This window comes from Dasypus novemcinctus, chromosome 19 (assembly GCF_030445035.2).
Source record: "Dasypus novemcinctus isolate mDasNov1 chromosome 19, mDasNov1.1.hap2, whole genome shotgun sequence".
Lineage (NCBI taxonomy): Eukaryota > Metazoa > Chordata > Mammalia > Cingulata > Dasypodidae > Dasypus > Dasypus novemcinctus.
In genome coordinates, this window is record NC_080691.1 from 6,110,026 (window position 1) to 6,215,204 (window position 105,179).

A 105,179-nucleotide genomic window follows, 5' to 3' on the forward strand; every position below is an offset into this window, starting at 1 on the left:
ATGACCTTGTGACTGTAAGCTTCTATCCCAAAAAAGCTTTAAAAAAGCCCAGTGTTCTGGTAATTTGCATCAGACCCCTTTGGCTGACTAATACAAAGGGCATAATTAATGGACTCACTAAGATAGGTACCCAGACCCGTCAAGATGTTGAATTTGCATGGTGAGTCACATGTGGCATAATCAGCATACTAGATTACAGAACAGTATGATGCTCTCAGATGCAACTACTGGATGGGATTCAAGGGACTATAAGCCTTGAGTCTGCCTTGTGTCACAACTCCATTTATGCTGTAAGCTTCCACTTGATCCACAGATCACAATTGTATGATCTGATATATGAGGTCAGAGCTAGTAACTAAGAGCCTCTGAAATATTTGGGTATATTTCTACCCAATTACTTAGGTTATGCATATAGGCACCCTAAAATGATAGGAAGAAGATTCACATTACTATATAGCCTTTCTTCAATTAAGCCCAATGCTTAAATAAAAGAAGACTGGGGAAGCAGATGTGGCTCAAGCGAGTGGGCTCCCGTCTACCATATAGGGGCCCAGGGTTCCATTCCCAGGGCCTCCTGGTAAAGGCATGCTGGTCTGCTCAAGGGTGCTGGCCTGCACAGGAGTGCTAGCCCACATGGAGAGCTGGTGCAGCAAGATGACACAACAAAAGAGGAACAGAGAAGAGACAATAAGAGATGCAGCAGACCAGGGGGCTGAGGTCGCTCAAGAGAGTGAGCACCTCTCTCCCACTCCAGAAGGTCCCAGGATCAGTTCCCAGTGCCGGCTAAAGAGAAGACAAGCAGACACAGAAGAATGCACAGCGAGTGGACACAAAGCAGACAGCAAGTGCAAAACAAGCAGGGGAGGGGAGGAACAAATCAACCTTGAAAAAAACAAAGACTGGTGGGAAGCAGATGTGGATCAAGCAACTGGGTGCCTCCCTCCTACATGGGAGGTCCTGGGTTCAGTTTCCATGCCTCCCTCTCCCCCAAAAAAGATAAGCACACAACAGAGAGAAGAAAGCGAGCGCAAAACAGCGGCCAGGAACAGGAGGGGGAGCAGAGAAATAAGTAAAATCTTAAAAAAAAAAAAAGACTGGTACTCTAAATCTTAACCAAATATGCAAATCAGATTAAGATCCATTACTCTCATAATGCCTGTTTGTCACACCTGGTTTTCTGGTTTTACAATACAAATAAAACATGGGTTGAAATCTATTTCTAAAGAGCTCACAATTAACTCAAGTCCTGATTAGTACCATACCAACCCTGCTTTCCAATTACAGCCACCAAATGAACTCAGCTGCCAAGGGCCTTTACCAGTCTAATGACAACAATATCCTCCCAACCAGAGACGATGGATTTGAATTAGATTCACCCACCAACATTCCCAATGGAGGGAGAGCAGCTGCTGCTCTCAATAGCACATTTCTCTTGGTCTTTGCGAAGAGAGGGTTTTCTGGACAGTCTATGACGGGCCAAATCCAGCATGATGTTGCAAAGTATTATGATTCTTCCCTCTCTCATTACGGCAGTTTCTGGTCTTGTGCTTCCTATGTCATGGCCAATGCTGGATGATTTCACATTAGTTGATGCAGTCAATAGCCTTGTAAATTTTAAATTATTCCATGGCAGTAGTTCCTGAGTCCTCCTAGAATCTTACCATCAAGGGACATAAGAATCTAGGCATATACAAGTAATAACACAATTTCATACTGTGAGCTAAAAGATTTCTACTTGGAATATAACTGGTATCTGAAAGCTTTTCTTCTTGTCTCAGGAAAAAAAAACCTATTTACAGGCATACCTTATTTTATTATGCTTCACTAATACTGCATTTTTACAAATTGTTTATAGCATTCCAGTATCAAGTCTACCAGTGCTATTTTTCCAACAGCATATGCTCACACCATGTCTCAGTGTCATATTTTAATTAAAGTACATACATTGTCTTTTTAGACAATGCAACTGTACATGTTGCATTGTATATTGTATAGTGTAAACCTAACAGCACTGGGAAACCAAAAAATTTGTATGATTCACTTTATTGCAGTGGTCTGGAACTCCATCCACAGCATCTCCAAAATATGCCTGTACATAGCCCACTTTTTTCTAACAGTGTGTTACCTGCACACTACTCCAGGACAGCTTATCAATTAGAGTCCTTAGATTACAAGAAACAAACTCATTCCTCTTAACTTACGCAGAAAAACATTTTATTGAAAAGATCTCAGGAAGCACACAGAAGGCCAGCGAGCCAGGTTCAAAAAGCAGCAGTATCCAGAGTTGCTCTAAGAATCGACTTAGTAGGAACTCATCAACGAACTCAGAATTATTGGACAAGAATAAATGAGTTTCCACATTTCCCCTCTGGTTCATATGAGATTGAACTGGAGAGTCAAAATACTGGAGGAGAGGTTCCTTGTCAAAATACAATGGGCGTAATGCTCACCTTTGGCTAATGTAAAGGACACCCTGGAAGACATTACCACAAGGATGCACACAGTATTTCTCCAAAGAAAGTTAGGGTATTCCAAACAATGAATGGAGAAGAGATACTGAAATGCAAAGACATAGAGACATTCATCACGATGGGCTTGCTTAAGAGGCAGCCCTGTAACGAACGCCCACCCTGCTCAGGAAGGCTGCTGAATGACAAGTAAAGAGTTATCTGGAGTGAAACTATATCCTTCCATCATGAGCTATGTTATTTTAGATATAAACTATACTAATAAAAAGATGATGCTGGTATTTTGTATTTACTGTGGAGAATACTGGAAGATGTTATTCCATTAACTATCAAATACGCATGTAAAGTTACATTCAAAAATAAAATATCAAAAAATGTTAAAAAGGTACTTAATGTTACTCAGGAAAGTCACATTAAATACCCCATAATTTTCAGATTATGTTCCTCGATGTTTCCTTGATTATTCCTACATTTGCATTTAAAACCAAAAATTTCATACTCTACCATAAAAGTCAATCACTTATGATGGAGATTTTCTCCACTCAAAAACACACCTTCAAATCTGGAACATGAGTTTCCATGTAAATAATACATTCTATGGGAAAATGCCTTTCTGAGTAATTCAATTTATTAAAGGTGTTTTCAGTATGAGTTCTCTGAATTAAATCTTCAATATGATGCTAGTACATTTGGAACATTTACTACTCCTCATTCCTGCAATTACTTCTTGTCTACAAAGATTTGTATGATTACTGCACACTCATCCTAAAAGTGACTTGTATATGATTTATCTGACATAGGTGTAGTTTTAGGACCACCTGCCTCCTGCTTGTATATCCTGATCTCCTGAGGATCCATTTTTGTGAGAACACTTCTTACATTCACTTCATCACTTTGATTTCTCACTTGTGAGTTTTCCGATGTATGCGAAGCCCTGAATTCCAACAAAAAGATTTCCCACATTCAGAGCATTTCCATGGTTTTTCTCCTGTATGAACTCTCTGGTGTTCACTGAGGGATGACTTCTGAGTGAAGGCTTTCCCACATTCACTGCATTTAAAAGGTTTCTCTCCTGAATGAGTTTTCTGGTGTATCTGGAGTGAGGCCTTCCTTGGATAGGCTTTTTCACATTCATTGCATTCATAGGGCTTTTCTGTTGAATGAGTTCTTTGATGTATAATGAGCTGTGATTTTCCACAAAAGGCTCTCTCACAGAAACTACATTCATAAGGTCTCTCTCCTGTGTGTGTCCGCCTATGTATAACGAGGTATGACTTGCTGCTGAAAGCCTTCCCACATTCATTGCATCCATAGGGTTTCTCGCCTGCATGAGCTCTTAGATGTGCAGTGAGCTGTTCCTTCCTACCAAAGGCTTTCCCACATTCACTGCATTCGTATGGATTATTTCCTGTGTGAATTCCCTGATGCACAACGAGTTGTGTCTTCATATTGAAGGCTTTCCCACAGTCACTGCATTGATAAGGTTTCTCTCCTGTATGCATTCTGATGTGTACAAGAAGATATGACTTACTCCTAAAGGCTTTCCCACATTCATTGCATTTATGGGGTTTCACTCCTGTATGAGTTCTCTGGTGTACAACCAACGGTGACTTCAAACTAAAGGCTTTCCCACATTCACTACATTCATAGGGTTTCACTCCTGTATGACTTCTCTGGTGTAAAATAAGCTGTGACTTCCAACTGTAGGCTTTCCCACATTCACTGCAACCGTAGGGTTTCCCTCCTGTGTGAACTTCCTGATGGACAATGAGCTGTGACCTGAAAGAGAAGACTTTCCCACATTCATTACATGCATAGGGTTTTTCTCCAGTATGAACTCTCTGATGAGCATTAAGGTTTGACTTGGCACTGAAGGCTCTTTCACATTTGGTGCATTCATAAGGTCTCTCTCCTGTATGAATTCTGAGATGTACAATGAGCTGTGACTTACAACGAAAAGCTTTCCCACATTCACTACATACACAGTTTTTTTCTACTACATGAACTCTTTGATGCTCAAGAAAGTATGATTCCTCATATCCATGAAACTTATCAGGATTCTTTCTTACATAATTTCTGGTAGAGTTTGAGTTTTGTGTCAAATATTTTCTATGTTTGTTATACTTGTAGAGTCTTTGTCTTGAGGAGACACGGCTTGTGCTCAGATGAAGTTTTCCAAAAGTATTATAAGCATAGCCTCTTTCAATACTTTCAAGCTCATCTTGATTTTTCTGGTACCATTCTTCCCAGCCTTCTAGAAAAAAGAAAAATAAACTATACTTTTTGAATCATAACATGAGCCTGATCTAGATTTAAAGTGCTTTGGAACTGCCATGCAGTCAGTCTTTTCTTTTGGTATGTTGTTGATTCAAAAGAAATACTAGCCAAGTGTACATGGGCCATATTATCAAGGAGGCCTGAGAACCAAAGATTACCAAACCAACCCAAATAAATTCCTCTTATAGAAATGGATAGTGAATTAGAAATGATTAAAAATGGTTTTATATGCATATGCAAAAATAGCCAGAAATAGCAGCTATGTACAGTAGGGGAAACAGAGAGATTGAGAGACGAAGAATTTTGTCTATTTATTATTATTGAAATAATGAAAATGCTCTAATGATTGAAGTGATAAATGCAGAACCATGTGATTATACCAAATACCATTGATTGTACACTTTGGATGAACTGTATGCTTTATTAATATGTATCAATAAAACTGATTTGCTAAAAATATGGGATTATACTAAATAAATCATTTTTATCAATATAGCATGAAGACAAATACTTATTCGATTCCTAAGATAAGCGCAGGCTACATGGTGTGCGTTCAGAAAAAAAACTATCAAATAAATGGAGAAATCCTTTGCAATTGCCTATATAATTCTTTTGCCAGTTTTTTCCTTTGCCATTTTATATATTTATTAATGAATTCCATATATAGTAAGGATTTTAGCCCTTTGTTATGTCATGAATGCTGTCTACCCCAAATTATACTTAATTTTCATTTATCACCAGAATACACAAGAATATTCAAACATATAGTTTGATTTACTTGAATAAAAAATGCCATTAGATTTAATACAAATGCTTTATAGTCACTTTTAAGGAAATAAATTAAGAAAATGCAACATACAGGAGTCAAGTGCTGAGTGTTCCTCTGTAGAGGATCTGTTGGGTCTACTTAAAGATATAGGACTCATTTGTGGCTAGAGGTATATAATATGCCTAAGAGCAGTAAATGTTTTGGGTAATAGTCACAGTTAACTTATTTCAGTTCCTTGGCATCTATGCAATGACTTAATACCTCTGAGTATCTGTAACTTTGAGATAACTGGGCTTCCTTCACAGAGTTAGTGCCCAGCAGAGCTCAGGGAATGGTCTTTATATAACACTCCATTCCAAAATTGATGCTTACCCTGAAATATGAGAACAAGTTTGAGGGCCCCATGTAGGCCTAAGTTCCTCTGCCAGAAATTTAAAGAAAATATAATGTATTCTGTAACATATATATGTTGTTCTGTATATATGTCTAAAATAAATGGCTTTTAGTATTGAAAATAAAGGTTTAAAAAATTTAGCATACACCCAGGAACCAACTGCCAATTATTTTATTCCTAAATTTTATTACTGCAAAGTTTTATTTAAATGTGAGTTCAAAGGATACAGAATTCATAGGATATGACATTTCGATAGGGTAAAAAAATGAGACATTAAAGATGAGAATTAATGAGTCATAAGAAAATTATGGGCATAAGTATTCCAAACAGAAGGAAAAGCAAGTACAAAGTTCCTGAGGTGGGAACCTGCATGCATGTTGAAGAACGAGAGAAAAGGCTAAAGTAGCTAAAGTTCACTGAGGGAAGAATGAAGACAGGAGCAAAATTAATGTAAAAAGTTCTCATTTTATCCAAATAATTTAAGTTAGAGGATAATCTAATCTGGCTTGTGTCTTTGTTTTTTGATTTTTTTTTTATGTACTACAACCTTTATTTTCTTCTCATTCTGCTGGATGTCAAATTGAAAGAGCTGACTTAATTCTGCTTCTGTTTTAAACAAATGTTTGTCATTTTTCCACGAAACACATTTAGTTAGTAACATGACTATAGATGGGATTTATATTTTACAAATGCTTTCATGTATATAAACTATGAAAAGCATTAAAGTTGCTGCTGCTGGTAATAACCGTAGGACAGAGTTCCAGCTATAACTTCAGGAAGATATCAGAGGGAACAACTATATTTCTCCCCAAATCTCTTCACTGTATATTTTATAAGCTCTATGAAGCTCCAGAGGCATAACAATAGTTATTATGCTGTCAGGGCTTTCCAGAGAATTGGCTCACATGACCATGGACACTGGCAGATTCAAACTCAGCAGGGCAGGCCGCAGGCTGGAAGCTCCAGTAGTTATTACTTAGTCCTCAGGACCATTCCCCAGGGGAAGGTGCCTGGCTGGGAGTTCCAGCGAGAGTCAAGGCTGGTGTTCAGCAAGACATTCTTCTGGCTGCTGAAATCCTCATTCTTGTTTTTAAGACCTCCAAATGATTAGATGAGATTACCACATTTCAGAGAGCAATTTTTATTGACGAGAAAGAGATGCAATCAACAGTTTGTGGACACAAATCCCATGTATAAAATACCCTTCCAATATTAAGTAGGCTATTATTTGACCAAACCAACTGGACCCTATAAAGTAGCCAAGTTGGCACATGAAATTAACTGTCATATTTACCCCTTATCAATTTGGCACCCATACACATGGCTTGTGTTTTTAAAACATCAGTTTGGTTGTGATCTTTTAGAACTAGGGGCCGTGAAATTGGCTAAACAAGGAAATTACACCAACATTAGTTCCTTCCCCAATCTTTTTTTAAAGGAGAGGAGATACATAATACACAGGTGATGACCACAGTTTTACACACTAATTTTGGAAAGAGGAGCTTCTATTATTTCTCTGTGTTTTCACCACTAGGTATGCCTGGACAAGATAACTTACCTTTTAACTCTTTGTCAATTCCTATCACAGGGACCTTATCTGGTCCTGACTGACAGTACTGCACAAATCCCAGGGGATTGTGAACTTGAAAATGGAGTCAGTTCCAGGATAAGAACATGGATCGTCTCCCATTGGGGAAAGGATAATTATGTTTCATGATAATGTGAGCGTTTCTGAAAATGTATAGTTGGAAAGAAGAGCAAGTTGTGTTGAACACCAAAAAAGGTGGACTATCATACACCCTGTTCACTGTTTGCCCAAAGGCCACTTTCCTTCCTTTTTCGTTAATTCCTTTTTTATTAGTAGCCCTGGTTTTTTGAGGATGTCCACCCTTTCTCTTATGCACATAGTTCGGTCAGCAGAGGCAGGGTTCCACACTCAGAACCCCAGAGGACAACATATTAAGTCTGCACTAGTGGTCCCATTCCCCATACTATGAATTGTTGAACCAGTGGCATGTGAATTTTTCTGCAAGTGTGCTAGGAGGCTTCTGGGAAAGAATCTGGTCACCAATCAAAGAGAGTCCAGAAAAAATCAGGATTTATTCCACTGGTTCCTATCATGTCTGCTTTGTAATACCTGGAACTGAGGTAACTATTTGACCATGTTAAAAGGTATCAAGTAGAGTATTAACATCAGAAGATGAAACTATTAATATGAGGGAAGAGAGAAGGAACCTTAATTCTTGGTATCAGGAGGTATCTGAATTAAGCCACTGTGGAGCTACCCTACAGCAGACAATAGTTTGTGATTATAAATTCCTTATTGTTTTCAATCTGGTTGAATCATGGATTTAAGACAAGGTGTTTAATAATAAACTTCATTTCCTCAGTCTAGTGATAAGGTGCTTAGGGACACCAACAGCTCTGGAGAAGATTAGAATTCTCAAATATGGCTAAGAATTACAGCTATTCAAGTATGAGACAATACTCATCTAGCCTGGGTGCAACTTGATAGGAGCTATTTTAAAAATACACTTTCCAAAGGATAAAATACTAACAGAAACAGGAACAGTAGCAAGAGCAACAAAGGAGAATGGGAGACAGGGATGGTCAAGGTGAGTACACAGAAGCCAAGATACAAGGACAGAAGTGCAACAACAACAATGATATTTTAGAAGGAAATTAATTTCCATTTCTGATACTAAGACTGAAGTGTGGGAAAGCCATGGAGAACTGTTCTGCATACTTACAAAACACAGGGCTACAGTGCTGAAGAAAAGGATGAGGATGTCAATTCGGATGTCACACAGTAGAAGTAAAAGGCTTAATTCTTCAGAACGGAAGAGGCTTGCAATAGAGTTACAACAGAGGACAGAGAGCTGGTTTTGGAAAACAAAGTCCTCTGCAGATCCCAGAGGGAAGAGCAGCAGAAGCCTACTAAGTTTTAAAGGGACCTCAAGCCTGGTCTGTTAATAGCACTTAATATATAAAATATATATAATATAAAAGCACTTAATAACACACGTGAAACCAGAGTAGATTTCAGATTTCTTTTAAGAAAAGTGCCCAAGAAAGTAAACAGTTATGATTTCAAAATTCCAAAGTGATCAGTTTGAGGAGAGAGAAGGAAGAAATAAAATCTCATAAAAGGTTCAGGGAGAGAGAAGTACTACTACTGCGGGTAAAGTCTAGGGGAGTCAACAGCAGAAGTCAAAAGAAAACAAAATTAAGGAAGTACAAGTGGCCTGAGTCACACCAAATGAGGAAAGAGAAAATCTCTGAAGGCCTGGATGCCTAAAAAAAAGAAATCCCTGACCATGGGAAGGCGGGGAAGAAAATAAAGGTGCTAGGAAGAGGGAGATGAACATCAAACACAAAATTTGAGCACGTTTAGAGAAGAGGCATATGCTTTCCTCTCAAAGTCAAGGGAAGAAAGCCTAAATATGAAGTGTGGCAGTCATTTCCTTATCTGAGGAACTCATGTTATTTGTCCTAAGTAAATTCAATGTTCAGGGATGTTTAAGAAGAATTTCAATAAGCAACAATGTGTTTAGGGCTAACACTTCACAAACCAACTGGAGTTGAATTCTATAGCCTCCCATCTTCTTGTGTTCTCACCTGAACAGTTCTGGCTCGAAATGCTGGCATTTATTATCCATGGCTCTTCTCCTTGCTCCAACTTGAAGATTAAATCAGGTTTGGTACCATGATATCCTGTCAATGCAAAATCACAAAAGATTTGGACCAAATTCTTAGCAATCAAGGATTCTGAAGAAAGGGGAAGGTACAGCATCAGAAGATGCAAAATGAAAACTGCTCATTTACACTTGGGGAAAGATTTCAATTAGGAGGCAAGAACCAAAAAGAGATGAAGAACACTGGACCTCTGAAGTTCAAGCCCTTATCATTAAAGCACTTCAGAGGCCCAAAAGTAGATCAAAAAAAGGGAAAGGGATAGCAATTTATGATTCACAATCTGAGTTACACAGAGAAGCTGCACTTACCCACTGATATTAAGTTGTTATAGTTTTCCAATATCACGTCCCTATACAGGCACTTCTGAACGGAATCCAGTAGCTGCCATTCTTCCCAGGTGAATTCCATGGATACATCCTTGAATGATAATAACCCCTGTAATAATACATCCCCATTCAATGTAACGTGATTGCATTAGGCAACATGGAAAAGATCAGAGGAACTTGAAAATGAGAAAAAGCTCCTCCACAGATTGGCACCTAAGCTCAGTTCAGCAATTACTTTTTCAGAGGAGAAAAAAAAAATCTGAGCGTCTATGTGACATATTCTTTTGGATCCCAATGATATCAAAGACAAAGAAAATCCATTTCTATCCTCAAGTAGCTTTCATTCTTATAGAGGAAAATAAGTACTGATACACGCAAATGGGATAAAATACTATGAATCTTTGATAAAAACATTTTGCACAGAAATGGAGACGAGAACAATTCTAAATAAGGGTCTCAAATTAGGCCCTACTGAGAGTCACATGAGCAGTTCTGGGAGAGTCATGGTTTATTCTCTGATGGGTAGAAAGGGTGAATCAGGAGACTGTAGAATTAGGTCAACTATTGAGTAACAAAGAAAAAATTAGTGGGTTAAACAAGATCATTCTCCTACTTGCAGGAAACTGAAGGTAAGTGGTCCTGGATAAACATGGTATTCCACGGCTTCAGGGACTCTGTTACCTTTGTGTTTTTGTGCCACCTTGCTTGCTGGCCTTCCACTCCCAGGGCTACCACGGGTCTGATATGGCTCAAATACTACATCGGATCCCAAGCAGCAGCAAAGAAGGGAATTGGGAGAGAGGAATGGCAGGGAGATTTGGAAATGTAGTTTTTATTTTATATGTTCATGTGCTCACCTAAAAAACTGGTAAATCTACTAGTATGGACAAAAGAAAAAAATAATATTGAAAGACAAGTTGCAGACCCTGTACAAGGAGCAAATATTAAAATGAACATGAAGTAAAACCTGGTAAATTCAAAGAACAGCAAGTATTTCAGAAATAAAGAAGAGGGTTATGATGATAGACAGGTAATGGCCAGGCTGGTAAAGAAATTTACAATGTTTTACTGCAGTAGAGAAGTGCCAATGTCAGTTTATATAAACAGAAACACATTAAGAAAAAAAATGAACACTGAAGAATTAGTAGGAAGCTAGATACAACAATAATCAGTGAAATCAGTAAACCATATTAATAAATCTAAAAGACTATTGAACAAAAACATTTTCAGCTTTTAGCTATTATAAATAATGCTGCCATAAACACCGATGTACAAGTATCGGTCCAAGACGGTTTTTACTTTCTTGGGGTATAGGAATTGCCGGTCTTATGGTAATTCTATATTTAAAGTTTTGAAGAACCACTATATTGCTTTCCACAGCTGCTGCACCATTTCATTCCCACCAACAAGGCACCAGACTTTTAAATTCTCTGCATCCTCTCCAATATTTGTTATTTTCCATTTTTTAAATAACAGTCATCCTTGTGGCTATGCTGGTATCTCACTGTGGTTTTGATCTGCATTTCCCTACTGGCTAATGATGTTGAACATCTTTTCATATGCTTATTGGCCATTTGTCTATCTTCTTTGGAAAAATGTCTGTTCAAGTCCTTTGCCCACTCTTTTAATTGGATTGTCTTTTGTTGAGTTGTAAAAGTTCTTTTATATACTCTGTATATTAAGCTCTTACCTATTAGATGATTTGCAACTATTTTCTCCCATTCTGTAGATTGTCTTTTCTTTTTCTTGGTAATTTTCTTTGATGTAATAAAGTTTTTAATTTTAATGAAGTTGAATTTATCTATTGTTTCTTTTGCTGCTGTGCTTTTGGTATCACATCTAAGAATCCATTACCAAACACCAGGTCATGAAGATTTGTTATCTTCTAAGAGTTGGGGAGCAATCCAAGTGTTTACTAATAAATGAATAGATAAATAAGACACAGCACATAAACACGATGGAATATGATTCATCCGTAAGACAGAATGAAGTTTTCAAGGAAGGACCTTGAAAACATTATGCTCAAAGAAATAAGCAAAGCACCTAAGGACAAATGTTGTATAATGTCACTTAAAAGGACATCTAGAAATGACAAATTAGCAGAGACAGAAAGTATATTAGAGATTACCAATAAATGGGGTGGGGCGGGGAGAAGAAAGGAAATGTATGGTGGATATAAAGTGTTAACAAAGAAAATTAGGGAAGCGACTTGGCCCAATGGATAGGGCATCCGCCTACCAAATGGGAGGTCCGCAGTTCAAACCCCGGGCCTCCTTTACCCGTGTGGAGCTGGCCCATGTGCAATGCTGATGCGTGCAAGGAGTGCCCTGCCACACAGGGGTGTCCCCCGCATAGGTGAGCCCCACGTGCAAGGACTGCGCCCCATAAGGAGAGCTGCCCAGCACAAAAGAAAAATGCAGCCTACCCAAGAATGGCGCCGCACACATTGTGAGCTGACACAACAAAAAGGCGCAACAAAAAGAAACACAGATTCCCGGTTGATAAGGATAGAAGTGGTCACAGAACACACAGCGAATGGACACAGAGCAGACAACAGGTGGGGGAGAGGGGAGAGAAATAAATAAAAAAAATAAATCTTAAAGAATAAATAAAATCAAAAAACAAAAACATTTTTACTGTTTTTCCTCACACACCAGAACTAAATTAAAAGCAGCTACTATATAGTATAGATATGATGCAAACAGGTGAGACTGATAGGAAATAAAGTGTACAAACTTTAGACTTTGATTTAAAGAAAAAGGTTCAAGTATATATGTAAATAACTTAAAGATAATCACTTAAAAAACATAGCAAAAGGGGAGATAAGGGAGAGGGAGAAATGTAAAATTTCCAAAACAGCAGTGAAAAGAAAAATACAGAAAAGAACACGTTCAATCTAACAGATCACAGGAAATGAGAGGAGAAATAGAGCTAGCAAAAGAAAAAGAGATAGCAGAGAAGAAATAAAACCAGTGACTGGAGTAATGACGGGTGGGGAAGGTGAGAGATGTTATCACATTCCAAGTCCCTCAACTCACTGTCTGCTGCCCAAGCCATGTCAACACTTTGGCTAAGACAAAGGCTTAGAGAGAGCGACTCAGAAGCCATCAATCCATCCACTGTTTGTGGAGTCAAAGCATTTTCCTTGGATAATTCAGACCATCAGAGGTCTAGGAAACAGGATATCACCTCTAATATTTCATAGGGAATTACATTCACTTAATTATTTTGGCATTACCTCCATCCTTAATTTCTGTTTGGCACCTTTTTACTCAGTAGCATAACACCTTATGTGTTTTCTTCAGACATTACTACATTTTATTTATTTTCTTTACTTGTATTGTCTCCCCAAAAGCATGTAATCTCTAAGCCAACAGGGACAGTGTCTCTCTTATCCTCTTACATCCCCTGCATTTCAAATATTATATGTTAAATTAATATTTTATGAATCAATTTAATGTGTCTCATCTTTTAACAACTTTTCCCCTCATAAATGACCAAATTTTTTTCCACAAATGTAACTATTTTATTTATAGCTTTTAGGTTTTGCATTATGTTTTGTAAAAACCTTTTCCACTTCAAGACATTGCTACCCCATTTTTCCCAGAATTTTACAACTTGCATGCATATTTTTCTAGATAAACTTCAGAACTATTTGATCATATTCTAATATAGTATATTGTTGGCATTTTAATTAGAATCATTTTGAATACAACTAATATGAAGAGAATTAGTATCTTTACTATATTCACAAGATTTAATGTATATCTTTTTATAGTTGATGTCTCCACTTTCTCACCTCACATTCTATCTCCACCTGCTCTAATTGGAATTTTGATCCACTGCTCCACCAAAATTGCCATGGGCAAGTCACCTTCCAATATCCTACTCTAGTAGCCTACTTCTCAGCTCTTACCTGTAGATTCTGTAGCATCTGACAATTGGCCATTCCCTTCTCACTAAATCATTCACTAGCTTCTCTTCCCATCATCTCCAAAAGTTCCTCTTATCTCACAAGCCATTCTTCCCACTTGTTCTTCATCTCTTCTGCTAGCTCCTTTTCGACTATTAAACATCTACAAGTTTGAGGGTCCCAGCCTCTTTTTTGGGCCCCTGCTTCTCTAGTATTCCATTACTATACTTTCTGGATATCCACAAGTCTCCTCTGTATTTCTGAACTCTCCTAAGAATTCCAGAATCGTTTAACAACATCTAATTATTTAACTACCTAATTAAAATCTCTACCTTAATTCTAAGTCATTTTAAACTTAGCATGGTCAAACAGACCCTTGATTCCACCTTCCGCCCCATCTCACCCCCACTCTTGCCTATATCAATAAAAATACCCTATCCACCCAATTGCTCAAGCCAAAAACCTAGAAGTCATCCACAATGCATCTCTTTTCTGAACTGCTCCATCCTCAAACACCAATCCCAAGCATTATAATAAAACCATCTGTAAACCATAAGGACACAGTTGTACAGAATACCCCAAATTTGTTCTCATCTCTCCATCTTTACTGGTATTGCTCTAGACTAAACTACCATTACCTCTTCTCTGAATTGTTATAACGATCTATCTGGTCACCTTGTACAGAAGAATATATTTTTGCCAAAATATTCACTGCCAAAACATTCCCTTACCAGGCAGTTAACTATGAAAATTATACTCTACACAACACTGCAATCAGGTTTGACTATGTACTTGTTCTGGCCAATGATATGTCAATGGAAATGACATGTACCACTTTTGTGCATCTGCCACCACACTTTTCTATCACAAAAAATGGTAATGTCCCAGTCAGAAGCAGCTGCTACAGCCTGGATCTCCAAGAGAAGAGGACAGAAAGTAGAGTCTAAGCCAATCTACAAGCAAAATGCAACATGAGCGAAAAATAAACATTAGTTGTTACATGCCACTGAGATTTGGAGGTTGTTACAAAAGCATAATTTAACAAAAGCTATCATACCCTGCATCCACTCTAGCCAATTTATAGGCTCTTCTCTATTTGCAGCCAGAGCAATCTTTACAAACTCTATCAGAACATGTCACTAACATTTTCCAATGGTTCCAAAGAAAATATCACGTATGTGCAAGCATGCATGCAGGTAAAACTAGACAGAAAGAATAACAAAGCAAATATTAACAATTAGGGAATCTGAGTGAAGAGTGTATGGGAGTTTTAAAATAAAATACTGTTTTTAATACTATTCTTGCAACTTCTCTCTATTTTTAAAATACTTTCAAAAATAAAAACTAAAATTAAAAACCTCCAAGAGATTTTCAGCATAATTACAATAAAACCCCACATCATCCACCTCACTTATAAAGCCCTATACAAAAAAATAAAAGAAAAAAGAAAAAAAAGATCGATACAACATAGCCCTGATAGAGCCACTTATACTCTACCTTCCCATTCTAGCCACAAGGCCTTCTTTTCACTTGACAAAAGCACCATGCTGGTTTTTACAGTAAGGGTTAGTGCTTCTTCAGCCTGAAATACTGTTCCCAATCTTCTCATGATCTTACTATGACTGTCATGCTCTTATCATTCAGATTAAATGCTGCTTCAGGAGGGTTTCCCTGACCATACAATACAAAGTCACTCTCTTTCACATGCTCTCCTTTTAAAGTTTTTCCCATTTCACTCACAACTTTCTCATGATGTTCCTGACATTTGTTTATTGACTATCTCCCCTCACTAGAATGTATCCTCCATGGGGTCATAGACCCTATCAGTCTAGGTCAACACTGCTGCCCTAGAAAAACAACTGGCATAATACAAATGTTTGTTAAATATATGCACTCCCAAACTAGGAAATACGGTTTATATTTGTTGGTGTATCTCTTAGGTCCTAGGAGGCAATAATGAGAGCACAAACTCTGAAGACATACTGCCTGCATTTGAATTAGTTCTGCCATCCCAATCTCGTAGAACTAACTCCTCTCCAGTTGTGGCACGGACAGGTATTTACTATCTGTTCCCCATTTTCCTCACCTATAAGGTGATCATACCTGCAGCATATGGTCATGAGAATTTAATGATCTCATACACGAAATGCTTAAAGTATGCCCAGGTAACAGTAATAGCTATTATTGCTATTCAATAGTTTTAAAGTCTTCTTTAAGTCCTGAACACTTAAAATTCACTCATTTTATCTTGTTTTCTTGATATTGCAAATAGAATTTTTCTCTTATTGCATTTTCAAAATAGCTACTGTTTAAAAAACTCTATTTTTTAAATTTTAAATATTAACCCTATTGTTTTTGACATTAATGTTATCACTCAAGCCAGCTTACTGAATTCCCTACTATCTGTACTCTAACTCTTCCTGTCACATTCAAACATCTTAAAAAAAAAAGTCTATTCTATTCTTAACCATTTCTTTACATCCCACTATCTAAAACCTAGTGCTGCATTCCTCTACCTTTCACAAAGCTATTATCTGTACTGCCAAATCTCTTGCTCCGTTCTAGAAAAACTAAGAGCTATAAACTACAAAATCCAAAAGATACTTTTTTGTCTTATGAAATACTTCTCTAAGGCCATTTCATATCATAGCCATTATCAAAGTTCTCTTTTCTCAAATATAGGGGAAAACAGTCTCCAAACTTCCTCTCACTTTCCTTGCAATTATTAGTTTCTTTGCCCAGCCCCTCTTCCACAACCTGTCGTTTCCTTATAATTTTCCCATAAAATCTCCCAGAAGAGAGTGCAAGCAATTCGGCCACATGCTGAGCTTCCACTAATATAGGTCTCTTTAAACTCCTTCCACCTGAGTTATAAACTTAAATATAGACATTACCAATTTTACATCTACAAAGCTGCACTTTTCCCTAGATAACTCTCCTAACAGTAATCCCAGTATCAATAAAAGTCGCCACTAACCACCGTGTCCACAAAGCACAGTTCAGGATCTGCAGCTGGCAGTAAAGTATAACTGCTGAACCTGCCTGGCAAAAACAAAAACATAAACATAATCAAAAAACAAGGAGTATTTCTGGAGGTCCAGAGACAAGGGGGCAGGGAGCACGAGATCGGGCTCTGGATGTGACCTTGTAGAGATGTGCTCATCCTCGGCACCTTGTTAACTTTTTTTAAGATGCCAGAGTCTACTTACCCACCACGAAGCTGTCCGGAGCCTGGCAGCCATCCCCGCGTTCATGTCTTGCGTCCCGCCGGTGGGTGCAGGATACGAGGCTGCGGGAAGAGAGAACCTTGAGGGAGGCGGTCTCCCTGCGGCTTCCACCTCCCCCCAGGGCGGACCTCACGCCCCACATAAGGGGTGCAAGTGGGCACCAAGGCAGCCTGCCCGGAGAAAGCGACGCGGCCTCCTCAGGTCTTCCGCTCTCCGGGCGGTTCGCGCGAACCGGCAGCTCCCGCGGTAGACAGGAGGAATCTGGAGGAACCAAGGCCGCACCGGCTCCGCCCACGTCCCAGGCAGACTGTGGGGTCTCAGCAGGTCGAGTCCCCGATCTATCCCCGACAACACGGACAAGATCACCTGCGCGCATCCGCGGAGTCCGCAGGCAAAGAGACTCACCCAGAACGCCCCGCTCGGATCCGGTCCGCAGACGCCGAACCGGAAACAGCCCTGCAGACTAAGGCCTTGGCTGCGGCGCACAAGGAAATGCGTCACGCGCCGAGGTGTCGGCGCCGCCCGGAGCCGGAAGGAAACTGCGTCTCCCCGAGTCTTCTGCGCAGAGTCCTCGCCCGTCGCCCCGTCCCCGCGAGAAGGGCGTCTGCGAGGAGTGGAGCCCGGCGAGGACGGTGGGCCCGGGGCGGTGGAGAGCGGCATCGGTCGGCCTTCGCACCGGCCTCCGCCAAGTCGCGTAGCGGCTGTAGCCCGCACAAGACCCACCCAGAGGCTGGGGCCCCACGTGTGCCCAGGTTTTGAAATCAAACAGGTAGAAATCATACCAGAAACGACAGACAGGTATGCTTTGTAATGCTAAAAGCCACAAGACGCAGGATTGTGTAACAATTTTGAATATCAGTAAACCAAATAATACAATAACCAACTTCATGAAACAGAAACTAAGTAAATGAAAGGAAAATAAATAGAAACGCACCAGTACTAGGAAACAATTTCCATTCTCAGTTCAAGAGAGAACAAAACTGCTGCAGGATCATAATGCAATAAAACGGTAAATTAATAACAAAGCGGCCTTTCTGCCTGAGAATTTGAATAACAGGCCCTCTATTAAACCAATATTGAGCGAATAGGAGAAATACAGGCAACACTGTAGACAATACCTGATTTTGTGGGAGACATTTAAAGCACCGTGGTCAGAGGAAATTTCATAATCTTAATTATAGCAATAAAACAGTATAAACTAAGTGAATTAAGTTCTTATATCAAAAAGCTAATAGAGAACAAAGTCAGCCAAAAGAAAGAAAAAGAAATAATAAACTGGGAAGAGGATTTGGCCCAATGGATAGGGCATCCGCCTACCATATGGAAGGTCCAGGGTTCAAACCCAGGGCCTTCTGACCTGTGTGGTGAGCTGGCCCAGTGCAGTGCTGCTGTATACAAGGAGTGCTGTGCCATGCGTGCACCCCATACTGAGAGCCACCCCATGCGAAAAAAGTATAGCCTGCCTAGGAGTGGCACCACACACATGGAGAGCTGACGCAGCAAGATGACACAACCAAAAAAAGAGATGCAGTTTCCCAGTACCACCGGATAATGCAAATGGATGCAGAAGAACACACAGTGAATGGACACAGAGCAGACAACTGGTGGGGGAAGGGGAGAGAAATTAATTTTTTAAAAAAATCTCTTAAAAAAAAAGAATTCAAAGAAGATCCAAATAAATTCAAAGAAGCTCTAATAAACCCATCATGTCTTTCATTACCATACGGTCTGTTACTTTTCTTTGTGGGCTTTCAAATTGTTCTTTCTGCTCTCCCAGTGTCTTCTTAATATCTTTTATTTCTTTAGTCATATTTAAATTCTTTGAAGTGATTTAGGAGAGTTGTGTGATTATCACTGATTAATTATATTAAATCTTGTGTCTCTTTAGGATACAGTTTTTGTCCACGCAGTTTCCAGATATGCAAACAGATGACGCTAAGAAGCGCACCTTTCCATGGAGGTGTTTCATTCTTGGCTTTCCTGTGATCCTGTGTTGAATCTCGAGATGGTAGATTCAAAGCCGGCTCTGCTGTCTGAATTCATTAAAGAAAATCACCCGAACTCCCCTCCCTTTTCCCTTGAAACAGGTGACAGGAAGGTCCCCTCTCAGCAGGCTGCAGTGAGAGGGTTTTACCCATCTTTATATCTTGGGGGTAGGATAGGGGAGCCCTTCCTGGCTGTCGTGGGGGTGGTAACTCAATTTGTTTCGACTTCGTCTCTCTGTTCCTCACCCTTCTGAGAGTTGTGTAGCACTGCCCTGGTCTGCTGACCCCCAGAGCAGATCCCTTGGACAGCCTTTGGGTCTTTCTCCATTGTTTTTGTGAAAGCACTCAACCTGCCTGTCAGTCCATTGCCGTCTTCCTACAATCCTCTCAGTCAATTGATTTTTGACAAGGCTGCTAATTTCATTCTATTGGGAAAGAATAGTGTCTTCAACAAATGATGCTGGGAAAACTGGATACCCATATGCAAAATAATGAAGGAGGACCTCTATCTCACACCATATACAAAAATTAACTCAAAAAGCATCAAAGACCTAAATATAAGAATCAGGACCATAAAATTCTTAAAAGAGAATACAGAGAAGCATCTTCAGGATGTTGTATTAGGGAATAGTTTCTTAAACCTTAGACCCAAACTACATGTAATGAAAGAAAAATTAGATAAATGGGACCTTCTCAAAATGAAAAACTTTTGTGCTTTAAAGTGTTACTGGCTTTTATCTAGGTTCTTGACTGTGCTGCAGAAATGAATTTCTAGAGCATGCCAGGTGAGTTAGGTCAGTAATTTATTCAGGTAGGGAGGGAAGAGAAATGGGAGAAAATAACAGAAAATAGGAGAGTAGGGGTCCCCAGTAGAGAGGAAGGGGGCAAAAAGGGATAAAGAGGGCTGATTTACAGGTTACAATCCCCCATTATAGATTATAAATCCCAGGTTTACTTGCATGGCCATATGGCAGAGGAAAAATGGTGAGAGCAGCACACAGAGTGCAGAGACAGGTCCAGAGGCAAGAGTGCAGGGCTAGAGCTTAGGCCTTGTGGTTTGCTTTATAAAGTATTCATTATTCCACCCCTTTGCTAATGGCAGGGGCAGGGTTCCAGCTGTTTGCTGTTTTGATTGATTACCCCACGATTAATCTCTCAGTGAGGACCCAATGATAAAGTCCCTAGGGAACATCTGGGGCTTTTCTTGCATCCAGAAGAAGTGTTTGTTCTGGATAGCAGAATCCTGGGAGTGGGGGTCTTCCAGCAGCCATCTTGGGGGTTATTGATATCCATGTGGACTCTCTGCCAGGTTCCAGATCCGTCTATTAATTTCTTGTCTTACTAGCCTGCTTCAAAAGGAGTTTGTCAAGAAAGTGAAAAGGTGGCCTACCTAATGGGAGAAAATATTTGAAAACTGCATATCTGATAAGGGTTTAATTTCCAACATATATAAAAAATTCTACAACAATAAAAAGAGAAACAACCCAATTTAAAAATGGGAGAAATTCTTGAATATACATTTTTCCAAAGAGGAAATATAAAAGGCCAAAAGTCACATGAAAAGATGCTTAACATCACTAGTGTTAGGCTGGGAGGGAAGCCGAGGAAGGGAGGCCTCTTCAGATGGGGGGCGGGGCAGAGATTAGTTTAAACAAAGCCTTTAATGAGAGAGAGCTTAGCCGGTGGGCCGGCTTTAGAATAGACACGAGCAGCCAAGGGCGGGAGGGGGCGGTATTGAAAACTCAGGTTCTGAGACTAGACTACAAAGGGGCTAGTTTTAGATAGTTTACACTAGCTGCAGTTTTCAGGTCGGGCCAAGATAACTCACATTGGCTTCGTAGTTCCATCCGTGTTCCACAGACAGGGGTTGCTACTATCAGACCAGAATGTTCAGGGACGGAGCTAGGAGGGAGCAGGGATAGGAGCTTTGGTTCCATATTAATTAGGAATGCGCACCCGCAGGAAGAGGGGGGAAAGATGGGGGTTAAAGAGAACAGGGCAGGACAGGAGCCCTGGGCCTAAAAACTAGCTATCAGGGTAATGCTAGATAGGAAAAGCTCCTGGAGCCCTTGCTGACCCCTCCCCAACCCATTCCCAGCACTGCGTGGAGCCAGTCTACATCCTCACTGTGGGTCCCTGACCCACAAGGGGAAAGCACAGAGAAAGTACTACAGAATACCAGGAAAACAATCCCATAATAAAGGGACAGAAATTTTAAAAATGAGTCAACAGAAATACGGGAATTGAAGACTATAATAACAAATGAAAAATTCCCCAGAGGGTTTCAACAGCAGATTGGAGCTGGCAGAAACTTATTTGCTTACTTAATTGCAACTGCCAACACAACCAATACACAATGGCCAGCCGTAGGACACACAGCGCATTTAAAGGTAAAGGATACCAGAGTCTTTAAAGTCCATCAGCTCAAGGGCTGAAAGAATGTGGGTGGGTCCCTTAAGAAGAGGTTTCCGGAGCTCCGCCTAATACAGTGTCATAGGAAGTTCTAATGCTGACTGGAAGAGCTGGTTACAGTGCAGCTTGTTCACAGCACTGCACAGCACAAGCTTTGAAGCTGGGAGTCAAAGCAATGGGGTATCAGTCTGGCTCAATTCGATGCTCAAGGAAGCAGGTTCTGGGTTTTTACAGGAAGTGATCCTCTGGCTGACATCAAGCCAGTCCATATCAGGACTTTGTACAAATGTCTCGGTAGCATTTGTTACAAATATGTTTTTCTCAATTTGTCAACATGATATTTGTTAGCATGCCTTTTGGAATCAAGATCATTAATATTTCAATACACACCACCACAAAAAATGAATGTTCAGGTCCCAACCCGTGGTCCTGCAGTTGTGTACCCATTTGTAACTAGGAACTTTGAAAATGCTATTAGTGAAGGTATGCCCAAATTGAATGAGGATGGGCCTTAATTCGGTATAGCTGAAGTCCTTATGAGCAAAGGGAACTGGACACAGAAAAAGAAGCCATAGGGCATAGCCAGAAACTGGAAGTCAATGGAATGGAGAAGAGAAAGGAGAAGATACTACCATGTGCATTGGCATGTGACAGAAAAGCCAAGGAATCTGTATTAGTCAGCCGAAAGGGAGCTGATGCAAAATACCAGAAATCTGCTGGGCGTTATAAAGGGTATTTATTTGGAGTAGGAGCTTACAGTTATCAGGCCATAAAGCTTAAGTTACTTCCCTCACCAAAGTCTATTTCCACATGTTGGAGCAAGATGGCTGCTGACGTCTGTAAGGGTTCAGGCTTTCTGGGTTCCTCTGGGCTCAGCTCCTCTGTTTCCTCCACAAGGCCAGCTGTAGACTATGAGGCTCTCTAGGCTTTGCCTCTCTCCACAAAGTCAACTGTAGACTATTGGGTGAATGACTCTGTCTCTTTCCCTGGGGCTCTAGCTTAAGACTTCAGCATCAAACTCCAACATCAGGAAACCCACAACTCTGTCGTTTGCCGTGCCTTTTATCTGTGAAGCCCCACCCACCAAGGGGCAGGAACTCAATGCCCTAATGATGTGGCCCAATTAAAGCCTTAATCATAACTCAATCAGGTCCAGGTACAGATCAGATTACAAACATAATTCAGTATCTATTTTTGGAATTCATAACCATATCAAACTGCTACAGAACCCCAGAGATTAGTCTCTGAAATGAAGCCAATAAATTCCTATTGTTAAGTGACCCATTGCATGGTTATGGTACCAGAAAATGGGATGCTGCCATTTTCTGCATAAAATGTGGAAGCAACTTTGCAATTGAGTAATGGGTAGAGGCTAGAATTGTGACATCTCAAAATGAATGAGAAATGATAATGTACATTTCTCCCCTTATTATTATGGTGAATTACATCAGTAATTTACACAGTCCTGGAATTGTTACCGGATGGCTCTGGTTTCTGGGCTTCTAGGTTCTTGGCTTATAACACATAAAGAATTTAAGGACACACCATAGGATAGACAAGGTAGTAAAGAGTTTATTAGGAAACAAGAAAGCAAGAAAAGTATGCAGACCTTGCTAGGCATGGATTGTGGGGCATACAGCAGGATGAGTTGCATGCATGGGGCCCCAGGTCAGGCCTTTTTAAAATCTTTTCTCCTCCCTCTTCAGAATGTTGGGGGTGGGGTCCCAGCTGTTTGCTGTTGTGATTAGTTGCTCCACCTGTCAGTTCTCAGGGGTCACTGGTGAGGCCTCTTGAGGATATCTGGAGTTTTCCCTCTCATTCCAAATGAGGTTCTCATGGCCAGGATCTCAGTGTCTTTCCCACAGTCTTCTTCTCAGGAGGTTTCCAGGCAGGGTATCACGGCCATGTGGTCTGGCAGCCATGTGGTCTGCCAGGCTAGCTGCCTTCCCCCTTCCACTATACTAACCTGCCCCAGAATGGCTTCTACTTAGTTATGATGTGTATATTAAATACATTATGTGAATCCATTTGCTACAGTTTTCAAGATTATTACATAGGGAAGCTGACTTGGCCCAGTGGATAGGACGTCCATTTACCACATGGGAGGGTCCACGGTTCAAACCCCGGGTCTCCTTGACCTGTGTGGAGCTGGCCCATGTGCAGTGCTGATGCACGCAAGGAGTGCCCTGCCACGCAGGGGTGTCCCCTGCATAGGGGAGCCCCATGCGCAAGGAGTGCACCCTGTAAGGAGAGCCGCCTAGCGCTAAAAGAAAAATACAGCCTGCCCAGGAATGGCGCCGCACACACGGAGAGCTGACACAACAAGATGACGCAACAAAAAAGAAACACAGATTCCCGTACCGCTGACAACAACAGAAGCAGACAAAGAAGAACACGCAGCAAATAGACACAAAGAACAGACAACTGGGGTGGGCGGGGGAAGGGGAGAGAAATAAATGAATAAATCTTAAAAAAAAAAAAGATTATTACATAAATTTCCTAACTGTGATTGCTTTATAGTTTTATATTTTTTGAGTCCTACCTTTGTTTGGTTATAGTAGCTGTACTTTTCTATTTTTGTGTTAAGAAGGGAGTTCCTTCTGTCTAGATTTTCCTGGAACAGTTTTTTGTTAGAATTCTATGTTCTTTGAAATTGTGGAGGATTCACCAATAAAAATGTATGATTGTGGAACTTTTGATGAGCTATAACTGGAAACATTTAAAAATTATCAATACCTATAAGAGATTTTTGTTCATTAATAACCAAATGCTTCTTTTAGATCATTTGTTCATGAAGATTTCACATCTATTAACATGCGATTGAAGAAAATATTTCACAATATTTTAATTTCTTCTTTCTCTGTGGTCATTTCCATTTTATCACTCCCAATTGCGTATTTTTATGTTTTTCTCCCATATTTTTTTTGGTAAGAAATTTTACTGTTTGTATTTTATCTTTCAAAAACTGGTTTCATCCAGTTTAGTTCTGTCAATTTCAATTAGGTAACTTCTGTTTTTATACTAATTTTAATTTTTTCCTTAACTATATTTTATTTCCTTCTAAATTCTACATTTCAATTATCTTCTTTTTTTTTCAGGACTGCTGGTATGACGTCTTAATTACCTATATTACATCTATAATAAAAAATTGGAACGACAGTAGTTTCCGTTTTGGTGACTCGGTTGGGTTTGCTCACAGATGCACAGAGACCTGTGAACCAGGTGCCCCGGATGGCCGCCGAAAAGCGCTCACAAAGCACGCAGCGCGCCCGCGTGGCGTGGAGGACGGCGCTCCCAGGGTGCAGCAAGGCGCGCGCAGAGCCCGCTGGGAAATGTAGTTCCGGAGCGAGCGGGGTCGTGGGATGCATCTCTGCGCGGGCGCTTCCTCACTGGGCCGCGCCCGCCTCGGCGCTGCGGGAACGAAGCGGTAAGGGTGCGTGCGGGCGGGGCCGGGACGCGAGGCTGCGGGGCCGCAGGCAGCTGCTGTGCCCGCCGGAATCGCGGGGACCCCGGCGCGCGCACGAGCCGGCTCCCAGCCGGCCAAGGAAAAGTCGCGAGGGCGGCGCGCGTGCGCGGCCGGGGCGGGCGGGACGGTGCAGCGTTTCGCGGACTGCAGGGCATGTGGGGCTGGCTGACAAGTGCGCAGTGAGTGTGGGTGCCAGGAGGGGCTGCGGGGTGACTGGAGCGCGTTAAGTCGGGGGCCTTCGAGGTCAGTTACCGGAGTGCCTGAAAACCGGCCCTCTGGGGTCGGGAGGGCGTGGGTGTGTGTAGGGCCGGAGGAGGGAATGAATGTGGGACTGGGCTGGATTACGGCAACCTCCTGGGGACACCAGGGGTCAGTTGTGGAGCCTGTGGTGATTAGCATGTGGGGGTCAGTGGGGCTGTGGGCGGGGGCAGCAGGAGGGAGTCTCTGGGGCTACCCCAGTGGACCGAGCGAGGCCTCGAGGAGTGTGTGTGCCTGGGGGCTCCACGCTGGGTCTCCACGAATCCTGGGGACTCTGGTGGCAATGCCGTGGACCTTTGGGTTAGGAAGCGGAGGGCAGTGGGGGTGAGTGGTAGGGTCTTTGTTTTGGGGACTTTAGAGGGCGTTCATTGTGGGGCTGGGTTTCGTTAACGCAGCCTGTTGTGGCTTATCTGGTGGCGCTCAGTGACTGGGGAGGCCCTTGCTAGCGAGTAGTCGGGGTTCGTTTCTGGGCTTGTGTTTGCTTGTGACAAAGACTCTGGATATAAGTTCTTGGTTGACCTGTTTGGGGTGGTGAGTGAGTGGACAACGGGGTGCCAGTGCTTGTAGAGAGCCAAAGGCGCTTTCACACTGATAATTAGGAGGGTTTGTGGGGATGTCAGTGAATGATGGGGGAGTATGGGGCACATCAGGGAATGGGGTGTCATGTGGGGCTGAATACTAGGGGCTCTGAGGGATAAGGGCTTAGGGATTCTTTGGGTTTAGAGATTGGGGACTAACTTAGGGGGCCTATGGTAATAAGAGGCAGCAAGCCTGAGACTGTTAGTGATAGGGGTGGGGGGATTCTGTGAGTACTGATTGGGGCACCTGTTAAGGTGAGAGAACGGGGGCATGTGGGAGAGAGTGATTGGAGGAGCCCTTCGGCACTCAGTGTTTGTGGCGAACATTTCTGTTTAGTGAGCAGTGAACAGAACTCCTTTTGGGGGTTCATGATTAAAGGGCTCTGGGAGTGTGTGATCCATCCAGGGTCTTGTAGAGGTGACCGCGGTTGGCCCATGGGACTGAGTAATTGAGAGCCTGTTGGGACTTAGGAGTTGCCGACACTGGGGATAGGTGTTGGGGTGGGGGGAGGCAGGGGCTGTGGTTCTCTATGGGAGGGCTCTGGAGAAACTTGGAATTTGATTGACTTATGTACTTCTGTGGATTTATTTTGTAATTTGAGGGTGTTGGGGCCTGTGTAGGAGACTTGTAAGAAGCCTGTCTGTCTTACTGATTGGAGTGCTGGAAATTGGGGGTTGGATGCCTAATGGGGGTGAGTTACGTGGGTATGTGAAGATGAATGATTGCAGCATTTGTAGGGTCTGATGTTTGATGGCCTATGGAGATGAGTGACTAGGACACCTTTCGGGCCACCTGGATAATCCAGTAGACTCTCCCATCTCAAGATCCTTAATTCTGTCTGCAAAGTTCCTACTACCACATAAGGCAGTATTATCGGGGATTAAGACCTGGATAATTTTGGTGGCCATTATTCACCAAACTCCAGAAGATGTGGTACTTGGAGAGCAGTGACTCTGGGGTCTTGTAGTCATTGTTCCTCTCAGGGCTTCCTGGACCCTTAAGCCTCTGACCTCTGCCCATGGGCCAGGAGGGTGTGGGATTCCCTTCCAGCCCAGTCTGGAAAAGGTGCTGACCCTTGGAATGGTGCCCTCTGGGCTCTCCCAGAACACTCTTTCTTGAGAGGTCTACTCTCAGGCCATGCCCTCCACTAGAAAAAAGCCCCTTTTCACCCTGAGACTCTTGACTTTTATGTCTACTTCACTTGAATTGGCAAATCCAAGTAATTTTTCTGTGTTCCCATTTCTTCTGGAAATTCTCCCTGTATAAGAGATCCATTATTCTGCCCTCTACCACTACTTTGTGCCAAAATTCATGACTCAGTCTCTCTTTTTGGACTGACTTTGGTTCTTAACTATCTGACTAGATCCTCATTTTCTTTCTAACATTGGCAACTCTTTCCTCTCCCTGGCCTATGTTGTAACTAGATTCTTTTAATGTGAAAGAGGGAGACATTTAAGGGCCCCAGGGAATGGGTGCCAGTAGCTGATTTATAGTGTTGGGTGTTTGCCCTTGGCTTCTTGCTCTGCTGACTGTGGTACTGATTCCTGAGCACACATTCTGTGGGTAGTGATGAGGACAAAGGTGGTTTGGTTTGCACCCAGCCCCCCTCAGCCAAACTCTGGGCATGAGTGGGTGACTGTCTCAAAAGGGATGGTGTTCTCATGCCACCTCTTATTAGCTGCCCTGGGGCAGAAGCTGATGGCTTTTGCTAACATCCAATCATAACTTTCTTCCCTTTTTTTGAGACAGATGAGTGAAAACTTCCATCACAATTTATATGTGTGTATGTGCGTGTATTATTTGGAACATTGAAAGTACCTTTTTTTCTGTTTTGTTTTAAAATAGAAAACACGTGGTAGAGCCTCCATACAAAGAAATCGTGCTCTAAATCTGCAGATTTGACATTCTTTCCTTCCTTAGTATAATTTAGTTTCTGGAAAGATGCTTCTTGACCTTTCCACTGTGTTCAGTCTTCCTAGGTAGAAGTCTCCTCAACCGCTTTTTCACAGTAGAGAGTAGCCAAATGCTGGGTGTGACTTGCTTCAGCTCCAGATGCTTAGGAAGTCCCAAGCCATCATTCCAGGACCCACCCAGAGGCGTGCTGATGACTACACAGGAGAATGTCCTGTAAATGACAAAGTTCTAGACAAATTCCGGTTGGCAATGTTGTTTTGTTTTAGTCTTATCCCCCAGTTTATTGGTACTTTTTGGGGGGATGTTTCCTTTCAGATTTATTCTTGTGAAGGAAATAACATCTCTGTCCAACCCTCTGGCCCTGTGAAGTCTTTGCCTTTGATTCCATTTCTGGTTGAACGTCGATGGCCTGGTCCATGGGCAGAGGAGAAATTTAAGGTGTAAGTATTTGTGTGCATCAAGATGTAGTGCTTTTTGAGTTTATTCTTATTTTAAATTCTTGAACTTTTCCAGTAATTTGCCTAAGATAATATCTACCATGCAGTTCATAGCTGCAACTCAAGTGTCTAGTTATCTCTGTCCATTGGTGAAATCATTAAAACCAAAATCTCCTGCCAACCCAAAAAACCTCTACACAAAAATAGAAGAAAAAGAAAACATTTTTATTACTGAATGAGCAGCAAACCAGAATGTGATGCATGTGATAGGCAGTCTGTTAAAGAGATCACAAAGACAGGAAGAAATCTCATCCTATTATGAAGCCATAAAGACGCAACCCATTTCATGTATCTTCTTAGGATAAATGATAACTAGGCCTCAAGGACTTGATAGACCAATTGTACAAAGTTCGTCCTTAATTCACCTGACAATTGGTATGTGACCATCTGCTAGCTAATTGCCTTTATCCAAAGGAAAAATAAACTTCTCAAATATTAATGATGGGGATAATAGGAATTTTTTTTACAACTTGGAGCCTGGCACCAAAGTTTGGCTACTGAGGCTCCAACCTTCCCAAGGGGACTGGGAGAGGGGCTTCTGTCTCCCTTGGTGATTATGTTTCAAAGGTATGTCCTTTGTGGGAAAAACATTCCTGGAGTGTAAAACTGGCAAGAGTCTTATTTAGCTTTTAAAAGTATTTACATACATCTGAGAGGGGCAGAAAGAGAACTTAAATATGCAAGTATTCTGAATGAAGTCAGTGCTCTATGAAAAAGGGGGAGAAGAGGTGTCTCCCTTTTTTGGACCTGGGAGAATTAATTTTTTTTCTTATTTTTCAATGTGTGCACTTATAGGTCTGTAAGCTCATATTCCCCTAGGGATGTTAGCTACTCTCATACATACCCCACCTGTTGATGGAGAGGAAAGAATTCAAGGACTGAACTAAGCAACAGGATGGTTTATTGAACATTGGTAAAGGAAGGGAAGCAGGAGCAAGTAGGTGGGGCATGTTGAGAAGCACATGGGTAGCCTCGGGGTTGTTAGCTGACATCTTACAAGTCCTTGGGCAAGGGGTGGTTTACTAGTTATGTTGTTTTTTGTGTAACATTAGGCTTCTGTCTCTTGCAAGCAGGTGTCTTTCCCCTGCATCTCCAAACCTACTGTCGGCTGCTGGTCTTTCCACAAGTAGGGGTCTCTAAATATGTGGCTCTCCACCTGCCTCACGTCTCTGGATAAGTGACTCTCCACCTGCCCCAGCTTTCTAAATACGGGATTCTCCACGTGCCCCATCGTCCCTATTCTCCTGCCTCACAATCGTGTATTAGGGAATGGGTAGCCAGGAAACTTCTGGGGAGTTGAAGCAAATGAGCCCTAGGACCCTCAGTGTAGAACCCAAAGAAGCAGTGTAGCCCACCCTGTGTCCTGCCACCCCTCCAGGCACTTCCTCCTGACAGAGTTTAGGGACCCTCAGAAAGAGGCAGTTTCCCTGGGCTGTCACCTTCCAGCCCTGGAGTGCCCAGGAAAGGAAGGCAACAAGGAAATCCCAGCAGGCAAATGGGCAGCCCTAGGCAATTCCACAGTTTCTCACCTTAGCAGGGATTTAGACCTGCCTCAGTTCCCCCTTGGAAACCTGTAACCTGGGCTGATACTGGTGATTTCTGAGAGGAAGTATCTGTTCCAAGGTAAGGTGAAAAAGAAGCAACTTAAAAGCTTTTCTCATCACTGCTGCCTCTGGCCACACTGCCTTTAGGCAGTGTGAATTCCCAGCAAGACAGAACCGAGATTTAGGGCCCAAAACTATTTAAATAATCTAAAATAAAATGTCCACTGAGTCCACAGGCCATGGCTCTCAGGAACAAGACAATTCATGTGAGATGAGAGAAGACGACTCAGGACTGCCAATGCATACTCAGTTCACAGACCTTTGACCAGAGCCTCTACAGAACATCAGGACAGAGAAGTCACAGAACAGAGCAGGTGTCCCAAGAGCAACAGAAAATGATCAAGCCACAGGTGAGTTATTTGTTTATACTCCACCATATTTTTCCATGGAAATAAAGAAGCTTATAGGAAACTGCAACCAACAAGAAAGGTCTAAAAACATTAAAAATAATTATAAAAATGTAAACTTGGAAAATAAAATGTCAAGAGAAGTACAATGTGGATTACAGAATCATATTAAAGTCTAAATTTGCAACATAGATATGTAACTTATCAGGTTCTTCATTTTTACAGAGTTGATCTACCAGCTTTAATCACATATTCTCATGACAGAAAGGGAGACAGGAATAGTTACATGGTTTCCTCTGTCAAAAGGAAAAAGCAGACCCATTACTCAGGAGAAGCAAATATTTCCTGACAATTACACATAAAAAGTTTGGAAAGCAATTTATGTATGTGGTATAGTAGACAAACAGATCGCAATCCTGCAATAGTGTATCTGTTAGGGCTGTTTTTTATAGAGTTCCTCAAAATAAACTAGGGGCGTAATTCTAAAGGAGAACTCACTACACACAGTTCATTTAGGGGTTGAAACAGTGCCTGGAGGACACAGCCTGTCATCATTCTTGTTTTAGGAAAAAAATCTAAATCACCTAGCAGAATGGAGAACTATAAAACCTTCAAATGGTACACATCTTTTTTATTTTTATTTCTTTGTTTTTAATAACTATTATGTGTTCCCATAAATCTTTTCTCATTTGGAATTTTAATACATTTTAGGTAGAAAGCAGTTCAGTTGTTTTTTGTTTTGTATCTGTTGGCAAAAGCTTAGCGTGCAACTATTTCCATGTTTTATTAAGTCAATAAACAGAGTTCATAGTATCTTCAAAGACAATTCTAATCCACTTAGCTAGCCCCTCTCCCCTTCTTGCTCTTTCCCTCCCTCCTTTACAGTCTTTCTTTAATTTTGTTTTTAAATTCGTATATGATAATTTTTTATTTTGATGCAGTTTTATGAGTTTAAAAACATTGTATAAATTCATATCACCATCATAATCAAGACACAGAACAGTTCCATCACCCCAAGAAACTGTCACTATAGTTTTGCCTTTTCTGAAAAGTCTTAGAGATTCATGTTTGTGGTGCCTTTTTATTGCTGAGTAGTATCACTGATTAGTATTCCATCATAAGGATGATCACAATTTCTTTCATCCATTCTAATTTTGAATGCTATCTTGGTTGCTTTCAGTAATTATGAATAAAGTATACATCTGTGTATATAAGGAAACATATATTTTTAATTCACTTGGGTAAATTTCTAAGAGTGAGATTGCTGGGTAGTATGGTTAGTCTATGTTTAACTTTTTAAAAACTGCCAGAATATCTTCCAAAGTGGCTGTACCACTTTGAATCCCCACCAGCAGTGAGTGAGAATTGCTACCGCTCAGAAACCTTATCAGCATTGGGTGTTCTCAGATTTTTTTTTCTTTTTCTTTTAACCAATCTAATAGGATGTATTAACAGTATTATCTCAATGTTTTCATTTGCCTTTTCCTAATGACAAATGATCTTGAGCATATTTACATGTGTTTATTTTCCATCCATGTATCTTCTTGGGTCAAGTGACTGTTCAGATCTTTTGCCCATTTTTTTAAAATTGGGTTGTTTGTTTTCTTATTGTTGAGTTCTACAAGTTCTTTATATATTCTGGATATGAGTACTTTGTCAGAGAATTAATTTGCAAATATTTTCTCCCATTCTCCTTTGTCTTTTCTTTTTCTTAACTGTCTTGCACAGAGCAAAAGTGTTTTATTTTTATAAAGTCCTATTTATCAGTTTTTCTTAAGTTGGTCATGCTTTTGGTGTCATATCTAAAATCTCATTGCTACCCTCAAGCCATTAAGGCTTTATCCTATGTTTCCTTCTAGAAGCTTTATAATTTTATATTTTACAATTAGGCTGCAATCCATTTTGAGTTAATTTTTATTTAAGTTATGATGCATGTGTTGGGGTACATATGGGTGTCCAATGTCTACAACATTTGTTGCAAAGACTATCCTTTGTTCATGGAATTCTTTTTGCACCTTTATCAAAAAATCAGTGGAGGAGGTGGGGCAAGATGGTGGCAGAGTAACGAGCTCCAAGGGCCAGCTCGTCCTATAGTGCAGTTAGTAATCACCCAGAGCTATCTAAAGTACCTTTGAGGACTTCTGGGAAGATGGCGAACTAGAAAGATATGGGACTCTTTTCTCCAGAAAAATAGCTGAGGACAGGCCGAAACAGCCTAGAAAAAGATCTTCTAGGGTTTAGGACACCAGGCGAAGCCTGGACACCACCCAGAGAAGAGAGGGACAAAGGAGGAAAAGCATGACAACAGAACTGTGAGTTGAAACCAGCAGCTGCTGCTATAAGCACTATCCCCCACACTAAAGACATGAGAATTCTTGGGCCTCTGGGCCTGCAACTATAGACAAAGGGGGTTCCAGGGATCTGCCATCACAGGAAAGGGAAGAGAGAGGGACACAGCCTAAGGCTGACTCAGCTTCTGACCCACAAGTTTGGTCTTCTGTGTTCCACGAGCCCTTCCAGGGAAGGTGGGACCACACTGGTTTGCCCTGGGAACCAGGAAAGGACTGGAGAAATCCCACCCTTGCAATTTCCCTCTCTTCTAGCTGGGACTAATTATTGAGGATGCCCCAGGAAAGGGGAGAGAGAGAGACAGCCTAAGGCTGACTAAGCTTTTGACTCACAAATTTGGTCTGCTGTGTCCCAGGAGCCCTTCTAGACTGTGCCATTGTTTGCCTTGGAGCCAGCAAGGGGCTAAAGATATGCAACCCTCTCAATCTCCTCCTCTACTACCAGGGACTGATGTTGAGGACTCAGGGGAGTGAGAATATTTCCAACCTGAGAAAAGGGAGGGGGTTCAGAGAAGGCTGGAGAACTGTCTCAGAGAAAGTTTGAATTACAGGGATGCTAGCCTCCAGACAGGGAGCTCTATCACACAGATCCCATCTGCGTTGCAAGAAATACACTCAGACCAGGCATTGAACTGAGAGCTGCTGAAGAGTGTCATCTGCTGGCAGACTAAAGTACACACGAGAAAATTAAAAATAAGTAGGAGAGGCTTTTACTGGCCTCTCTAGCCTCCCTCCCCAAGGCTCTTAAGAAGTAACTCTACAACCAATTACTGGGTCCACTGCACAGTTCTGAGCAATGAGTAGGACAATCCTAACAATCCAGGTCAAGCTAAGAAGCAAAGAGCAGCGCTAACACACAGCCTCCTGCCACTAAATCCCAACAAAAGAGGAAGAAATTGAGCATTTGAGCAAACTACATCCTAATCAGAAGTCTAGATATCAGCAAAAAAATCACGAGCCATACTAAGAACATAGAAGACATGGCCCAGGAAAAGGAATATATCAAAGGCCCAGAAGAGATGCAGAATTTGAGAGAACTAATCAGCGAGTTGTACAAAAATCTCCAAAATCAAATTAATGAGCTGAGAGACAATATGACCAAAGAGATAAATGACATCAAGAAGACACTGAGCGGGAAACGGACTTTGGCCCAGTGGTTACGGCGTCCGTCTACCATATGGGAGGTCCGCGGTTCAAACCCCGGGCCTCCTTGACCCGTGTGGAGCTGGCCATGCGCACCGCTGATGCACGCAAGGAGTGCCGTGCCACGCAAGGGTATCCCCCGCGTGGGGGAGCCCCACGCGCAAGGAGTGCGCCCGTGAGGAAAGCTGCCCAGCATGAAAAGAAAGAGCAGCCTGCCCAGGAATGGCACCGCCCACACTTCCCGTGCCGCTGACGACAACAGAAGCGGACAAAGAAACAAGACGCAACAAATAGACACCAAGAACAGACAACCAGGGGAGGGGGGGAATTAAATAAATCTTTTAAAAAAAAGAAGACACTGAGCGAGCACAGAGAAGAATCTGAAATCCTGAACAGAAAAGTAACAGAGCTTATGGGAATGAAAGACGCAATAGGTGAGATCAAAAACACATTTGAGGCATACAACAGCAGACTCCAAATGTTAGAAGGGAGAATAAGTGATACCAAAGACAGAAGAGCTAAAATTGAACAGAGAAAGAACAGAGAGAGAAAAGAAAGGAAAAAATTGAGCGGGAGCTCAGAGAGTTGAACTACAACAGAAAATGCAACACCATACATGTCATGGGAGTTCCAGAAGGAGAAGAGAAGAGAAAAGGGGCAGAAGGACGATTTGAGGAAATCATAGCTGAAAATTTCCCAACTGTCATGAAAGAAAGAACTTATGTATCCAAGAAGCACACTGTTCCCCAATCAGAATAAATCCACATTGATCTACTCCAAGACACATACTACTCAGACTGTCAGATGTCAAAGATAAAGAGAAAATTCTCAGGGCAGCAAGATAGAAGCAAACCATCATGTACAAGGGATGTCCAGTAAGACTTAGTGCAGATTTCTCTTCAGAAACCATGAAGGCAAGAATAGTGATGATACAATTAGGACACTGAAAGAAAAACTGCCAGCCAAGAATTCTTTATTCAGTAAAATTGTCCTTCAAATATGAAGGTGAATATAAAATAGCCACAAACAAATAAAGCACCCTTGGTGGACCCAGGAGATCAGAAGAGCATCCTGCAACATCCTTGGAAGAATGGAAGGAGAAAACTGCCCATTTGCAGTGAAGATTTGTGAGTAAAGCACTGTGCAACATGAAGGCTGGTGCCCATTCCTTGCTGGCTGCCTGCACCACCTGAGAAGCTATTCCCTGGCTGGAGTGGGAAGGTACATTTCCCAAAAATGGGAGAGGAAAAACAATCAGCACCAACTTCAGCTACTACTTAGTAAATTTGGCTGGCTAACATCTAATCTTTTTTTTTTTTTAAAGATTTATTTATTTATTTATTTCTCTCCCCTCCCCCCCACCCCGGTTGTCTGTTCTCTGTGTCAATTTGCTGCGTCATCTTTGTCCGCTTCTGTTGTTGTCAGTGGCACGGGAATCTGTGTTTCTTTTTCCTGCGTCATTTTGTTGTGTCAGCTCTCTGTGTGTGCGGCACCATTCCTGGGCAGGCTGCACTTTCTTTCGCACTGGGCGGCTCTCCTTACGGGGCGCATTCCTTGCGCATGGGGCTCCCTTACGCGGGGGACACCCCTGTGTGGCAGGGCTCTCCTTGCGTCCATCAGCACTGCGCATGGGCCAGCTTCACATGGGTCAAGGAAGCCCGGGGTTTGAACCGCGGACCTTCCACGTGGTAGACAGATGCCCTAACCACTGGACCAAGTCCACCGCCTGATATCTAATCTTAATAACAGCTAAAGTTTGAACCTGTCCAAGTGAAAAAGAGACTGGTAGCCACCAATTTTTTTAAAAAAGATTTATTTTTTATTAATTTCTCTCCTCTCCCCCTGGATTGTCTGTTCTCTGTGTCCATTCACTGTGCGTTGTCTGTCTGTGTCCTCTTGCATTCTTATCAGGAGCACCAGGAATCTGTGTCTCTTTTTATCATGTCATGTTGCTGCATCAGCTCCCCGTGTATGCAGTGCCCACTCCTGGGCAGGCTGCGCTTTCTTTGCGCAGGGCGACTCTCCTTGTGGGGTGCACTCCTTGCGCGTGGGACCCCCCTGCACAAGGGACACACCTGTGTGACATGGCACTCCTTGCGTGCATCAGCAATGCGCATGGGTAGCCAGCATTTTAACTCTGCCCCCAGCATCAGGGGAAGCCAAGCTGACTGAAAATCACAGTGACAGTAGGGTCTGGTTTCTTTCCACCCAGATCTGATTGCAGTCATAGTGTAGGCTCAGGCCCTCTTCTGGTGGGGAGGAAGCCTCTCCCAGCAACTAGTAGATTGTAAACCATTCATATTGGATAGTTGGTCATCTGTGGCTCCATCCCTGCCCCCCAATAGGATAGGAGAGGGCAGTGTTTGCCCATCTTCTCTGTATGGACTGGATTGTTGGACATGTGTGGCTCCATCCCCACCCCTGACAGGACAGGAGAGGGGTGATGTTTCTAAGTCTCTCTGAGCAACTGCACCCAGTTTAAGGCCGTTCCAATTAAATTGTTGGACACTCCTGTGGTTTCAGTCCCCACCATTGAAAGGGCACGAGGGACAGGGCTTTTTCAGCCTCTGAGGGCAACTGCAGGCAGTTTCGACCCTCATAGATTAGATTGTTGCTCCATCCCCACCCTTGGGGAGGAGGGGGGCCAGTGCTTCATCATTCTACCTGGGCAAATTCAGTCAGTTTAGATGCACATAGTTTGCTGCTCACATCTGTGGCCGCATCCCTTCCCCTGACAGAGGAGAAAGGAGAAGTTATATCAGTTCCTTGGGCAATGCGGGCATCTTCAGCTTCCACAGCTTAGAGTACCAACTGCATCCTCAACTCCTACTGTGCCACCAACAAGGGAGAAAAGGCAAGAAACAGATAAACAAGAGCTGAAAAAAATTCAGATTAGCTATACACGAGCCACTATAAAGTTCCAAATTAAGTTGATTCAAGTATCAAAGAGGGACTGTAGCACAAAACCAATCAAATAGAAAATCATAGACTGAAGAGAAAAATTGTGTCAGAATGAATACGTCCAGTAAACTTGCTGCGAAAACGCCAACAGGGAAGCGGACTTGGCCCAGTGGTTAGGGCGTCTGTCTACCACATGGGAGGTCTGCAGTTCAAACCCCGGGCCTCCTTGACCCATGTGGAGCTGGCCCACGCGCAGTGCCGATGCATGAAAGGAGTGCCATGCCACGCAGGGGTGTCACCCGCGTAGGGGAACCCCACACGAAAGGAGTGTGCCCCGTAAGGAGAGCCGCCCAGCACGAAAGGAAGTGCAGCCTGCCCAGGAATGGCGCTGAACACATGGACAGCTGACACCACAACATGACGCAACAAAAAGTGACACAGACACTGATAAGGATAGAAGTGGTCATAGAAGAACACACTGAGAGCCGATAACGGGGAGGGGGGAGAGAAATTAATAAATAAATCTTTAAAAAAAAAAAGCCAACAAAAAATTACAATCCATACCATGAAACAGGAATATATGGCACAAAGGAACAAGCTAAGCCTTCAGATGACATAAAGGAGTTGAGACAATTATAGACATTCAAGCAAATCTCCTTAATAAATTCAATGAGATAGCTAAAAAGATTAAGGAAATTAAAAAGACACTGTGAAGGGAAACGGCTGTGGCTCAGTCAATTGGATTCCTGTCTACCATATGGGAGGCGCTGGAATCACATGCCACGGCCCCTTTGTGAAGGCAAGCTGGCCCACACCCACAGAGAGCTGATGGCCCATGCCCTGCAGAGAGCTGGTGCAGCAAGATGACACAACAAAGGGAGACAAGCAGACACAGAAGAACACGCAATGAATGGACACAGAGCAGACAGCAAGCAAGCCACAAGGGGAGGGATAAATAAATAAAAATAAATTTTTAAAAATAAGTAAAGGGGTGAATTGTGGTGTGTTTTTTTTTTTTAAAGACACTGGGGAGAGCTTATATACCTCAGTGGTTGAGCACTAGTAAGTATTGCGTGCATGAGGTCCCAGGTTCAATCCCTGGTACCTCCTAAATAAAAAAAGGAATAAAAGACACTGGGTGGGCACAAAGAAGAATTTGAAGCGTACATAGAAAAATAAATTACAGGGGCAAAAGGTACAATAAGTGAAATTTAAAATACCCTGTTGCGACAGTTTGCTCGGTCGGTAGAGGTGGGGTCTGGCTGCGGACGAGGGGTCGGTCCAGCTCTGGACGAGGGGTCGGTCCCACTTGGGACGAAGGGTCGGTCCGGCAGCAGACGAGGGATCGGTCTCACAAGGGGTTGCGCGGTTCGGCTGACGGGGTCGCCCGGCGAAGCCGGCGACGAAGGGGTCGCCCAGAAAAGCAGGCGACGAAGGGGTCGCCCCGAGAAGCAGGCGACGAACTGGGGACAAGGGAGGCCAGGCCCTTGTCGGGGGCTCTCAGGACTGGAGGGCGCACGGCAGAAGAACTACCGCGGAGACAAGGTAAACACGCAAGTCCACTTTATTGAGGGAGAGGCAACAGTTTTATAGGGGCTGGAGAAGGCTGATTGGTCGAAGCCACGCCCTGTTCTGATTGGTTGCTGGCGAAAGGTCAGTGGGCGGTACTGGACGGGGGACGGGTGGTGGTTAGGGATTGGCTGTCGCTATTGCTGGGGGAAGGGGCAGGGTTTAGGGATTGGTGGCTGCTGTTGCTGGGGTGGAGGGCAGACTTGAGTTTCCCGCCCACGCCTGGCTGTTGCTGCTGTTGGGGGAGGGGAAAAGGGCAGACTGGATTTTTCTGCCCATGCCTGGCTGTTGCTGCTGTCGGGGGAGGGGAAAGGGGCAGACTGGAATTTTCCGCCCTGCGCCTGCGCAGGGAGAAGGAAGAAGAAGGGTACTGCCCCACAGGCATCGTGTGGCGCCACCCGGGAGGAGGGGCGGCCGCGGAAGCATGGCTGCCAAGAAGGGGAGACCCGAGGGCACTCTGCGCCCATGCCGAGCTCCCTTCAGGGGTGGCGGTGAGTCAGACCAGCCACCCTATTATGGGTGCAGCGGCTTGGCCTGCCGCGGCTGCTCCCCCGCCAGGCCAGCAAACCACACTTCAGCCCGAGGGGTGACCGCATTTCCCCCTTTTCAAATAAGGACCAGGATGGCAGCAGCAACAAGTAGCTGAGGCCCAAGAGGCAGTAAGCAATGAGGGAAGCGGGGCTGAAGAGGGAGGTGAGTATGACGGGGATATAAATGTACAATTTAGGGGGTGGTATCTTGCCGTTGCAAGCAAGGGTGGCCAATGTCCAATTCTTGTTGATCTCGGCGGCTATAAGATCCATCTGTTGTTAAAAGTCCAGGATGACAGCGCGTTGCAGGTAGTTGATCTCTCCTTGGCAGCGAAGACATTGTAGGAGAGGATTACTTTTTCCTGCCAGAGGCTTACTGTCCAATTAAAAGGCTGATGGCTGGGGTTGGTGAGTGCAATGGGGAGTGTGAGGAAAAGAAGGGTGACGGTTTTGGACAAGAGGAGGCTTGGTGAAGTCATTATGGGAGGAAGATAAGGAGTAAAGCATAAAAGAGGATAATAAACAGAAAGGCGATGGAGAGTAGAATTCGTTGGCCGAGGTTCCAATCTTCTGGGGCGGTAGCAGCTAGACAGATGGTGGAAAATATTATCAAGAAAGCAAAGGTTATGAGGAAGAAATAAAGTATTAAAGGCTGTGGGGGAAGTGAGAAGATCATTTAGAGGATAGGGTTGAGAATGGTATGTTTAAGACAGAAGCTTTGTGGTTTGTAGGAGACTGCTTTATAAACGAAGGAGAATGAGGGCAGTAAATATAGTAATGATAGATAGGAAGATGACAGTGAGGAGGAGTCTTTGTTTAAGGTTCCAATCGTCCGGCGCAACAGTGGCTAGGCCGATAGCGAGGGGTGTTGCTAAATAGACAATGGCTGCAAAGACAAAATCATCTTCTGTTTCCTTCAGACTAACTTTTCTTTAAATACTTAGTAACATGCAATATTAGAAACCGTTTCCTAAAAGCAAGTTGGCAGGGGAGCTTGGTTGCTGTTAATCTTTCCTGTTATGAAATTACCTTTTATTATTATTATTTTTTTAATTAATTTTTTTTATTTACCTTTTATTATTATTATCATCAATTCGGTTTTATATATATATATTTAAGAATGACCTTTTGGAATTAGCCATTTAATACCTTAATGTAAACTATTGAAGATAAATTTTATCTTTACAGAACACATTCCCTTACGTAAAGTTATCACAATACCTTTTACACTTGCCGCATGCAAATTAAGTTTCAAGAGTTTATGAAAAATTAGCCATCCTACTTTAGGACAAAATACGTCTTTTTGCAAAACTTATTACATTTCAGTTAGCATTTTTACAAACTTTTAACCTTTTTTAATATTCATATAAGTTTTACATTCTTTATATTCTGTGAAGAAAAATAAGTTATTCATTTTAATCTAGGCAAGAACAACTTTTTATGAAGATGTACAGTTAATTTTTTTAATTAAGACTTACAATTTTTTTTAAAATTGTAGATATCTTATTAACATTTAAACTTATGTATTAATATAATAAACTTAAGTATTAATATAAGCGCTTATTTAATTTTTGGCCATTTGAATAGAGCTCTTTTAAAGATTTCTAGTAATTTATATTTACCATCCGGAGGTATCACAATATATGTTGACATTGAACGAACAGACAGACAAACACAGAACAATTACAACACATTAACAGAAATATATTATTTATTTACAGTTGACTCATAATTCTTACTTTCTGGTATAGCTGCTTTTAAATCCTTTTTTATATAGCATATCATAGATTATACCCTTCAAGATTTCTTCTGGACTTCATGTTGCCTGTAATAAGCCAGGAGGGAATCTTTTACCTTCCTGCTCCACAGCAAAAGTGACCCTATCTATAAGGCGAGTATAGGTGTCCGGGTCCCAAAGCTGACACGTGGTAAGCCACGGATTAAAGGGGAGAAGAAGGTCCCAATATACTTGGAGGTGTTTCAAAGAGATCTTACACCGGTGAGTGTCTAGGAGACCGGCGAGGGCCCGAACTTGCGGGGCTTGCTTAGCAGATAGGATGTTACCCATTGCTAATGGCCTTTTGGAGCCGATAAGAAAAGGGGCCCTTACCTTGAGAGCGCGGCGATGGGAGCCGAGGTGCGCGGTGAGACGAGGGGTCGGAGCCGATGGGACTCCGACGGTGGTCGCGGGCCAAGAGAAGGCCCCGACGAGGGGAGGGCGGGACGACGAGCAGTGGAGCAAGGCAAAGGGGAGCAAGCACGGAGGGGAGGAGGCAGAGGTGAAGGCAGGGGTGGAGGTGCTCAGGCACGTGCTCCTGAGAGTTTTATTGGCGCCTCTTAATCATAGCGGGTCGGTATAAGCCCCCGACATGGAAGGAGAAAGCCATCCAGCGATTCTCCCAGACCGCCGTGGATCATATGAGGTCACCAAGGTTCAGGAGCAGCAATGCAGAGCGAAAAGATAGGGGTGAGAAGAGAGGAGAGCGTAGGGCTATGGTAGGGTTACTTCAGACGTGCAAGCACGCGCTCCCGAGAAATCCAAGGCTCCTCTTAATCATAGCGGGTCGGTATATGCCCCCGATATGGAAGGAGAAAGCCATCCAGCGATTCTCCCAGACCGCCGTGGATCGTATGAGGTAGCCAAGGCTCAGGTAGCAGCAATGTTGCACGAGAGAAGTCTCAAGGTGAGAAGAGAGGAGGGCGTAGGGCTGTGCTAGGATTACTTCAGACGTGCAAGCGCACGCTCCCGAGAAATCCAAGGCTCCTCTTAATCATAGCGGGTCAGTATAAGCCCCCGACATGGAAGGAGAAAGCCATCCAGCGATTCTCCCAGACCGCCGTGGATCGTATGAGGTAGCCAAGGCTCAGGTAGCAGCAATGTTGCACGAGAGAAGTCCCAAGGTGAGAAGAGAGGAGAGGGGGGGGCCGCCAGGTTATGGAATGAGGCTATGGTGGGGTTGCCTTGCCCCATGTTGTGCTGTGGTGGGGTTGCCTTGCCCCACGTTGGGCGCCAACTGCGACGGTTTGCTAGGTCGGTAGAGGTGGGGTCTGGCTGCAGACGAGGGGTCGGTCCCACTTGGGACGAGGGGTCGGTCCGGCAGCAGACGAGGGATCGGTCTCACAAGGGGTTGCGCGGTTTGGCTGACGGGGTCGCCCGGCGAAGCCGGCAACGAAGGGGTCGCCCGGAGAAGCAGGCGACGAAGGGGTCGCCCCGAGAAGCAGGCGATGAACTGGGGACAAGGGAGGCCAGGCCCTTGTCGGGGGCTCTCAGGACTGGAGGGCGCACGGCAGAAGAACTACCGCGGAGACAAGGTAAACACGCAAGTCCACTTTATTGAGGGAGAGGCAACAGTTTTATAGGGGCTGGAGAAGGCTGATTGGTCGAAGCCACGCCCTGTTCTGATTGGTTGCCGGCGAAAGGTCAGTGGGCGGTACTGGACGGGGGAGGGGTGGTGGTTAGGGATTGGCTGTCGCTGTTGCTGGGGGAAGGGGCAGGGTTTAGGGATTGGTGGCTGCTGTTGCTGGGGTGGAGGGCAGACTTGAGTTTCCCGCCCACGCCTGACTGTTGCTGCTGTTGGGGGAGGGGAAAAGGGCAGACTGGATTTTTCTGCCCACGCCTGGCTGTTGCTGCTGTCGGGGGAGGGGAAAAGGGCAGACTGGAATTTTCCACCCTGCGCCTGCGCAGGGAGAAGGAAGAAGAAGGGTACTGCCCCACAGGCATCGTGTGGTGCCACCCGGGAGGAGGGGTGGCCGCGGAAGCATGGCTGCCGAGAAGGGGAGACACGAGGGCACTCTGCGCCCATGCCGAGCTCCCTTCAGGGGTGGCGGTGAGTCAGACCAGCCACCCTATTATGGGTGCAGCGGCTTGGCCTGCCGCGGCTGCTCCCCCGCCAGGCCAGCAAACCACACTTCAGCCCGAGGGGTGACCGCACCCTGTGGTATATAACAGCAAATTTGAGAAGCCATAACAAAAAATCATGAGTTTGAAGCCATGGCCTCTGGAAGCATACAAAAGAACAGGTAAAAGAAAAGAATGGAAAAAATTCACCAGGGTCTCATGGGAATAACTGATGGTAAGAGACATGCAAATATAGATGTCATTGGTAACGGTCGTCCCAAAAGGGAAAGGGGATAGAGAAATATTTGAAGAAATCATGGTAGAAAATTTCCCAACCCAATTGAAGCACCTAGATATCCATGTCCAAGAAGCAAAATGTCCTTCCTTCCAAATAAATCTGAATAGGCCTGCTCTGAGAGAGGTCAGAATGTCAAATGCCGGAGATAAAGAGATAATCCTGAGAGGAGCAAGAGAAAAGTGATGCATCACATACAAGTGATGCCCAATAAGATTAAGTGCTGATTTCTGATCAGAAATCATGGAGGCAGGCAAGCAGTGGCATGATATATTTAAGATACTGCAAGGGGAAGTGGATGTGGCTCAAGCAATTGGACTCCCATCTACCATATAGGAGGTCCAGGGTTCAAAGCCCAGGGCCTCCTGGTAAAGGCAGGCAGGCCCGTGTGGCGAGCTGGCCCACGCAGAGTGCTGGCCCATGTTGAGTGCTGCCCCGTGCAGGAGTGCTGGCCCATGGGGAGAGCTGACACAGCAAGATGATGCAACAAAAAGAAACACAGTAGGAGACTCAGACGGGGGAGCTGAGGTGGTGCAAGAGAATAATTGCCTCTCTCCCACTCCAGAAGGTCCCAGGATCAGTTCCTGGAGCCACCTAATAAGAATACAGGCAGATACAGAAGAACACACAGCTAATGGACACAGAGAGTAGACAGTGGAGGGAGGGGGGAGAAATAAAATTTTAAAGAATAAATTTTTTAAAAAGATATTGAAGTAGAAAAACTTACAGCCAAGAATCTTGTATCTGTCAAGATTGGTTTTCAAAAATGAGGGTGAGTTTAGAATATTCACAGATAAACAGAAACTGGCATTTGTAACCAAGAGGTGGGCTTTGCAGGAAATACTGAAGTGTGTACTATAGTTTGAAAAGAAAAGACAGGAGTGAGAGGTTTGGAAGAGAATCTAGAAATAAAGATTATATCAGTAAAAATGAAAAAACAGTGGAGAAAATAAGATATGTCAGATAAAACCCAAAGGTCAAAATGAGTGAAGAGCTACGTTTACAGTAATAGCATTGAACATTAATGGATTAAACTGCCCAGTCAAAACACATAGACCTATGGAATGGATAAGAAAATATGAGCTATCTGTATGCTATATTCAAGAGACTCACCTTAGACCCAAGGATGCAAATAGACTGAAAGTGAAAGCCTGGTAAAAGATATTTCCATGCATGCAGTAACCAAGAAAAAAAAATGGAGTAACTATACTTATATTGGATGAAATAGGTCTTAAAAGCAAAGCTGCTCTTAGAGACAAGGAAAGATATTATATATTAATAAAGGGGCAATACACCCAGAAGAAATGACAATCATAAATGTACATGCACGTAACCAGGATTCCCCAAATTACATGAGACAAAACACTGTCAAAATTTAAGGGCGAAATAGATGTCTCTATAAAAATATTTGGAGACTTCAGAAAACCACTCTCATCATTGGATAGAACATCTGGGCAGAGGTCTGCGAAGAAACTGTGAACTTGATTAATATGGTAAGTGGACTAAACCTAATAGACATGTACAGAAAAGTACACACCCAAGCAGCAGAATATATATTCTCAAGTACTCATGGATCTTTCTCCAGGATAGATCATACGTTGGTTTACAAAGCAGATCTCAGTAAATTTAACAAAATTGTAATTATTCAAAGCATTTTCTCTGATAGTGAAATAAACCTGGAAATCAACAGGTAGAAAGGGGGGAAATTCAAAAATATATGGAGATTAAACAACCCACTCTTAAATAATCAGAGGGTCCAAGAAGAAATTGTGAGAGAAATCTATAAATATATCAAATGAAAACAAGAGCACAAAATATCAGAACCTATGGGATGCAGTGCAGGCAGTGCTGAGAGGGAAATTTATAGCCCTCAGTACTTAAATTTTTAAAAAAGAAAACTAAAATTAATGAGCTAACTACACAGCTGGAGAAACTAGAAAAAGAACAGCAAATTATTCCCAAAGCAAGCAGAAGGAATGAAATAACAAAGATAAGAGAACAAATAAATGAGAGAAAAAAAAGAATGAACAAAACCAAAAGTTGACTCTTCAAGATTAACAAAATTGACCAACCCTTAGTTAGATTGACAAATAAAAGATGCAAAAATTAGAAATGAAAATGGGGACATTACTACTGACCCCACAGAAATTAAAAAGAAACCATAAAAGGAAACTATGAAGATCTGTATGCAACTAACTAGACAATGTAGATGAAATAGAAAAACCTACACCAATCCTAGAAGATATAGCAGACCTCAACAAACCAATCACAAGTAAAAAGATAGAAATATTCATCAAACAACTCCCCAAAATGAAAAGCCAAGTACCAGATAGCTTCACAGGTGAATCCTACCAAGCATTCAAAATGTTTAATGCCTGTCTTATTCAAACTCTTCCAAAAAGTTGAAGGATTGCTACCAAACTCATTTTATGAAGCCAATATTACCCTAATACCAAAGCCAGATAAAGATAGTATAAGAAAAGAAAATTACAGACCCATATCCCTAATGAATACGGATGCAAAAATCCTCAACAAAACACTCACTAATTGAATCCAATAATACATTAGGGATGCATATGTGGCTTAAGTGATTGAGCTCCCGAACTGGCACAATGGGCTGACATGGTGAGCTGATCAACAAGTAGACACAAAAGAAGAAACACAAGGAGAGAGGCAACATAGCAGGGAACGGGGGTGTCTCAAGTGATTGAGTGCCTCTCTCCCACATGGAAGTTCCCAGGTTTGGTTCCCAGTGCTTCCTAAAAGAGGTTAGTGGACACAGAGAACCCATAGTGAATGGACACAGAGCAGATGAGGGGAGGAATAAATAAATCTTTAAAAAAATATATTTAAAGTATTATTCATCATAATCAAGTGGGTTTTATACCTCGCATGCAAGGGTTCAACACAAAATCAATCATAATACACCGTATTAATACATCAAAGAAGAAAAATCACATGATCATCTCAATTGATGCAGAAAAAGGCATTTGACAAAATACAGCATCCTTTCTTGATAAAAATATTCCAAAAGATAGGAATTGAAGACAACTCTCTCAACATGATAAAGGCCGTGTATGAAAACCCCACATCTAACATTGTTCTCAATGGCGAAAGACTGAAAGCTTTCCTATTGAAATCAGAAATAAGACAAGGATGCCCACTGTATGACTGTTGTTCAATAAAGTGCAGGAATGTAGATGCAGTGCATTCCCCCCAGCGTGGGACCTGACACCCGGGGATGAGCCTTCCTGGCACCAAGGGATTACTACCACATACCAGCTGAAAATGCAACTAGAAAATGACTTTGAATTAAAGGTTCAATACGGATCAGCAGAATATCCCTGTCTACATATAATAACATGACTTCAAAATGCTGTTTGACCTAATGTAAGGGGGAAATGGAAAGGAGAAATGAGATTATAAGGCTATGAGTCTCTAAAAAAGAGTCTGGAGGTTGTCAGAAGGAATGCCCTTATGCACAACTGAGCAGAGTCTAAGAGACAGATAAAGTAGATACAACCCCAGGTATTGGTTCTTTTGAGGGATAAAGAGACCCACGGGTTCTATGGTCATGGCAGATGGGGTTCACTGCCATGGCAGATGGCCCTTCTTTGGAGCTGGTGTTTCTGCATGATGGAATTGGACTCAGAGGGGATCTCTTCTCACAAGACTTGCATGCTACTTTATTGGAATTGTAGTTGGTGCTGGGGTTTAAGATATATTTAGGGGATTTGAATCTCTGGACTGATAATATGACACCCAGGCCCAGAGCCTCAACAGACTTCAGCTCCTACACTTTGATTTATTGGACTTATCCCACTCAGCTAACATGGAGTTGAAGAAGGTCAACCACCACACCATGGAGCCTAGAGTGTCTACAACTGAAAGCAGGAGTGCATCCAGTATCCATGTGGAATCTAAGCTCCCACTTGACATAGATGTGCAATGGACACAACCAATCCAGTGTCCACAGAGAAAATGTGGAATGGGTGTGGGAAGGGTAGCCATGGTGGCTGCTGGGTTTGGGGAATGGGAGGAAGAGATGAGATGTGGAGGCGTTTTCGGGACATGGAGTTGTCCTGGGTGGTGCTTCACGGACAATTACGGGACATTGTAGATCCCCCCAGGGCCCACTGGATGGAACGTGGGAGAGTGTGGTCTATGATGTGGACCATTGACTACGGGGTGCAGTGATGTTCAGAGATGTACTTACCAGGTGCAATGGATGTGTCATGATGATGGGAGAGAGTGTTGCTGTGGGGGGAGTGGAGGGTGGGGGCAGTGGGGTTGATTGGGACCTCATATTTTTTTAATGTAATTTTTAAAAGTAAATAATTAAAAAAAAAAAAAATAAAGTGCTGGAAGTTCTAGGTAGAGCAGTTACCCAAGAAAAAGAAAGAAAAGCCATCTAAATTTGAAAGGAAGAAGTAAAACTTTTGCTATTTGCATATGATATTCTCCTACCTAGAAAGTCCCAGAAAACTTCAACAAAGCTACTAGAGTTAATAAACGAGTTCAGCAGCTTGGCAGGATACAAGATTAATATGCAAAAATCAGTAGTATTTCTATATACAAGTAATGAGCAATCTGAGGAGTATGTTAGGAAAATAATTCCATTTATGCTGGCATCTAAAAGAATCAAATATTTAGCAGTGAACTTAACCAAAGGTGTAAAGTGCTTCTATTCAGAAAATTACAATGCATTGCTAAAAAAAATCAAAGATCTAAATAAATGGAAAAACAATCCATGTTCATGGATTAGAAGACTAAGTATCTTTAAGATGTCAGTTTGACCCTAATTGTTACACAGATTCAATGCAGTCCCAATAAAAATTCCAAAAGCCTTTATTAAGGAAATGGAAAATATAATTATCAAATTTATTTGGAATGGTAATGAGCCCTGAATATCCAGAAACATGTTAAAAAGGAAGCATGAAGTTGCAGGACTCTCACTGACTGACTTTAAAGCATGTTACTTAGTTACAGTGGTAAAAACAGCTAGTACTTGCATAAAAATAGACATAGACCAGTGGAACCAAATTGATGCTTCAGAAACAGACTGTCACATCTCCCGAGCAGTCTGTTCAACAAATGGTGCTGGGGAAACTCAGTATCCATATCCAAAAGCAAAAAAGAGGACCCCTGTCTCATACCTTATACAAAAATCACTCAAAATGGATCAAAGACCTCAATATAAAAGCTAGAATCATAAAACTACTAGAAGAAAATGTAAGGGAACATCTAGACCTGGTGGTAGTGGAGTGACTGTAGCTCAGTGACTGAGCACCTGCCTCATGTATGAATGAGGTCCCAGCTTCAATCCCTGCTATCTCCTAATAAATGGGACCTCTACAAATTTAAACACTTATGTGATCCAAAGGACTTTGTCAACAGTGTGAAAAGGCAACCCACTCAATGGGAGAAAGTACTTGGAAACCACATATCCAATAATGGTTTGTTTTCCATGCTGTATAAAGAGATCCTACACCTCAACAATAAAAGAGCAAGCAAGCTCATTAAAAAATGGACTGAAGACTTAGACATTTCTTCAAAGAGGAAATACAAATTATGAAAAAGCACATGAAGAAATGTTCAGTATTACTATTAGGGGACTGCAAATCAAACTTACAATGAGATACCATTTCACACCTTGTACAATGGACTTTTTTTTTTTTTAAAGATTTTTAAAATTTATTTCCCCACCCCCTTGTTGTTTGCATTTACTGTGTCTGTTTTATGCTATACTTTTTAGGAGGCACCAGGAGCCAAATCCCGGATGTTTGATGTGGGAGGGAGATGCCTAATTGCTTGAGCCACCTCTGCTCCCAGCTTTGTTGTGTCTCTAATTATGGTTTCTTCATGTCTTTTGTTGCGTCAGCTTGTCGTCTCAATCACTCAAGCCACATCCATTTCCCCAATGGCTTTTTTTTCAAAAGCATTAAACAATGATGAAGAAGATGTGGAGAAATTCAAACACTCCTTCCCTGCTGGTCAGATTGTAGAATGGTGTCATCTCTATGGAAGACAGCTTGGCAGTTCCTCAGGAAGCCTAATATAGAACTGTCATATGATCCATCAATCCCTCTACTAGAAATGTATCCAAAAGTGAAAACAGTGATGCAAATGGACATTTTCACACCAACGTTCATAGTGGCATTATTCACAATTGCTAAAAAATGGAAACAACCCAAGTGTCCATCAACCATTGAATGGGTAAACAAATTTTGAATACACATAGAGTGGAATACTATGTTGCAGTAAGAAGTAAAAGTGGGTCATACATGATAACATGAATGAACCTCAGAGATGTTATGTTGATTGAAATAAGCCAGACACAAAAGAAGAAATATTGTATGGTCTCACTAATATGAACTAAATACAAAGAATAAACATAAAGAGTTAAAATCTAGAGTATAGATTAGTAGGAGATAGAATGAGGGCTGAAAAGGAGCACTTAATGTATGTAGAATTTTTGTTTTTATTTTGTACATTTAATAATTGAAAATATAAACAGTTAAAAACTAAAAAGAAAACATAGTTGAATAATAACATACATTTCTCATTTAAAGGCACCTTATACATATAAATTTTTTTTGAGTCATACAATTTATATATTTGGCCCATAGTAACACATTCATACAGTATTTGTCCTTTTCTCTCTGGCTTGCTTTGCTCAACCTAATGTCCTCTAGGTTCACCCATATTGTTATGCTTCATGACTTCACTTCTTACAACCGCATAATCCATCGTGTGAATAGACCTCCATTGTTTTTCCATTCTTCTGCTGATGGACACCTGGGTTATTTCCAGCTTGCGGCAATCATGAATATCGCTATGAATGTTAGTATGCAGATGTTGGTTTGTATCACTGCTCTCAGTTCTTCTGGGTATATACCCAGTAGTGGTATTGCAGGGTCACGTGGTAAGTCTATATTTAACTTCTTTAGGAAATGCCAAACAGTCCTCCACAGTGGCTGTACCATTCTGCATTCCCAAAAGAGTGAAGAAGTTTCCTATCTCTCCACATCCTCTCCAGCACTAGTAGTTCTCTGTCTTTTTAATAGTGGGCATTCTGATAGGTGTGAAGTGATAGCTCATTGTGGCTTTGATTTGCATTTCCCTAATTAGTGATGTGCATTTCTTCATGTGCTTTTTGCCATTTGTATTTCTTCTTGGACAAATGTCTATTCAAGTCTTTTGCCCATTTTTAAATTGAGTTGTCTTTTTATTGTTGAGTTGTAACATCTCTTTATATATCCTGGATATTAAACCCTTATCTGACATGTGGTTTCCAAATACTTTCTCCCATTGTGTGGGCTGCCTTTTCACCCTTTGGCAAAGTCCTGGGAGTGCATAAGTGTTTAATTTTGAGTAGGTTCCATTTATCTTGTTTTTCTTTTGTTGGGTGTGCTTTGGGTGTAAGGTCCAAGAAACCACCACCTACTATGTCTTGAAGTTGTTTCCCTACATTTCCTTCTAGTAGTTTTACGGTCCTGGCTTTTGTATTTAGGTCTGTGATCCATTTTGAGTAGATTCTTGTATAGGGAGTGAGATAGGGATCCTCTTTCATTCTTTGGCTATGGATATCCAGTTGTCCCAGCACCATTTGTTGAAAAGACATTTGTCCTATTAACATTAATTTGATAGGTTTGTCAAAAAACAGTTGACTTTATAGGTGAAGGTTTATTTCTGGGTTCTCAGTTCTGTTCCATTGATTGATGTGTCTGTCTTTATGCCAGTATCATGCTGTTTTGATCACTGTAGCTTTATAATATGTTTCAAGGTCAGGCAGTGAAATTCTTCCTACATTACTCTTCTTTTTTAGAAGGCTTTTGGCTATTCAGGTGCACTTTCCCTTCCAAATGAATTTGGTAATTCCCTTTTCTAATTCTGTATAGTAAGCTGTTGGGATTTTGATTGGTATTGCATTGAATCTATAATTCAGTTTGGGTAAGATTGACATCTTCATGGTATTTATTCCTCCAATCCATGAACATGGAATGCCTTTCCAATTGTTGAAGTCTTTTAATATTTCTTTTAGCATTGTTTTGTAGTTTTTTGTATATTGGTCCTGTTCTTCTTTGGTTAAATTAATTCCTAGGTATTTGAGTCTTTTTGTTGCTATTGAAAATGGGATTTTCACCTGATTTCCTCCTCAGATTGTTCAGTACTAGTGTACAAGAACATTACTGATTTTTGCTTGTTGATCTTGTATCCTATCACTTTGATGAACTCATTTATTAGCTCAAGTAGCCTTGTCATGGATACTTCAGGATTTTTTAAATATAGGATCATGTCATCCACAAACAGTGAGAGTTTTACATCCTCTTTTCCTGTTTGGATTCCTTTAATTTTCTTTTCTCATCTAATTACCTTAGCTAGAACTTCTAGTACAATATTGAATAACAGTGGTGACAGTGGGCATCCTTGTCTTGTTCCCAATCTTAGAGGGAAAACTTTCAACCTTTCCCCTTTGAGTATGATGTTGGCTGTGGGTTTTTCATGTATGCCTTTTATCATATTGAGGAATTTTCCCTCTACTCCTATCTTTTGAAATGTTTTTATCAAGGAATGCTGGATTTTGTCACGTGCCTTTTCTGCGTCAATTGAGATGATCATGTGTTTTTTTTTCCCTTCAGTTTGTTAATGTGATATATTATGTTGACTGATTTTCTTATATTGAACCAGTCTTGCATACCAGGAATAAGTCCCACTTGGTCATGATGTATAAGTCTTTTGATATAGTGTTGGATTCAATTTGCAAGTCTTTTGTGGAGAATTTTTACATCTATGTTCATTAGAGAGATTGGTCTGTAATTTTCTTTTCTGGTACTGTCTTTTTCTGGCTTTGGTATTAGGGTGATATTGGCTTCATAAAATGTGTTGGGTAATTTTCCCTGCTCTTCAATTCTCAGTAAGAGTTGTAACAGGATTGGTGTTAATTCTTTTCAAAATGCTTGGTGGAATTAATCTGTGAAGCCATCTGGTCCTGAACTTTTCATTGCTGGAGATTTTGATTAAGTACGTATTCAACCTCCTTAAATGTGATTGGTTTGTTAAGTTCTTATATTTCTTGTACCATCAGTGTAGGTTGGTACATGAAAGATGTTTCTTTCATCTAGATTATTGTAGAGATGTCTATTTCTCCCTTCAGTTTTTCCAGAGTTTGTCTCATGTATTTTGGGGCACCCTAGCTAGATGCAGAGATATTTATGACTTTTATATGTTCCTTATGGATTGTCCCTTTTATTAATATATAATGGCCTTTTGCATCTCTTGTAACTTTTTTGCATTTAAAGTCTTTTTTGTCTGATATTAATATAGCTACCCCTTCTCTTTTCTGGTGGAGTATCTTTTTCCAGCCCTGCACTTTGAACCGGTTTGTATCCCTAGGTCTAAGGTGAGTTTCTTATAAGCAGCATATGGATGGCTCATTTTTTTAATTCATTCTCTCAGCCTGTATCTGTTGATCGGGGAGTTTAATCCATTCACAGTCAATATTACTGTAAATGCACTATTTACTTTCTCCATTTTATTTTTGTTTTTCATATGTCAACTCTTATTTTTTTTTGATGTACTGTGTCTTATTAATCATTCTGTCTTTCAACCTTTAGGCTATATCAAATTTTTTTATTTTATTTATTTCATTGAAATATATCACTCATACATAAACATACATAAACAATAAGTGTGTAATAGTTGTGAACTCACAAAACAAACATATAACATCAAACACATATAACATCTCACCCTACCACTAATAACTTGCATTGTTTTTAAACCTTTTTAAGCAATGATTACAGAGCATTGTCAAAATATTACTAAACAAAGTATTTTCCCCCTAACCGATCCTATATATGAACATACAGTAACAATTAAGTGTATAATAAAAGTTGAGAACTTACAAAACAAACATGCATAACATCACACAGGGGTCCCATACATCAACCCTCCACCAACACCCGGCTCTGTCCTGAGACATCTGCTATAAACCGTGAAAGAACACTATCAAAACCTTACTACTAATCGTAGTCCTTACCTTAACATTGGTGTGTTTTTCCCCCAACCCACCCTATTATTATTTTTTAAATATATTTTTTATGACAGAAGTTGTAAACTTATAAAACAATTGTGCACATGTGCAGAATTCCCAAACAACACCCCTCCATCAACACACCACAATGTGTGTGTCATTTGCTACAGATCAAATAATATCATCTGATTATTGCCATGTCCATAGTGTACATTTGGCTCACATTTTCCATACTGCCTCAGAATCAACACAGTACATCATTTGCATGGATGCAAGAATATTATAATATTACTACTAACCACAGTCCATAGGTCACTCCAGCTGTATTTTTCCCATGCTTCTCCACATTCCCAACACCCTGCGGAGTGATATACATTGTTCTAGCTAACAAAAGACATGCTTGCATCTGTACCATCAACCATAATTCTCACCCACCTCTTGGTTTATTGTGCTATCCATTTGATAGGTTATTCTCAAGCATTCTGTCAATTGGTATTTATATGACTAGACTACCATCTTTAGTCACATCCCCATTTATAAACTAGCTGTTACTGGGTGTTACCACCCACTCTGTACATTTCCACAATTTTACAGTAAAGCTAATTAAAACTTCTACATACATTAAACATCAGTAGTCCACTCAGTCCTCTTCTTATCTCCTTTAAGAATCCACCATCTACCACCAGGTCATGAAGATATTTTCCAATAATTTCTTCTAGAAGTTTTATGGTTCTTGCTTTTATTTTTAGTTTTTTGACCATTTTGAGTTAATTTTTGGGTAAGGTGTGAGATAGGGGTCCTCTTTCTTTCAGCTATAGATGCCCAATTCTTTCAGCACCGTTTGTTGAATGGATTGCTCTGCCCTACCTGTGTGAGTTTGACAGGCTAGTCAAAAATCAGTGGACCATACCTGTGAGAATTTGTTTGTGACCCATAAATTTGGTTCCATTGGTCTATTGTGTCTGTCTTTAGGCCAGTACCATGTTGTTTTTACCACTATAGGTTGGTATTATGATTTAAAGGCTGGAGATGAGGGATCACTTTTCCTTTTTATGATGTTTCTAGCTATTCAGGCCTCCTTACCCTTCCAAATAAATTTAATGATCATGTTTTCAATTTTTTCTTTAATGCAATGCTGGTGGAATTTTTATCAGGATTGCATTAAATCTGTATATCAATTTGAGTAGAATTGACATCTTAATGGTATTTAGTCTTCCAATTCATGAGCATGGAATGTTCTTCCAGTTATTTTGGGCTTTTTAAAAAATTTGTTTTAACATTGAGTTGCAGTTTTTTGAAAACAAGTGCTTTACATCATTGGTTAAGTTTATTCCTGAGTATTTGAGTTTTATCTGTCATATTTAATTTTCACCACTCTTTTGGCACTTTTAGTTATTTTTATTGATATAATCTTCATTTCTAGACTCTCTTCCAGGCCCCTCTCTCCTGTCTTTTCTTTTCAGGCTCTAGCACACCCTTTAGTATTTCCTGAAATTCTGGTCTCTTGCTTAGAAATTTTCTCAGTTTCTGTTTATCTATGAATATTCTAATTTTGCCCTCATTTTTGAGAGCTAGTCCTGCTGGATATAAGATTCTTGGCTGGGAGTTTTCCTCTTATAGTATCTTAAATGTATCAGACTACTGTCTTCTTGCCTTCATGGTTTCTGATGAGAAATCAGCACTTAATCTTATTGGGTATCCTTTATATGTTATGTATTGCTTTTCTTTTGCTGCTCTCAGAATTCTCTCTTTGTCTTGGGCCTTTGACATTCTGATGAATATGTGTCTTGGAGTTGGTCTCTTTGGATTTTTTCAGATGGGAGTACATTGTGCTTCTTGGACAGGGATATCTATGTCCTTTGATAGGGTTGAGAAATTTTCTACCATTATTCCTTAAAATATTCCTTCTGCACCTTTTCTCTTCTTCTTCTGGGACACCCATGACATATATGTTTATATGCCTTTTGCTATCATTTAGTTCCCTGAGACCTTGCTCAATTTTTCCCATTCTTTCCTTCATCTCTTGTTTTATATGTTCACATTGAGAGGCCATTTCTTCAAGCTCACCAATCCTTTCTTCTTCCTCCTCAAACATGCTATTATATGAGTCCAATGTTTTTCAAATTTCATTGATTGCACCTTTCAGTCCTATAAGATAGGCTATTTTGCTATGTATGCTTTCAAATTCTTTGTACTCATCCAGTGTCTTCGCAATATCCTTAATCTTTTTAGCCATCTCATTGAATTTATTAAGGAGATTTGTTTGAACATCTATAATTAGTTGTCTCAACACCTTTATGTCATCTGGGGGCTTATCTTATTCCTTTAACTGGGCCATAGCTTCCTGTTTCTTTGTTTTGATTGTAATTTTTTTGGTGTCTTCACATCTGGCTTACTAGAGTATTTTTTCTGGGTACAGTTTTTGTCTTTAGTTTCAGGCTTCCTATCATTTCTCCCTTGCTGGTTGTGCAGTAGGAGCCAAGCATGTAGTTGGTGCTCTAAGCTGTGCAGGCTCCAACTCTCCACATTGCGCCAGGGACCAGTGAAGGTTCTTCCAACTTTCTCCTTTGCCATTGGTAGGGACAGAGTTGCAGCTGTTTGGAATAATCCATGTGCAGGCTTAGACTGCAGTTGCCCAGAGAGACTGATGAAGCTTCATGTCCCTTTCTCCCTTACCTGGAGCAGGGATGGAGCTGCAGGTGTGGGCAGCAATCTATGCAGTGCAGGTCCAAGGTGACATTTTTGCCCTGGTAGACTTCTGATTTTCAGTCTGTGCCACCAGAGTGTCCTGCAGTTACCTGGATAGGCTGGTGCAGGGCTCCTCAGCCTCCTCCCTGCCAGAGGTGGAGCTGAAGCCTAGGTGGGCTGTAAGCTGATCTGTGTGAAAGAAACTGGTTCCTGCCAGCACTGAGAGTTTCAGTCAACCCGGCTTCCCCCCAGGCTGGGATTGGAGTCAGAATGGCAGCTTCTGACCTCTTTCTGATTTGGGCTGATTCACACCCCAGCTGTTCCCAGGGTTATGTCTTAACCAACTAAGTCTGCCACACAGTAGCTCAAATCAGCAGCCACCGTCACCTCCTTGCCTGTTTCTGGGAAATGGAGCTTCCAATTCCCATCACAGAACAGCTCCTGGGGCGGCTCGTGCCGCTAAAGCAGGATAATCACCGACCTCCACGGCTTGGCCAGTAATTTCCCTGAGAGGCTGGTGCAGGTCCCCATACCTTCCTCCCTGCTGGAGGTGGCACTGGGGCCCAGGCTAGAACTGCAATATGATTTGGATGGGAAGAAGCTCATCCCCACCAGCACTGGGATTTTCAGTCCATCCTGCTTCCCCTCTTGCTAGGAGCGTAGTTAAGATGGCAGTTCCTAGCCTTTTTATGACTTGGACAGGCTCAAATTTCAGCTGTTCTCAGAATTATACTGTAGACCCCTGAATTTACTCATCAGTAGTGGAAATTGATGCCCAGCTGTCTCTTCCTCCCCCGTTTTGGGCAAGTGGAGCTTTCAATTCCAGCCATGGAACATCTCCCGAGGTGGCTTATGCCTCCAGTAGAGGATAGGAACCAACCTCCAGGGCATGGAGCCTCTACTTATGAGTCTTCTCTGCAGATGGGCAGTCTCCTCCTTCCACACCTTCAAGGAGGTTGCAGGATGCTTTTCTGGTCTCCTGGAGTCCCCAAACAAGTGCTTCAGCAGCTCCAGCAAGCTCTGGGTGTTTGCTAACTGCCCTGTAGCAGGACCTGACTCTAGGAGCTCCTTACTCTGCTGCCATCTTGCTGATTCTCCCACAATCATAATTATTTTTTAAGATTTTTTAATTTTTTATTTATTTCTCTCCCCTTCTGCGCCGACCCCCATTGTCTGCTCTCTGTATCCATTTGCTGTGTGTCCTTCTGTGACTGTGTCTGTCCTCATCAGCGGCACCAGGAATCTGTGTTTCTTTTTGTTGTGTCATCTTGTGTCTGCTCTCCGTGTGTTTGCGGCACCGCTCCTGGGCAGACTGCACTTTCTTTCGTGCTGGGTGGCTCTCCTTACGGGGCGCACTCCTTGTGCGTGGGGCTCCCCTACCCGGGGGACACCCCTGCGTGGCAGGGCACTCCTTGTGCGCATCAGCACTGCGCATGGGCCAGCTCCACACGGGTCAAGGAGGCCCGGGGTTTGAACCTTGGACCTCCCATGTGGTAACCAGTGGGCCAAGTCCGCTTCCAGATGATAGTATTTTAATAGCATTCTTGTTTCTCCTCCAAAGTATAATGCAAGATTAGTATATTGTATTTGTTATGTCTTGCTCTGCAAGAAATTATCCCAAACCTAAGCAACTGAAAACAAATATTATCTCACTGTGCCTTTGGGTTAGGAACCTCCCACCTTGTTCACACAGGTGTCTGTGATTCAGGGTCTCTCATGAGACTGTAACAAAGTGTCCAGAGGGCCAGCAGTCATTTCAAGGTGCAATAGGGCAGTGATTCAGTTCTGTGCTCCATCGCATTGCCATCGGCAAGCTCAGATGGACCTCTTCATGCTCACTCAGGTGGATGTCCTCAGTTCCTACCCATGTGTGTCTTTCCACGTTTGCCTCACGTCATGGTACCTGGTTGTCCCAGAGAGAGCAAGCGGGAGCATCCAAGACAGAAGCCATAGTCTTTTTTATTTGAACTTGACGTACCTCCCTTGCTTCTTCTCTATTACAGTCACTGGAAACAAGTCAGTAAGTCCAGCATTCACTAAGGGGAGGATGACACAGAAGAGAGGATACCAGGAGTCAGAGAGCTCTGGGGCCATCTTAGAGGATGACCACAAATTAAGAAAAAGCCTGTATTTTACAAGACCTAATGATAATCAGTTTGGATTTAACAGAGATTGTGGTTTTCCAGATATCATTTGAGGATGTGACTGTGGATTTCACCTTGGAGGAGTGGCGGCTATTGAATCCTACTCAAAAGAACTTATACAGAGATGTGATGTCGGAGAACTATAGCAATCTAGTTTTCTTGGGTAAGAACCTCTTCTTATGTAACTTACGTGTGCCTCTGAGGGGCCTCTGAGGTGTTCAGTGATTTTGGATTTAAGTTTTAGATATCAAAGATTCTTTGATTTCTAAACTGCATTGGAAGGTTTTTATTTCCTTGCTTTATTTCACAGCCTTCATAATAAAAAACATTCTTCATATTTAATAGTCCCTTAGCCCCAGCAGTTGAGTCCAGGCCTCTGTGTTAACAGTAACAAAGGTGTCAAATTATCAAATCTGATGCAGTTTTTATACTAGAGCAAGGACAAGAGCCATGGATAATATATGAAGACATCCTAAGTCGAAACTTGTCAGATGAGAACAAATCAGGCATATGGAACATGGTGAATGTTAAATTTCTGCTTTTTAACTATGGGTTGGCACTTTTGAAATATGTAGAAAACTGTTTTTTTTTTTTCACATTTCTAAGTCTTTAGAGTTGACTCGGGATGGTGACGTGAGTGCATCATGGTTTTTCAACTACTATGATGTACATTTGGTCTCCACATCCATATTTGTCTTCACTGCCAGAAGTTTACAATCACGTGCATCCCGTTAGCCACGCTGTGACTGATGGCCGAGTCTGTAGGCCCTCCCTTCCCCGTCAGGTTCCTCTTCGCAGCCTCTTCTTGTCCTTCTCTTCCCTGCTGCCTACCAGCCTGTAGTGTTAGGCTTCTTTCCTCCTCTTCAAGAAGTCATAATTTTTTCCTCATTATAGGTGACCCTATTTCTTCCTAGTTTACTTTATTATATTATTTTTTCTTTCTCCCTTCTCATTTCTCAGATTGCTATTTTACACCCATAGAGAACACAGAAGTGAATTCATGGATATAGAATAGCAGTCTGATATCTTAAGCAGAAGAATATTCTGCTTCCTTCCTACCTCTATACAGACTGAGAACCTGGAAGCTTCCAGTGTGCCTTTCTGGTGTGCTTGGTGTGTGGTATCTGTAAATCTTCTCATTCCTCCCATTGAACAGTCTGACAGGTATGAGTTACCATTACCTGCTGTGTGATATTTAAATTCCTTTTTATGTTGAAGAACCTCCTAGTATATGGCATACTAAAAACTGAGAGGAGCCTACCAAATTAAAGGAACAACATATGCAAAGTTCCAAAGGTAGAGGAGGTCACTGCAGTCCAAGAAACAGAAAGGAATCCACTGTGGCTGAAGAGATGAAATTGATGTGAGGTGAAGTTGAAGAGGTTGGAAGAAACTAGATCGTGCGAGGGCATGCAGGTCATTATAAGAAGTTTGGATTTACTCAAAAAGTTTGAAGCAGTAGAATGACAAAGCTACATTTTCTAAAGATTACTGGCTGCTGTGTGGAGACAAGTACTGAACTGAGTTCAAGGCAGACTGCAGGTGTGTCAGGTTTCAGAGATAGCAGCGCTTGAGTGTGGCAGAAGCAGAGAAGTGGACAGATATACATGGCTCCCCATATGACACTAATAAAAGGTGACTCACCTCTTTTCCCAAAAAGTGTTTTAAAATTCTTAAAGATTTTTTGGAACAGTTGAACATCTAATCCTTTGTAGATGAACTGCTTGTCTTTTTATATAATTTTACTCATTAACTTGAATAAATATATTTCTTAATTTTATTTTTATTTTTAAATTGTTTTTCTTTGCTCTCACATTTCATTTAAGCAGAGTTCTTTACATGCTACAAATGGATCTTATACTTTATTTACAAATGACTGCTTTTAATATTCAAATCTCTTCTTTCCATACTCTTTCTCATCTCAATGAATAGAATTATCATCTTTACTTGCTTAAGTCCAGAAGGAGGAGTCCTCCTTTCATTCTTCTTTCCTAGAGCAGCTCTAATTGATTCTTCCTCTGAAATTCCAGTTAGTCTGAGAATGAGGTGAGACTTTTTTCTCCCAAAAAAGTATCCATCTTAAAGCAAGTAGTTGTTTTAAATTTGAGACCTTGCCAAATCTTTCACATTGAAGAATACTTCCTGAGATCACCTCACAATAGTAGGCAAAAGATGTCATCATTAAGTAAACTAACTTTTAAAAGATCAATGTAAAAGTATATTCAATGAATGATCATGTTGAGGAAATCACAAACAACTGTGCTTATAGGGTGAAAAAAATCTGTCCTAATGTTATGCAAATAGATACATGTGGTTTGGGATAATTTCCTTTGATCAAATTTTCTGTAGGCTCAACATATAGATTATAGCTCTAACTATAGGTTCAGTTTAAAGGGGATGAATATCAAATACTTAAAGTGGTAAAGCTGAGTTCTGGAGAACTCTTGAAAGATTCCAAAACTCACGCTAGTAAAAATAAAGATACTGATATCAATGATTCAGGTGAAAGATCTTGAATGTTTTAAAATATAAAAATAGTACTGAAAATAATGCTTCTCATCTTTCAAGTCTGAAATTACCACACATTTACTATGCACCATCTCCAGCATTTCTCTGTAGCATTCAATTGTGTATTCTAATTTTGCTCTTCAGTTTGTTACTCTTATTCTTCCTTCAGTCCTCTGGCAGTGGGTACTTACCCATATTCTTCTCTGATCTGCAAATTTCTGGACACATAGTAATAATCAGTAGATTTTTGTAAAATAAGTAAATGAATCATCCCATTACTTGAGAAATTGCTTCAGATTCTTCAGTGTTGTGTTCACTACATCTTGAGTGTATTTCACTGCTCCTTCTTTTACAGGTTCATATTTTTGAACATTTATCATTTTAAAATGTTTTTGTTACTCTGAATTTTTTGTCTAATACATGAATACTGTATTTGAGAGTTTTTTGTTTTGCTTTGGGTTTGTTTCTGTTTTTGTTTGACTACGATATTACATTCCACTTCAGAAGTTTAATCAATAAGCATAATCACTAAGGGATTTACACAGTATGGTTCATCTTTTCCTTTTTAGAAGAAGTCTGGCTAGATAATCACAAAATGTGGCAACAGAACAATCACGACAAGCTTAAACATATGGAGAGAGGCCATGAATATGATGTTTTGGGGAAAATAATTAATTCAGCCATAAACTTTGTTCATATAGGAATGAGACCAAGTAAATGTGACATAAGTGAAAAAAGTTTGAAACATCCATTTGATTTCCTTATTCCAAAAAGTCTCTGTGGAAGAAAGAATCTTGATGAGTTTGATAAATTATTATTCCATATCAGACCTGATAGAATTCATGGTGGAATAAAATACTGTGGTTGCAATAAATGTACAAAAGCTAGCAATAAAGAGTCATGGCTCGTTACAAGTCATATAACACATACAGGAGTATATTTATGCATTGACTGTGGCAAAGTTTTTAACAAGAAGTCTCAGCTTATTGTACATCAGAGAACTCATACAGGAGAGAAACCTTACCAGTGCAGTGAATGTGGAAAAGCTTTCTCACAGAAGTCATTGCTGACTATACATCAAAGGACTCACTCGGGAGAAAAGCCATATGGATGTGGTGACTGTCAAAAAGCTTTCAGTAGGAAGTCACTGCTTATTTTACATCAGAGAACTCATACAGGAGAGAAACCCTATGGATGCAGTGAATGTGGAAAAGCCTTCAGCAGGAAGTCACAGCTTAAAAGACACCAGATAATCCATACAATAGAGAAACCCTATGGATGTAGTGACTGTGGAAAAGCTTTTTCTCAGAAATTAAAGCTCATTACTCATCAGAGAACTCATACAGGAGAGAAGCCCTATAAATGTTGTGAATGTGGCAAAGCCTTCCTTTGGAAGTCACAGCTTATTACTCATCAGAGGACTCATACAGGGAAGAAGCCCTATGCGTGTAGTGAGTGTAAGAAAGCCTTCAGCAGAAACTCACTCCTCATAAGACACCAGAGGATTCACACAGGTGAGAGACCCTATGAATGCAGAGAGTGCGGTGAAGCCTTTATCAGAAAGCCACAGCTTGTTAAGCATCAGGTAACTCATACAGGGGAAAAGAACTATCAGTGCAGTGATTGTGAAGAAGCCTTCTTTAAGAAGTCAGAGCTAATCAGACATAAAAAAACCCACTTAGGAGAGAAACCCTATGGATGTGTTGAATGTGGAAAAACCTTCTTTGGGAAGTCACAGCTCCTAACACATCAGAGAACTCATACTGGAGAGAAACCTTATGAATGTAGTGACTGTGGAAAAGCCTTCACCCAGAAGTCAAGCCTGATATCCCATCAGAGGACACATACAGGTGAGAAACCCTATGAATGCAGTGAATGCAGGAAAACCTTCAGTGAGAAGTCAAGTCTCATTCATCATCAGAGAACCCATACAGGAGAAAAACCCTTTGAATGTGGTGAATGTAAGAAAGCTTTTGCCTGGAAGCCACAGCTCCTTAGACATCAGAGAATACATACAGGTGAGAAACCTTATGAATGCAGTGCATGTGGGAAAGCATTTGTCCAGAAAGTGCAGCTCATTAAACATCAGAGAAATCATACAGGAGAGAAAACCTATGGGTGCAGTGATTGTGGAAAAGCTTTCTTTGAGAAGGCACAGCTCATTATACATCAGAGAATTCACACAGGAGAGAGACCCTATAAATGTGGTGAATGTGCAAAGTCTTTCACTAGAAAGTCACACCTTATGAGGCATCAGAGAACTCATACAGGGGATAAATATTACAGATGCATTGAATGTGGCACCACCTTCCACAGGAAGTCACAGCTCATGATACATCAGAGAAATCATAGAATATAGAAACCATATATGTACAGTGAGTGTGGAAAGCCTCAGATGACAATATAGGAGAGAAACCCTATCAATGCAGTGACTGTTGAAAAGCTGTCTCTGGGAAGTCAAATCTTACTAAACAGAATTAAGAAAGGATGGAATTTTTAAAAAGAGAATGGAAAAAAGGCTTCTCCCAGAAGTAACAGCTTGTTATATATTTGATGACTCATGAAAGTAAAAATCTTATCAGTATTGTGATGGTGGAAAAGCCATAGCTAATTAAATTTTAGAGCAATCTAAACAGGAGAAAACCTCTCTTATTTTAACAAGCAGAAAGTTTTCATGAGGAAACAACTCACTATACAACAGAGAATGCTTATAAAAAGGAAATGCCGAATGCTTTATAATAGGCATTTTATACTGAGGAGTAGCCCTAATCTGAAGATTTGATGAGCACAATCCCATTAAAACAATTCTATAAGAGAACTTGTGTTCATTGTCTATAAGTGTTTTTTTATTTAGTTATAAATAATGTTTACTTTTGAAAACTTCTGCCTTCAACCATGACAGAATAACAAGGACTAGATTTACTCTCCTGTCTTAAATAGCCAGAAACTACAATATATGTGAAATAAGTAATTTTTGGACTATGACAAGTGCAGGTCTTTTATCCCTGGTAGAAGAGAAAGTACAAGGTCAGGTGAAACCTACAATTTCTAATCTTACTGCCTGGTAGCAATTTCCAGCTCTGAGGAAGGGAACAAGTGTATGATCTTGCTGGATTGTAGGGACAGGATTGGCATTCGGAGAGGACAAGGTTGCCAGAATTTGCAGGGAAGAGTACTGGAGAGGAGGGAGCATCCCGGAAAGAGGGCCTCAGAAATCTTGCAGGGATACCATTGAGTGTGCAGGCTGGGTACTCACCTGCACATGTGTGGAAGGAAATTTCCTGAGGCCATGAAAAGAACCACTTAGAATGCAGTGGGCTGCATTGAACAACCCTGGAATTCACAGAGGGCTGCCAATAGTTCATGCTCTCTCCAGCCTGACTGGATCCAACTTGTAATACCCGGGGCATCTGGTGGAATTCTCAGAAGGGTATTGTCTTAGTCATGGGTTTAAATAAGTATTACTTTAAAAGCTGCTCTGGATCCCCCTAACAAAGGTTAAACCAGACTTGAAAGGAAGTGATTTCAAGTAAATAGCTGTACATCAGAAAAAATATATAATGCTATTTTAAAAATTAAACAAATTGCAGTACCCAACAAGGTAAAATGCATGTTTGCCATACAGTAAAGTCCATCCAGCATGAAAAGAAGCAGGAAGATCTGACTTATAATGAGGAGAAACACCAATCTATAGAAACAACCCCAGAATAGACAGAAATGATGGAATACACAAGAATTTTTAAATATCTATTGTGAACACAAAGTAGAGGGAAGCGAATGTGGCTCATGCAATTGAGCTTCTGCCTACCACATGGGAGGTCCCAGGTTTGGTTCTAGTGCCTCCTAAAGAAGATGAGCAAGGCAGCAAGCTGGCATGACGGGCTGGCACAGTGAGCTGATGCAACAAAGAGACACAAGGAGGAAAACACAATGAGAGACCCAAAGCTGGAAGGAGAGGTGACTCAAGCAGTTAGGTGCCTTCTTCCCACATGGGAGGCCCCAGGTTTGGTTCCAGAACCTCCTAAAAAAATGAAAATGAGTACACAATGAAGAGACCCAGCAAATGCAAAGCAATGATGGGAGGGGGGCAATAAATAAGATCTTTTTTTAAAAAAAAAAAAAAGAAAGGAAATCATTAACTTGGTGAGACCTGAGTTGGAAGATATTAATGAAAAACCACATCTGAAACTTATAGGGATGAACGCAACACTATCTGGGAAAAAATATATGTATGTATTTATATATATGTGTGTGTGTGTGTGTATGCTGGGTGCAATTATGAGAGGAATAGACATGGAAAAAGAAAAAATCAATAAACTTGATGAGAAAGAATAAAAACTCTTCAAATGATTCGTAGTGAGAAAAAGACTGAAAAATAGAGAATCAGCTGTAGTGATGGAGTCCGAGGAGAGAGGGAAGAAGCAGGAAAAGAATTTTTTTCTAAGCAGAATTAAAACAATACCCACAGATTTAAGATGCTCACAAAACCCCAAGCAGAAGAAACATAAAAGAAAATCACACTTAGTCACATCATAGACAAACTGATAAAAACCAGTGAGCCTAGAGTAAAGGAGACAATTCATAGAGGAACAAAGAATGGCAGCACATTTCTTGCCAGGACCCATGCATGCTAGAAGACAACTGAGTGCCATGTTTAAACTGCTGAAACAGAACAGAACAAAGCCCTGCAATGTTGAATTCTATTCCCAGGAAAAACATTTTTCGAAAATAAAGGCAAAACAAGGACTTTTCAGACAAAGAAAACAAACCAACTTAAAAAAAAAAAAAAAAAGAGGATTTGTCAACTGCAAACCTGTTTACAGGAAATAATGAAATTCTTTGGACAACAGGAAAACAACACTGTAGAAATTTGGATCTCTACAAAGAATGAAGTTCAGAAATGGTGAATATGTGGGTAAATATAAAATGTATTTTTCTTGTTTTTAAATCTTCTAAAAAGGAAAGTTGACTGCTTAAAGCAAAAGTAGTACAGTGTATTTAGGAGTTATTGTATATTTAGAAATGAAGTGTACAACAATAGGACTTAAGTATGACACTTTAAAAGTAGTTTAATAGATTATATCTAAGCCAGAAGCCTGTTTCCTGAGGGCTTAGTGTGGCTTGGTCTGTAGCAGCTAACAAGAAGTTTGTGTATTATGGATCTGTGTGTGCTAATTATTCTCCACTTACCCAGATCCATTTCCCCTCCTCGAGCTTGTCTTCTAGAGATGCTTCCCTGGTGTTTCTGCTTAGGTTTGAACAATGAGAGGTGCCAGTAAGAGATTAAATGGTTGGAGGGAAACTTACCACCCTCACCCTCTCCTCCTTGCCCACACTGTTGGCAGTGCCTGTGCCCCTCTCTGCCTCAGCCCCTGTCAGCCAGCCCTGCTTCTCTGACTGTAGAGCTCTCCATCTCTCATTTAAAACATTCCCTATCCTTTCTGATCAGACTGAAGGGTGATGCTTCGTTATCCTTTAACTCTGAACACATACCTAAAAATAGCCCCTTCATTAAATTTTCTTGAATTTGAATTTGTTTTGTTTTCTGTGCCATCTGTTAAATGATGAACATTTTGATGAAATTGTGTTTTATTTGTTATATGTGCCTCATAAGGCATAGATGGACATTTATAAAGATTCCTCATACTATCAATATCTTCTATTTGTATTTTAACAATGAAGAAATAATAACTTAAAAAACATCCTTTGTGCTTTTTTTCTTGCATATGTAAATGACTGGAGATTTTTACCAATTGCTACATATGTAAATGGGCTTGCATTTATTACTAAATTTTGTCAATAATAAAAACCAAAACTTTTTTGAAGTCTTATTCTACCTCTGCGTTAACCCAACAACTTAATAAATAAAGCAATGTTATTTATGTTAAAAGTGTCTGTACAAGAAGCACTGTACCAGTTCCTGAATAAGGAAACAAAGGAATGATGTACCATATTTCTCAGTGTTCTAATTTTAAAATGTGCTGTGCTATTAAAATATCCTCATTCCTTTTTTTGCTTTTCTTCGATATACATAATTCACATAACCTGTAACGCATGGAGAAGATTTTCCATTTCAGTAATCAAAATACTACAGAGAATGTCTTCAGAGACTCTGCACAACCTTTTCCATCAATTCCTATCGTAAACACTATGCCAAAAAGAAAACCAGCTTTTCTAAGATTGTGCCAGAATTGTTTCACTTAATCTCATAAAGTATAAGTTAAGTTGCAGAAGTATACCAAAGAGGCCTGATGTATATAGCAGCACTGCTCTCATTTATCAGCTCCATCCTATAAGATCCTCACCTTGACTTACCTTCTTCTGCCCACTGATTTTCTTCTGCCTGGCATGCAGACCTCTTTCGAAGGGAGATAACTACCCTTGGGCTATACAGCAGTGTTCCCTCTCGCAACTGATTTTGCATTTCTGTCTGCATTTGCAAGATCTTTGTGCAGGTTTCTGATGTGGGACATAACCTGAGGCACCATTCACATCGTAGTCTGTGTCAATTTGTGTAGCACTCTGGTCCTGTCTTTAAAGAATTAGCTAACTGAAGAAATAAATCTTTAGGGACTAAGGCATAATTGGAATACAGCATTGGGACAGTTACTTGTGGTCATTTCTTTTTAATAGTATTGTATGAGGTATTGATGATGGTAAATTGGTCTCCACCAGCAGGATTCCCCCATGATCCCTTTTATTTGGGATTCTCATTATCTTAGAAAACTTCATATACCTCTTGACACCCGTCTGCAATTTGAGAGCAGACAATATAACATCTCATGGTGAGCTCAAAAGTGAAATTCAACTAAGTTATATTTAAAGTATGCTTTCCTCTACACTGTACGGTTTCCCCTGAAGTCATCTTTCTTATAACACAGTCTACTATATCAACTCACATTAATAAGTAGTGGATTTGTTTTGAGGCCAAATATGTGACTTTAGTGATATTATCTGACAGTTTATTCTGGTATCTTTGCAGTTTCAAACACAGTTATTGCTCATTGTTTCCAGGTAGTCTTGACATTTTGCCATTGAGATTGTTACTTTCAGAAAGGTAAGATTCAATAGGTCAAAGAACAGCAGATGTGTTTAGCAATACTTAAATCATCAGAGGTGCCCAACAAGAGAGAACATCGCTATAGACGTGTTCACTGTGAAGACGAAGAGAGAAAAGAGGGATATTTGTAATTTGAGTTTCTCTTTAAAGCAATCCTGTTACTATATATACTAATAAAAAGTGAATCAAGCTGAGACTCAACAAAAAATGGTGGGGAAGGGGAAGTTAATTATCTTCTAGAGCTCCTTAGAGCATGATCACATGAATGGGCCATTCAAATCATGTAACTTCTGCAACCGTCCATGTGTAAAGTGGGTTTATCCCCAAACTATGAAGACCTTGAGACAACTCTCAGAGCAGAAAGAAGTCATGTATCCTATTACGTTAATGTTTTTGCATAGAGCAAAATGAGGCAAATGGCCATGTCTGAAATCTGAGACCAACTATGCTTCACATGCAAGGATGTTATAAATAGCTAACTGAAAAAGATTGAACTACTCTCCATTCTAGATGAGGAGCACCTTGTAAGCTGCTGACATTTGTGTCCACTGACTGGTGCATCTTTCTGAGATCAAGGGAGGCTGGGGGAGCTGCGCTAGTACAGACCTATTGCTGATACTTCCTACTGTGCTGTATTTGAAAAAAAAAATGTCTGTACCCATATGTTTACTGAGTAAACTATTTAATTAATGCATGTGTGTGAATGTGATCATTGGGAACATTTTGCAATTAAATTCTGGCCTGCATTCCAGCTAAATCTGAATTCTCCCCAGTTCCCTAAAATGCAAAAAGTACCCATGATCCAGTTGTTTCCTGTGGTTGGTGGTGTTAGGAGCTAGCACTCTGGCTGGCTCTTGGCCACATGACTAGGATCTGGTGTGTGTACAAGGGGAAAACATGCATGCCATTCTTACAAACCAAGCTGGGGACACCCTTGACCCTCCAAGGCTTACAAAAAGCTTAGAGGTGCCAAGAACATAAATTAAAAAAATAACAATGAGGAATAACCTGTGGGAAGGTCCATCCACATCTCAGTGCTTTCTGAAGAGGAGGTCTGGGTAGGGTCATGAACATTTGAAATTGGAAATTCATCCAAATCCCTGTAAATAGATTGGCAGTATCTTGCTAAAGGATAAGTCACAAAGGCAGTGGCAAGGCCAGACTGGACGCCATGTCTCCATACCCAGTACCTTGCCGCTGACAAGACATTGCTGTCCTCAGCTTCTTTTCCTGTCATAATGCCTTCTGCTCCAATAGCACACTGTCAAGCCTGTGTCTTTGATTAATGCCTGAGTGTGATTGTGAAATTCATGCCTTTGCCTTGTTTTTACAGTGAAAAGAATGAGATACTCTCGCTAACATTTGTTAGTGTAATGGCATCTTGAGTGGGGCGTTTGTGCTAGGCAAACCCTGTGCTTTGTGTTTTGCACATAGTATTTGACTTACTCTTTACTCATTTAATATTTAGTTCATCATTCTGAGCTACTTTCTATTATCTTTGTAATAGAGGTGAAGAGCCTGAGGTTTAGAGAGTTTATATATGACAATGTGGCAGGACTTGATCTTTAACCTCCATCTCTCTGGGGCTTGGACCCTCTTCATTACAATATCATTAATTACCCTATATTCACCCCTGTTTAAAATGGCTGATTTCTTCCTAGTAGCTCAAAACCCTCAGTGGTGGTTTTCATAAAGTATGGCCGGAAAGACTGAGGGTCTGAAAAATCAAAAGGAAACTGCTTAAGCTTTTGCATCTCCAATTTTCAAATCTGTAAAATTCACATGGGGGTTGTAGTGGTCTACTAGTGCCTGTTTAGTGTATTTCACGTGGAAACTATTCCAACCCCATTGTGTTCCTGAGGGCTGAGCGTCATGGCCTGTCTCTTGTCTACACAAGGGGACTCACCTAGTTGAGCAAAGCAGGACTCTGTTCCCTGTCACTGCAGTGATTGTCCAAGAAGTGTATTTACCAAGACTGTATAGATGGATGCTGGGAGAAGAGGCCCTCGTTTGGGTGTGAAAACTAGGTGGAAGGACTCTTGTCTATCCTCCCTGCTTACAGGGAGAACCCTGTCTTCAGCCAAAACAAAGGATTCCAAGAATTAAAATGAAGCAGAAATAGATGAATGAGTAGGGAGAAAGCCCCAGTGAGTCATATGCTGTGGATCCATTTGTCCCTACCTCTAAATTAGAAACAACTAGAAAGTTGTCTAAATCTCTTTTCTTTGGCATCATGTCTCTTGCAATCAAAAACGTATTGACTAAAGTAGATAAGACACCTTGTTTTAGTTACTTCCAAGTTTCTTCCCAGGACCAAAGAGGAAAAGTAAATAGTAGACAGGACTTGTATGATTTTGAAGTAAATGGCTTCTTTCTCAGCATGACTTCTCCCTTTCCAAGCTGTTTAAGTGGCCAGTGGAACCAGCATTCCTCCAGGCATGAAACCTCAACTCCTCTTCCTTCGCCTTGCTTCCTGATGTCTGTTCATGTTCTTGCTTCAGTACATTGTGTAATTTCATGTCCATCCTCATGGCCTCTTTTTCTTCACTTCTACACAGCTGCAATAGCCAACAGTAAAAGGCTAGCATTACGACATGGTTCTGATCAGGGGATTTGCCTGGGTTCAAGCCCTGGATATGCCACTCAGAGACTAAATTTTTCATTTCCCCAGGTATTAGCCAAAATTTTGCTGCTGCAAAGTACCAGAAATCTGTTGGCTTTTATAGTGCTCATCTCTCAGGGCTTTTGTGTTAGCCCAAGGGGTGCTGATGCAAAGTTCCAGAAGTCTGTTGGCACTTATAAAGGGTATTTATTTGGGGTAGAAACTTACAGTCACAAGGTCATAAAGCATAAGTTACTTCCCTCACCAAAGTCTGTTGCCACATGTTAAAGCAAGATGGCTGCCGGCCTCTGTGAGGACTCAGCCTTCCTCTTCCTCCTAAGGCTCCATGGTCCCAGCTCCTTCCGCTCTCAGCTGTCAGTTGGCATAAGGCTTGTCTCCCTCTCCAGGGCTCCAGTATCCAAAACTAAACTCTCCGTATTCCCCTTCTCCATGTATTTACTTCTGTGTGAGAATCTGTTTTATCCCCACCCAGGGGGTGGGGACACAATTCCGCACACCCTAATGACATGGTCAAATAAAAGCCCTAATCTTGATTTAATAAAGTAAAAACGAAACCTCTGGATCTAATACAATCTAATAGGCCTAGTGGAACAGACCAGTTTACAAACACAACCCAATATCTATTTTTGGAATTCATAACCAGTATCAAACTGCTACAGCTTCCTGTATCTGTCTGGCATAGGGCTCATTGTTTTCCAGGCTTTCCAGGCATTCTCAGCTGCTCAGTTGCAAACTATCAGGCAAATGGTGCATCCCCAGTGGTGGGGGCTCAACCCGAGGTACACCTCGCTGATCCCTTCCTGGGGCATCTGTCCACCTCTGTTCCTTGTTTTCTCACTTTGACCCTCCTGCTTTAGGACAATGAACAACTAACTGCCATTTTGTCCATCCTGATAGGAAAGGCTGTAGGCCCATTTTCTAAAACTGGTAAATTTGATTAGATGAGTCAAATAATCTGAAAATCAGGAAGCGGATGTGGCTCAAGAGATTGGGCTCCCATCTGCCATAAAGAAGGTCCACGGATCAATTCCCTCCCAGTGAAGGCAAGCTTGCCTGCACGGAGAGCTGGCCCGAGCAGAGTGCTGGCCCACAGGGAGAGCTTGCGCAGCAAGATGATGCAACAGTAAGACACACAGAGGAGAGACAATAAGAGATGCGGCAGACCAGGGAGCTTAGGTGGCGTAGGAGATTGAGCGCCTTTCTCCCAATCCAGAAGGTCCCAGGACCCATTTCCAATGCCGCCTAAAGAGAAGACAGCAGACACGGAAGAATGCACAGAGAATGGACACAGCAGACAACAGTGGGGTGGGGGGGGGGAGTAGGTAAATAAATAAATAAATCTTTTTAAAAATCTGAAAATCCACTGATTTTTTTGTGGTGGTGGTGTGTATACAATTTGCATTTTTCAAAACTTACAGAACTGTACACTAAAAAGGGTGAACTTTACGTTGTGTAAAATCATATCTCCAGAAACCTGACCTAAAATCATAACTGGTAGTTTTAATATCACTGGGGGGAGGGGATAGGTACCTGTGCCTCTAGTAAAATAGATAAATCATGATTTAAAATGTCTCAGGAGAGCATAATGAAAAGCAGTTCTTTTACCTGCCTGTTTTCTTGCTGTTATAATCATGGAAAAACAAAAATTTTCAATGACCAGGTATAACTGGAACATCTGAGCTCATGTACACATGCGAGAGGCAGCCCCTCCCTCTTGTATATGTATGTGTGATGTTACTGAGATTTGCGTACATCATGATCCTTTACTCCTAAATAGTTGAGTGTGTATTTCCTAAGATAAAGTATATTTTCTTACATAACTCCCTGTACAATTATCAACTAATTAACCATGATACAATTTTGTTATTTAATCTATTGTCCAATTTTGGACAGTTTTGTCAATTGACCCAATAATGCTGCTTCCCCACCCCTTTTTTTAGTGTTCCCCTTCCAGTACTGTATTTGATACAGGATTTGGCATTTAGATTTCATGTCTCCTGGAGTCTCATACACTCTTAAACATTTCCACATCCTTTCATCCTTTGGCATTGATATTGTTAAAATAAAAAACCTAATTTGGTTAGATCTCAGAGAGCTTAATTGAATCAATTAATGAATTGGAGTGATTCAAATCACCATAAGGTAGAGAGGAATTCCTCTGAACAAAGAGAACAAGCTTTTAGAGACAGAACAGGGAAGTCCATTGGGAAGAAATCTTCATTGGCTAATGCACACTACATTTCCTAATATGGTTAGTGCAGGCTGTTGCTTGGCAATGAGGAAATTATCTGGTATAGGAATAGGGAGGTAGCGATAGCTGATTGGCTGATTTAAATTATGTTTTCTGGGCAAGTCAGATATTTACAGGAAATAGAAACTTAGATTTTGGATTTTCTGATATGGGGCCTAGCACAACTGTCTCCATTTGGGCCTACTAAATTTTATTAACATTTTTTTTAAGAATATGTAGCTGTTATGCCTTTTAATAGAATGTTCCTCATTTGGGGTTGTCTGATAATTCCTGATGGTTAGATTGATTTGCAAAACATTTTTGGCCAGAATCCTCCCTAGAGTTACTGCATTTTTCATATGAGATTTCATTGAGGAGCAGTGTCTAGTTGAGGAAATTTTGGATGGTTTACGAGTGATCAAAGGGGTCAAGTTATGAAATCCTCTTCCCTCCACTATACAGTTGAGTTTTTGTCCTTATAATCAGCATGTAATCTGTGGCTTGATAATTTGGTACCTCAGAAAATAGCCAGTTACTCATAATTCTTTCACTTCATGTGTTTAGCATCCATTTTTATATGTTGTCTAAATCAGTGGTTTCATCAGCAGTAGAAAATGGTTATGTTTCTAATTATATAATTTCTACATGTAGTAGTTGGCATTCTTCTATAAAGAAAAGCTTCAGTTATCAGCTAGTGTTATTTGGTTGTTCTGAAATACAGTTCCTACTAGAAGTCAAGAGAAATGCTCCAGTTTTTCCCTTAAACTGCCAATTTTAAGAGTAAGATGTTAGATAAAAAGATATATTAAAAGAAACCAAAAAAGATAAAAAGGTTCCAAAGAAGGCAGAAAAGGTAAAACGAACAAAAATCAGAAGAACAAACATAAAACATTTAATAAACTGTAGGTGTAAACATAGCTGTAGGAAAAATTACATAAATGTGAATGGCCTAAACATAGTAATTAAAAGAGTTTGTCATCTTGGTTAAAAAAGCAAGATACAATTATATACAAAAACACTTTAAATATTATTACCAGGATAGGTTAAAAATAAAAGGATGGAGATGATATGCCTTACAGTAGTAATCAAAGAAAGCTTTGGAGTAGCTTCCTCCCCACCCTCAATGGCTCCCTTGTCTGTTTTTGCTTATTGTTTGTGCTTGTCTGCTTGTTTTTTGTTCATTGTCTAATTTTTTTTTTTCAAGAGGCACCGGTAACCAAACCCTGGACCTCCTATTTGGAAAGTAGACGTTCAGCTGCTTGAGCCACATCTATTCCCTGGAGTATCTTTACCAATTAAATAAAATAGATTTCAGAGCAAAGATATTATCAGGGATAAATGGTGCCATACCATAGCTGTTAAAGGGTCAGCTCAAAAAGAAGGCATAGTACTTAAGTGTATGCACTTAAAAAGAGAGCCTCTGAATACATGATAGAAAAACAAATGAGTGAGAGGATAAATAAGCAAAAATATTATTATACTTGGATACTTTAATAGTCCTCTCCAATAATAGAAGCGGAATAAATAAAACTTTCCCCTTTTTGCAGATGACATGATCCTACATACAGAAAAATCTACAATAAAGCTTTGAGTGAATAAATGAATTCAGTAAAATGGTAGGGTACAAGATCAACACCGCAAAACAAGTAATGTTTCTAAGCACTTGCAATGAACAATCAAAGAAATGAAGGTAAAAGAATTCCATTTATAAATAGCAACTAAAAGAACATCTAGGAATAAATCTAAGGATGTGAAGGACTTGTGCGCAGAAAACAAAACATTGCTAAAAGAAATTTTAAAATACCTAAATAAATGGAAAGACATTCTGTGATCTTGGATTAGGATTAGAAAACTAAATATAGTGAAGATGTCAGTTCTACCCAAAGTGATTTATAGCCAGTCCAAAATTCCAACAGCTTTCCTTCCAGAAATGGAAAAGCCAATCATCAAATTTGTATGGAAGGGTAAAAGACCCCAAATAGCCAAAGCCACCTGAAAAAGAAGAACATAGTTGGAGGACTCACACTTCCCAGTCTTACAATTCAGCACAAATCTGGATGAGAGAATCCTTCCGTAGCTCTTTCTGGCTTCTGGTGTTTTGCCGGCAGTCCTTGGGCTTTGGTGTCTGCACCAGTCTTCACGTGGCGGTCCATCCTCTGCCTGTCTCTTTCCAATTCCACCCTTCCTGTCAACACTTACATTGAACCAGAGCCACCCTAACCCAGTTTGACCACGACCTAACTAATATTTCAAAGACACTCTTCCCAAGGACAGGCACATTCACAGGGCCAGGTGTTGGCATGTGAGCATGTCTTTTGGGGTGCAGTTCAACCCACAACAACACCCAAATGATGTTTTACAAAGCTGCAAGGTCAAGTCAATGGAGAAAGAATCCTCATTTGAAAGATTAGTCCTGGAACAATGGGATATCAATATGCAAAAAAAGAACTTGAATATATATCTATTTATCTCATACCATGTACAAAATTTTGCTCAAAATGGCTCATGGGTGTATATGTAAAACAAACTATAAAAATTCTAGATCTGCAGAACAGCAACTACAAAGAGTTTACTGCTAACAACCCCTCTCTGAAGGAACTTCCAAAGAATGATATGGAAAAAGGAAGGGGAGGGGGAAATAGGTAATTTTGTGAGTGAATCTAAGCTAGTTTTGGCTATGTAAAATAATAACTGATAATAAATTTGGGGATAAAAATTATGTAAACCCAAGACAGTGAACGAGGGACCTGTGTGCAGAATGATCAGATAATGTCTAATAGTTGATGTTAGGTTTTGCTGAACAGCATGCATAGTAACATTTTAGTCTTAATGTAATTAACATAATAGATGCTGAAAGTATAATTTAAAAATCAATAAAGACAGTAAAAGAGAATAAAAAATATTGATCACTTCAAAGACAGAAATGGGGGAATTAGGGTTAAAAAAAAGCAAGGTCAACAGAAAGTAAAAAGTAACATGGTGGAAGTAAACATAACCCTATAAATACCACAATAAAAATTCATAAAGGGCAGAACTTGTCAGATTATACCTTAAAATATTCCATGTATATGATGTTTACAAGAGAAACACTCAAAAATAAGTCACGGGTAGTGGATGTGGCTCAAGCAATTCAGCATCCACTTCCCACATGGGAGGTCCTGGGTTTGGTTCCTGGTGCCTCCTAAAGAAGATGAGAGACACCATGACAAGCAGACACTGTGATGAGCAGATGCCACAACCAGCAGACACCACAGCCAGCAGATGCCGCAAACAGCAGATGCAACTACTGCAATGAGCAGGCGACACAATCATCAGGGAGTAGATGTGGCTTAAGCAGTTGGGCACCCATCTCCCACATGGGAGGTCCCAGGTTCTGTTCCTGGTGCCTCCTAAAAGAAGACGAGGGAACACAGTGAGCAGACAGACAAGGGAGCCATCTTGGGGAGGAAAACAAAGTACATTAACAGATCCACATTTCCATCTGGAAATTTATAAACACCTTTCTCAGTAATTGATAGATCAAGAGCATACAAAATTGGAAGTGATATGCAAGATTTGAGTTACACTAGAAACAAATTGGATTTAATGGATATCATAGAACACTATCCAAAATAGACATACACATACCTATTAAGCAAACATGTAAGAGTTTTGAAAATTGAGCACTACTCAACAATACAGTCTCAATAACAATTGAACAATATCATATAAATGAAAATTTATGTTATAAATTTATATGTTATATGTTATAAAGATAATTTTAAAAGTCAGATTTGTATTTTTTAAAGTCCAAATAACACACCATCAAAAAAAAATCAGAATAACATTAGAAAAATAGTTAAAACTGAATAGTAGCAAAAATTATTACCTATGAAAACTTCCAAAATGGCCCTATTAGTGGTAGCTAAAGGGAAATACATTGCCCCAAATGCCTCCATTGGGGGGAAATGGAGCAATGAAAATTAACACATTAAACTTCTAATTCAGGAGACTAGAAAGAATCATGGAGATTACCCAAATAAACTAGATAAAAGGAAATAAAGAATGAAAAATAATGCATAAAAAGAAAACCACATGCAAAAGCTTCTTACTTAAAAAGACTAATAAAAATCACCAGGGCCTGATTAGAAATTGTACACCTGGAGGGGAAAAAAAAAAGGTATAACTGTTTAAGAAAATGAATTGGTAGTAAAAAAAAAAAAAAAGTTACTATAAATTCCCACCAAATCTACATGGTTTTTCATTTGAGATCTCTCAAGCATTCGAAGAACAGATTATTCCAATCTTATACAAACTGTCCTAGAAAATAGAAAAAGAGAAAAATGCCTCCTAACTCATTTTATGAATCTAGTATAATCTCATCAAAACTGAATGGGCCCATGAAAAAAAGAGAGAAAAAACAATTGTCTTATTTATGAAACTCCTCAGTTAAATATGAATCAAGCAATCTACATATATCTATGAATATGTGTTTATATGAGTACAGTATACATAAATTTTTATATACTTACATCTGATCATTTGGGTTTATCACAGGAATGCATAGATGGATGAACCTTAGAAAATCTTGTAGTTCACCAGATCAACAGAGTAAATGATGGACAAACTCTATTTTCCTCTCAATTAGATGCAGAAAATATCCTAATACTTAATATTCATGATGAAATAAAAGATGAAAGCAAACTATTTGTAAACTACAATAAGAAAACTAACTTAACCTGCTAAAATATTTCCACTAAACCCTTAAAATTCTAAGAAATTGCCTTCCCAGTTAGGAATGAAATAAATCTGCCTGGTAGCACCACTCCTATTCAACAATCTTGGGAAGAATTTCCCATACATGTTATAAAAAAGTATTATTTACTATAAAAATGACCAAATTTATACCAAAATTCAAATTTTCTGTACAAGAAAAAGAACCATAAACAAAATTGGAAGACTAGCAACAGAGTAGAAGAAACTGCAATAAATACAAAGAATTGGTATCCATAATATATTATATAAAAACCTCCTATAAATCTATAAGTAAAAGACAACCCAAAGATAAGTAGGCAAGGGTCGTTAGAGAACACATGAATATGTGGAGTAATAGGAGTTCTCATCCATTGCCTTGTTATAGTGTAACGTGATATCATTTGAAATATCTAGTAAAATCTAGGGATACAGCCCAGCAGTTTATACCCCTAAAGAAACTTCCATATGAATACAAGAGGATGTGTACAAGAATGTGCCCTGAAGCCATGTTGGAAAAAGGTGCACAAGTGAAAATTCCTTCAGGTAGAGAAATCAAATCTTTGCCTATTCATTCATTGGTCTGGATAGGCACACCATCACCAAAGTTAACAAGAAGTAACGTTTTTCCCAAGGAAAAGCTATAAATTATCATGAAGGAGCCTCACTTTGATTGACTACTGTTTACTTCTTCACAAAGAAACCTTGATCTTTAAAATCATAAACTATTATATGCTTTGCTTTTGGAGATTATATCTGTAAGAATAAAATATCTCCCTCTCTCACCTTGACACAGAGAAGTGGCCTTGATATCCCATCAGAACTTCAGATAGGGCATTTCTGGATACAGCATCCCATATTCACTCAAACGTCATAGTGTCCAGGGAAATCAGAGCCTGGGCCCACTGCAGAGGCCACACCTGATGTTATTCCCTTTAAACACAGACTTGTTTTGCTATCAGAATGCTGCTTCATTTAAATTTCATCCAAATCCACCCTTCCCTTAAATCTTATAATTATTCATCTTCACCTTTATTTGGTGAGATGCCCCACTGTGCCCCTGCGGTTCATTTTCCTTCATTGCACTGAGGCATTACATCAAACTTTGTCAGACTACAGGTTTGTCCCTGCTGGTTGTTAGGCCGATTGGTCTAGAACATAGCAAAAACTAAACTAAAAATAACAGAGGATTAAATAGCCAACATTAAGCATAGATAAGTATGGTGCCTTCATAAAATGGAGCACTGTACAGTAGTTAAAATGAATGAACTATATATTCATCCATATAGGAAAGCCTCAAAACAGTGTTGAGTCGGGGGCAAAATTAGTACAATGGTACATCTTACTGTGACAGTTTAAATTTTGTGAATCCCAGAAAAAGAGTATATTCTTAAACTAATCCATTCCTGTGAGTGTGGAGCCCTTTGATTGCATTAAATTCAGTGAAGGGGCCTTTGATTAGATTATTCGATAAGATAGATTTAGCGCTTTTGATTGAACTAAGTCAGTGAGGCTTGAGCCAGCTTGGGTCTCCACCTCTTACTGGGTCTGACAAACCAAGATACAGAGAAACACAGAGAGAAAGGAAGCCGCCATTTTTTACCCTGCCATGTGAGATGACTCGAGGATCACTAGCAGCCAAAGCTTAAGCACCAAGCCCTCAAGAGGCCAGGCCACAAAGCAGCTTGAGGCTAAAGAGACAGGTCTTATGCCTGGTTGCCCCCAGCTGAGCTTGGGAAGAAAGCAGAGCAGCTGGAACTAAGAGGACGCACAGGAAGAGGCAAGCCCTGTGCCTGGCTGCCACTGCTGAGCTCTGCGCAACCGCCTTCTTCACAAGGCACTGACTCTGGGGAGAAAGCATCTCTGATGGGGCCTTGATGTGGACATTTCATGACCTTGGAACTGTAAGCTTTTACCCTAAATAAAGTTCCCATTATAAAACCCATTTCTGGTACTTTGCATTGGCAGCCCTCTGGCAAACTAAGGCACTTACCAGTCATGTAAATTAAAAATAAAATAGAAAACATCACTACATACCAATAATGTGCAACAAAACTATAGATACAGGGGGCATTTTCAGGACTTGGAGTTGTCCTGGGTGGTGCTGCAGGGACAGTTACTGAACATTGTATGTCCTCCCATGGCCTACTGGGTAGACTGTGGGAGAGTATGGGCTATGATGTGGACCATTGACCATGAGGTACAGCGGTGCTCAGAGATGTATTCACCAAATGCAATGAATGTCTCATGATGATGGAGGAGGTGGTTGTTATGGGGGAGTGGGGTGAGGGGGGTGAAGGGTATATGGGGACCTCATATTTTTTTAATGTAATATTAAAAAAAGAAAAAAAAATAACTAGATACAGTGAATGGAAGGATACTATTCACCATAATGGGTGGTGCTGTGTCCCCCCAAAAGACATATTCAAGTCTGGCAACAGTGATCCCACTTAGAAATAGGGTCTGTGGAGCTGTTACTAGTTAAGATGCTGCCAGACTAGAGGAGGGTGGGCCCTGCTCCTGTTGACTGGTGTCCTGAGGGGAGATCTGGACAAAGAACGAGGACGGCCACTGCCAGCGCCCAAGCGTCGGGGACATGGCCCTGCTCACTGCAGTGCAGATGTCTGGTCTCCAGAACTGAAGTAGTAAATGTCTGTGGTTTTAGGCTGCCCAGTTTAAAGTCCTTTTTTCAGCAGGTCTAGGGGACTCAGACACTGGAAGCCAATGAGTTCCTCTCTTAGGTTGTCAGGGTTGGCTGGGATGGCAGGAGTGTGGCCTCAGGCTTGGGGTCTCAGCAGGCCACGTCCTCGCTGAGGTCTGCAGTGCTCTGCTGGCCCAGGCTCTGCCTCTGCCCACCCCGTGGCCTCCTGTGTCTCCTCCTCTGGTTTCTGTTCCCCACTCAGTTCCCTCCTTGTAAGGATTCCTGTCAAAATGAATGAAGCCCTGCTCATTCAGGCCCACCTCACTTAACCTGTCCGATTCACAGACGCTTTTTGCCAGGACCAGCTATTAGGCCTTGAACATAAATGTGTGGGAGCATGATTCAGTCCCCAAGAGAGCCAGAGCTCCTTGACCTTGTGCAGGATGCCCAAGAGGAATGGACTAAGTTGAACAGATATGTGGGGCTACTGAAGAACTGGTAATGGAATGTTTTATTAACTTTAAAATAATTATATATGAATATATATTTTTAAGATTTATTTTATTCCCCCCACCCCACCCCAGTTGTCTGTTCTCTGTATCTATTTGCTGCATGTTCTTTGTCCACTTCTGTTGTCAGCAACACAGGAATCTGTGTTTCTTTTAGTTGCATCATCTTGTGTCAGCTGTGTGTGTGTGCAGCGCCATTCCTGGGCAGGCTGCACTTTCTTTCATGCTGGGCGGCTCTCCTTATGGGGCACACTCCTTGCGCATGAGGCTCCCCTACACAGGGGACACCCCTGCATGGCAGGGCACTCCTTGCGCACATCAGCATTGCGCATGGGCCAGCTCTACACGCGTCAAGGAGGCCCGGGGTTTGAGCTGCGAACCTCCCATGTGGTAGGTGGACGCCCTAACCACTGGACCAAGTCCAATTCCCTAAAATAATATATTTTAAAGCAATTATGAACAAATGTTAATTTTTAATAATTTGAGGTGATAGATGTTTGGATGTTTGTACATTAATCTCAGCACTTGCAACTTTCAGAAAAGTTACAAATTAAATATTGAAAAATAGGGGCAATTGTTAGCTTGTTGCCAGTTTAAATGGTAATGTCTGTAATGCCCTTCCAGTATGAAATAGATACATATTTTTACCATGTTAATCATATATAAGCACTCCAGTTTTTAAAATTACGTATTTTATTGTGGTAAGGTATATGTAACTTAAAAATCATTTTAACCAGGAAGCAGATGTGACCCAAGTGATAGGGCTTCCACCTACCATATAAGGGATCTGGGTTCGATCCCTGGGGCCTCCTGGTGAAAAAGAAGAAGAGAAAGCGTGCCTGCATGGTGAACCAAGTGCTCGTATGGCGAGCCAGTGTCCACACAAGTGAGTCATACAGCAAGATGATGACACAGCAAAAGAGAGACAAGGAGAGAGTCAAGGTGGAGCACAGCAGAGACCAGGAGCTGAGGTGGCACAGCTGACAAGGAACCTCTCTCCACATCAGAGGTCCCCAGGATTGAATCCTGGTGAATCCTAGAGGGGAAAAAATGAGAGGAGAAGACAAAAAGAGAAATAGATACAGAAGATCACACAGCAAATGGGCACAGCAAAAACAGCAGGACGGGGGGTAGGGAAAGGGAGGGGGAAATAAATCTTTAAAGAAATCATTTTAACCATTTTAAGTGGGCAATTCTATGGCATTAAGTACATTGACAATATTGTTTAACCTTCACCACTACTTATAGCCAGCATATTTTCATTATCCCAACACAGACTCCTACCCTCTATGCAAAAACTCCATTTACCCCTCTCTGGGTCCCTGATAACAATTCTGCTTTCTGATTCTATGAATTTACTTATTCTAAATATTTCATATAAGAGAATTCATGCAATATTTGTCCTTTTATGTCTGACTTATTTCATGCAATATTATGTCTTCAAGGTTTATCCATATTATACCATGTATCAGCACTTCATTTGTTTTTACACTTGATTAATTGTATTAGTCAGGGTTCTGTAGGGAAACAGAATCAACAGGAGATATCTGTAAATATAAGATTTCATAAAATTCTCTCATGTGGAGATGCACAAGTCCAGACTCCACAGGCAGGCTGCAAACCAAGGCTCCAGTGAAGGTCCTTGATGAGTTCCCAGGAGGTGTTGGCTGTCCAAAGTCAAGCTGGAAATTCTCTTTGAATGCTGAAATCACTTCCCCTTTTAAGACATTCAACTGATTGGATAAAATGTCACTCATTGCTGATGGCAATCTCCTTAGTTGATTGTAGATGTAATCAGCCATCTATGGAATAAACTCACTAGTGACAAAAGTTCATAAATGTCTTTGTATTACAGTTAGTCCAGTGCTTGCTTCACCAAACAGCTGGGCACAATTACGTGGCCCAGTTGACACATTAGCCTAACCATCACAGTCTACCCCTCGTCAACTTGGCAACCATACACATCACTTTCAATCATACTTGGTCTCTAAATAAAAACAATAACATGCATGCATATATATATTCCTGCTTAACAATGTTCAACTCTCCTACATACAGCCAGAAACACATTAATTCCCTACAGAATAGGGTGCAAGTCCTTCCATAATATTCACTCTAAACTTGACATTCTTAAATATGACATAAAACTAATAAAATTTGACATATGATAAGGGAAAAGATTAGGGAACAAAACAAAGATAATTGTTTGATGTGCATATACAATCATACTCATATCAAAGAAAAAAGATTCATGACCAACACAGTCCTTGTTTCTGTAACTGGTCATATGGTCAAAGTTCATATTTATCACTGCCTTCTTCCACTACCCATTCCATGCCCCCATTACCCTCAGCAAGCACCTCAGCTGGCCGTGGTTCTTTGCCTGGTGAGGTGGCCCAAACTCATTCCTGAAGATTATGGGCCATTAGTCTTGCTTGGATTGGATTGCAGTTTTCCAGTGACTTTAATCACAGGGCATGGCAGTACTAAGAGATACCCTAGAAGATCTCCTGTATTCCAGGCAAATTCTTCTTTACCTCAATTATGTAGATGCAGTCCTATCCCCTCCCCTTTTTTTTAAGATTTATTTATTTAATCCCCCCCCTGCCCCCGGTTGTCTGTTCTCTGTGTCTATTTGCTGCATCTTGTTTCTTTGTCCGCTTCTGTTGTCGTCAGCGGCATGGGAACTGCCGGCGGTGCCATTCCTGGGCAGGCTGCACTTTCTTTCACACTGGGCGGCTCTCCTTACAGGTGCACTCCTTGCGCGTGGGGCTCCCCTATGCGGGGGACACCTCTGCATGGTGCAGCACTCCTTGCAGGCATCAGCACTGCGCATGGGCCAGCTCTACATGGGTCAAGGACACCTGGGGTTTGAACCGCGGACCTCCCATGTGGTAGACGGATGCCCTAACCACTGGGCCAAGTCTGTTTCCCCCTATTTCCCCTTGATAGTCAAGATCAATCACACAGCCCTTCTTTGCCTGTTGATTCAAAGGTGAGAGGAATCCCAAGGTGGCCAGGTGGCAGTCTTAACTTCCAGTTAAGTAGAATCATTGTTGCGTTCCCTGGAGTCAGTGACTCCTTTTGCAACTAAGACCTGTAGATTAGCAGAGCCTAAGGTTGCAGAGACAGGAAGTAAAAATTTTCCTAATGATTCACTAGGGGTAACAGTGAGTGGTCACTCCCATTTCCACCCCTTGATTCCTGGACTCATGAATCCTGTCTATGTGAGAAACAGCACCATAAAGTGGATGCTGATTTAGAGCATACATAGCTTCCTGGAGAACATTGCCCAAGCCCTACAAGGTCTTGCCACATAGTTGGCACTATAATTGAGTCTTCAAAAGGCCGTTGCACTGCTCTTTCAATCCAGCTGCTTCAAGATGATGGGGAACATGGTAAGATCAGTGAATTCCATGGGCAAGTATCCATTCCTGCACATCATTTGCTGTGAAATGAGTTCCTTGATCAGAAATGCTGTGTGGAATGCCATGGCAAAGGTAAGGCATTTGGTAAGTCCAAAGATGGTAGTTTTGGAAGAAGCATGCAGGGAATGCAAATCTATATCCAGAGTATGTTTCTATTCCAATTAAAACAAATCACTGCCTCTTCCATGGTGGAAGTGGTCAAATGTAATCAACCTGCCACCAGGTACCAGGCTGGTCACCTCAAGGAATGGTGCCATATTGGGCTGAGTATGGATCTCTGCTACTGGTAGATTGGGCACAGAGCAGTGACTGTAGCCAAGTCAGCCTTGGTAAGGGGAAGTCCCTGTTGCTGAGCCCATGCATAACCTCCATCCCTACCTCCATGGCCACTTTGTTCATGAACCCACTGGGCAATGAAAGAGTGGCTGGGGAAAGAGGCTGAACATTAGACACAGAGAGGGTCATCTTATCCACTTAATTGTTAAAATCTTCCTCTGCTGAAGTCACCCTCTGGTGGGCATTCATGTGGGGACACAAATATTTTCATGCTTTTTGCCCACTCAGAAAGGTCTATCCACATACCTCTTCCCCAGACCTGTTTGTCACCAATTTTCCAATCATGTTCCTTCCAAGTCCCTGACCATCCAGCCAAACCATTGGGCTATACAGCCAAACCCATGAATCAATGTGCGGACACACCTCTGGCCATTTGTTCTTCCAAGCAAAATGAACAACTAGGTGCCCTGCTCAAAATTCTGCCCATTGGGAGAATTTGCCCTGCATACTCATCCAGGAACATCCCAGAAAGGGGCTGCAGAGCTGCTGTTGTCCACTTTAAGGTGGTATCCGCATATCATGCAGAATCATCTGTAAACCAGCCCGAGTTTTTTCTTAGTCAAGTGATTGTAAGGGACTCCCCAAGAGGCCATAGCTGGGGGCTGGGAAATAATATAATGTGGCAGGAGTGGTGATGATGGGCATTTGGGCTACTTCCTCACATAACTTACTTGTGCCTTCAGGACCTGCTTGAGCCCTATCTCATATATACCACTTCCACTTTATTGTGGAGTGCTGCTGTGCACACCCGACTTTATGGTTTGATGGGTCGACAATACCCAGCTCATGATAGGCAACTCAGGTCTCATGGTAACTTGATGGCCCATGTCTCTACTAAGTCTCTACTAAGCGTCAGTAGCAGGCAAAACTTATTTCTCAAAAGGAGAGTAGTTATCTGCAGAGGGTGGCAGGGCTTTGCTCCAAAATCCTAAGGGTCTGTTCTGTGGTTCTTCTATAGGGGCCTGCCAAAGGCTCCAGATGGCATCTCTATTTGCCACTGAAACTTGTAGCACTATTGGATCTGCTGGATCATATGGCCCAAGTGGTAGTGCAGATTGCACAGCAGCCTGGACCTGATGCAGAGCCTCCTTTTGTTCCAATCCCTGATCAGAACTAGCAGCTTTTCTGGTCACTCAGTAAATGGGCCAGAGTAAAGCACACCCAAATGAGGAATGTGTTTTCTCCAAAATCTGAAGAGACAAGCATTGTGCCTGTTTTGGGGATACAGGAGAGGCCAGATGCAGCAGCTTATCCTTCACTTTAGAAGGGATAGCTCCACATGCTCCACACCACTGGACACCTAGAAATTTCACCGAGGTTGAAAGCCCCTATATTTTTGTTGGATTTATCTCCCATCTTCTCTCATGCAAATGCCTTACCAGTAAGTCGAGTCTGCTACTTCTTGCTCCCTATCAACATGATATCATCAATATAATGGGTCAGTGTCATGTCTTGTGGGAAAGAGAGATGATCAAGTTCTGTGCCTATTATGACATAGGGCTGGAGAGTTGATATACCCCTGAGGCAGGACAGTGAAAGTATACTGCTGACCTTTCCAGCTGAAAGCAAACTGTTTCTGGAAATTGAGAAAGCATTTGCCAAATCAATAGCTGCACACCAGGTACCAGGGGGTGTGTTGATTTGCCCAAACAATTATACCACATCTGGGACAGCAGCTGCAATTAGAGTCACCACCTGGTTAGGTTTACAATAGTCTACTGTCATCCTCCATGATTCATCTGTTTTCTACACAGGCCAAATAGGACAGCTGAATGGGGATGTGGTGGAAATCATCACCCCTGCATCCTTCAAATCCTTGATGGTGGCACTAATCTCTGCAATCCCTTCATGAATCCAGTATTGCTTTTGATTTACTATTTTGTGAGGCAGAGGTAGTTCTAGTGGCTTCCACTTGGCCTTTCCTATCACATTTGCCCTCACTCCACAAGTCCAGGATCCAATGTGGGGATTCTTCCAGTTACTGAGTATGTCTCTTCCAATTGCAATCTTGAACTTGTTAGAAAGAAAACTACCTGTAAGAGAATAAAGGCTCACCTGATTATGGAGGAGAAAAGAATTTTATTAATGATCTTGCAAGAATGGGCACACAACCATATGGAGGTTGGCACACCAAATGGAAGAACACAACAGAATTTATTCCCTACACCTAGCACACAGATCCCTCCCCTGTTTCTGCATTGGCTGGGTAGTCCAGAGGTTACAGCCTATCTGAGAGGTCTGCCTAGCCCACATGAGTCTCATTCCCACATTCCAGTGATCCTGGCCTTGTTTTTTCCCATACAAGGAATTGGCATCACTTTTGAACTTGGTGCCACCTTTCAAACTTGGAACCGCCTCTCAAACTTGGCACTACTTTCAAACTTGGTGCCAGAGTCATTAGAGCCTCTTTCCCTTCTTCCCTTAACTGCAGAGTCAATTTTAGGTAGTTCCACTATTAGGATGTGGTGGAAACCATGAGGCTGTCTTTAGTTTCTATTTCCTGATTCCATGTCACCTTCATATGAAAGCTAAACTTAACCCTTTTTCTTATAAACTGTGGAAATAACCACAGAATGGGTCTGGGGACCCACTGGATCCACTGTGAGATGAACCTGAATTAAAACTCCATCGATCACCTGAGCTCCATAAGCCCCTACTCTAACTGGTGGACCACAGTGACATTTTTTTTCTAAGATTTATTTTTTATTTATTTCTCTCCCCTTCGCCCCCAGTTGTCTTCTCTCTGTGTCCAATCACTGTGTGTTCTCCTGTGACCGCTTCTATCCTTAGCAACAGCACCAGGAATCTGTGTTTCTTTTTGTTGCATCATCTTGTGTCAGCTCTTAGTGTGCAGCGCCATTCTTGGATGGGCTGCACTTTCATTCTGGGTGGCTCTCTTTGCAGGGCGCACTCCTTGCGCGTGGGGCTCCCCTATGCGGGGACACCCCTGCATGGCACGGCACTCCTTGTGTGCATCAGCACTGCATATGAGCCAGCTCCACACGGGTCAAGGAGGTCCGGGGTTTGAACCGAAGACTTCCCATGTGGTAGGCAGACACCCTATCCATTGGGCCAAGTCCACTTCCCTACAGTGACATTTTGGTTCTCCTGAAATTAATGTTACTTGTGAGCTAGTGCCAAATAATGACCAAAATGTCTGATCATTTCCTTTTCCCCAGTGCACACTCTGGTAAAAGACCATAGGTCTTCTAGAAGAAAACTGGGAGGAAGATTAACAGTATAAATTTTTTGCAGTATAACAGGATCCTTTTCCAATGGGACATGGCCTTCTCATTCAAAGGAATCTGGGTGTGTAAACTGTCTCAAGTTGCCCATCTATATTCACTTCTAGGTACCCCATGTCTATTAGCCAACGCCATAAGTCTGTGTGACTCAGACTCTTGATTTCTGTTTTGAGTCTAACTTCCATTGTGGTAGTCACACCCACTTTGTCTTTGGTGATTAACTGCCAATACCTGACTTTTACCAGGCTGAGACCGAATCATCCCCATAATGTTTAAGGGTTCTAGTTCCTTTACAGCAGTTCCTACAGTAACATCTGGACTACAGAGAAGAGCAACCACAGAGCTCCTCAGGGAATATAGAGTTAGTCTTACAAATTTATTCCTCTCAGTCCTGGTTAAAGCTGTGTCCTCTGGGCATTCCTGGGGTGGGTGAACAGGTCTGAAATGGTAAATCCATTCTAGCATTCCAATCCCATACTTGGTTTAAGTCCATCTTTGGTTGTTGTGAATAATGTTGCTATGAATATTGGTGTACAAATATCTGTTTGAGGCCCTGCTTTCAATTCTTTTGATTATATACATAGAAGTGGGATTGCCAAGTTATATAGTAATCCTATACTTGGCCTTCTGAGGAACTGTCAGACTGTTTTCCACAGCACCTGCACCATTTTACATTCCTACCAGCAAAGAATGGCTGCTTCTATTTCTCCATATCCTTTCTAACACTTGTAATTTTCTGTTTCATTTTTTAAATAAGTCATTCTAGTGGGCTTGAAATGGCATCTCATTGTGGTTTTGATTTTTGTTTCCCTAATGGTTAATGATGTTTAGCATATTATCATGTGCTTATTGGCCATTTGTATATCTTCTTTGGAGAAATGTCTACCCCAGTATTTTCCCCACTTTTCTTGTTTTTTTTTTTTTTTTCATTTTTCTTTTTTAGGTTTGTGTTTTTCCCCACTTTTTAATTGTGTTGTTTGTCTTTTTGTTATTGAATTGTAGGATATCTTAATATGTTCTGAATATTAAGGCCTTATCAGATAAGTGGTTTCCAAATGAGTTCTCCCATTCTGTAGGTTGTCATTTTCATAACATGATAAAATCCTTAGATGCACTAAAGTTTTTTTCTTAAATTTCAAGTCCCATTTATGTATTTTTTTCTTTCATTGTTCGTGCTTTTTGTGTAAAGTCTAGGAAACCATTGCCTAACACAAAGTCCTTAAGATGCTTCCCTACATCTTCTAGGAGATTTATAGTTTTGGTTGTTACATGTAAGCCTTTGATCCATTTTGAGTTAATTTTTGGATATTGTGTGAAGTAGGAGTCCACCTTCTCTTTTTGCATATATCTAGTTTTTCCAGCATGATTTGTTGAAGAGACTAACCTTTTCCAATTAAGTGGACTTGTCACCCTTGTAAAAAGTCATTTTGGGGGCTTCTGGGAAGATGGTGTCAGAGTAGGTATGCAGGGCTTAACTCTCTCACTAAAACAATTTAGGAGGGGCAAAAAACTGTCTGAAGGAGCAGTTTTGGGGGTCTGCAGACCAGGAGAATGCTGCACTTCTTCCAAGAGAGTGGGGGACAGAGAGACAAAGAAGTTTAAATGAAACTTTAGTTGCTAACCCCTGTGGCCAGGAAAAGAACCCACCCCCCATTCTCAAGGCAAACAGCTCACTGCAGCCAACTGAGAGGAGAACAGACATCTTCCTCCCCGGGAAGAGAGAGTGTGTGGCAGAGAGCAGAGAGTAGTTAGCATTCAATGGGCCAGCAGAGCCTGCTTTGAATCTTGGTTCTGGCAAGGCCAGAATCATGGGATAGTGGGGGTTGAAAAAGATACCTCTGTGGAAAGATTTGCTGACAAATTCCATTTGCTGTCCAGCAAGGAAACTGCAAGGAGAAAAACTGCTTTTGGGAGTCTCTCATCCCAGTACTCTTGGAATAAATCTGTGATCTCTTAGTGAGTCACTAGTCCTATTTTGATAACTTAAGCTGGGCAATTTAAAGACTTAGAATAAGTTGACCGAAACTCAAACAAGAGCTCTGAAACAAAATCACTAGGGTAAGAAAGAGAAATTGACCATCAGAGTAAATTCACCAACATAGTCAGATGCCTAGAGTTCAGCAAAAAATTACAAGCCATACTAAGAAACAGGGCCCAGGTAAAGGAACAAAACAAAATCCCTGATAAGACACAGGATTTAAGACAACTGATAAATGATAATCACACAAATTTCCTAAATCAAGGAGTTAAAGGAAAATATGACCAAGGAGATAGAGGATATTAAGACACTGGGTGAGCATAAAAACAATTTGAAATCCTGCAAAAAAAAAAAATAGTAGAACTTATGGGAATGACAGATACAATGCATGAGATTAAAAATACATTAGAGGCACATAACAACAGAATTGGTGGAGGACAGAGTAATGATTTGGAGGACTGAGCACCTGAAGTTGAAAACAGAACAGAAAGAGAAAAGAATGGAAAGAATGGGGCAGGGTTTCAGGAAATTGAATGACAATGTAAATGCACAAACACACATTTTAGTGTCCCAGAAGAAGTGAATGGGAAAGGGGCAGGAAGAATATTTGAAAAATAATGACAAAAGTTTACCAAACTTTATGGAAAACAAATATCATTGTCCAAGAAGGGCAATGCACCCCAAAGAGAAAAATCTGGATAGACCTACTCGGAAACACCTACTATTCAGAAAGACAAACGCCAGAGATAAAGAGAGATTCTGAAAGCAGCAAGAGAAAAGCAATGCAACATATAAAAAGGAATCTCAGAGAGGCCAAGTGCAGATGTCTCATCAGAAACCATGGAAGTGAAAAGAAATTGGCATTATGTATTTAAGGTACTGAAAGGGAAAAACTGCCAGCAAAGAATTCTTTATCTGGCAGAACTGACCTTCAAAAAAAATGAGGGTGTGTTTAAAGTCTTCAAAGACAAACAAAAACTGAAAGAGTATGTTACCAAAAGACCAGATTTACTATAGATAATAAAGAATGTGCTACAGTCAAAAAGGAAAAATCAAGGGAGAGAGACTTGGAGAAGAGTATAGAAATGAAAATTATTAGCAAATTAAAGAGTAAAAGACAGACAATAGTGGGAAGCAGATTTGGCTCAACTGATAGAGTGTCCATTTACCACACGGGAGGTCCAGGGTTCAAATCCAGGGCCTCCTGACCCATGTGGTGAGCTGGCCCATGCACAGTGCTAATGTGTGCAAGGAGTGCCATGCCACACAGGGGTGTCCCCCATGTAGGGAAGCCCCACACACAAGGAATGCACCCTGTAAGGAATGCTGCCCTGCACAAAAAAAAAAGCACAGCCTGCCCAGGAGTGGCACTGCACACAAGGAGAGCTGATGCAGCAAGACAATACAACAAAAAGAAACACAGATTTACAGTGCCAGTGACAAAAATGCAAGCGGACACAGAAGAACACACAGGGAATAGTCACAGAGAGCAGACAATGGGGGGGGAGGGCGGATAGAGAAATAAATAAAAATAAATCTTAGAAAAATAAGACAGTCAATAGTAAGATATAACAAAACTAAAGGATAAAATGGATGAAGTAAGTAATGCCATTACAGTAATAACATTGAATATTTATGGATTGATCTCCTCAACCAAAAGACATAGACTGGAGTGGGTGTAGCTCAATGATTGCGTTCCTATTTCACAGATACGAGGTCCCAGTTTCAATCCCTGGTACCTCCTAAAAAAAATCTATTCCCCGAAAGATATAGGCTGACAGAGTGGATTTTAAAAATGATGAGCCATCTATGTGCAGTCTACAAGAGACTCCCATCAGACATAAGGACACAATCGGTTGAAAGTGAAAGGTTGGGAAAAAGTCTTCCACTTAATAGTAATACTAGTATCAGAAAAAATAGACTTTAAATGAAAAATTGGAATAAGAGATAAAGAAGATCATTATATATATATATATATTTTTTAATATATTTTAATTTATTCCCCCCTCAATGTTTGAACTTGTCTGTTCATCTTCCATGTTTCTTTAGGAAGCACTGGGAACAAAACCGGGGACCTCTGATGTGGGAGGGAGGCACCTAATCATTTCAGCCACCTCCATTCCCTGTTTTTTTTGTTGTTGTGTCTCTCATTATGTTTTCTCTTCTTGTGTCTTTTGTGCCATCTTGTTGCATCAGCTTGCTGCACCTGCCCACCATGTCAGCTTGCTGTCTTGCTCATCTTCTTTTGGCACTGGGAACCTTTCTTCCCTGCTTTGTTGTGTCTCTCATTATGTTTTTCTTCTTGTGTCTCTTGTTGCATCATCTTACTGTGTCAGCTTCTTGTGCCCGCCAGTCACGCCAGCTCACTGTCTTTTTTAGGAGGCACTGGAAAACAAACCATGGACTTCCCATGTAATAAGTGGGAGCTCAATAGCTTGAACTACATCTGCTTCCCTACATATTAATGAAAGGGGAAATTTACCAAGAAGAAATAATGATAAATATTTATCACCTAACCTGAGTACCCCAAGATACAGGAAGCACACACTGGCAAATAGATGTCCACACAATAATAGAAGGAGACTTCAGTACACCACTCTTAGTTTTGGAGAGAACATCGGACAGAGGATAAACAAAGAAACAGAGAGCTTGAATAATATGATGAATGAACTAGATCTAACAGACATTTATAGAGGATTATACCCCAAAACATCAGGATATTCATTCTTTTCAAGAGCTCATGGATACTTCTTCAGGATAGACCATATGTTGAGTCACAAGACAGGTCTCAATAGTTTAAAAAGATTGAAATTATACACTGCACCATTTCTTATCATAATGTAATGAAGCTCAAAATCAATAACGGGGAGGAAACAGGAAAATTCATAAATATATGGAGATTAAATAACACACTCTTAAAGAATCAGTAGGCCAATAATCTATTGTCGCAAGATATTTCCTAATTTTCCTTTTAATTTCTTTGTTGTCCTATTAGTTAAGACTGTGTTGTTTAATTTCCATGTATTTGTGTCTTTTCCAGTTCTCTATTAATGATTTATAGCATTATTGCATTGTGGTCAGAGATGATTTTGTATGATTTCACTTTTTTAATTTATGAGACATGTTTTGTGACCTAACATATGGTCTATCCTACAACAGTACTGGCATTTATAATTACCCATATGGTTACCTTTACTGGAGGTCTTCATTTCTTTATGTTGCTTTGATCCACTGTCCAGGGTCCTTTCCTTTAGTCTGAAGCATTCCCTTTAGCATTATGTATAGGGTAGGTCTAATGATGATGTATTCCCTCAGATTTTTTATCTGGGAATGTCTTAATATCTCCCTCATTTTTGAAAGAGAATCTTGCCATATATAAATTTCTTATTTGGCATTTGTTTACTTTCAGCACTTAAACTATATATTTTTGCTACCTTCTTGACTCCATGGTTTCTAATAAGAAATCAGCACTTACCCTCTCAGGGGCTCTCTTGTACATAGTCCATTTCTTTTCTACTTACTTACTTACTTTATTTATTTATTTATTTATTTATTTATTTAAAGACATAAATTAGATTACATAAATGTTATGTAAATAAAAACAGGGGATTCTCAAATGCCCCACCCTCCCCCTCCCACATTTTCCCACATTAACTACATCCTTCATTAGTGTGGTACATTTGTTACAATTGATAAACACATTTTGAGGTATTGCCACTAAGTATGGATTATAGTTTACATTGTAGTTTACTCTTTCTTCTGCACAATTTTGTGAATTATGACAAGATATGCAAAGGTCTCTATCTGTCATTGCAATGTCATTCAGGACAATTCCCAAAATGCTCCCATATTACACCTGTTTTTCCTTCTCCCTCTCCTCAGAACCAGTGGCCACTGCCTCCACATCAGTGATAAAAGTTCTTTCATTGCTGAAATCACAATAAGTCTATAGCAGAATAACAGCAAGTCCACTCTAGTCCATAGTTCATTCCCAATCCTGAGGATTCTGGGATGGTGATGCCCACTCCACCTCTAATTGAGAAGGGGCTTAGATCCCATGGGCAGATGAATGGGACCATTTGCTTGAAGTTGCAGACTCTCTCTGTTCCTTGAGATGGTCATTGTCTATCATCATCTCCTTATTAGTTGTTCTGGGTGAATCCAATGGACTGGAGAGTAGGTGTTGCAGCTCTGCTGAGATCCAGAACCCAGCTTATACATGGACAGCCTGAAGATTTAAGACTCTTGGACATACACCTATCAACTCTAGTACTAACTATAAGTTCAAATAGAAGGGGCAGAAGAGCCATGTGTAGGGAAAACACAACTGAGTCCAACTCTGTCACACTGGGGAGCATAAATTCCAAAGTAGGGTCCACTGGCAGGGTGCCAAATCCTGAGCTGTCTGCCCTGCCTATAGTGTCTGGATGCCCCCCAGTACCCTCAGGAACCCTGCTACTTGAGTCAATATTTACTAGAGATCCTGCCAAGATATGCATAAGTGTAACCTCTGGAATGACCATTGCTTTTCTCTTACAGCTTTCAGAACTCTCTTTTCTTTGATATGTACTTTGACTAGTACAGGCCTGGGTGTGATTCTCCCAGAGTTTATAGTGTTTAGGGTTCATTAGGAATCTTGGATGTATATATTTGTGTCTTTCACTAAATTTGGGAAGTTCTTTGCCATTATTTCTTTGAATATTCCTTCTGCACTTTTCCCTCTTTCTTCTATTCCTGTACTCTCCCATAATGAGTATATTGGTATGCTTGATGGTGTCCCACAGGTTTCTTAGACTTCGTTTACTTTGTAAATTTTTTTTCTTTCTGCTCCTCAACCTGAATTCTCTTAACTCTCTTGTCTTTGGGTTCACTGATTCTTCTGTCAGCAACAATCTGCTGTGAAACCCTCTGGGGAATTTTTCCTGTCAGTCATTTTATTCTTCTTCAACTCTAGTATTTCTGATTGGTTTCTTTTTAAAATTTTCTCTTTATTGAGATTCTCTTATTGTACATACATTGTTTTCCTGATATCCTTTATTAAAATATTTATTAATTTCTCCCCATTTTTAGTGCTTACTATCTGCTCTATGTGTCTGTGTCTATTCTTTGTGTGCTCTCTGTGTCTGCTCGACTTTTTTTTTTTTAGGAGGTGCCAGGAACTGAATCCAGGAGCTCTCATATAGAAGGGAGGACAATCATTTGAGCCACCTTCACTCCTTTCTTGTTGTGTCTCTCATTGTGTTTCCTCATTGCATCATCTCATTGTGCCATCTCGCCATGCCAGCTCACTGTCTTGCTCATCATCTTTAGGAGGCACCAGGAACTGAACTCGGCCCTCCCATGTGGTTGGTGGGTGCCCAAGTGTTTGAGCCACATTCATTTCTTTCTGATATCTTTTCATTATTTCTCTGTTTTCCTTTATCTCCTTGAGCATTATTTTAAAATCTTTTTCCTGTATGTCCAAACTCTGTTCTTCTTCATTGATGGTTTCTGGATTTTTATCTTGTTCCTTTGGATGAGCTATCATTTCCTGTTTTGTTTTGTTTTTTTTTCTTACTTTTTTACTGCACACTGTAGATTAATACTTTAATGTTTTAACTCTGGGATTTAGTCTCTGAGCTGTCCCCTAATTTTGTATGCTGCTAGTGATATGATGGCTATTTCCTTGAGCGTCAGGAGCTAACAAACAAACCAATGCAAAAAATATCTTTCACAATCTTTGCAAATTGGCTCTAAGCTGCTTTATGGTCTCCTTTAGAGCTTAGTCCTCTTATCAATAGGATCAGACCAAGGCAAAAGTAACGTGCAGCATCCTTCCAATCTTTTCTGTGCCTGTATCTTGTCCTGGGCTTGTGTTCCCGTCTTAGGAATTCCCCCATTTACATGAATCCAAATGTCCCTTCTACTTCCTATAAAATAGGCTTTCCCCCCCTTCTGGATACTCTTTTGTATGACTTAAAGCAGGTTATCATTTTTTCAAGGCTTCTTTGACTTACTTCTGTATTTTGATGCTTCAACTGTTTCTGCCTGCAGGACAAGGTCTGGCAGAGTGTATTAGCCACAGGAGTGCTGACACAAAATATCAGAAATATATTGGCTTTTATAAGGGTATTTATTTGGCATAGAAGCTTACAGTTACCAGGCCATAATGCATAAATTACTTCCCTCACTGAAGTCCATTGCCATGTTCTGGAGCAAGATGGCTGCCAATGGCTGCCAGGAGTTCAGGCTTCTTGGGTTCCTCTCTACTTAGGGCTCATTTTTCTCCAGTCTTAGGTGCTCTGCTCTCTCCACAAGGCCAGCTGTAGACTGTCAGGCAAATGGCTCATCTCTCTTCCCAGGGCCTCTGCCTCATGGCCAAGTTCCTCTTGTTCTTCTCCTGTGTGTTTACTTCCCAGGGCTCCAGCTTAAAAGCTCCAACCTCCCTTCTCTGCAGTGCAGTTTCTGTGTGAGTCCCCTACCACCTTGGTCCTCCTGACATGGCCCAATCAAAGACTTAATCATTATTTAATCAAGTAGAAGTGAAATCTCTGAATCCAATAGAATCTAATATGCCCTGAGGAACAAACATGATCCAATATCTATTTTTGGATTTAATAAACAATATCAAACTGCTCTGCAGGGCAAGCCAGAGATAAGTTTCCTGCACCAGTGTGTCAAGCTGCAACCCAAAGGACTGGCCCTGATTTACAGGCCCTCAAGTATGTGCATGATGTTTACTCTATTCCCTCCAGAACAGGGCCTGGAACGGGGCCCAGAACCTCAGCGGGAGCCCAGACCAGCTCCATGTGTGCCCGTGAGAAAGTGCGGGCCAGCAACGGCACCACAAGCTTCTCCTGTAATTACTCGTGTTTTCTTGATTTGACACTTTATCAGTTGTATCTCCTCAACTCGTTTTCAGGGTTTTGAAGAAATGGTTCTGATAGTTTTTCCTAGTTGTTCAAAGAGTCTGTGGGAAATGGTACTTCAAGCATTTTATGTCATCAATTCTCCCGACTAGAAGTCTGGATTATTTCAAGAGACTTGTATTTAAATTAACTGGTCCTTTCTTCTGCCTGATGAAACCTGCTATTGAATGCTTCTGGTGACTTTTTCAGTTCAGCTGTACTTTTCAGCTCCAGAATTTGTTCCTTTTCACAATTTCTGCCTCTTTCTTTGTTCAGACATTTTTCTAACTTTCTTTAATTCTTTATCCATGGTTTCATTTTGCTTATTGAATATTTAAGATAGTTAATTTAACAACTTGATGAGTAATTCCATTGTATGAGCTTCCTCAGGGATGGTTTCTGGCAAAACCTTTTACCTGTGAATGGGCCATACTTTTTTTTTTTAGGTGCTGTGGTTGGGGAATGAGCCTGGGATCTCGCATATAGGAAGCTGGCACTCAACCACTGAGCCACTTTGGCTCCCTGAGTTGTTGTTTTTTTATTTATTTGTTTGCTTGTTGAGGAACTGAACCCATGACCTCCCATGTGGGAGCCAGTGCTCAGCTGCTTGAACCACATCCACTCCCCAATGGGCCATACTTTTCTGTGTCTTTTGTGTTTTACAATTTTTTCCTTTTTTATTTTTTTGCAAAACTGGACATTCTGAATATTATGTTGTTGTAACTCAAATCTAATTTTCTCTCTCTGGGATTGCTAGTCTTTTTTTCTTAATGAAAGCTGGGGTCATCCATTTGTGACTTTTCTACACTATTTTTCTCCCAATCTGGGCAAGGAAAGAGAAAAACAGAAAGAAGGAAGGAAGAAAAGTATTGTTGTCTCTTTAGTACTTCTCTGTAGTTTCTACCTGGAGAAATTGATAAAATATGATTGAGTGCCACGGTGATCAACAACAATGATCAAAATCAATGATCAGGAAAGCACATGTGGCTCAAGTGATTGGGTCACATCTACCATATGGGAGGTCCAGGGTTCAACTCCTGGGGCCTCCTGGTGAAGGTGAGCTGACCCACATGGCACGTTGGCCCAAGCAGAGGGCTGGCCCACGTGGTGAGCTAGGCTGAGTGGAGTGCTGGCCCATGTGGAGTGCTGGCCCACGTGGTGAGCTAGCCTGAGTGGAGTGCTGGCCCATGTGGAGTGCTGGCCCATGTGGAGTGCTGGCCCACGTGGTGAGCTAGCCTGAGTGGAGTGCTGGCCTGTGCAGGAGTGCTGGCCCATGTGGAGTGCTGGCCCATGTGGAGTGCTGGCCCACGTGGTGAGCTAGCCTGAGTGGAGTGTTGGCCTGTGCAGGGGTGCTGGCCCATGTGGTAAGCTGGCGTGAGTGGAGAGTTGGCACAGCAAGATGATACAACAAAAAGAGACACAGAGGAGAGACAAGAGATGTGGCAGACCAGGGAGCTGAGGTGGCACAAGAAATTGAGCACCTCTTTCCCACTCCAGAAGGTCCCAGGATTGGTTCCCAGTGCAGCCTAAAGAGAAGACAAACAGACACAAAAGAACACACAGAGAATGGACACAGAGAGCAGACAATGGGGGTGGGGGGAGAGAAGGAAGTAAATCTTTTTTAAAAATCAATGATCAGCAATCAAACCACACATCTTTGGGTTTTGGAGGATAAGGTCCTCATGGCCCACCCAGGCACCAGCAAACTACACCAGAAACCTGGGTTGCAGTCCTCACAGCCTCACAGCTGCCTGCCACATGGATGGGGGATGAGGGATGGTAGCCACTGCTCAGACGATGAAATTCACCAATCTTCATTCAATTTTCCAGCCTCTTCATCAAGCTCTTTCCTAGATGCTGCAAGTATTCCACTCAACTCCAGAATTAATGCAGACAGTTCCTGCCAGCTTGATCATTGCTTTGGTGGAAATACAACTTCCTGGAGTCTCTACTCTGCCTTCTTCCCATATTCCCTAAACATTCTAAGTCTTTTGAAAAAAAATCCAGATGTGCACTGAAATTTGTATATTAATATGTATATTAATATGACAAATGCACTGGTAGTTTTTATAATTTTGAAGAACTCTTGAATCTCTGAAGTGACACCCATGTATTTTTTTTAACGTTGTAAAGTTTTTAAAAAAGATTTATTTATTTCTCCCCCCTCCCTTCCCTTGTTGTTTATGCTCACTATCTGCTCTCTGTGTCTGTTCATTGTGTGCTCTCTGTGTCTGCTCATCTGCTTTTTTAGGAGGCACTGGGAACTAAACCCAAGAACTCCCATGTAGGAAGGAAGTATCCAACTGCTTGAGCCACATCTGCTCCCTGCTTATTGTGTCTCTTGTTTTGTTACCTCTTGTCATCTTGTTGCATCATCTTGTTGGGTTAGCTGTCTTGCCTGTCTTCTTTAGGAGGCATCAGGAATGGAACCCAGGACCTCCCATGTGGTAGGTGGGTGCCTAACTGCTTGAGTGACATCCACTTCCCACCTGTATTTTAATGAACTTAGATTTGAATATATCTTTGTCAGATATTATATCCGGATTTCCTCTTTTTGCTATATGAATTAGAGATGTTCCTTCTTTCTACATTGACTGCAATAGTTTGTTACAATTAAAACTGCTCTGAAATATTTGAAAAATTCACCAGTATGTCTGAAAAATTTTTCATTTCATCAGTGGTTACTGTTCTGTAAGCAATTTATCTCTTGAACTAATTTATCAACTTTTTCTTGATTTAGAATTTTAATGATTTAGCTAAATATAGACTTCATTCGGTTAATGTTAATTTCAACTAATAGCAAAGAATCAGGCAAAATATTGTGTACCAATCTTCTTTTTTGCCTTAGCGATTGTTTTCACTTCTCATTCCCGATTTTGTCAGTCTGTGCCCATTTCACCTTTCTCAGTTTAGAGTTTTACTTAGCTATATGTATTCTTAAAGAACTGGACTTATTTAGTCTTTTTCACTTTTCATCCATTAACTTCTGCTTTTACGAGTTCAACTTATTCCTTCTGCTTCCCTTAAGTTCAGTTTTATCTCTCCCAATTTTCTCGATTTAATGCCAATTTCATTTATTCCCTTGTTCTTTAAGTAAGTGGGGATTCTGCTAGCCTACCTAAATATCTTACACCAATCACCAAACTCAGGAGGAAAGGTCCCCTCCTGGTTAGTGCCCACCACCGCAGGGCTCTGAGCGGAACAGGGCGCAGCGACGCCCACCTCGCTGGGACCCCGGCCCCAGCGCCTATAGCCCGCCAGGGCCCGGCCGGCGGCGTGATGCCGCGGGGTCCCGTGGGAAGTGTGGCTCTGCGGCGAGCGGGACTCTGGAAATGTAGTTCTCCGCGGCCACTCCCGCAGGAGGCGTAGGAGTGCGAGGCGGCGGCGGGAGCGCGCCCTAGGGGGCGCTGTGGGGCGGGCCGGGCGGGGGACGCTGGGGGCGGGGCCGAGGGGACGCTGGGGGCGGGGCCGAGGGGGCGCTGTGGGGCGGGGGACGCCGGGGGCGGGGGGCGCCGGGGGCGGGGGACGCCGGGGGCGGGGGACGCCGGGGGCGGGGGACGCCGGGGGCGGGGGTGTGGCTCGGGGGCGGGGGACGCCGGGGGCGGGGGTGTGGCTCGGGCCTGGGGGTCGCCGAGAGGGCGGGGCCCTGTGGGGAGCGGGATGGGTTTTCGGTGATTGGGGACCTGCAATGGCCGCTGCTGGGGGCTCTGGGGCCTGAGCCAGGGGGCTGCAGACTGAGGGCAGCTTTGGGGCCGAGTGGGGGCATGCTCAGTGGTGGCGCGTCCAGCGTTCGCGGGCGGGTGCGATTTGGAGGCGGGACGGCCTGGACTTGGGCGCCTTGAGGTCGGGGAGCGGGCCCCTGCGGGTGCCTGAGGGGGTCAGCGAAGGGCGGCTGAGGGACCCGCACTGGGCCGGGCCGGGGCGTGGGCGGCCCTGTTCTCGGCGCCGCCTCAGGCAAGGCCGGGGCGAAGGGCTGGGATTTCGTGTGGTTGGGGCTGAGGAAGGGGCGTCCGCCCCGGAAGTAGTTCCTCGGGCCCGGAGGACTTTGTTCCGGGGCAGGCTGCCTACAAAGGCAGGCGGGGAGCGGGCTGCCGGAACCGCCTGGAGGGGAGTGAGGGGCGTTGACCCCTGGGGTAGGTGGGCATTTACGAGGTTGCCTGGGGACCCCTGGCTCTAAGGTCTCCTTCGCAGGATTCGGCCCCACCTCTGTGAGGGCCGGGAGGGGAGGGAAGCGGGAACCACCCAGTCAGGCGCTCTCCGGCCCGGGTCGCCGCGGTGGGAGGGAGGAGTGGGAAGGTCGGGGGCGAGTCTGACAGATCGAATAGCTGAGGTCTCAGGTTGTCCTTCCCTTTTTTCCTGCCGTCCGGGTGTTTTCTCTTCATTCCCACAGCTTCAGGACTGGCTTCCCGGCCGCCGAGTGGGGGTGCTGCCGGGGGCGCAGCCCCGGGCGAGAGGACCGTCTTGGCCAGCCCGTCGGGCGCGAGGGTGCCGCGAGGGTGCCGCGAGGGTGCCGCGAGGGTGCCGTGGAGACCCGGGTTTCCGTGCTGGAGGGAGGGCTCTCTGCGGGGCGTGTTTCTGTGCCTTGGGGGTGAGGGATTGGAAGGCCTAAGGGGGATGACGGGGGCGTGCTGTCCAGTCAGTTATCGGACCCGGGGAAATGAGTGCAAGAAGCCGCTCCTGCCTCTGCCTGGGGAGGAGACAGGACAGTGACTGGGGGGCCTGGTGGGTGAGGAATCGGTGACTCAGGGACGAATGACGGAGCCGGGGGCGGCTGAGCGGTTGAGGGGGCCCGGGTGTCAGTCGTTAGCAGAGGAGGCGGTTGAGGAGCTCTGGGGGTGGACGTCAGGAGCAGGCGGACAGTGGGCAGCGAACAATTGGGGACATGGTAGGTTTGGACAACCGGGAGTGACCTTTTGTGAGGACAGCAGGGTGAATGGTGAGGAGGCCTGGGAGGTCGGGATGGGAGTTTGGGTTTAAGCAGCAGAGTTGTGTGAGGCCACAGGGTCTGAGCGAGGGGAGGCCGCGGGGCTTGTGGGAGCACCACTGAGAAGTCAGTGGTTGGTGAGGGCGCCTTGGGTGTTGGGTGGCCGGTGGGGGCCAGTGAGTGACTGTGGGGAAAGCGACTGGGAAACCTGGGGACATGAGGTAGTGGAAGGGCTCTGCAATTCATGTTTAGAGAGACGCTGTGGGAGTTGATCATTGGAGACCCACAGAGGCAGCGAATGGTGGGGGCTGGGAGCAAGGAGTTAGGGATCCTTTAGGGGTTATGATCGAAAACTGATTGGGTGACCTATGAGGACAAGATTATAGGACTATGGGTATTTGTTCGTCTGAAAATATGTTCACTCTGTAGTGTAAAAGCCAGTTCAAAAATCTAAAAAGACCATAGGGTCACATTTCTATAGTAATGTCAGCATAGTTTCTACCATCCTCTGAGAGAGGTTCTGTAGCAGTTTGCTATGGTTATGAATTCCAAAAATATTGGATTATGTTTGTAATCTGATCTGTACCTGGGCCTGACTGAGTTATGATTAGGGCATTCACAGATAAAAGGCATGGCCAAGAACAGAGTTGAGGGTTTCTGATGTTGGAGTTTGATGCTGAAGTCTTAAGCTAGAGCCCGGGGAAAAGAATCAGAGCCGATGGCCTGACAGTCTCCAGCTGACCTTGTGGAGGAAACAGAGGAGCTGAGCCCAGAGGAGCCCAGGAAGCCTGAGCCCTGGCAGATTTCAGCAGGCATCTTGCTCCAACACGTGGAAATAGACTTTGGTGAGGGAAGTGACTTATGCTTTATGGCCTGGTACCTGTAAGCTCCTACTCCAAATAAATACCCTTTATAACGCCCAGCAGATTTCTGGTATTTTACATCAGCACCCCTTTGGCTGTCTAATACAGATATCGTTGAAGAAGTGGGATTATGGATAGTAGTTGTGTGTTTATTTAGCTTGTCTTTTCTGATTTCCCTACAATCATATAATAATAATAGCAGTAATAATTCACATTTACTGAATACTTACGTGCCAGTCACAGTTCTAAGCGCTTTACAAATGTTAATTTAGGACTCCCAAGAATAATACGAAGTTAAAATGAATTGTTTCTTATATTTTGGGGAGAGAGTTTAGCGAATTTTCTTTTAATGAATTGTTGGATTGAATTTCTTATTTTATTCATGCCTGTATTTAAAAGTTAAATTGGTGTTCTCATTTCCTGTTTGCTGTATGTTAATTTTCTGGCCCCCTCCCTCCTGTTCTCTATCCCCCAGTCGCTCGCTCTCACGTATAGACAGATACACATACACCTTGTCTCTCTCTTCCTTCCTTCCTTTCAAAGAGTATTGTATTAGTCAGCCAAAGGAGTGCTGATGCAAAATACCAAAAATTGGTTGGTTTTTATAAAGGGTATTTATTTGCGGTAGGAGCTTACAGACACCAGGCCATAAAGCATAAGTTCCTTCCCTCACCAAAGTCTATTTGGAGCAAGATGGCTGCCAACGTCTGCAAGGGGTCAGGCTTCCTGGGTTCCTGCGTTCCTGGGGCTTGCTTTTCTCTGGGTTCAAGGTTCCTTTCTTCCTGGGGCTGGCTTCTCTTTCCTCTGCGTGCTGACTTCCCAGGGCTCCAGCTTAAGTCTTCAGCATCAAACGCCAACATCAAAACTCCAACATCAGAAACCCTCAACTCTGTCCTTTGCCTTTTATCTGTAAATCCCCACCCACCAAGGGGTGGGGACTCAGTGCCCTAATGACATGGCCCACTCAAAGCCCGAATCATAATTCAATCAGGCCCAGGTTCAGATCAGATTATAAACATAATCGAACATCTATTTTTGGAATTCATAACCATATCAAACTGCTACAATGATTCATAGCACCAAGAAGCTGAGATAGAGATTCTCCACACCGTCCCAGGTGGTGTGCTCTGGAGCTTGTGTGTGGCAGGAGCTCTGGAACTCAGGGGCAGGTCTCCACAGACCATGCAGACTGGGTCAGCTCCCCACCCCGCCCCGCGCCACACTCCAGGTCCGCTTTTGGATTCTGCCCCTATTCTCCCGGTCCCATGTCAGGCAGACCAAGCCGACGGCCTCCTCCCCCTTCCTCCCAAGCACAGAAAGAGGGGATGTGGTCCTTTCAGGTGAGAGTTGAAGGGGACTCCAGTGGCAGAGGCAAGATTCCCGTATACACATAGGGGCTCCAGAAACCCTTCTACTTTCCACTTCTTATTAGAAAGAAGAGACTTTAGTAGGCACTTTATTTCAATATCTTCTTTAATCCTCATAAGCATCCCACATGGTCCATGTTTCCATCAACATCAAAATAAACAGCCAGGCTCAGGACGGTAAAGTGGCTTCACCAGCAAAAGGGAAAACTCAGGTTGCACCTTATTTGCTTCATTTCCTGTCCTGGGTCTCCTTTGCTCCCAGACACCTAAGTGTTCTGGAGCTAGGGGTCTTGAAGTATTTATCGAGGTGCTGTTGTGTACGTCTCACAGACCACACCCTGGGATTAACGGGGTTTCGGTGTCTCTACAGAACAGTTGGGTTGAGCACTGCTGCTCACAGTAGTGGGTTCCTTCAGCATACACCAGTGTTTTGGGCCCCTGTAAGCGCTGTTTAGAGTCTAGGTGACCAAGTCTGGGCTTCAAATGGAGGTGAGTTTCCGGCAAGAAAGGGGGATTTAGGTGCCAATGAGAATGCCTTGCTGAAGAGAATTTGCCACTGACTTAACAGGTTCCAGCTGCCTCACAATTACTGGATTATTTGAGATAAAGAGGAGAAGGTCCAAGGACTAAGGAGTCATCTGTCACCAAGGGTGAAGAGAGTCCTGACCAGAGGCCTCTAGCCTGAGCGTTAGCACAGAGCCCAAGAGGCTCAAACTAGAGCAGAGCCCGCATCGCCGCCACTTCCCAAGAGCAGCAGAGAATGACCATACCGCAAGGAAGTGTTTGTTTTTATTTCTCACCTGGCACTCCATACAATTCACCCATTTAAAGTGCACAATTTAATACTTTCTAGTAAATTTATAAGGTTATGCAGTCATAAGCACAATCTAACTTTAGAATAATTCCGCCTCCCCAGAAAGAAACTGCCCATCCAGTAGCAGTCACTCCACATTCCTCCCACTGATTCTCCGTCCACCCCAGCTTTGGGCAACCACTAATACATTTTCTACCTATATGGATATACCCAATCTAGACAGTTCATATAAATGGAATTGTTTTAATACAATACATGGTATTTTGTGGCTGGCTTTTTTCATGTAGCATAATGTTTTCAAGGTTCATCCATGTTGTAGCATGTATCAGTATTTCATTCTTTTATTTTTTATTTTTTATTTATTTTTATTTATTTATTTAATTCCCCTCCCCTTTCCTGGTTGTCTGTTTTCTGTGTCTTTTTGCTGCGTCTTGTTTCTTTGTCCGCTTCTGTTGTCGTCAGCGGCACGGGAAGTGTGGGCGGCGCCATTCCTCGGCAGGCTGCTCCCTCCTTCGCGCTGGGCGGCTCTCCTCATGGGCGCACTCCTGGCGCGTGGGGCTCCCCTACGCGGGGGACACCCCTGTGTGGCACGGCACTCCTTGCGCGCATCAGCACTGCGCATGGGCCAGCTCCACACAGGTCAAGGAGGCCCAGGGCTTGAACCGCAGACCTCCCATGTGGTAGACAGACGCCCTAACCACTAGGCCAAAGTCTGTTTCCCTATTTCATTCTTTTATATGGCTAAATAATATTCCATTGTATGAATTTACCACATTTTGTTTATCCATTCATCAGCTTAAGGACATTTGGATTGTTTCCAACTTTTGGTTATTATGAATATGCTGTTTTGAACATTTGTGTACAAGTTTTTGTGTAGATATGTGTTTTCATTTCTCTTGGGTAAATACCTAGGAGTGGAATTACTGGGTCATTTGGTAACTATATTTGACATTTTGAGGAAGTACCAAATTACTTTCCAGGGAAGCTGCGCTATTTTACAATACCACCAACAATCAATATATTTGTCTCTTTTTTTGAGTGCTTCCTTACTTTCTGGGATAACAAGATATTCCAAACTCATTATGTACTTTCCTTGCTGAAGCTGCTTGGTTCCTGTTAGTGGAGGATAGTATTTCGAAACCAAGGTCTAGCCTCTAGTGTGCGGTTGTGGGGTGTTATCTTTGTAGACCCCCTCAGTGGACTGGGAGGATGTGGAGACAGCACTCGCAGGCCAAGTGCTGCGTGTATCTTACACGTATTAAAGAGTCGTAGGCTACCTCCAATTCCAGCCCAACGCCGTAGGTTCTTTCCAGCTTGTCTTCCCATGTTTGCCAATCCCTTCTCTAACGCTGAGAAACTTGGCACGTTATCTTCAATAGATTTGCCTCTTTGCTCTGTCGGTTGATTTGTT

General features: G+C 41.9%; 2 protein-coding genes across 26 annotated transcripts; one reads left to right on the forward strand and one right to left on the reverse strand.

The window, feature by feature from the left end:
- Positions 1-2,197: 2,197 nt before the first annotated feature.
- On the reverse strand, positions 2,198-17,556 carry ZNF26 (zinc finger protein 26). 17 transcript variants are annotated; one of them, XM_071209726.1, is made up of 7 exons: positions 17,476-17,516; positions 17,053-17,132; positions 16,821-16,885; positions 11,621-11,845; positions 9,913-10,039; positions 9,527-9,622; positions 2,198-4,722 (listed from the first exon to the last, which is right to left on the reverse strand). In XM_071209726.1, the coding sequence occupies exons 5-7, from the start codon at positions 10,010-10,012 to the stop codon at positions 3,371-3,373; spliced, it is 1,548 nt and encodes a 515-aa protein (XP_071065827.1). In that variant the 5' UTR covers positions 10,013-10,039; positions 11,621-11,845; positions 16,821-16,885; positions 17,053-17,132; positions 17,476-17,516; the 3' UTR covers positions 2,198-3,370. The 17 variants fall into 17 exon arrangements, with proteins under 17 accessions (XP_071065827.1, XP_071065830.1, XP_071065826.1 ...); XM_071209729.1 differs by having other exon boundaries at positions 2,198-4,719; positions 17,232-17,478; XM_071209725.1 differs by lacking the exon at positions 17,476-17,516 and adding an exon at positions 17,232-17,457.
- Positions 17,557-24,791: 7,235 nt separating this feature from the next.
- Positions 24,792-65,957, forward strand: ZNF605 (zinc finger protein 605). 9 transcript variants are annotated; one of them, XM_071209722.1, is made up of 6 exons: positions 24,802-24,894; positions 28,000-28,124; positions 29,255-29,307; positions 29,962-30,135; positions 57,667-57,787; positions 60,702-65,957. In XM_071209722.1, the coding sequence occupies exons 4-6, from the start codon at positions 30,121-30,123 to the stop codon at positions 62,489-62,491; spliced, it is 1,926 nt and encodes a 641-aa protein (XP_071065823.1). In that variant the 5' UTR covers positions 24,802-24,894; positions 28,000-28,124; positions 29,255-29,307; positions 29,962-30,120; the 3' UTR covers positions 62,492-65,957. The 9 variants fall into 9 exon arrangements, with proteins under 9 accessions (XP_058137139.1, XP_058137137.1, XP_071065823.1 ...); XM_071209721.1 differs by having other exon boundaries at positions 24,810-24,894; positions 29,255-29,804; XM_071209723.1 differs by lacking the exon at positions 24,802-24,894 and adding an exon at positions 24,976-25,112.
- Positions 65,958-105,179: the final 39,222 nt, after the last annotated feature.

Excerpts from the sequence above, each read along its gene's own strand:
- ZNF605 (XM_058281154.1), top strand. Across the intron at positions 57,788-60,701 it reads TAGCAATCTAGTTTTCTTGG|AAGAAGTCTGGCTAGATAAT; the intron begins GTAAGAACCTCT and ends TTTCCTTTTTAG.
- ZNF26 (XM_004473581.4), bottom strand. Across the intron at positions 9,623-9,912 it reads TAACAACTTAATATCAGTGG|GATATCATGGTACCAAACCT; the intron begins GTAAGTGCAGCT and ends TTGCATTGACAG. Across the intron at positions 4,723-9,526 it reads TTCGAGCCAGAACTGTTCAG|AAGGCTGGGAAGAATGGTAC; the intron begins GTGAGAACACAA and ends TCTTTTTTCTAG.